Raw genomic sequence first — 144,179 nt, 5'->3', positions numbered from 1 at the left:
TTTGTTTTATAATTTCTGCTTATTGATTTCTCCATTGATACTTATATTTTCCATATATTGATTAGTGTTCTCTATTTATTACATTATCCACATGGTTTCCTTTAATTCATTGAGCATGGTTTGATGTAAAGCCTTGTGTGGTAAGCCATTTGATGTCACAGTTTCCTTGGGAGAGTTTCTATTATTTCCTTTTTCCGGTAGAAAAGCCATAACTTCCCTTCTGAAAGCATGCCTTATTTTGTTGAAAACTGGGCATTCTTATTATTGCAGTATGGTAACCCCGGGAATCATAGTCTCCCCCCAATCTCAGGATTTGTTGCTTAAAATAGTTGTTATTGCTTGGCTGGTTTAGCAACTTTTCTAAACTGAGTTTTTAATGTCTGTATTATTTGTGATTTGTAGACACTAACATTTATGTTGTATTATATTAGTGGTCAGTATGTGATTGAATAGGGGTTTTCTTAAATGCCTGTGACCAAAATGTTTTCCAGTCTCTTCAGTCGAGCTGTATGTGTTGGGCCATACCTTCTTTACTCAGCCAGGCAGCTTACAAATCTGTCTTAGCTTGCACATGCTGCTTGCACAGACCCAGAAGGCCAGACAGAAGAGAAATGAGAGCTGAGGGCCTTCTCAGGTCTTCCTGGGCCTGTGCCCATGCCTGGGAACCTTTGTAGCACCTTAGAATTCTAGAAATATTTTGAAGCTTTTAAAAGCCCTTATTTCCCAAGTTCTTTCATTTCTAGCCTTTCTTTTCAACTTTTTTCAGTTACTCAATTTTCCCCCAATTATAAATACAGGCAGCAGTGATAAATACATTCGATTGTAGGTGTTTTCAGGATGCACCATACCCCAGACAGCCAGGTCGGAATTCAGAGGTTCTGAATTAGGCTAGATAAAGGTCGCCCCTTTGAGGTGATACCTCAGAGAGCGTTTAGATAGATCAAAATGCGCAATTATGAATTTTTGCCAATGAAGGGTGTTCTGCTACACATGGTACTGCTATTCATAGTGGGAATACGCACTGTCATCTAGAAGGCCACTATTGATATGGAGAACAGGAATGGTACCAGCAAAAGTCAAAACTCAAAGCTCTGTTCTTTCTGCGATTCAGTCAGTTTCTCTTTTTTTTTTTTTTTTTTTTTTTTTTTTTTTTGGAGAATTTTTTTTTATCTTTTATTTAATGAATATAAATTTCCAAAGTACGTCTCATGGGTTACAATGGCTTTCCCCCCCATACCGTCCCTCCCACCCACCACCCTCCCCTTTCCCACTCCCTCTCCCCTTCCATTCACATCAAGATTCATTTTCGATTATCTTAGTATACAGAAGATCAGCTTAGTATACCTTAAGTAAGGATTTCAACAGTTTGTTCCCACACAGAAACATAAAGTGAAAAATAATAGATGATTTTTTTTTAAATGATGATGAAATCAGATCAGACCTATTGTCATGTTTAATCCCAGTGAGAGTCAAGTTGGGAATTGATAGTTTCTTTTTTTTTTTTTTTTTTAACAGAAGATCAGTTTAGTGTACATTAAGTAAAGATTTCAACAGTTTGCACCCCCATAGAAACACAAAGTGAAATATACTGTTTGAGTACTCGTTATAGCATTAAGCCTCAGTGTACAGCACCTTAAGGACAGAGATCCTACATGAGGAGTAAGTGCACAGTGACTCCTGTTGTTGACTTTACAAATTGACACTCCTGTTTATGGCATCAGTAATCTCCCTATGCACCAGTCATGAGTTTCCAAGGCTATGGAAGCCCCTTGAGTTCTCCGACTCTTATCTTGTTTAGACAAGGTCATAGTCAAAGTGGAGGTTCTCTCCTCCCTTCAGAGAAAGGCACCTCCCTCTTTGAAGACCTGTTCTTTCCACTGGGATCTCACTCACAGAGATCTTTTTGCCAGAGTGTCTTGGCTTTCCATGCCTGAAATACTCTCATGGGCTTTTCAGCCAGATCCGAGTGCCTTTAGGGCTGATTCTGAGGCCAGAGTGCTATTTAGGACATCTGCCATTCTATGAGTCTGCTGAGTATCTCACTTCCCATGTTGGATCACTCTCCCCTTTATTTATTCTATCGGTTAGTGTTAGCAGATACTAGACTTGTTTATGTGCTCCCTTTGACTCTTAGTCCTTTCATTATGATCAATTGTGAACTGAAATTGATCACTTGGAATAGTGAGATGGCATTGGCACATGCCACCTTGATGGGATTGAATTGGAATCCCCTAGTATGTTTCCAACTCTACCAATTGGGGCAAGTCAGCCCGAGCATGCCCCAAATTATACATCTCTTCCCTCTCTTATTCCCACTTTTATGTTTAACAGGGATCACATTTCAGTTAATTTTCAACACTTAAGAATAACTGTGTGATAATTACAGAATTAAACCAGTCATATTAAGTAGAACAGACAAAAAAAAAATACTATGAGGGATAATGTATTAAGTTGTCCATTAGCAGTCAGGGCTATGCTGATCAAGTCACCATTTCTCATAGTGTCCATTTCACTTCAGGAGGTTTCCTTTTTGGTGTTCAGTCAGTTGTCACCGATCAGGGAGAACATATGGTATTTGTCCCTTTGGGACTGGCTTACTTCACTCAGCATGATGTGTTCCAGATTCCTCCATTTTGTTGCAAATGACTGGATTTCGTTGTTTCTTACTGCGGTATAGTATTCTAAAGAATACATATCCCATAATTTCTTTATCCAGTCTACCATTGATGGGCATTTAGGTTGGTTCCAGGTCTTGGCTATTGTGAATTGTGCTGCAATAAACATTAGGGTGCAGACCGCTTTTTTCTTTATCAATTTAAACTCCTTTGGGTAAATTCCAAGGAGTGGGATGGCTGGGTCGAACGGTAGGGTTATCTTCAGGTTTCTGAGGAATCTCCAGACTGATTTCCATAGTGGCTTAACCAGTTTGCATTCCCACCAACAGTGGGTTAGTGTCCCTTTTTCCCCACATCCTCGCCAGCATCTGTTGTTGGTAGATTTCTGTATGTGAGCCATTCTAACCGGGGTGAGGTGAAACCTCATTGTGGTTTTGATTTGCATTTCCCTGATTGCTAGTGACCTTGAACATTTTTTCATGTGCCTGTTGGCCATTTGGATTTCCTCTTTTGAAAAATGTCTATTGAAGTCCTTGGCCCATCTCTTAAGTGGGTTGTTGGTTTTGTTTTTGTGGAGTTTCTTGATCTCTTTGTAGATTCTGGTTATTAACCCTTTATCTGTTGCATAGTTTGCAAATATTTTTTCCCATTCTGTCGGTTGTCTCTTCACTCTCCTGACTGTTTCTTTTGCAGTAAAGAAACTTCTCAATTTGATGCAATCCCAATAGTTGATTTTGGCTTTGACTGTCTGTGCCTCCCGGGTCTTTTCCAGAAATTCTTTGCCTGTGCCAATATCTTGAAGGGTTTCTCCAATGTTCTCTAATAACTTAATGGTGTCAGGACGTAGATTTAGGTCTTTAATCCACGTTGAGTGGATTTTTGTATAAGGTGTAAGGTAGGGGTCTTGCTTCATGCTTCTGCACGTGGAAATCCAGTTTTCCCAGCACCATTTATTGAATAGACTGTCCTTGCTCCAGGAATTAGTTTTAGATCCTTGATCAAATATAAGTTGGCTGTAGATGTTTGGGTTGATTTCTGGTGTTTCAATTCTGTTCCATTGGTCTATCCATCTGTTTCTGTACCAGTACCATGCTGTTTTGATTACAACTGCCCTGTAGTATGTCCTGAAGTCTGGTATTGTGATGCCTCCGGCTTTGTTTTTGTTGTACAAGATTGCTTTAGCTATTCGAGGTCTCTTGTGCCTCCATATGAATTTCAGCATCATTTTTTCTAGATCTGCGAAGAATGTCTTTGGTATCTTGATTGGGATTGCATTGAATCTATAAATTGCTTTTGGGAGAATGGACATTTTGATGATGTTGATTCTTCCAATCCATGAGCATGGAAGATTTTTCCATTTTTTGGTATCCTCTTCTATTTCTTTCTTTAAGGTTTTGTAATTTTCATCGTAGAGATCTTTAACGTCCTTGGTTAAGTTTATTCCAAGGTATTTGATTGTTTTTGTAGCTATTGTGAATGGGATTGATCTTAGCAGTTCTTTCTCAGTCATGGCATTACTTGTGTATACAAAGGCTGTTGATTTTTGTGCATTGATTTTATATCCTGCCACTTTGCCAAACTCCTCTATGAGTTCCAATAGTCTCTTAGTAGAGTTCTTTGGATCCTCTAAGTACAGAATCATATCGTCTGCAAAGAGGGATAGTTTGACTTCTTCCTTCTTGATTTGTATTCCTTTGATTTCTTTTTCTTGTCTGATGGCTCTGGCTAAAACTTCCAGAACTATGTTAAATAGCAGTGGTGAGAGTGGGCATCCCTGCCTGGTGCCAGATTTCAGTGGAAATGCTTCCAACTTTTCCCCATTCAATAGGATGCTGGCTGTGGGTTTTTTATAAATTGCTTTGATTATATTGAGGAATGTTCCTTCTATACCCAATTTGCTTAGAGTTTTCATCATGAAAGGGTGTTGAATTTTATCAAATGCTTTCTCTGCATCAATTGAGATAATCATATGGTTTTTCTTCTGCAGTCTGTTAATGTGGTGAATCACATTGATTGATTTGCGAATGTTGAACCATCCCTGCATACCAGGGATGAATCCCACTTGGTCTGGGTGGATGATTTTCCTGATGTGTTGTTGTATTCTGTTGGCCAGAATTTTATTGAGGATTTTTGCATCTATGTTCATCAGGGATATTGGTCTGTAATTCTCTTTCAGTGCTGCATCTTTCTCTGGCTTAGGGATTAAGGTGATGCTGGCTTCATAGAAAGAATTTGGGAGGATTCCCTCTTCTTCGATTGTTCTGAATAGTTTGAGAAGAAATGGGATTAGTTCTTCTTTAAATGTCTGGTAGAATTCAGCAGTGAATCCATCTGGTCCTGGGCTTTTCTTTGTTGGGAGGGCCTTTATTACTGTTTCAATTTCTGTTTCAGTTATGGGTCTATTTAGGTTTTCGATGTCTTCATGGTTCAATTTTGGTAGATTGCATGTGTCCAGGAGTCTATCCATTTCTGATAGGTTTTCCTGTTTGCTGGCATACAGGTCCTTGTAGTAATTTCTGATGATTCTTTTTATCTCTGTGGTGTCTGTTGTTACGTTTCCTTTTTCATCTCTGATTTTATTGATTTGGGTCTTTTCTCTTCTTTTTTTAGTTAGTTGGGCCAATGGGGTGTCAATTTTGTTTATTTTTTCAAAAAACCAGCTTCTCGCTTGGCTGATTTTTTGTAATGTTTTTTTGGATTCAATCCTGTTAATTTCTTCTCTGGTTTTAATTATTTCTCTTCTCCTACTAGATTTGGGTTTGGTTTGCTGCAGTTTTTCTAGGTCCTTGAGGTGCGCTGAAAGCTCATTTATTTGGTACCTTTCCAATTTCTTGATATAGGCACCTATTGCTATAAATTTGCCTCTCAATACTGCTTTTGCTGTATCCCATAAGTTTTGATATGTTGTGTTGTTGTCTTCATTTACTTCCAGAAAGTTTTTGATTTCTCTTTTGATTTCTTGAATGACCCAGTGTTCATTCAGGAGCATGTTGTTCAGTCTCCATGTGTTTGCATACTTTCTGGGGTTTCCTGAGTTGCTAATTTCCAGCTTCATCCCGCTGTGGTCTGAGAAGCTGCATGGTATGATTCTAATTCTTTTAAATTTGCTGAGATTTGCTTTATGTCCTAGTATGTGATCAATCCTAGAGAAGGTTCCATGCGCTGCTGAGAAGAATGTGAAGTCTGTAGATGTAGGGTTGAAAGTTCTGTAGATATCTGTTAGATCCATTTGGGCAATAGTGTCAATTAAATCTGCTGTTTCCTTGTTGATCTTCTGTCCAGATGATCTGTCTATTTCTGAGAGTGGAGTATTGAAGTCCCCCAGTACTATTGTATTGGAATCTAAATCTCCCTTTAAGTCCCTTAACATAACTTTTAAATAGACCGGTGCCCTGTAATTAGGTGCATATACATTTATAATAGTTACATCTTCCTGTTGAATTGAACCCTTAATCATTATATAGTGTCCCTCTTTGTCTCTCTTAACAGTTTTTGTATTAAAGTTTATTTTGTCTGATATTAATATGGCTACACCTGCTTTTTTTTGGTTTCTGTTGGCATGGAATATCTTTTTCCAACCTTTCACTTTCAGTCTGCATGCCTCTTTGTTAGAGAGATGTGTTTCTTGTAGGCAACAAATAGTTGGGTTGTGTTCTGTGAGCCAGTCAGCTAAACGGTGTCTTTTAACTGAAGAATTCAGACCATTAATGTTCAATGTGACAATTGATACGTAGTGACTTTGCCCTGCCATTTTCCCGGAAATATTTTCTAGTATATGCTTTGAGCTTCCCATGCTCTTTTAATGGTAGGTGTTCTTCCTTTCCCTTCTTTCATATTGATGGCCGTGTTTCTGTGTTTCTGAGTGTAGCACATCTTTAAGTATCTTTTGCAGGGCCGGACGAGTGGCCACAAAGTCTTTCAATTTCTGTTTGCTATGAAAGGTCTTTATTTCACCTTCATTCACAAATGAGAGCTTTGCAGGATATAATATTCTGGGCTGGCAATTTTTCTCTCTTAGCACCTGTGCTATGTCTCGCCATTCCCTCCTAGCTTGTAGGGTTTCTGATGAGAAGTCAGCTGTGAGTCTGATTGGAGATCCTCTGAGAGTAATCTGACGTTTCTCTCTTGCACATTTTAGGATCTTTTCTTTATGTTTCACTGTGGTAAGTTTAATTACCACGTGTCGTGGTGAGGATCTCTTTTGGTCATGTTTATTGGGGGTTCTATGAGCTTCCTGTACTAGGATATCTCTGTCCTTCTCCAAACCTGGAAAGTTCTCTGCTAGTATCTCACTAAAAAGGCCTTCCAATCCTTTCTCTCTCTCCATGCCTTCAGGAACTCCTAGAACTCGAATGTTGGTTTTTTTAATAGTATCCTGTAGATTCCCAACAATATTTTTCAGGTTTCTAATTTCCTCTTCTTTTCTTTGGTTTGACTGTATGTTTTCCTGTGCTCTATCTTCTAAGTCCGATATTCTCTCTTCTGCTTCACCCATTCTGTTTTTAAGGCTTTCTAATGTGTTTGTCATTTGATCTATTGAGCTCTTCATTTCATTTTGATTTCTCTTGACTATTACACTTTCCTGTTCTACTAGTTTCTGAGTTTCATTTTGACTCTTCCTTAAAATTTCATTTTCACGAGAAAGATTTTCAATCTTGTCCATTAAGGATTTCTGTAGTTCAAGGATTTGCTTTTGAAAACTTCTAAATGTTCTTATCATAAATTTTTTGAAATCCGTATCTTGCATTTCTTCTATCTCATCATCTTCATACTCTTGGCTTGGGGTGTTTTGCTTATTTGGAGGCATCATAGTGTCATCGTTGATCTTGCTCCCTCTATTTCTGTGTTTGTTACTCGGCATAGTTAATTCTTCTTGCGTCACTGTGCGCTTTTTTTTTTTTTTTTTTTTTTTTTTTTATACTGTGTCCGTGTTAAGTGGACTGCCTGCTGTTGGAGGAGCCTTGGAGGCTTGAGATGGGTGGGGCCTGAGAGCTCTGCCTGGTTCTTCCAGGTTAAGGGTGTGCAAAGGTGACACCCTCAGGTTATGCGTGGTAAATCTCTCTCTTTTTATTTATTTATTTATTTTATTTATTCAGGGGGTAAGTAACACTGCAGGGCAGGGCTGTGCAGAATTGATGGTATTTAGCTTCCAGTCTTTGGCTCCTCTGGACTCCCACTGGGTTGCCTAGGCTACTGAATTGTAGTGTCTCAGTTCCTTAACTCTCCCCCACTGATATGTAAATCCAAAGAGGAGGCCTGCTCTTTGTCTCTTGGGAATTCTTCAAGTCTTGCAGGCTTGTAACCTTTGCAAGGTTAGGGGGAAGAGAAACCCCTGAAGCTTTTTTTTTTTCCTTCTTTCCGGTAGTGAGTTTGCTGCACTTTCCGGCCCCCCTCTAGATTCTGACCCCCGTTTCCCCACCAATGTCTCGGGTTATTGAGCTCACCTCCCCTTCCAGCGCCGATGTGTGGACTCGGAGCCCTGAGCGTCTCAAGTCTCCCCGCTGTTTTCTGTGTGGCGTGCACTCTCCTTGGAGCACTGTCGCGCAGACCCTGGGGCTTCTGCGGCTGGGTCCCGCGACTTTGCTTCCGTGAGGTGGGCGACCTTGTTCTCCCAGTAGGTCGTCCGATTCACGCCTGCTCCATTCAGAAGGGTTTCCCCTGCAATTTTTGTTTGGTTCTATTTTCTGCGGCTACCGTAACTCCCCTTTTATTAAACTAAATTTTCCCGGACTATCGGTGCGCGCCCTTACTATTCCGCCATCTTCCAGTCAGTTTTTCTTTATTAACCATTCTTCTGTTTGCTGCACGGTGTTAGTTAGCTTCCCGAGATGAAAAAGGTTGATGTGGATGGATATTTTTGTGTGTTTTTTTTGAAGGCAGAGTGGACAGTGAGAGAGAGAGACAGAGAGAAAGGTCTTCCTTTTGCCGTTGGTTCACCCTCCAATGGCCGCCGCAGCCAGCGCGCTTCGGCCGGTGCACCGCGCTGATCCGAACGCAGGAGCCAGGTGCTTATCCTGGTCTCCCATGGGGTGCAGGGCCCAAGCACTTGGGCCGTCCTCCACTGCACTCCCGGGCCACAGCAGAGAGCTGGCCTGGAAGAGGGGCAACCGGGACAGAATCCGGAGCCCCGACCGGGACTAGAACCTGATGTGCCGGCGCCGCAAGGCGGAGGATTAGCCTAGTGAGCCACGGCGCCGGCCATTTTTTTTTTTTTTTTCAATTGCTTCTAGGAGAGGGTAGACTTTTAAAATTCTTTACAATTTTCCTTGACATTATCATTGATGAAGGCGTGTCTCCACTTTTCTCTTAGCTTTTTGCATCTCTTATTCAAATTCATCTTCAGTAAATGCATCGTTGACCTGATGTTTTATTAGCCCTTAGCATCAGGAGCAAACCCAACAATACTGAGGAGCATGTGATAGTTTGCCCTTTTCACAGTAGGAAAAAAAAAGTCACTCAAATTTTCAGTGTTTCTAGTCAAAAGTGTCACTTGTGAGGAAGTTACAGGGGCAGAGTATTTTGGAAAACCTTGAATTTTGTCATCTAGTCAGCTGTTTGCTATGTTTTCACAGGAAGGACACTGACTGTGTTGAATATCTTTTGAGTACTTTATGCAGAGATTTATATACATGACATTTCCCCACAATCTTGAGGGTACTCTTATTATTTAGAGAACCGCTGTATTACTTTTCTAGTATATCATAACCAACTTGTACAAGCTTACTGGCTAAACTGCACATCATTATCTCACAGTTTTGTAGGTCGGGAGTCTCTCCAGCATAGCATGGATGGCTTCTCAGAGTAGCAAAATGCTCAAAGCTGCTGCCAGGAGCTGCCAGGTGCTGAGGTGGTCTGTTAAGACAATGAGGCAAACTTAGAAAACAAGCCTTTGTTCACTTCCTATAGTAGTACAAGCATGAGGCCACAAAAGAAATAATTTCTGACTCCTCTTGTCAGGCAGATAACTAGGCATGAGCGACTGGGCAGAGGCCACAAGAGCCTCCTTCAGGGGTGACTCCAAGGACTCTGATCTCCACCCAGGAACCCCCAAGACCTCCCCCTTTGCGTTTTTAACTTGTGGTTAGAGTATCCTGATAAAATGGGAGCTCAGCCAAACTGGGAAAATCTACTTTATAGCCACATGCGCAGAGAGCTCATAGGTTTGCAACTCCCAGATGTCAATCACAAACGCCAGTCGTGAGCGTCTCAGACACATCACCTGTTCCTGCCTCTCCTTCTTGAGAGACAAAAGCCCCAAACCCAGAAGAAAGGGTGCCAGGTGGTCTCTCAACTGACTGATTCCTCCCTTAGACCGTACTTTGCTTTACTATCCCTAGGGGAGGTCACATTTCTTTCTTGGAATATGCTTAAATCAACTCTCACTTCTCTATCACTATTTTTGTCTCGCTGAACTGTAATTCATGACTCCATCAGCAAACAGGAAATGAGGCAAGCTGGCTGCTGCTGGTGACATTCCCATTCTAATAGTGAGTCCGATGACAACCAGCACAAGTGGGGGGAAATTGACTCGCTGATAAACAGCCTTGGACAAAAGTCTCCTGCTAATTTGTGGTCCTAGGGTACTGGGAGTGGGGAGGGAAGGGTGGATAAAAGGTTAGCTTGCTCAGTGCTCCCTGAGAAGGTCTTGGTGGAAGTACCTGCAAAGTAGTTGAGACTTCAGAATGGAAGCACCTGGGCTATGAATGCAGCTACGTGTACGAAAGTGCGGCCATCCCTGGAGGCTGGGACTTGCCAGTTGAGTGTACAGAGGGTAGCTCTCTCCCATAAGGCCTGCCGACGAAGTCTTTGTAACTGCCTATGGTCAGGCTTGAAAGATCACATACAGGATTTGGACTTACAACTAGACTTCGTCAAGATGTTAGCTATGCTGAGATTTTCTGTGGAGGTTCTGGGGAAAAACTTGCTTCCAAGATCATTCCTTTTGTTGGCAGAATTCAGCTTCTTGAAATTATACTCATAGATTCTGTCTGTAAGCCAGGGGCCACTGTCAGTTCTGATTGGCCACCTGCATCCCTTTCTGCATGGCTCCTCAACTTACAAGCCAGTAGTGGCACATCAAATCCTTCTCATGCTTCCAATCTCTGAGTTTCTCTTTTGCAGTATGTCTGAGAAGGTTTCCTGCTCTCAAAGCACTCATACGATTAGGTCAGTCGCACCTGGGTAATCTGCTTATCTTGAAAACAACTGATTTGGAATCTTAATTTTTTTTGGCTAAATTCCTTCACCATATGCAGTACTTTCATTAGTATTTTTTAAAAAGATTTATTTATTTGAAAAGCAGAATTACTCACAGAGAGAGGAAGCAACAGAGACAAAGAGGTCTTCCATTCACTGATTCATTCCCCAAATGGCCGCAACAGCTGGAGCTGGGTGAATCCAAAGCAAGGAGCCAGGTGACAGGAACTTCTTCCAAGTCTCCCACATAGGCACACAGGCACTAGCACTGGGACCATCCTTTACCGCTTCCCCAGGCACACCAGCAGGCAGCTGGATCAGAAGTGGAGCGGCCAGCGCCGCGGCTCACTAGGCTAATCCTCCTCCTTGCGGCGCCGGCACACCGGGCTCTAGTCCCGGTCAGGGCGCTGGATTCTGTCCCGGTTGCCCCTCTTCCAGGCCAGCTCTCTGCCGTGGCCCGGGAGTGCAGTGGAGGATGGCCCAAGTGCTTGGGTCCTGCACCCGCATGGGAGACCAGGAGAAGCACCTGTCTCCTGGCTTCAGATCAGTGCGGTACACCGGCAGCGCGCTGGCTGCGGCGGCCATTGGAGGGTGAACCAACGGCAAAGGAAGACCTTTCTCTCTGTCTCTCTCTCTCACTGTCCACTCTGCCTGTCAAAAAAATTAAAAAAAAAGAAGTGGAGCAGCCAGGACTCCAACTGGTTCCCATATGGGAAGCTGGCACTGCAGGCAACAGCTTTACCTTTACAGCACAGCACTGGCCCCTACATTAGTATTTTTTCAATTCTTATTTCTGTTAAAGGGAGACAAAGACACAAGAGAGATATCTTCTATCTGCTGGTTCAAATGCCCACATGCCCACAAAATCTGAGACTGGACCAGCAGAAGCCAGGAGCCAGAAACCCAATCCAGATCCCCCACATGAATGGCAGGGATCTAACTACTTAATCCATAATCTGCTGCATTCACAGGGTTTATATGAATAGAAAACTGGATGAGAATCAAAGCTAGACTCAAATCCAGGTAATCCAGTATGTGTGTGGGCACCCCAAACAATGTCTTAACAGCTATAACAAACTTCACCCCTAGATTAGTATTTGATTGAATAACTGACAGAAGACGTGTGCGCACCGCGACCTGAGAATCTTATGAGACCATTTTAGGATTCTGTCTATCAAAGCAGTTGTGTATATATTTTATGACAATTACATTTTCCAGTAGTCCTGAAATGAATGAACACACGAGAATGAAAGAAGCTATTCACTGGTACGAAGTGGAACAACTAGAACTATAAATGGCAATATTTAAAAAATAGTTAGGGGCCAGCACCGTGGCTCACTTGGCTAATCCTCTACCTGCAGCGACGGCATCCCATATGGGCACCGGGTTCTAGTCCCGGCTGCTCCTCTTCCAGTCCAGCTCTCTGCTGTGGCCCGGGAGTGCAGTGGAGGATGGCCCAAATGCTTGGGCGCCTGCACCCACGTGGGAGACCAGGAGGAAGCACCTGGCTCCTGGCTTCGGATTGGCGAAGTGCCGGCAGTAGCAGCCATTTGGGGAGTGAACCAACAGAAGGAAGACCTTTCTCTCTGTTTCTTTCTCTCAGTATCTGTAACTCTACCTCTCAAATAAATAAATAAAATCTTAATAAAAGAAAAATAAAAAATAGTTAGACAAAGACCAGTAACAAAATGAGCTGTAAAAGTTTTTTTCAAAAATGTAAATCAAATTTCACAACATGAATATAGAGAAGAACAAAATGCGGGTTCTTCAAAATATTCTTAGGAAGTATATATTATGAAGAAACTACACATGAACTTTAAAAAAATTTGTGTTGAAATAAACTTATTTTTAAATTCCATTTTCCATGAACTTTTTGAGCCCCCTTGTATGTGTGGGTTTGCATATGTGTTTTGTGTATATATCTCAGTTGAAGACATACATTGAAAATGCCATTGAATATACCATGCCATAAGAATCAAATATCAGAGAATCTTGCACTATTTTCCAGCTTTCCTGGAGAATCTTTCTGTGCTTGTTGACCTGATCAAACTGACAGACTTACAAATAACTAGATAAATAAGTTGAGATAGCACATGTAAATGCGCTATATATTCTTTCCAAATTCAGAGGTACAAGATTTATGCTGCAGATGGAATGCAAGGTGAAAGAACTCGCGTCTCAGGGTAGACCGAATATTCCAAAGGGCCTACATCAGCAATTGCATATCACTACACTAATGTGGCAGGTGATGAGTATCCCTAGGGTTGATGTTTCATTTTCTGGCATACCTCTATCTTAATAATGCGTGCAAGTTGCTTGATACTTCTTATGCAGTAAATCCGTTTAGCATAATATCATCCATATAATGGATTTGTGCAACATGTTGTAGACTATCAAGAAGATCAAAATCTTTTGAAAGTATGGCAGAGAACAGAAGGTGATATAACCCACTGTAAAGATAAGGCAGATACAGGTATTTCATTGCCATAGGAAAGACAGTTGCTACTGAGTTTTTATGGGTATATGTGTTGGGGCGGCGTTTTCTAGGTCAACAGCTGTGTATCACATTCAAGGTCTTTTGTTGGTTTTCCCCAATAAGATACCATGTCTGAAACTGCAGCTGTGATTGAAGTTACTACTTGATTCAATTTACAATACTCATTTTTTCATTCATTTGCCAGATCTAGATCCATCTACCTTTTTCAATGGACTCACCAGGGGAGCTAAGTGAGATTGTGTCATTAGCCTCCATCTCTGTGGCTTTCAGGTCTTTGATGATGTCAGTAATCTCTGCAGTTCTGTAGGGGATGCCATGTTCCATTAGGATTACTATTCTGTCAGGGGATGGGAAGCTGGTCCAGGTGCAGACTCTTAATAAAACGATAGTCTTTATTTTATGGGTCAGGGCATTGATATGAGGTTTCTGTCATTTACAAAGCATGTATTTTTCAATTATTCAGTGTGCTACTGAGGAAATTGTTAACAAGATGAGACATTGTAACAATAGTAACATTGCAGTCTTTGCTGCCATGAATAATCTAATTACTCACTTCCACTAGTCCTCATCTTGATTGCTGTTACACAGAGAAACTTTTGGTATTATAATAGTAACTCCTGCTTTAGTGATGGCACAGATCCTTAATGACCCATGGAGAAAGCAGTGATTACTAGCACACAAAGACAGAGCCAGAGGAAAGATCTTAGAAGAACAGACTGGTAGAAGTAGAGACTTAGACCCTGGGAAGGATCTAGGTAATGAAAAATGTTGAGGCTGGGGCTGCTCGGGCACTGCCAGAAGGGAGCTGAAATGTCAAATGTTGCTGCTTTTGTTCTTGTTGTTGTTTTTCTGAGTGAAACGCTCTGTACAATGTGCTGCAGAATTCTTTCTAGTACCTATAAAAATACACAGTGACACAGATTTTTTCAACTAATGTTTGAAAAGTGAATTTCAGGGTTTTTTTCTTGAGGAGTTAGTGCACTACATCCCTACATATCAAGGGCCATACTGAAGCTACCATTTTACCTAGCCCCAATTTGCTTCAGAAATATTCACTAATGGATACATGTAAGCATAGATCATAGTTATTCTTTGCCTTATAGTCTCCATTGGTCTTTACATTAGTTAGGTTTCTCCAGAGAAACAGAACCAGTAATGTGTGTGTGTGTGTGTGTTGTGTGTGTGTGCATGGATCCATGTGTTGGTGGACACACACACACACACAGCGAGAGAGAAAGCATACATGCAGGGTAGGGGCCAGTGGGCTGGAGACTCAAAGAACAACTGGTATTGTGGTTGATGTCTGCAGGTCATCATCTGTTAGGGTTTCCTCTTACTCAGGGGAGGTCATTCTTTGTTCCATTAAGATTTTCAGCTGATTAAATAAGGCCCATCAGCAATATATAGAAGGTTATACATTCTACTCAAAGTCCATAGATTTAAGTTTAAACTTATAAAATAACACAGAAATATCCAGAATAATGTTTGACCAAGTATCTGAGCAACATGGCTTAGTCATGTTGACACATATCATGAACCATCATAGTCTTCATATTGCCAAAATTCCCTTGTCAGAAATGATAACATGAGCCTATTAAAAATAAGATACTCTACTATTTTGATGTAAACCATACAGAGATAGCAATGATCTCACTGAAAACAGATGGTTTCATGACTTCCATTCTGGTGTGCTGATGGGCAACACTGGAATTCCAAACATGAAAATGTCATGAAGCCAAAAGATTTAGACATAATATTATCCAATCACAATTTAAGAAAACATTTTAAAGATATTAATATGTGGCACAATCAACTACATTCTTGTCCTTATACTGCCTTAGGTATTATGGAGATGTAATTATTTATTAATATGATAACTTTCAGAATACAAGACAATAAAATATTCTCCATTGTTCTATTGGAAGAAATAAAAATCTAAGCTATTAGGCTTGCAAAAAGAAAGAAAAAATTTAGAAATTTTTAACACTTTAAATTAGTAAATCCCTATTATATTTTATTATTTTAAAATCTAAACTCATGAAGATTTAACAACTTCTAGCTTCATGCTTTCTTTCTTTACAGGGCATATTTCAACAATATTGAATTGTGAGGAAATGTATAGATGCTATTCTCATAGTGAAAGAAAATACAAAAAAAAAAAAAAACACAAAAAACCAAGGAACAAGCAAACAGAACTTCAACTGCAACCTTATGTAAATTTATAGGAATTCCGAAATACTATTACTATATTAACCGTAATATAATCTTAAAATGAAATTTTGGGTTTCTCAGAATAATCTGATTTGTCAGTATTGAGAATCACTTTTTTAGATACATAATAAAAGATTTATTCCTAATGTCAAAATATTAAAACACAACCAAGAAAAATAGGAATGTTATTTAAAATATTTTCTAAACTTGCACAAAGCAAAGATATTAAAACTTCCATGGAGGCTTAGTGAAGGATAAATTAAAAAGTTGAAGGGTTAAATTCAGCCAAGGTGAATTACTTAGAATTATAACTGCCTGTTCCAATTGTGTCAGTATTTTTCATGCAGTGTGGGCAAATTGATATGGAAAGCTTAATTGGGGTCCTATGCAGGAGAAAATTCTTGAGCACTATAAAGTAAGTCAAGGAAAATTGAAAAAAAAAAATAGAGGAGTGAAAATGTATCCTATGTTTATATTTATATTTTTTTTGCTTGTTTCTGCTTTTTTAAAAACAAATTATTTGTTTATCAGAGAGGCAGAGAGAGAAAAAGAGAGGTAGAGAGATAGAGATCACTCTCATTCACTGGCCCTCAACCCCAAATTCCCACAATGACCAGTGCCAGAGTCAGTAGCCAGGAACCCAACCCAAGCCTCCCACATGGATGACAGGGACCCAACCATTCAAGTTATCAACCTGCTTCCCCCCCAGAATCTTCACTGGTGGGAAGTTGGAACCAAGAAATGGATCCAGGAATAGAACCCAGGCACTCCAAAATGGGGCATGGGAATCTTAATGAGTGTCTTAACAAGTAGGCTAAAAGACTGCCTTTGCTTTTAATTTTATTAATTATTACCTCCTGCATTGTTTAAAAAAATTTATTTTACTGTGTATATCTGAGGGTTACAGCATGATGTTATAGAAGATATAGAAAGTAAAATCATCACCAAAGTGAAGCAGATTAATAACATATCATCTTACATAGTTACATTTTTGTAATCAGTTAAATCCACTTATATAACGAAAATCCCTATAACAAAACAATTTTATTAATTGTTGTCCTCGTATCAAACACTAGATCTTTAAACTTGCTTATCCTAAAAATCTCTAATTTTGCATACTTTGATCTATATCTCCTCATTCCCCTACACACGCTCATGCTAACCACTGTCAGTCTCTACCTGTACATATTTGTGTTCTCTCTCTCAAATATCTGAGACCATGCCAAGGCCAATGATGAAACTATAAGCTGACTTTGGGTTTACATTAAAGGAAGAATTTTCAAGAGACCACTTATTTTTTAGAAGGTTTTTATTCAATGAATACAAATGTCATATGTACAGCTTTTAGGAATATAGCCGTTCTTCTCCCCACACCCGCCCTCCCACTCCCACTCCCACTCCCATCCCACCTCCTACTCCCTCTCCCAGCCCATTCTTCATTAATGAAGGTTAGTTTTTAATTGACTTTATATACAGAAGACTAACAAGACTAACTCTATACTAAGTAAGTTTTCAACAGTATTCACCCACACAGACACACAAAGTATAAAGTACAGTTTGAAGACAAGTTTTACTGTTAATTCTCATAGTACACCTCATTAAGGACAGAGGTCCTACATGGGGAGTAAGTGCACAGTGACTCCTGTTGTTGATTAACAATTGAATCTCTTATTTTTGACATCAGTGACCGCCAGAGGCTCTTGACATGAGCCGCCAAGACTATGGTAGCCTTTTGAGTCCACAGTCTCCGTCAGTATTTAGACAAGGCCATAAGCAAAGTGGAAGTTCTCTCCTCCCTTCAGAGAAAAGTACATCCTTCTTTGATGGCCCCTGCTTTCCACTGGGGAAGAGACCACTTATAATCAGATGTATCACCACAGTTGGGTGACATCCCACAAATTTGAACAACACTTTTTTTTTTAAATTTCGATATACATAATTATAAATGTTTGCATCTTAAAATTTACAGATCAAAAATAATCAGCAAAGATATAATATCTATATTTATATATTGATACAGCTGGTTTATTTTGATATATAGTATGTGTAAAATATATGCTATGGGGGATGAATGCATTATGTGTGGACCAGAATAAGGAAGTTGTCATTTGGCTTCAGCATTATGCACTGCCCTTTTACTTTATCATGACCTGCAATTATCTATGAGGGTATACATTGTTACAGCAAAGAAACATTAGAGCCATTTTGGTAACTCTGTGGCTTATCATTTACAAAGGGTCAGAATACTGAACTAATAAAAGCAATTAGAAAATAGAGAGATTTGATAAAAAGAAAACATGAGTGTTTATAACTACATATTAGGCAAGATTTTTGTTTTTAGTTCTGAACTTTCTTGCTTTCAATGACAGAGTTTGACAGATGACATCCATCATATCTGAGATCACCATTTGTGATATACAGTTGTTGACCTAATTCTAACTGACACCATTGCACCCTGTTTCACTCCAAAATTTCTTTTAAATGTTACATAAGCAAAGTGTACATCAAGGAAACAAAATAAACAGTGGCTACAGCTAACGGCCATTATTCTTGTTATAGAGAGATTCTTTGTTTTACGAATGTTTCATTTTAAGGTTGTTTATAAAATAGGTCTCCTGGCACATTAAGATGCTTATTTCTAGGTCATTAACTATGTGAAAAAATAGCTACTAGGCAGAGCAATTTAAGACTTACAAACTATTTCCAATCAGATGCTATTAGAAATGAAGATTAAGGTTAGAAATGATAATGTGTTATTTAATTAACCAAAGAATGATTTTAATAAAATCTACTTAAGAACTCAGCTATCATGTACAGAAAGGCCTACCTAAAACTCTGAGCGAGCTTTTATGGAAGAATTTATATTTGTTTATGTATCAATGATTAAAATATGCTTTAGTTTAGTTGTAAATTCTGTAACACCAGAAAAATTGCTGTGTCATTTGGATGGAAAATAAATTCTGATGAACTACTGTTAGTATTCTGCTTTGAGTATAATAAGCACCGGGAAACTTTTTTAGTCACCTATACCTGAAAACATACAAGAAATAGTCTTTCATTTTTCCCCCCATTTCAGCATCATCTAGTACTTATATTTTATAATATTTTTAAAGTAAGGAGTTTGATGTATAATTTGAAGAAAATCCACCCTATTTGTATACAGTTTCATTAGTTTTGGTAAATATATGCAGTTTTGTAGCCATTGTCACAAAAAGGAAAATATTTATTCTTCTTTTTTGTTCTGCTTCTTTAGAAATCACTCTTTTGATGTTACAGTTAATCTCTGGATGATTATAATACATCTAGCATAGTTTTCAAGTTAAACACTCTGAGGACTGATTTCAGATTACTTGAGTTGAAAATATCAAAACCACAATGAGGTTTCTTAGAATGGCTCTTATACAGAAATCAACAAACAAAACATGCTGGCGAGATGTTGGGGAAAAGGTACCCTGTTCCACTGTTGGTGGGAATGTAAGCTGGTACAGCCATTGTGGAAGACAGTATGGATATACTCCAGAAATTTAAGAAAATTTGAAAATTTAAAAATAGATCTACCATATGCGCACTCCTGGGAATATACCCAAAGGAAATTAAATCAGCATACAGTGATCTGTACCCCCATGTTTATTGCAGCTCAGTTCACAATAGCTAAGATATGGAATCAACCCAGATGTCCATCAACTGATGACTGGATATATCTAAATATCTATATCTACATATCTACATCTCTATCTATCTATCTATCTATCGAGAATAGAATACTACTAAGCTGTAAAAAAGAATGAAATCCTATCTTTTGCAAGAAAATGGAAGCAACTGGAAATCATTATATTTAGTAAAATAAGCCAGTCCCCAAAAGACAAATACCATGTTTTCCCTGATCTGTGCTAACTAATAGTGTACCAAAAAAGTAATATATAGTAATGAAATTGACACTTTGAGATTCAATGATTATTTATAGCCTTTGTCTCTACTGTTGAGGAACAGTGTTTTTTTCTTCTTACTATTTGTTGAATAATTAGTGTCAGGTTAATCTTACAAGTATAAAATAGAGTAGATCATTGTAAAAATTCAAAGAAGGAATGTAAAAGAAGGAGATGGGTAGATGGGAGCATGGACAGGAGGGAAGGTATGGTGGGAAGTATCACTATGTTCTTAAATCTGTATAAATTAAACACATAAAATTTGGTGTAAAAATTTTAATTTTAAAAAATTAAAAATACAAAACAAAAAAATTAAAAAATGGATAATCATATATTATAAAACCTGGTCTTTTAAAAATATTTTAGAAAGATTTGTTTATTTATTTGAAAAGCAGAGTTACACAGAGAAGGAGAGGCAGAGAGAGAGAGAGAGAGAGAGAGAGAGAGGTCTTCCATCTACTGGTTCACTCCCCAATTGGCTGCAACTGCTGGACTTGTGCTGATCCAAAGCCAGGAGCCAGGAGCTTCCTCTGGGTCTCCCATGCGAGTGCAGGGGCCAAGGACTTAGGCCATCTTCTACTGCTTTCCCAGGCCACAACAGAGAGCTGGATTGGAAATGGAGCAGCCGGGACTCAAACTGGTGCCCATATGGGATGCCAGCACTGCAGGTGGTGACTTTACCTGCAACACCACAACGCCAGCCCCAAAAAAACTTGGTCTTGAAACGCAGTCAATCCATTTTGAGATTCTATGATTCTATACAGCCCTTGTCTCTGCTGTTGAGGAACAATGTTTTATTTCTTTTTACTATTTATTGAATTCTTTACTTAGTGTAGGATTATTCTTCTGAGTATAAAATGAACTGAAAGCAGATCACTATAAAAATAAAATAATAAGGAAGGAGGAGGGAGCATGAGAGTGTGGGTGGGAGGGAGGGTAGGGTGAGAAGTATTACTATGCTCCTAAATCTGTATATATGAAATATATGAAATTTTTTCACCTTAAAAATTAAAAATTTTAAAAAAGAAAAAAAAAAAGAAATGCAATCAACCACCAATAAAACGCAAGCATTAAAAAATACAACTTGTACACCTTGGTATTGATTTATCTAAGGGCTTTGGGAGTCTGCCCAATGACATATACTTACTCCAGATTCAAATATACTTACGCAGTTTGTTCTTGGAGTTGGGATTTACTTCCCACATGGCCCGATGTCTGTTATATTGACAGAGGGCTGCCATTTTTTTCCTGTGGTATTTTTCTTCACTTAAAAAAATGAGCTGCAGAGTGTCAGAAGCAGGTTTTTCACAGTGCCCTTCTAAAAGTGTCTGTGGTTACCTGAGCTTTTGATTAAATTCAAGCTGTGTACCTTCTCCCCAACCTCCTTCCTTCCCATTCAGACAAGTGACAGTACCTTTTAGAATCTAGGCAGCTTGCTGAATTGCTTAATGTGAGAAAGCAGAGGATTATTTACCCCATGAACACACATTCAATACGTGGAAAATGGAATGTGTTGTCAGGACAAATTGATACCTTTGTGAAGTCAACTTAACATTTAAAAACAGCAAGTAGGCAATTTTCTAATGACTGTGAACCAAGAAAACATCCTTGAAATACAGCTTAATAAATGCTGCTACAAGTGTTACAAAAGTTTTTCAAGCAAAATTATGTATCAACATTGTAATGATTAAAATAAACCAAAGATGCCCACCTCTAGTGATTATATGCTCATCAAAAGGACTATTAAAATAACAAGTACAATAAACAAAATAACATATATATATTGAAATTCTTTTGAGAAGTACACATTTAAAATATAATCTTAATTATTGTTATTATGAAATAGTGACCACTTAAAAAAAATACTGAGCATTTGCTCAAGAACTGAAATGTGACAGAAATAAATTCAGAGAAACGATTGATTATGTAATTGGTACTATACTGTGCTTTGTTTTGTTATTTCCATAATACAGCCAACTTTCAACTAGCTATGGTAACTGGAGAGCAAGTTAACTGATATCTTTTTTATATTTTTTATTTATTTAAAAGGCAGAACTATAGAGAGAAGGAGAAACAAACAGATCTTCCATCTGCTGGTTTATTTTCCAAATGGCCACAACAACCAAGAACTCTACCCTGGTCTTGCACATGGGTGGCAGAGACCCAAATACCTGAACCATCTTCTACTGCCTTCCCAGGCACATCAGCAGGAAGCTGGATAGGAAGTGGAGTGGTGGGGACTCCAATTAGCACTCTGATATGGGATGCTGTAATGGTGAATGTGGTATTATACACACACCAAAACACATAAAGTGTGTAGTACCATGAATGAACTGTAGTGAAAAATATGCATTTGGGATAAGTGTGGTGTGAAATTTTTGGTTTAGTAATCATAACAAATGAAACACTGTTGTGTGAGATGTCTGGCTAAAGGTTTGTGTATTGTGTTTACAACTTCTAATTTACAGATATAAAATTATCAGTCCTGGACTTTTCTTTGATGAAACTTTGATAAACTTTTCTTTGGTGAACGGCATCTTAGTTGCTTCCAAGTTATTGCAATTATTTTGTTTTTCTCAGCTTTAAGGAACACTTAATAAATGAAAATTTTATCATTTACAGTATATACTATGATGTTTCAACTTATGTATACATTGTGAAATTATTAAATCAAACTAGCTGTATCACATTCTTATCATTTTTTTGTGTGTAGTAAGGACACTTAAAATCTACTCTCTTTGCTTGGAGTTAGTGTACAGATTCTATATAAAAATGGCACTGTGTTTTTATGTTGATTTTGTATTCTGGTAATTTACTAAATTGGTTTGTCAATTCTGACAGCTTTTTGGTGGAATATGTAGGCTTTTCTGTGTACCAAATCATGCCATTTGCAAACATGGTTTTTTTTTACTACCCTTTTTCCAACTTCTAGCCTTTTATTTATTCTCTTCTCCAATACCTTTTGCTAATACTTCCAATACTATATTGAGTAAGAGTGGTAAAAGTAGAAATCCTTCTCTTGTTACAGATTTGGGATGAAATGCTTTCAGCTTTCCACCATTCAGTTTGATATTACTTGTCAGTTTTTCATATATAATCTTCTTACTTTCAAGATTATTCTTTCTGTGCCTATTTGTTGAGGGTTTTTATCATGAAGGGATGCTGAATCTTATCAAATGCTTTCTCTGCATTTGTTGTGATGACCATATGGTTTTTGTTTTTCGTTCTGTTGATGTAATTTATAATCTCTATTGATATGCAAATGTTGAACCACCCTTGTATCCCAAAGACAAATCTCATTTGATCTTGAGGTATGATCTTTATTATCAGTGTTGGATTTGGTTTGCTAATATTTTGATAAGATTTTTTGCTTTTATTTTCATCAAGGATATTGATCTGTACTTTTATTTTTGTTTCGTGTCTTTGTTTCATTTTGGTATTTGGAGTAACGCTGGCCTCATTAAAAGAGTTTGACAGTTGGCTGGCATTGTAGCCTAGTGGGTAAAGCTGCTGCCTATAACACCAACTGCTCTACCTCTGATCCAGCTCCCTGCTAATGGCCTGGAAAAAGTAGTGGAAGATGGCTCAAGTGTTTGGGTCCCTGCCACCCATTTGGGAGATAAGAAAGAAGCTCGTGGCTTCAGCCTGGTGCAGTGCTAGCCACTGAGGCCATTGGCGAGTGAAGCAGCAAGATGGACTCTCTCTCTCTCTCTCTATCTTTCCCACTTTCTCTGTAATTCTGAATTTCAGATACATGAATAAATCTTTAACAAAAAGAGTTTGACAAAGTTCCACCCTTTTCAATATTTTGGCATGATTTGAAGATAATTGGAATTACTCCTCTTTGTGTAGAGTTCAGATCTAAAGCCACAAGTTCTGGACTTTTTGATGGGAGATTCTTTTTCTTTTCTTTTTTTTTTTTTTTTTTTCTTTTGGCAGGCAGAGTTAGACAGTGAGAGAGAGAGAGAGAGAGAGAGACAGAAGTGAGAGAGAGAGACAGAGACAGAGAGAAAGGTCTTACTTCTGTTGGTTTACCCCCCAAATGGCTGCTACGGCCGGCGCACACTGCCAATCTGAAGCCAGGAGCCAGGTGCTTCCTCCTGGTTCTTCATGTGGGTGCAGGGCCCAAGGACCTGGTTCATCCTCCACTGCCTTCCCAGGCCACAGCAGAGAGCTGGACTGGAAGAGGAGCAACCGGGACAGAATCCGGTGCCCAACCATGACTAGAACCAAGGGTGCCGGCGCTGCAGGCAGAGCATTAGTCTAGTGAGCCGGGGTGTCAGCTGATGGGAGATTCTTAATTACTGCTTCCATCTTGTTACTTGATATGTGTCTGTTTAGATTTTCTGTATGTTTTTAACTTAATCTTGGTAGATTACATATATTCAGGAATTTATCCCTTTCTTTGATATTTTCCAATTTGTTACCATATAGTTGTTCATAGTGTTTTCATATCATTCCTTATATTTCTGTAGTATTGGTTGTAATGTTTCCATCTCTAATTTTGTTTATTAGAATTTTTCACTCTTTTGTCTTTGTTAGTCTGGCTAAAAGTTTGCTTATTTTATTTATCTTTCAAAAGTCTAGATTTGCACTCTGTTAATATTTTGTATTGCTTTTTGAGTTTCAATTTTATTTACTTCTTCTCTGATTTTTATTATTTCTTACCTCCTGTTCGTTTTCACTTTGGTTTGTTCTAGATTTTCTAAGTTCTTAAGAGTCAACATTAGGTTGTTTACTTGAGATCTTCCTTTTTTTTTAATGTAAACTCTTATTGCTGTTAGGTTTCCTCTTTTTTTTTTTTTTTTTTTTTGACAGGCAGAGTTAGACAGTGAGAGAAAGAGAGACAGAGAGAAAGGTCTTCCTTTTTCTGTTGGTTCACCCCCCAAGTGGCCCCTATGGCTGGACTGGAAGAAAAGCAACCGGGACATAATCGGTGCCCCAACTGGAACTAGAACCTGGAGTACCAGTGCCGCAGGCGGAGGATTAGCCAAGTGAGCCGTGGCGCCGGCCCAGTTTCCTCTTAGTACTTATTTTGCTATATCCCACAAATTATGATACATTGTACTTCCATTTCCCTTTGTTTAAAGAAATTTTTGTTTCCTTTTTAAATTTCTCCAATGATTCATTGGTCATTCAGTAGCAAGCCATTTAGTTTCCATCTATTTGTAAATTTTCTCTTGTTCTTCTGGTTGATTTCCAGTTTTATTCTATTGTGGTCTCAGAAGATACATGATATGATTTTTATTTTTTAATTTAGTGATACATGATTTGTGGCCTTATGTGGTCTAGCCTAGGAAATGTTCCATGTACTGATGAGAAGAATATTTTCTGTAGCTGTTGGTTGAAATATTTTGTAAATGCCTGTTAGATCCATTTGCTCTGTAGTATGGTTCAACAGTGGTGCATCTTTCTTGATTTTCTATCTGAAAAATCTGTGTATTGATGACAGCAAGACATTGAAATCTCTCACTACTGTTTTATTCATGTCTGTCTCTCCCTTTGGGTCTGATAATATTTGCTTCATATACCTGGATGTTCTTGTTTTGAATGCATATATATTTTTGATTGCTCTATCTTCTTATCTTCTTGTTGATTTAATCCTTTAGTCAGTATATAATGTCCTTCTTTGTATCCAGAGAAGGAGAGGCAAAGAGAGAAAAAAGTCTTCCATCCACTAGTTCACTCCCCAGTTGGCCGCAATGGCTGGAGCTGCACTGATACGATGCCAGGAGCTTCTTCTGGGTCTCCCATGTGGGTGCAGGGGTCCAAGGACTTGGGCCATCTTCTACTGCTTTCCCAGGCAATGTATCTCTGACTTTCAAATTAATAAATAAATCTTTAAAAAACACGCCATTTTTTTAAAAAAGATTTATTTTTCTTTATTTGAAAGACAGAGTTGCAGAGAGAGGTAGAGACAGAGAGAGAGAGAGAGAGAGAGAGAGAGAGAGAGAGTCTTACATCTGCTGGTCACTCCCCAAATGGCTGCAGTGGCCAGAGCTGAGAAGATCCAAAGTCAGGATCCAGGAGATTCCTCAGGGTCTCCCACGTGGGTTCAGGGACCCAAGGACTTGGGCCATCTTCTACTGCTTTCCCAGGCCATAGCAAAGAGAAGTGGAGCAGCCGGGACTAGAACCGGCGCCCATATGGGATGCCAACACTTTAGGCCGGGGCTTTAACCTGCTATGCCACAGCGCCGGCCCCTAAAATGCCATTTAGCCATCTTTATCTTTCGATTGGGGGAATTTACTTCATGCAATATTGATAGATAAGAACTAACTGCTGTCACTTTGTCAACTGGTTACTGATTGTATCTTCTGTTAGTGTATTTTTACTGTCATGTGTTTTCATTCATGATGATTAGTTCTAATGTAGGACTCCCTTCGGATTTCTTATAAGGCCAGTGTGATGATGATGAATTATATTAGTTTTTGCTTGCCTGAGAAATTTATTTCTTCTTCATTTGTATAGCTTCACTGTATATCTTATTTCTGGAAGTCGATTTCTTTCAATGCCTTGGATATCTCATCTCATTCTCTTGTGGCCTGTAGGGTTTCTCTGAGAAGTATGCTGTTAGTTTAATGTGTTTTCCTATATATGTGACTTGATGTGTTTCTCTCACTGTCTTAAGGATTCTCTTATTGCCCTTAACTGTTGACAATTTGACTATAATATGCTTTGGAATTTTTTTTTTTTTTGGTTGAGTTTGGTTGGGGACCTTGGAGCTTCCTATATCAGAATGTGCATATTACTTTCTAGACTTGGGAGATTTAAACTATTTTTTAATTCAGTAGATTCTCGAGATTTTTTTCCTTCTCCTTCTGGTATCCTTATAATATGAGCATTTGTTCACTAACTTGTTTCCCAGATATCTCATAGGCTCTTTTCATTCTTTTTAATTTTTTTCTAACTGGTTCATTTCAAAAGTCTTATCCTCCAGATCAGAAAATTTTCTTCTGTTTGGTCTATGCTGAAGCTCTCCATTTTTGTTTAAATTTCATTGATTAAAGTTTTCAGCTCCAATGTATCTTTTTTTTTCATGATTTCTATGTCTCTGTTGAATTTCTCATTCCTATGTATTTTTTTCCACATTTCTTTAAAGTGTTTTTTTTCCATCTCATTAAGTTTACTTAGGATCATTATTTTGATTTTTTTCAAGCAGTTCATAGATTTCCGTAAAAACATGAGCTATGAGAACTACCATGTTCTTTTGAAGATGTCATGCTTTCTTGCTTCTTCATGCTTCCTGCGTCACTATATTGATATTTTTGCATCTGTTGGAATAGCTCATTCTTCTTTATGGAATATGTTTCATTGGAGAAGATGTTTTTCTCTTTTTGGATATAATTCAAGGTTGTTATGTTGGCTTTGGTCTAGGTGAGCACAGTAGTACAACCTCTGAGTGATTTCCTCAGCTGTAATCAGTGTCAGCAGTGTGTGTGAGTGCCACCATCGTCTATTCTGCAGCAGCTTTGACGGTAGTAGTATGAGTTTGAAGTGGATGTGGGCTGCCCAATGTTTGTGATGTTTGCAGCCACATTCATGGTTCTGAGGAATACAAGGCGTGGTGCCGTCCCACCAGGAAAGTGATATTGGGGCTTGTGGCACCATAGCCACACATAGCCACACAGTTCTGGTACTGTGTGAGATAGATAAGTCCTTCCCCATGTGCCGCTGGGTGAGCATGACAGATGCTGCTACTTGGGCACTAAGAGCCCTAGTCTCAGCAGTGAGGGGTGTGAAGATAAACTTTCCCCAGTCCTCCAGGGTGAATACAGGTTATGCTGCTGATTTTTCACTGGCAGGTGTGAGTCTGGAGTGGTACAGAGCCAGTAAACTCTGTCAGTTTTCACAGGATATATATTTATTTATTTCTCTCTAAGGTATATTTGCAAGACATATTCTTATTTTATTCATACAGGGTGTATTCCTGTGTGTGTACAAAGTGCAACCCTATATATATGTGTGCGTGTGTGTGTGTGTGTGTGTTTACACTGTAAGGAGTGTTGTATCAAGTCACAGTTCTGGAGCTGCAGCAGGCACTGGAGTTTCTAACTAGGTTTTAGAAGGTGAAAACTATTTATGCTGGGGATTGGGGTCTAACAGCCACCACCCTGAAGCAAAATAATGCACATAAAGTTTTCCTGATACCACAGGTGTGTGTTAAGTGATGTAGCACCAACCCAGAGCTGCTGGCCAGAGGGCATTTGCCTTAGTTCCCACACGCATGCAGGAGTGATACTGGGGCTTAGATCCTGGGCACACAGCATCTTGTGCTAAGTGATGCAGAGGGGGACTTCCTCAGGTCTGGTCTTTGGGAATATTTTATGGGTTGCTGCTGATGCAGGGCCCCAAGAATCTGAGGGAAATTTTCTAGATTGAGCAGAGTGAGCAAGCATAGCTCTGGGGCTTGTGATCAGAAATCTCAAAGCTGCAGGGTGCAGAGCACCCTGCTCTCTGTCCTGGAAAGTGCCCTATCTCTGGTTTTATGTTGCTACGAGAACGTAGCAACAACTCTGCTTTCCATCTCCTAAGACAGAATGAACTTTAGCAGCAGCTGTTCAACAGTGGCTCAGGTCTGGCACTTTGAGGGTGGAGGAAGGCAATGTGGGTTCCTATTTTGGAGTAAAGTTGCCACTTGGACCTTTGTCAGTTCTCTGGCCTGGATTTCAAGTTACTAAAGACAGTAGCATTCTCCTGTGGTTAGGGCTTCTGGTCTTCAGTACTGGTGGAAGTTGTGGCACTATCTTCCTACATTTTCTTGGCAAAATGTGTTCTCACCTGGGGCATTCAGCTAGGAGTTGCAGCAGTGGTGGCTTGCTTTGTTCCCCTCTGTCTGCTGGCCTTCTGGGTCTCTGTGCTGTTTGTGGTTCCCTTAAATTCTTTACCAATGTTTTCCATTAGGATCCTGGAAACATGGCTTGCTCTTTTCTTTCTGGTGTTTTTCTGTGAGTGAAGATAGTGAAGGTTCTAACCATTTTGTCATATTGATTATTCTGTTCCCTTTAGCATTTCTTGTAAGGCAAGGCTAATGGGGATGAACTCATACAGCTTTTGTTTTTCTGAGAAAGTCCTTATCTTCATCATTTCTGAAGGGTATAGTGAGTATGGTATTCTAGAATGTCAATATTTCTCTTTCAGCACTTTGAAAATATCATCCCACCTTCTTCTTTAGGCCTTCAAGAGTTCTGCTAAAATACATACTAGTAATCTTTTTCTTTGTTGTGAGTTACTTTTCTCCTGATGATTTAAATCTTTTCTTTGCCCTTGACTTCTGAGAATTTAATTATGTTTCTAAGTGAGGATCTCTTTATTGTTAATCTATTAGGGGTTCTTTGGGATACAGGGACCTGACATGTATTTCCTTCTCCAAATTTGGGATGTTTTCTATCATTATTTCTTTAAATAGACTTTCTGCCATTTTTTTTTCTTTCTCTCCTTTTAATAGAACTTCCACAATGTACAAATTGTCCACTTTATGGTATTCCACAAGTTCCATAGCCTTTTTTCACTGTTTCAAAATTCTTTTTTCTTTTTGTTCCTAGGAGGGGGTAATTTCAAATATCCTGCCTTTGTGCTCATTAATTCTTCCTTCTGTTTGGTCGAATTGCTGTTGAAATTCTCTATGGAATTTTTCATTGCATTCATTGTGTTTTTTAGCTCTGACATTTGGTTCTTTTTTATGGTTTTTATACTTTTAATGAGCTTCTAATTTTGTTCGGTGTTTTCCTCATTTCATTTAGTTGTCTGTCTGTGTTTTGTCTTACAGTTCAAACTTCTTTAAGTTGCTTATTTAAATTTTTTATCAGGGGGTTTGTAGATCTCCATTTCTTAAGGATTGGCTGCTGATGCTTTACTTTCTTCCTTTGGTACTGTCATATTTTCCTTATTACTAAGAATCTTTTGGTCATGTATTAGTGTATACATATTTGAAAAAATAGACCCCTTTTACAGCTTTTACAGACTGGTTTTGTAGGGAAAGCCCTTCGCTAATCAGTTCATCAAAGATTCTAGATGAGTTGTCTGGCAGTTCCATGGACAGGCTTATGGCTGGAATCCTATTACATGCTGACCTGGTATCTGTATCAAGGTAGGTGAACCTGACACTTGGGTACCCAGGGACTGACCTGGTACCTGAGTCAGCAGGGTTGAGCCTAGAGCCTAGGTCCAATTAGGCAAGTATGAATCTTTGATCTACTTGAATAAACATGGATCCTAGATCCACAGGTGCTGAACTACAACTGGATAATGCCTGGAAGATTGGCCTGCAAATGCCAAACTGTAGTTTGAGGCCATGAATGTTGGTCTGAACTCGGGATGTGCCTGAAGCCTGACCATAGGTACCAGACAGGTGGGGTAGGCCTAAAACCTAAAAACCTGGTCCTGTGAGAGGCAGCCTGGCACCAAGTTTGCACTGTAACCCTGGACTCTGTGTTAACCTAGTGCTAAGACCAGTCTTGAATCTGAGCCTATAACTGTTAGCTTGGAGCCTGAGCCTGAATGAACCAGCTTGGTACTAAGTTTCATAGGGTTGAACTTTGTATTGAGTAATGTGGCCAAGTTAGATGGTCACTATCCTTTTATTTATTTATTTATTTATTTGACAGATAGAGTTAGACAGTGAGAGAGAGAGACAGAGAGAAAGGTCTTCCTTCTGTTGGTTCACCCCCCAGATGGTCACTATGGCTGGTGTGCTGCGCCGATCCGAAGCCAGGAGCCAGGTACTTCTTTCTGGTCTCCCATGCGGGTGCAGGTCTCAAGCACTTGGGCCATCCTCCACTGCCTTCCCAGGCCACAGCAGAGAGATGGACTGGAAGAGGAGCAACCGGAACTAGAACCTGGTGTCCATATAGGATGCCGGTGCCACAATGCGGAGGACTAACCAAGTGAGCCACGACGCTGCCCCCCCCCTTTTTTTTTGCATTTTGCTACATGGATCTAGGGAGAGGAATTATGTAGAAAATTTAAATTGACCTTCTATCATCTTCAGTGTGCCTTTTCTTATTTTAAGCTGTACTCTGTTATTGTAATCACTCACCTGCATTCCTCAACTTTGGTGAAGTTATATTGTCTGTGTTTAGTTGTTTAATTTGATGTTTCTGTGAGGGAATCAGCACTGGAAAGGCCTGTTCCTCTATCTTGATTATATCAATTCAGTAGATATTTGGGTTTTAGAAATTATGAATGAAGCTGCTATAAACATTCATATCCATGTGTTCCATAAATATTTATAATTAAAATCACTAAAAGACAATTAAAATTATGTAGAGATTTTACTGTAGATGTCTTTTTTCAGCTCATTTGGATAAATACCAAGAATTGCTAAATCATATGCTAAGAGTATGTTTAGTTTTATGAGACACTGCTAATTGTTTTCCCAAGTATCTGTACCATTTGACATTTCCACAAACAATCAATAAGAGTTCCTATTGTTCCACATACTCACAGCATCTGCTGTTATCAATTTTATAGATTTGGGCTACTCTAATAATAGTGTATAGTGGTGTGTCATCATTCTTTCAATGCTTTTTTGCCAATGACATATGATGGAGCATTATTTTGCATATATTTTTTTTGCAATCTGCTCAACTTCTTTGGTTAGATGTCTATTCAGGGCTTTTGGGTGTCTGTAGATTGGGTTGTTCATTTTCTTATAGTTGAGTTTTGATAGTTATTTACTGCATATTTTTGTTATAGTCTCTTAATGGTGTCTTTCATGAAGCAGAAATTTTAATTTTAATGAAGCACAATTCTTTTTTTCATGGATTTTTGCCTTTAGTATTGTGCCTCAGAAGTGTTTGCCACAGAAAATGGGGATTAAGATGGCAGAATAGGGAGGGAGCTTCCTGCTCTAGTCTAGGAGAGAATAGTTTTAAAAAAGTGGAGAGAGTGCCAACTTAGGGAATAAAGGGGAAAAAATGGCAGAGGAGACTCCATAGAAATTAGAGGGACACTGTGGACCTATGTGGAGGGTGTGTATGCAAACACCTCAGGACCCCAGCAGCTAAGAACCTCAGCACCAGCTCTGGAATCAAGTGAAACCAGTCTGCAGAAGCCCAAGCCACTGGTGATAAAGCTGTGGGAAGAGCCTAGTGGGAATCTGGCTTGAAGCTCTATTCAGACAGTGTACCTGCCAAACTAGAGGAGAAAAAAAAAAGGTGGCATGTTTCTCTCTCTCCTACTACCCTGTAGCAGCATCCTGTAACAATCCAAGAGAAAGTGGGCACCGTTTTGAACATATGTAACAGCTGCGCCAGCTTGTGTCTGCACACCCAGCAACCAGCTGAGCAGAGATGCTGAGTCTGGCAGGGAAAACTGACAGGGGGCTGGGTGCTTGTGACTGTGGGAGGCTTGTGTGCTGGGACTGTGAAAACTCTGTGGCTGTGTAGGAGGACTCAGGGTGAACCTGGGACTTTGGGCAGTCACTGTGAGAGGCTCCACACACCCAGGGCTCCCTGATTCCCTAGTGAGGGTCATGGCTGCAGAATCCATGCTTACACTAAGGACTACACAGATCCATTGTGTGGTTCTTGTTGCAGTGTGGATACCCACTGGGGCTAGCACCCAGGCATTGATCTCTTTTGAGAAGAGGTGGTGATCATGATACTAAGCAAATAGAGCAGAGTAAACCTACCCTCTGATTTAAAAAAAATGAGATTTACATGCCCCACCTAGGTGTCACCTTGGACACTCCTTTCACCATAGAACATTGAACAGAACTCCCTGGCCACACCAACCACACACCTCTAGATATTCACTGAAAAAGCAGACACTCCACTAATCCACAGCCTGGTACTGATACAAAAACAGATGAATAGACCAATGGAACAGAATAAACACCAGAAATAAATACAGGCATCTACAACCAACTACAACCAACTTATCTTTGACAAAGTAGATAAAATCAATCCTTGGAGCAAGGACAGTCTCTTCAAAAAAATGATGATAGGCAAACTGGATCTCCACATGCAGAAATATAAAGCAAGATCCGTACCTTACACCTTAAACAAAATTCCACTCAAAATGAGTTAATGACCTAAATCTACAACCTGATATCATCAAAGTATTAGAGAACATTGTGGAAACACTGTAATACATTAGCATTGGCAAAGAGATCTTCAAAAAGACCCCAGAGGCACAGGCAATCAAAGCCAAATTTGACAAATGGGATTACATCAAAGTGAGAAGCTTCTGTACTTCAAAAGAAGCACTCAGCAAAGTGAAGAGGCAACAGACAAAATGGGAAAATTATTTGCAATCTATACAACTGATAAAGGATTAATAACCAGGATATATAAAGAGCTGATGAAACTCAACAACAAGAAAGCAAAGAACCCAGTTAAGAAATGGGCAAAAAGAGGAAATCCAAATGGCAAACAGACACATGAAAAAATATTCAGGATCATTAGCTGTCAGGGAAATGCAAATCAAAACCACAATGAGGTTTCACATCACCCCAGTTAGAATGGTTCTCATACAGAAATCAACAAACAATAAATTCTGGTGAGGATGTGGGGAAAAAGGTACCCTAATCCACTGTTGGTGGGAATGTAACCTGGTAAAGCCACTATGGAAGGTAGTATGGAGATACCTCAGAAATCTCAATATAGACCTACCATATAACCCAGCCATCCTACTCCTGGGAATTTACCCAAGGATAATGAAATCAGCATATGAAACAGTTATCTGTACCCCCATGTTTATTCCAGCTCAATTCAAAGTAGCTAAGACATGGAATCAACCCAAATGTCCATCAACTGAATACTGAATAAATAAATTATTGGTTATATACGCCATGGAATACTACACAGTGATTAAAAAAAAATGAAATCTGGTGATTTGCAGCAAAATGGATGAAACTAGAAAACATCATACTCAGCGAAATAAGCCAGTCCTAAAGGGACAAATACCATATATTCTCCCTGAACTGTGATACCTAATAGAGCACTTAAAAGCCGATCTGTAGAAGTGAAATTGAGACTTTGAGAAGCAATGACTTGAACAGCCCTGTCTTGACTGTTGAGGAACAGGTTTTTTTTTTTTATACTATTTGTTGGAATCCTTACTTAGCACAGAGCTAATCATATGTGTAAAAGTGAATTGAAAATAGATCTTAGTAAAAAATAAGAATGGGAATAAGAGAAGAGGAAGGGGATAGGAGTGTGGGTGTGAGGGTGGGCACAGTGTGAGAAACCACCACATTGTAATTTTGAAATGTATGAAATTCGTATTTTATTTTTATTTAAAAAAAGGTTTTTGGGGGGATAAAATAGAAGTGTTTGCCACTGACTAGGTCATTGAGATTTTCTTATATATCATGTTCTAGAAGCTTTATGGTTTTGCATTTTACATTTAGGGCTATGATCCATTTTGAGCTAATTTGTATAAAAGGGATGGGATAATGTGCACTTTTTTTTTGCATGTGGATCTCATTTGTTCTAGCAGTATTTGTTGAAAAGATTTTCTTTACTCTGTTTTATTGCATTTGCCCTCTTGCCAAATATTGGTACTTGTATTATATGGGTGTATTTCTGGGTTACCTTCTGTTTCATTTATTTATATGTCTATCTTTTAATAATAAAATACTGTCTTGATTAGTGTGAAATCATATTAAATATTGAACTCTGGCAATGTTAGTTCTCAGACTTTGTTTTTCAATATTGTGTCTCTCCTGCATACCTTATAATTAACTTTTGACTATCCACAATATGACTTGTTGGGATTTTTATTCGGAATACCTTCCTGTCTATGAAAATAGAATAGCTATTTCTTTCTTTCTTTCACTTCTTTCCTCATACTTTTACAACTTTTCCTTTAATAAATCAGTTACATATTCTGCTAGATTTATATTTAACCATTTCATTTTTTTAAAAATTTATTCTATTTATTTGAAAGAGTTACAGAGAGAGGTAGAGACAGAGAGAGAGGTCTTCCATCTGCTGGTTCACTCCCCAGATGGCTGCAATGGCTGAAGCTGTGCCGATCTGAAGCCAGGAGCCAAGAGCTTCTTCTGAATCTCCCATGTGGGTGCAGGGGCCCAAGGAGTTGGGCCATCTTCCACTGCTATCCCAGGCCACGGCAGAGAGCTGGATCGGAAGTGGAGCAGCCGGGACTAGAACGGGCGCCCATATGGGATGCCAGAGCTTCAGACCAGGGCTTTAACCCACTGTGCCACAGCGCTGGCCCCCTTAACCATTTCATTTTAAGAATGCTAATTAAATGTTATTGCATTTACATTACACTTCTCTTATTCTGCCTGTCTTATCCATTAGAAACTTTAGCATATTAATCTAGTGCTTCTTAGTTTCCCAGCATTGTAGCTTTAATGTCCTTACCATTTTTGAGGTTGGTTTTAACACTTTCTCTGTCTTTTCAAATTGTGTTTTCTGTCATTTAGTAGTCTTTGTAACTTTTTTCTTAATAGTTAGACATAATTTAATCTTGTACATGTAGCTATGGTACTCTTGGTAAGGTGTTGGTAAGTGTGGGGAGACACGAAGCATTCTCTACTCCTATCTTTATGCCCCATTGTTTTTCTGAGCCTCTCTCAACTACCTGGTGGTCATGAAGATACCCTTGGTTTCAAACACCATGTTTTGCAGTTCAAACCTCTCTCCTCAGGGCTAGACCTACCTGTTTATCTAATGGGCATCACACTTGAAAGTACTACAAGCACTCCAAATTTTAACTGACAAAACCAAACTGACGTGTTTAATTGAAGAATAAAACTTGATTTCCTTAAATGTTTTTTCCTTCACCACTAGAATTCCTCATCTGATCACTTCTAAATTATACAAATTATGCTTGAATTTCACCAATACTTTGTACAATTATAAGATTTTTATGGTATAGTTTTTATGGTATATGTTTTTTATAGAAAGCTTTTATTTAATAAATATTTCTTTCATAAGTATAACTTTTGGATTATGGTGGTTCTTCCCCCCGATACCTACCCTCCCACTCCCAAACCATCCCACTTCCTACTCCCTCTCCCATCCCATTCTTAATTAAAATTAATTTTTAATTATCTTTATATACAGAAGATTAGCTCTATACTAAGTAAAATTTTCAACAGTTTGCACCCACACAGAAACACAAAATGTAAAGTACTGTTTGAGGACTAGTTTTTCCATTAATTCTCATAGTACAACATATGAAGGACAGAGATCCTACATGAGGAGTAAGTGCACAGTGACTCCCGTTGTTGATTGAACAATTGACACTCTTATTTATGATGTCAGTGATCAGCCTAGGCTCTTGTCAAGAGCTGCCAAGGCTATGGAAGCCTCTTGAGTCCATAAACTCCGACATTATTTAGATACGGCCATAATCAAAGTGGAAGTTCTCTCCTCCCTCCAGAGAAAGGTATCTCCTTCCTTGATGGCCCCTTCTTGTATAGTTTCAATTTGAGATTTACCTTACCCTGCTGGATTTCAGCTCCTTAATTGAGCAGGCATCTCTTATACAATTTACCTCCTACACATACCTTGTAACTTTCAGTATTATCTCAATGTATATATGCAACAAAACACATAAAGGAATTCTTTTTTTTTTAACTTTTATTGAATGAATATAGATTTCCAAAGTACAGCTTATGGACTACATTGGCACCCCCCCCCCATGATTTCCCTCCCACCCGCAACCCTCCCCTTTCCCGCTCTCTCTCCCCTTCCATTCATATCAAGATTCATTTTCAATTTTCTATATATACAGAAGATCAGTTTAGTATACATTAAGTAAAGATTTCAACAGTTTGCACCCCCATAGAAACACAAAGTGAAATATACTGTTTGAGTACTCGTTATAGCATTAAATCTCAATGTACAGCACATTAAGGACAGAGATCCTACATGAGGAGTAAGTGCACAGTGACTCCTGTTGTTGACTTAACAAATTGACACTCCTGTTTATGGCATCAGTAATCTCCCTATGCTCCAGTCATGAGTTTCCAAGGCTATGGAAGCCTTTTGAGTTCTCCGACTCTTATCTTGTTTAGACAAGGTCATAGTCAAAGAGGAGGTTCTCTCCTCCCTTCAGAGAAAGGTACCTCCTTCTTTGAAGACCTGTTCTTTCCACTGGGATCTCACTGACAGAGATCCTTCATTTAGGTGTGTGGTTTGTTGTTGTTGTTGTTGTGTTGTTTTTTTTTTTTTTTTTTTTTTGCCAGAGTGTCTTGGCTTTCCATGCCTGAAATACTCTCATGGGCTTTTCAGCTGGATCCAAATGCCTTTAGGGCTGATTCTGAGGCCAGAGTGCTGTTCAGGGCTTTTGCCATTCTATGGGTCTGCTGAGTATCCTGCTTCCCATGTTGGATCACTCTCCCCTTTATTTATTCTATCGGTTAGTATTAGCAGGTTCTAGACTTATTTATGTGATCCCTTTGACTCTTAGTCCTTTCATTATGATCAATTGTGAACTGAATTTGATCACTTGGACTAGTGAGATGGCATTGGTACATACCACCTTGATGGGATTGAATTGGAATCCCCTGGTATGTTTCTAACTCTACCTTTTGGGGCAAGTCAGCTTGAACATGTCCCAAATTGTACATCTCTTCCCTCTCTTATTCCCACTCTTATGTTTAACAGGGATCACATTTCAGTTAAATTTCAACACTTAAGAATAACTGTGTATTAATTACAGAATTAAACCAATCGTATTAAGTAGAACAGACAAAAAAAAATACTAAGAGGGATAATGTATTAAGTTATTCATTAACAGTCAGGGTTATGCTGATCAAGTCACCGTTTCCCATAGTGTCCATTTCACTTCAACAGGTTTCCTTTTTGGTGTTCAGTCAGTTGTCACCGATCAGGGAGAACATATGATATTTGTCCCTTTCGGACTGGCTTATTTCACTCAGCATGATGTGTTCCAGATTCCTCCATTTTGTTGCAAATGACTGGATTTCGTTGTTTCTTACTGCGGTATAGTATTCTAAGGAGTACATATCCCATAATTTCTTTATCCAGTCTACCGTTGATGGACATTTAGGTTGGTTCCAGGTCTTGGCTATTGTGAATTGAGCTGCAATAAACATTAGGGTGCAGACGGCTTTTTTGTTTGCCAATTTAAATTCCTTTGGGTAAATTCCAAGGAGTGGGATGGCTGGGTCGAACGGTAGGGTTATCTTCAGGTTTCTGAGGAATCTCCAGACTGACTTCCATAGTGGCTTGACCAGTTTGCATTCCCACCAACAGTGAGTTAGTGTCCCTTTTTCCCCACATCCTCGCCAGCATCTGTTGTTGGTAGATTTCTGTATGTGAGCCATTCTAACCGGGGTGAGGTGAAACCTCATTGTGGTTTTGATTTGCATTTCCCTGATTGCTAGTGATCTTGAACATTTTTTCATGTGCCTGTTGGCCATTTGGATTTCCTCTTTTGATAAATGTCTATTGAGGTCCTTGGCCCATCTCATAACGGAATTCTGACAAACCTCTGCCAGTTATATTTTTACTGAAAGACTCTTCATCTGTCTGGGAGTTTTGTAGGTGTACTAACAGGAGCAGAGCTGTGTCAACCCTTCTTATAATTCAATCCAGGACACAACAGAATTTCTTTCACAAATTATTTGTTTCCTGAAGCCTTCCCTGACTAGGGCTGAAGCACTAGAGTCCTAACACCACACACACACACACACACACCCCGCCTCAAACTTGGGAGTTTGCTTCTATACTACTTAAAACAATGTTCAATATTTATTAAACGCATACTGAATTAATTTATGGGGCCACATGTGTTTCCAAAAGACTCTCGGCCCTCTAAAAGAACCAGGAGGTTCTACTTGGAGAGAAGCTTTTTTAAAGCTGCCTCTTGATGGCTTGGACCACTAAACCTACTCGACTTTCTTCCAAGTGTAAAAATTATTGTATTAGGTCAAACAATCATTCTGGTAAACTTTTGGTTAGCATGTACACTCGCATATTTTATGGGATATAGTACCATATTTCAACTTATATGTGTGTTTATAAAGTAGTCAAACCAGACAACTAACCTTTCCATTTTCCTATTTTCTTTCTGTTTGGAGCCTATCAGCTCCTCATTTCCAGCTCTTTATACAGCATATGGTACATTATTGTGAATTATAGTCAGTCCACTCTGCTGTGAAGCAATAGAGCTTGTTACATCTGACTCTGTTTTGATACCTATGATCCAATTTTCCTTTATTCTGTGCCCCCCCCCACTGCTTCCATCCCCCAGCACTGTTCTCAGCCTCTAGTAATTACTAACCTAAGTTCAGACAATGTTTTTATTCCCACACATTTGTTTCTCTGTGCATGGTTTATTTCACTAAATACAGTAATCCACAACTCTCCATTTTACTTCAAATAACAACATTTCTTTCTATTTTTATGGCTAAATAATATTCCATTGTGCATAAATGCCACATTTTCTTTATCTATTTGTCTGTCCATAGACATCTAGGTCAATTGTGTGGCTTGGCTACTGTGAATAGTGCATCCCTGGACATGGGAGTTCAGATATCACTTTCATATGCTAATTTCATTTCCTTCTTCTTCAGAAGTGAGATAAATGGGTCATATGTTGGATCTATTTTTGGTTTCCCGAGGAATCCCTCTACTGTTCTTCATAATGGCTGCACCAATTTGCATTCTCATCAACAGCATGTAAGAGTCCTATTTTCTTCATATCCTTGCCAGCATTTGTGATCTTGTGCTGTTGATAATAACAATTCTGACTGGGATGAGATCATGCCTCATTTTGATTTTGATTTGTATTTCCCTGATAGCTATTGATGTTGAACAATTTTTCAGATACTTGTTGGTTATTTGGATTTCTGTTTTTGAGAAATGTCTATTCAGATCTTTGACCCATTTCTTAATTAGATTTTTTGTATTCTTTTGTCAAGTTTTGGGGGCTCCTTTTATGTTTTTGATATTAACCTTTGTCAGATAAATAGTTAGAAAATATTTTATCTCCAGGGGATTCCAATTCAATCCCATCAAGGTGGCATGTACCAATGCCATCTCCCTAGTCAAAGTGAACAGTTTCAGTTCACAATTGATCATAATGAAAGGACTAAGTGTCAAAGGGATCACATAAACAAGAATAGTGTCTGCTAATACTAACTGAAATAATTAAAAAGGAGAGAACAATCCAACATGGGAAGCATGATACACAGCAGACTCATAGAATGGCAGGTGTCCTAAACAGCACTCTGGCCTCAGAATCAACCCTTAAGGCATTTGGATCTGACTGAAGAGACCATGAGAGTATTTCAGGAATGCAAAACCAAGACACTCTGGCAAACAAACAAACAAACAAAAAAACAAACAAAAACAAACAAACAAACAAAAACCCTAAATGGAAGATCTCTGCAAGTGAGATCCCAGTGGAAAGAATGGGTCTTCAAAGAAGGAGGTACCTTTCTCTGAAGGGAGGAGAGAACTTCCACTTTGACTATGACCTTGTCTAAATAAGATCGGAGTTGGCAAACCCAAAAGACTTCCATAGCCTTGGCAACTCATGACTAGAGCCTAGGGTGATTACTGACACCATAAACAAGAGTGTCAATTTGTTAAGTCAACAACAGGAGTCACTGTTCACTTACTCCCCATGTAGGATCTCTGTCCTTAATCTGTTGTACAATGTAAATTAATGCTATAACTAGTACTCAAACAGTACTTGACACTTTGTGTTTCTGTGTGGGTACAAACTGTTGAAATCTTTACTTAGTATAAACTAAATTGATTTTCTGTATATAAAGATAATTGAAAATGTATCGATGCAAATGGAATGGGAGAGGGAGTGGGATATGGGAGGGTTGCAGGTGGGAGGGAAGTTATGGGGAGGGGAAAATCCACTGTAATCCAAAAACTGTGCACTGGAAATTTATATTTATTAAATAAAAGTTTAAAAAAAGAAAATATTTTTATCTCAATCTATTAGTGTCTTTTTGCTCTGATGATTGTTTATCTGATCAATTTTGTACATTTTCCCACCTTTACTGAAGTATTATTAACATGTAAAAATGGTATATTTAAAGTTTATAATGTGATGTTTTACCAGCATATACATTTGATTACTACAACCAAGCAAATAAACATATTTATAACCTCACATAGTGATAATATTTTATAGAAGTGCTGAGAACTTTTAAGATATACTCTTACAAATTTCAAGCATACAATACAGTGTTGTTAACTCTAGTCACTAGGTTGAAGATTAGATTTTACATAAATCATTTATTTAGGATAGTTTTTTTTTTTTTTTTTGACAGGCAGAGTGGATAGTGAGAGAGAGAGACAGAGAGAAAGGTCTTCCTTTGCCATTGGTTCACCCTCCAATGGCCACCGCGGCCGGCGCGCTGCGGCCGGTGCACAGCGCTGATCCAAAGGCAGGAACCAGGTGCTTCTCCTGGTCTCCCATGGGGTGCAGGGCCCAAGCACTTGGGCCATCCTCCACTGCACTCCCTGGCCACAGCAGAGAGCTGGCCTGGAAGAGGGGCAACTGGGACAGAATCCGGCGCCCCGACCGGGACTAGAACCCCGTGTGCCAGCGCCGCAAGGTGGAGGATTAGCCTATTGAGCCACGGCACCAGCCAATTTTGGATAACTTAAAGTTGATCAATTTTGTCCAATATCTTTCCACATTTCCCACCTTCAGATCCTGGAAACTACCATTCTACTCTGTCAAGGAACTTGGCATTTTAGAGTCCATATATAGGTGAGATTATAGAATACTTGTCTTTTTGTATAGATTATTTCAAATGAATAATGTCTTCTATCTTCATCCATGTTGTTGCAAATGATAGGATTTCTTCTTTACAAAGACTAAATAGTGTTCTCCCGTGTGTGCATGTGTGTATGCATTTTCTTTATCAGCTCATCCACTGATATGCCATTAATTTGATTGGTTATGTTGAAAATACAACAATGAATAAGAATAGAAATAGCCCCTTGAGATACTAATTTCATTTCATTTGGATATATATTCTAGAAGCATGCATGAAGCATTATTTCTGGATTATATAGTGATAGTTCTACCATAAATATTTTGAGGGACCTTAATAGTGTTTTCCATAAAGACTGTACCAAATCGCATTCCCTCCAAGAGTGTACAGGGATATTGTTTCTCCACATCTTCATCAACACTTGTTACCTTTTGTCTTTTTGTTAATAGCCAATTGAATAAGTACAAGGAAATATTTCATTGTGACTTTTGATTTGAATTTCCTTAGTGTTTAGTAATACTGAAAATTTTTACATGTATCTGTTAGCCTTTTATATGTGATCTATAGACAAATGTGTCTTCAGATCATTTGCCCATCTTTTTTTACTGGTTTGTTTCTTGCTGCTTCTATGTAATTTTCTCTTTCTTGTACAGAATTTTTTTACTTTGATTCAGTACCATTTAGGTATTATTGCTTTTGCTGCCTATACATCTGGGGTCATACCCAAAATATCATCAACTAAATCAATGTCAGTAAGCTGTGCCTTATTCATTCTTCTTTAGGTTTCACAGTTTCAGCATATCACAAAGCAAATATTGAAAAAAGAATGATACAGAAGTGATTTAGCCCAAAGCTAATGGCAATGCTCATTCAGGAGAAAGTGTTTTGGATGCAGTACAAAAAACAAGGACACATTTAAGAACATGGACTCAACACAGATAATGCTTCCATCTGTGTCGCTCCCCCTCTTCGTGGAGGAACGACACAGGACCCTGCGCTGTTCTTTCGTCTGCTCGGCCTTCCCCGGGTTTGCTGGTTCTTCCCGGGTTGGCTACTATCCCTTCCACCTCCGTGGAAGGGCAGTTCCCCCTGGCCGCATTCCCCACTTCCGCAGGGGAGCGGCACACCGCCGGCCGGTTCTCTCGGGGGCTGCACGGGTTCCCTTAGATGTTCCCCATAGATGTTCCTGGTGCATGCCGTCTCTCTCCTCCTTTATAGTCCTCCTCCGCCAATCCCAACTCGGCTGCCCACACGCCGAGTACGCTGCTCTCCTCCAATCAGGAGCAAGTCCTACAGTTTATTGGTTGAACTGGAGGCAGCTGTGCGGAAGCTGTTTACTTCTCTCCCAGCGCCATATTGTGGGAGAGCAGATGCATAGAATAAGTCTTAATTCCAGTAACTCAGTCCAGTCCGGATTGCTCCCCACAGATCCCCCTTTCTTTTTATTTTTGGCGTTGATACGCGCCTGTCTTCGGTGTCCCGCGGCACACACTCTGCTCTACTTGCTAGAGTTGCCACAGGCTCTTACAAGTCCTATCAATCAGGAAAACCGAATCCGGGTCCTCTCTTCGCCATTGTGAGGAGGTTTTTAGGCGCTGATGCGTGCCTGTGTTCGGTGCCCTGCAGCGCATGCTCTGCTCTGCCCGCAGGGGCTTACAAAACCTATCAGGCAAACCGAATCCAAGCCTTCTCATTGCCTTTTTGTGGGGAGGCCTTACTGATGTTAATTCGTGCCTGTCTTCGGTGACCTGCGGCGCATAAGCTGCTAGCCGCCTCAGGTGCTCATCGTGCTCATCGCCTCACTTAATCAGGCAGACCAAATCCAAACTCTCACATTGCAGTGTTGTAGGGAGGCCTTTCTATTTCTCTATTTCTCTATCTCCGGGCATTCCTATTTCTCCCATTTTACTTCTATCTTCCAGCATTCCTATTTCTCTTTTACTTCTAAACTTCTGCTTCTCTTATCCCCGCAGCTTCCCGCTGCCCGCCCCGAGGCTACTTCTCGGCGGCTTCCCGGCTGAGCCGCTTCAGCCCGCGCCTCTCTCATCTGCGCAGCTTCCCGGCTTTGCGCGGCTTGGCTTCGCGCGCTCCGCGGTCTCCACGCCCTTCGCATCTGCACCACGGCCTACGCCAGCCCCGTTCCCTATCTATTCACGCCCCGTGCTCTCTCTGCACGCGGCGGCTTCCGCGAGTAACACAGCGTAGCTTACGTGTCCGCCACTAGCATTCAATCTAAGTTCCCCGGGCTAGCCTGGCGAATTCAACCCAGCGTACGTCTCCGCCCCACGGTTTGGCTTCCCGTCCTTTGCTCCCCGGGCTAATCAGACGGATCCCAACCAGGCTCACGTTTCAGCTTCTAGTTTCAACTTTTCGCCCCCTATTCCCGGGCTAACTTGAGAATCCCAAAGTGGCTTTCGTATCCGCCTCGGCCTGCCCCCCGCGGCTTCAATTTCCCTAACATTTTTCTCTACCCGGTATGTTTCCCCAAGCTTTCCTCCAACGATATTCCTCCCTCATTTCTCCTGGCCTCTCCCCACAGTCCGCGTCCGAGTCTGTTTGTTCTAGCGTTCACTTTCACTTTCGACCTTAGAGATTTCTCCCAGCTTCCCCCCGTAGTCCGTATCTGAGTCTATGCCTAGGCTTTCAATAGCTTCTTCCGGCTCCTTTTTCGTCCGGCTTTTCCCTAGGCTGTTTGCTAGCCTCTCTCTCCGATATTTTCCCAATTCTTCCCGTTTCTTCCCTCCTAGGTTTCCTATCCGTCCTAGGTTTCCTATCCGAGTCACGGCACCATTATGTCACTCCCCCTCTTCGTGGAGGAACGACACAGGACCCTGCGCTGTTCTTTCGTCTGCTCGGCCTTCCCCGGGTTTGCTGGTTCTTCCCGGGTTGGCTACTATCCCTTCCACCTCCGTGGAAGGGCAGTTCCCCCTGGCCGCATTCCCCACTTCCGCAGGGGAGCGGCACACCGCCGGCCGGTTCTCTCGGGGGCTGCACGGGTTCCCTTAGATGTTCCCCATAGATGTTCCTGGTGCATGCCGTCTCTCTCCTCCTTTATAGTCCTCCTCCGCCAATCCCAACTCGGCTGCCCACACGCCGAGTACGCTGCTCTCCTCCAATCAGGAGCAAGTCCTACAGTTTATTGGTTGAACTGGAGGCAGCTGTGCGGAAGCTGTTTACTTCTCTCCCAGCGCCATATTGTGGGAGAGCAGATGCATAGAATAAGTCTTAATTCCAGTAACTCAGTCCAGTCCGGATTGCTCCCCACACATCTGTATCATAAATCCAGGATTTTCTTGGTATCTTCTTTCTACAAGTTATACCACTTCCTTGTTTACTTTGATTTGAAGTTACTGGTGGTATGATTGCTTGTACAGCTCTCTTTACATCAATTATGGTTGTTCCTTTTGCAGTTAGCATATTGATACTTATCTATGTTGTATAACTTAAAAAATCCCTACTGTGATATTGACACAATTCCTCACAAAATGTTTCCTTGTTCTAAAACATTTTAAAGTTAAGTCTTCAGAATGATCTCACGGGTTAATTTCATGTTTAACAATTGAAAATGTTTTCATTTAACTTATCTCTATGTATATAAAAATAAAATATATAATAAAATTTAGTACTAAATAATTTATAAATAACTAATAATGATCAAACATTTGCTTCATTGTTATTTCTAGAACTAATTTCCAATGTCCTTTACTACAAAGAGGATTGTGAAACTCATGCAATTTAAATAACTTAACCCATCATCCTTATTGTTTCATCTATTCTACTTTCATTAGCTATTTCAGAATTAGATACACTAGCTCATGAAAACTGTTGCTTAACATTTACATATTAAAGAGCGAGTGTTGCGAATCTGATGTTATTTATAACCTACCAAATAGGAGAATATTAACACTGACATAAATATCAATGTTAGTCACACATGTGACAGGTACAAAGCAATAAAAACACAGTACGCTTTAGCAATATGCCTTTTGTTTTCCATATTATACTTTATGAACAATAGGGACTAAGAAAATATTTTAATGAACTCTTAAGAAGTGGTGAACAAACAATTATGAGTTGTTTCACATGATTTTAAACAAAAATATAGTTGATAATCTTTTGCAATGATTATATGCTTTGTGAAAAGTGAGCCTGTAGTTAAATTTAATATGTCTAAATAAAAATAAAATTTTATGTCATTTTGGCCTTTGAAGGCATAGTTTAACTGATCAGTATGTTTGCAGACTTGTCAGAGGCTGGGGAAACATGAAAGGTAGAATGGAAAAAAATGAGACCCTTTTAAGGAGGACTTTACTTCTGAAATCAAAATTATAAATGGAAAAAAGGGAAAAAATGATAATATCACACAAAAAAAACACAACACTAAAAACAACTTCATGTTCAAAGTGAGGAAATGTACCTTTTGCTCATTAAGGAGTCATTACCAAGGGTGTTATCCTTCTTGCATTGCCCTTAGAGCAAACCGAATAAAGACAACATTAAGCTTAGTTTCAGAAATGTAGGGTTAAGAGCTCTCAGAGAGGAGTAGTTCAGTGTCAGAACACATGCTACCTCCAATGAGCTAACTTCAAATTATGTACCAGGCTGCCTCAGAACATTCTCATATTTGAACTAATGTCGTATTCACTATGGGGCATACTATATATGTAAAAATATAGTCAGAATAACTAATCAAATAATACCTATGAGCAAAGGTAGAAGTATAGAAAATGTTTTGCTTTATGTGAATAACAAGTAACCATGAGATACTTCGAGCCAAATTGCTCTGTCCATCCAAAAGTATCACACAAATGCAAGCATCAGGGACACATTTAACCAATCCTGTTTTGCATTTTTAAACCTGAGCTCCCACTGTTCAGTTATCTCACTTCACAAAATTTGCACCTCCATCCTATTTGAGGCTCTTGGTGGAAATTGCATCTGGCTATGCCTGTTGCTTAACAGATTTTAAGTCTCCTATATCTCTTTATTCTCCTTTCATCCTTCATTCTTTTTTTTTTTTTTCATTTTAAGCTTTTATTTAGTGAGAAAGATGCATAGGAGAGTGAGAGTTTATTTCATTCCTTTATTTCTAAAACTATAGAGTTCAAAGTTATGATAATTTATAATCACAATCTGATCTCTGTTTAGGATGTGATAGATTCTAAAACAAAGCCTATATTTTAATTTAACCTCTTGTAATTTTTATGTAGAAAACTCTGGAATTCACATCAGTGATTAACAGCAAGAACAGCCTAGATTACTGTAACTTTTCATATGTTTCTAGAGCTGCAGCCATATTGTTTCATAATAAAACAAAATTCAGAGCTTCGTTTCATCAAAGTTACAAACATTTCTTTTTTAATGTTTGTTTATGTCATTGATTTGAAAGGCAGAGAAAGAGAAAGAGAGAGAGAGAAATTTTCCATATGTTGGTTTACTCCTCAAATGCCAGCAACAGCTGGGGCTGGGCCAGGCAGAAGTCAGGAGTCCATAACAGACATTTCTAAGACAGGTTTGAAGATGGATTTCTAGTTCTCACCCATCTTTAAGATAATAAGATAAATATATCCATAAAAAAATTTAAGCTAAGCCATAATTATTCTTGATTTAGGAAGAATTTATTTTTACTGATATATGATAAAGCAAATAATCTAGTAAGATTAGAACAAAACAGGCTATTTGTAAATAGACAATGCAATTTGTAAAATAAAGTAAGACTTTTACGAAACTTGCAGAATGCTTTTTTTGTCAAATAATTCCGTTTTCTCTCTTTTATTTTAATTAGAAATAGAATAAGAAGTAATGCAAATTTTATTTTATCATTATTCACATCAAATTTCATTTCAAGACTGGATTTTAGATAAAAAAATGACTAAAATTTTCTATGATGTATAGTATTTTAATGTAATCTTTAAATATAATCACAGTTACCATCTTTTTACCTAAATCTTCCCTCTCTATGCTACTTATTGCTCTCCTTTTGAAGTTTCCTTTCTCTTTCTTGAGATATTTCATTGAAAATATAATTTGAAAACACTATTCTGATCAAGGTTATGGAAAGAATCTTTAAATCATTTCAGCAATAAAGAAATCCAATTGGTAACTTGGAAGTAGAGCATCTAATTTAGCAATAAATATGCCTATATCTGTGAGATGTAAACCCAAATTGTATAGGTTATTGATTTGTTGACTAAGTTTTAAACTAAATTTTCAATGGTAATGTTATGTACCATTATTTTAATGAATTATTTAAAGAGGGACTTTGATTTCAGATGCACGACCTTGAGAAATACTATACTCGATTCATTTGTCCCACATAGATAGAGGCCAAAGATTATATTATAGATGATAAAACAATTTAGAACATATTGCATGGAAATGGTTAGTACATTCCCCTGTTCACTGAAAATACCAAAATGTGTTTCAGGTCTCATAAAAAAATATTGGTGAGGAGCTGGTATTGTAGTGCGGTGGCATAAGGTGCTGTTTGCAACACCTGCATCCCATACTGAAGCATCAATTTGCATCCCAACTACTTTGCTTCCAATCTAGCTCCCTGCTAATGAGCCTAGAAAGGCAGCAGAAGGTGGCCCAATTATTTCGCCCATCTATTAAGACTAAGAACCTGGCTCTTGGGATTATCAACTATATTTTTGTTTAAAATCATGTGAAACAACTCATAACAATTTGGCAGATGGAATACAGCGCTCTCTCTCTCTTCTATCTCTGTCACTCTGCCTTTCAAAAAATAATTTTAAAAATATTGGGGACAGCAACACCCTTTTTTCTCATTGATGAGACAATTTGAGGAGATCTTAGTTTCTGCTTGTTTAAAAATGATTAGAGAATGTTTCTAAAGTGTTATTCAGTTTACCAAGAAGTTATTAAATCAGTGCTTGGAGTTTAGGGCAGTGGAGTTCAGATCAACGTGTTAGTTTATCATAGCAGAATCATAAAATCTGCTCTTTGGAAGAATTCAGAAATGTCAACATTCATTTTAAGAAGATGGAGATGCATTTCTGTGAAGAAATCTATTTTAAGGGGAAAAAAATGAGACGATCCCTCACCTCAACCAAAAAAAAAAAAAAAAGCAACAAAAAGCAATCTTAGATCTAGGAAATGATTTCCAAAGGAAAATAACACATGGACTTAAAAAAAATCAGTTTCATTATGTAAATCTAAAGGGACTTGGAAATGTTATATATTTCAGGGCAAGTAATCAAGATTCATAATAATTTCATTGATATCAGTTCAGGTATATTTCAGGCCAAGTTCCACTTTATCTCTGACACAGAGCTCTGCTTACATGACTTGCTAGCCTAGAGTCTGAAGGTTCAGAAAGAAATTGGGTAACATTCTCCCTAGGCTTTCAAACCATAGAAGTACATATTGCATAAATCCATCATTGAGATTGGATAGGTTTATGGTAAAATAGATTGCAGTGCCTCTGTTACAGTGAAGAAGAAAAAATTCATTCTTGAGGATCATTCTGTCTCTTTTTTCTCTACTAGCTAGGATGGGCACACGAGGCATTTTTAGTATCTTCCCATGTAAATGCTTATAACAGCTTGACAGAAGTCAATTAGTACTATGAAAAAATCTGCAACCACTTGCCTGCAAAGATAACTTGCCACAAGGTTAGTAGTGTAGAAGGCTATGACTCAGAATCTTGCAAATTCTTTGTTATTAGCTTGCTTAAGTAAACGATTTGAGCAGTGTGGAGGTAAGGGTATTATTGGAATAGTCACTCAAGCTGTGCTTTGTAGGTTTCTTAGTATTATATCTTCTCTGCAAAGTTTTATCCAAGGAAGTATATACTCTTGTAATGCATTTAGAATATGATAAGACTGCTTGTTTTTGAGCCATTAAAAATAAAATTTAAATATCTTAAAATAGTTAATAACCTCATTTCCTTGGAAACTATATATTCCAAATAATTATTTTATGGGTTTTTAGAAATTGCCTAAGGTTTATCAACAAAAACATATTAATTCAACAGGAATAAATAATCCCCCAAACCTTTTCATGACTGACAACTTTATCAAATTATAGGTTTTATAAGATATATTTTGTTGTTTTTTCTAAGGATATTTACAATTGATATTAATGGCGGCCAACTTTGTGGTATGATCAGTTAAGCTGCAGCCTGCAGCACCAGCAGTCCATATGGGCTCTGGTTCCATTCCTAGCTTTTCCTCTTCTGATCCAGCTCCCTGCTAATGTGGTTGGGGAAGCAGCAGAATATGGCCCAAGAGCTTGTGCCCCTGCACCCATGTGGGCAACCTGGAAGAGGTTCCAGCTCCTGGCTTTGGCATGGCCCAGCTCTGGCAATTGCAGCCATTTGGGGAGTGAACCAGCAAATGGAAGATTCTCTCTCTCTCTCTCTCTCTCTCTCTCTGTGTGTGTGTGTGTGTGTGTCTTCCTCTCTTTTTGTCACTCAAGTAAATAAATAAATCTATAAAACATTGAGATTAGTTTGACATGCATAGAAAAGTTATTTCCCTGTGTAATTCATTATTATGGCTGCTCAGATATATTTGTCCCAGATTATCGCTCTATTACCCTATATATGGTCATCATCACTTCACTATTATAATTTAAGACACTGTGGGCTTCTGTTATCTGTACCATATGCAAAGGTTACTATGTGATACCATTATTGTATTCATATTTTTATTTGCAATACTATTTTACTTAGAATAAAAATGTAAATATGATTTACCTAAGAAGGAATGAGCCTCAGGACATAGAAGTAAGCAATCATTATGATGAAATAAAAAAAAAAAAAGAGAATGGGGAAGGGTTAATGCTTTATGGTTAGGAGGGGAAAGAGCGAGTCTAGGTTGTAAGTATGAATGCACATTGAATGATAGGTGAAACACAATGAGAGCTAGGAAATATCAAATAAAATGTGTATTTAATAACTTAGTCGAAACAGTCTTATCTTTGGCAATAGTGTTCATATTCTAGAGTTCTTTCATAGTATTTGGAGAGAAGAAACTGTCTTTATCATTCATTGGCTATTTTATTATTCTGCATCTTGGAGTTCAGTTAATTGAATGTAAATGAGCATGACATGAAACTCTGGGCTGCCAGTTTCTTCACCAGTTACCAACATCCTTCAGAACTAGGTACACATTTAATCTTGCTTGAAACATTCTTTAATTATAAGCTATAAGAAATTGTCGTATGAATTTGGTTAAAAATACCAAAGCCAAATGATGGTTTCAACAGTTGACTCTTAATCCCATTAAAGGCACATAGGCTCATGTAATCTTCTCCAACATATGATCCCACAGCACCCCAAGATGGAGAGAGGGAAAATGACAGCCAATAATGTATAACTTTGCATTAAATCGTTACCCCATAATAGTTTTAATTTTTCTGTTCACTAAAACAAAAAGCAGAAACATTTTTTTTAAAGGCAAGAATTCATTTTTAATTTCTTTTTTTTTAACTTTTATTTAATGAGCATAAATTTCCAAAGTACGATTTATGGATTACAATGGCTTCCCCCCCATACCGTCCCTCCCACCCACAACCCTCCCCTTTCCCACTCCCTCTCCCCTTCCATTCACATCAAGATTCATTTTCGATTATCTTAATATACAGAAGATCAGCTTAGTATACATTAAGTAAGGATTTCAACAGTTTGCTCCCACACAGAAACATAAAGTGAAAAATAATAGATGATTTTTTTAAATGATGATGAAATCAGATCAGACCTATTGTCATGTTTAATCCCAGTGAGAGTCAAGTTGGGAGTTGATAACATTTTAACACTTAACAAAATACATAAGACTATTTCACGATGTTGACTGAAGAATGAAGAACTCAGAATGAAAATTGCAGAAAATTAATATATCTTTTTAGTTGAGGAGATCAATTTCCTATCCCATATCATAAACCAAAATTAGATGTGAGTTTAAGACAATATATGACACCATGAAATAGTATAAGAAAATAGATTAATTCATACTTAATAGGTATCAGGGTGGAGATGATATAATTTTCCACCACTACAAATAAAAATATTTTGAAAATATTTGCTATAAAAAATTAAAATTATTTGTTATAAAAAATAAAATAGGGGCCAGCACTGTAGTACAGTGGGTTAAGCCAATGTTTGCTGTGCTGCAATCCCATGTGGGCACTAGTTTGAGTCCCAGTTGCTCCACTTCAGATCTAGTTCCCTGCTAGTGCACCTGGGAAAGCAGTTGAAGAGGGCCAATGTGCCTTGGCCCCTGCTACCCACATAGAAGACCTGGATGAAGCTCCTGGCTCCTAGCTACAGCCTGGCCCAGCCTTGTTCATTGTTGTGATCTGGGGAGTGAACCAGAAGATGGAAGATCACTGTGTCCATAATTCTGACTTTCAAATAAATAAATAAATCTTTGAAAAATAAAATAAAATGACAGAAGCAAAGTTATTGATAAAATAAATAGGAATGCTCTGTAAAAATATGACAGGATCAAATAACTGTAAATCAAATATAAACAATACAACATAAAAGCAATGGCCAAATAAACGTAGAAAACATGTTGAACCTCATTAGGAATCAGTGCAATAAATATTAAAGCTAGAAAAACATGTTGTTCATTTATTTAATTTTCAGAGTTGGCTTGTTATAAAATTGTTTTTAGGTTAATAAGCAGTTAAATATTAGAAGTTTAACATAGGTAGCAGAATAATTATAGTTATTATTGTGACTTTGAAAATTACTATATCCAGCATTGGCAAGTGGACAGGAACATGGGCAATCTCGTATTTGGCTGGTGAGATTGTAAATTAGATATTTTTTCTGGAGAACAATTGTAAATTGAAATAAATGAATATTAAAAATGAGTGAAAATGAATATGATATTTGAAAAAATGAGTATTTGTTTTGAAACATCTTTCATATTTCTAGTAATGCATTCCAAGCAAGGATAAGATATATGCAAAATACTTACACACCAGAATGCATTTTGTAACACTATATAAAATTTTAATACTATAAGTATCATAAACATGCAGGAATGCATAAATGAATAAATTATTATATATAACATACACAATTCTATACATTTGTTAAGAATTGATCAATAGAGGTATATTTATTGGTCTGGAAAGTTGCTCAACTTAAATAGTTAATTAAGGAAGTAACATACAGTAAGTACACTGTGCTCCCTTATAACAAATCACACACATGTATTAAAAGGAATTCACCCAAAGTAGTGGCTTTTATGATTCTTTTGGGGAACTGAGCCATTCAGCTCTTTCTTGAAACCCCAAATATAAATATATATGGATATATAAGTAGAAAGACAAAAATATTTAGCACTCATAATCTCAAAATTCAGAATTTTTTGTAATTCTATCTACATACTTTATACCATCATTGTAACTATATATATCACAAAAATTCATCTTATTCCTATATTGTTTCAAGTAGCACATCTGTCTTTTAATTGTATGAACACACAAAAATATGTGTTCACTGTTTGTTGTCAGATATGTCTACCAAATTCAATGACAAATGTTATGTGTTCCTGGTGCCTTATATTTAGTTCAAAATTATAAATAATATTTAGTTTCTTGATATGGTTAAAATTGTTTTTAAACTTTTACAAATGAATATTAAAATATTACCTCATCTATTTAACACAATTCCACATGTTCTCCAAAAATAAGAAAATCCTTACATAGTGAGAATGTTCCACAACATATTTTCAAGAAGAAATGTATTCATTAGAAGATGGATTGTATTTCAAATTCATTGTTAAAAGTAACAATAACTTTTACAGTGTATAGGGAATATAGCTAGAAAATGATGTAAAATTTTTAGTTTGAAGTTAGTGGTGAAATGAAAATCTAGTAACCTTCAAAAAACAAAGGAAGTTGTTATATTAAAAATATTTTTTAAACATACTATGAGGGGCCAGCGCCGTGGCTCACTTGGTTAATCCTCTGCCTACGGCGCTGGCATCCCATATGGGCACCAGATTCTGTCCCGGTTGCCCCTCTTCCAGTCCAGCTCTCTGCTGTGGCCCGGGAGTGCAGTGGAGGATGGCCCAAGTGCTTGGGCCCTGCACCCATGGGAGACCAGGAAGAAGCACCTGGCTCCTGGCTTCAGATCAGTGCAGCACCGGCCATAGCGGCCATTTGGGGGGTGAACCAATGAAAGGAAGACCTTTCTCTCTGTCTCGCTCTCTCACTGTCTATAACTCTACCTGTCAAATAAATAAAAAATAAATAAAGTTTTTAAAAAACATACTATGGAAGAGGAGATTGCTGCAGATAACAATAAAGTAAATCATGTTGACTCCTCAATGGATTTGGTGATGAATTGAGTAGTATATTTTATTGGAAGAGGAGCCACTGCATGACCAGCTACCTTCTCTGAGACTGACTATTCAACGCCGTGGGCCTGGAACATTCCCTTATACAGAAGCTGGGTGCCAGATTCTTCTTGCGTATTAGGAAAATCCTTTCCTGGGTTATGAGTATGCAGTAAGCTTTCTTATATTGCTTAGGCACTAGGATCATATGGCCCCTGATCTGCCCCCAATTAGCATATCTATCCCCTACCCACTGTGGGAAGATCAGGATATTTTATTCCTCAGAACTACAGAGGTGTATGCAGTCTACAGCTGGCTGGTCAGTGATCTATGGTCCAGGGGGAACCAGCGAAATACTGATGCTGATCTCGTTAGACTGTTCTCACTGTGAGTGAGTAAAGCCTTGTTCTAACCAGCGCACTGCGTGTTGAGCTCCCCTTGGTGACCCTGAGTCCCTAGAAGAAGCAAGTTTGATGTCTGTGGGTTACTACATCTGGCAGTTGTCATTGTTGTGATCTTTGCCTACCTACACACAGTGGGAATTTTCTCTTGAGATTGGTACTGCATCTTCCTACTCTACTTAACATGTTTCTTTGTCAATTGGATGTTGTTCAGGATCATAATTCAATTAAACGTCTTATCACACACTGCTTGATGGTAAAGAAGGGGATTGGACATGATGGTGGGTAAATAGTTCTTAAACATGCAAATATATTGCGCTGAATATACAGTCAGGGACATGTAGTCTCTGATGGTTGTTTTCCTTGTATAAGATTCCAGGACATATTTATGTTTTTTTTTAAAGATTTATTTATTTATTTGAGAGGTAGAGTTATAGGCAGAGAGAGGGATAGACAGAGAGCGAGAGAGAGGTCTTCCATCTGCTGGTTCACTCCCTAAATGGCCAAAATGGCCAGAGCTGGGCTAATCTGAAGCCAGGAGCTAGGAGCTTCTTCTGGGTTTCCCACATGGGTGCAGGGACCCAAGCACTTGGACCACCCTCTGCTGCTTTCCCAGGCCATTAACAGGGAGCTGGATCAGAAAAGGAGCAGCCGGGACATGAGCCAGTGCCCATATGGGATGCTGGCACTGCTGGTAGAGGCTTAACCTACTAAGCCACAGCGCCAGCCCCCCAGATTTATGTTTATTAGATAGCAAAATGCACATAAAGGTGCTATATTGCTGGGCCTTGTATATCGAATTCTGATTCAGTAATTGTTGCTTTGGAGTGAGAGAAATAAACAAAGGGATTGCCTGACTCCATGCATTATTATTTTAGTAGTATTACTAATTTATTGTTAGAATAATTTTGATGCAAATGTAGTTGTCAGAAAAAATACAGATAGATCTCATGAGCCATTTACCAAGCTTTTCTAATAGGTACCATCTTAAAAACTACAGCACAGTAGCAAAACCAGAATATTGACATTCAAACCATCAAGATAAAAACCAGTTATATTGGCCGGTGCTGCGACTCACTCTTGGCTAATCCTCCGCCTGCGGCGCCAGCACCCTGGGTTCTAGTCCTGGTTGGGGCACCGGATTCTGTCCTGGTTTCTCCTCTTCCAGTCCAGCTATCTGCTGTGGCCCGGGAAGGCAGTGGAGGATGGCCCAAGTGCTTGGGTCCCTGCACCCACAAGGGAGACCAGGAGGAAGCACCTGGCTCCTGGTTTCAGATGGGTGCAGTACAACAGCTGTAGCAGCCATTTGGGGGGTGAACCAAAGGAAGGAAGACCTTTCTCTCCTCTGTCTCTCTCACTCTCTAACTCTGCCTGTCCAAAAAAAAAATAAAAAATAAAAAATAAAAAAAAAAAAAGGAAAAGGAAAAGAAATGTCTCTAAAAAGAAAAAAAAGAGAGAAAAAAAAAAAAAACCAGTTATATCAGGAAAGAACATAGTCCTCTATTCCATCCATAATTTCTGTCAAACTACTAATCTGGTCTTCATTTTTCAGTTAGTTTTCACTTCCAGAATGCTATCCAAATTGAATCATACAATATATAGCATTTTGGGACTGACTCTTTTTTTTTCTTGGATAGTGATATAAGTTTATTCTTCTGGATAAGTACATATTCAGAAAATATTCAGTCAGAAACTCGTGAAAGAAAGGCAAAATTTTATAGTCAAAGGCAGTCTCATGATCAGACCAACATGTAAGGTTGATCAGTAAACTGCTGACAATTTCTGTGCTGCTGTCTGAGATTAAAGGGAGGAATTTGCAGCAGAAATGCACCAAAATCTTTAGTGAAATGATAATGTGAAACTTTTTAAATTTATTTTTTATTTTTTAATTTTATTTAAGTTATACATGTTTAATATATTTCATATTATATACAGATTTAGGAACTTAGCGATACTCCCTCCCCCCCTCCTGCCCACAATCAAACCCTTCCTCACTCTATCTCGCATTCTATTAATTTTTACAAAAATCAATTTTCATTATACTTAATGATCATATAGTTAACCCTACTCTAAGTAAAACAGTTCAACAAATAGTATGCAGATGAAAATAACACTGTTCTTCAATAGAAATGACAAGGGCTATAAACAATCATCAAATCTCAAAATATCTATATCACTCCAACACATTACATTTCAAGTACTCTGCTAGTTACGTTGGATCAAGGAAAACATATGATATCAGTCTTTAGTGATTGATTATTTCACTAAATATAATGGTTTTCAGTTGCATCCATCTTGTTGTGAAAGACATGATTTCATTTTTTAACAGCTGAGTAGTACTCATAGTGTATATATATATATATATATATATCATAATTTCTTTATCCAGTCAATATTTGATGGACATCTGGGTGGATTCCATATCTTAGCTATTGTCAATTGTGAAGCAGTGAACATGGGGATACAGATAACTTTCATGTGCTGATTTATTTTGGTTTGGGTAGATTCCCAGTAGTGGAATGGCTGGATTTTATGGTAGGTCTATATTCAGATTTTTGAAGTATCTCGATACTGTCTTCCACAGTGGCTTTATCAGTTTACATTCCCACCAACAGGGGATTAGGGTACCTTTTTCCCTACATCCTCACCTCATTTGTTGTTTATTTATTTCTGTATGAGAGCCATTCTAACTGGAGTGAGCTGAAACCTCATTGTGGTTTTGATTTGCATTTCCCTGATGGCTAGAGATCCTGAGCATTTTCTCAAGTGTCTGTGGCCATTTGAATTTCCTCCCTGTTCAGGTTCTTTGACCATTTCTTAACTGGATTGCTTGTTTGCTCTTGTTGAATTTCTTGGACTCTTTATAGATTCTGGATTTTTACCATTTGCCACTTGCATAATTTGCAAATATTTCCCCCCGTTCTCTCAGTTGACTCTTCACTATTTCAGTTTGCTGAGTGTTTCTTTCACAGTGCAGAAGCTTCTCAGCTTGATATAATCCCATTTGTCAATTTTAGCTTTTATTACATGTGCTTTTGCTGTCTTTCCAAGATGTCTTTGCTTATACCCAATGTCCTGAAGAGTTTCCCCAATGTTCTCTAATAATTTGATGGTATTGGGTCATAGATTTAGGTCTTTCATTCATTTTGTGTGGAATTTTATATAAGATGTAAGATAGGGTTCTAGTTTCATACTTCTGCACATGGAGATCCAGTTTCTCCAGCACATTTGTTAGAGACTGTCCTAGCCCCAGGGATGCACTTTAGCTACTTTGTCAAGGAAAAATTGATTGTAGATGCATGAATTTATTTTATTTGTCTACAAGTCTTTTTTATTCCAGTTCCAGACTGTTTTGAGTATAATTGCCCTGTAGTATGTCTTGAAATCAGGTATTGTGTTGCCTCCAGCTTTGTTTTTGTTGTGTAAGATTGATTTACCTATTTGGGGACTCTTGTGTTTCCATATGAATTTTAGCATAATTTTCTCTAGATCTGCAAATAAATCCTTGGTAGTATGGACCTTACAATGATGTTGATTCTTCTAATCCATGAACATGGAAGATTTTTCCATTTCTTTATGTCTTCTTCTACTACTTTCTTAAGTGTTTTGTAATTTTCATTGTAGAGATCTTTGACATTGTTGGTTAAATTTATTCTGAAGTATTTAATTCTTTTTGGAGCTATTGTGAAGGGAACTGATTTTAAAAGTTTTTTTCTCAGCCATGAGATTGTTTGTGTATACAAAGTCTATTGATTTTTGTGTGTTAACTTTATATCCTGTCATTTTACCGAAATCTTTTATGAGTTCCAATAGTCTCTCAGTGGAGTCTTTTGGATCCCCTACATATAGAATCATGTCATCTACAAATAGGGATAGTTTGATTTACTCCGTCCCAATTTGTATCCCTTTGGTTTCTTTTTCTTGACTAATGGCTAATACTTCCAGGATTATATTCAATAGCAATGGTGAGAGTGGGCATCCTGTCTGGTTCTGGATTTTAGGGGTAATGCTTCCAGCTTTCCCCCATTCAATAGGATACTGGCTGTGGGTTTGTCATAAATTACCTTGATTGTGCTGAAGACTTTCCTTCTATACCCAATTTGCTTAAGGTTTTCATCATGAAAGTTTGTTGTATTTTATCAAATGCTTTCTCTGCATCTGTTTAGATAACCATATGATTTTTGTTCTTCAATTTGTTAAAGTGAAGTATCACATTGATTGATTTGTGAATGTTGAACCATCCCTGCATACCAGGGATAAATTCCACTTGGTCTGGATGAATAATCTTTCTGATATGTTGTTGGATTTGATTAGCTATTATTTTGTTGAGGATGTTCTCTTTCTCTGTTGGATCTTTGGCTTAGGAATTAATGTGATGCATGCATCATAGAAGGAATTTTGGAAGATTCCTTCTGTTTCAATTGTTTTGAATAGCTTGAGAAGAATTGGAATTATTTCTTCTGTAAATGTCTGGTAGAATTCAGTAATGAAGCCATCTGGTCCTGGGCTTTTCTTTGTGGGGAGGGTTTTTATTATTGATTCAATTTCCATCCTGTTTATTAGTCTGTTTAGGTTTTTGGTGTCTTCATGACTCAATTTTGGTAGATTGTATGTGTCTAGGAATCTATCCATTTCTTCTAGCTTTCCTAATTTGTTGCCATACAGCTCTTTGTAGTACTTTCTGATGATTCTTTTTATTTCTGTGGTGCCCTTTGTTACATTTCCTTTTTCATCTCTGATTTTATTGATTTGGGTCTTCTTTTTTTTTTCGGTTAGTTGGGCCAATGGTGTATCAGTTTTGTTTAATTTTTAAAAAAACCAACTCTTCATTTCACTGATTTTTTTGTATGTTTTGTTTCAACTTAGTTTATTTCTTCTCTAATTTTAATTATTTCTTTCTTCCTAATAATTTTGTGTTTGGTTTTTTGTTGTTTTTCTAGATCCTTGATATGCATTGATAGCTCATTTGTTTGGTACCATCCAATTTCTTCATGTTGTCACCTATTACTATAAATTTCCCTCTTAACACTGCTTTATTGTATCCCATAGTTTTTTTTTTAAATATTTATTCATTTTACTTGAAAGTCAGAGTTAGAGAGAGAAGGAGAGGTAGAGAGAGAGAAAGAGAGAGGTCTTCCATCCGCTGGTTCACTCCCCAGTTGGCTGCAATGGCCGGAGCTGATCTGATCCAAATCCAGGAGCCGGGAGCTTCTTATAGGTCTCCCACATGGATGCAGGGGCCCAAGGGCTTGGGCCATATTCTACTGCTACCCCAAGCCACAGTAGAGAGCTAGATCAGAAGTGGAACAGCCGGGACCTGAACCGGCGCCCATATGGGATACCAGCACTGCAGGCGGTGGCTTTACCCACTATGCCACAACACCGGCCCCTCCCATAGGTTTTGATATATTCATAATTATTTTTTTCCAGAAAATTTTTATTTCTCAATTTCTTCTATGACCCACTGTTAATTCAGGTCCATGTTATTCATTCTCAATCTGTTTGCATTTTATCTAGAGATTCTTGAGTTGTTGATTTCTAGCTTCAATCCATGTGGTCAGAGAAGATGCATGGTATGATATCAACATTTTTGAATTTGCTGAGATTTGCTTATGGCCTAGCATCTGTTGTATCCTTGAGAAAGTTCCATTTACTTTTGAGAAGAATGTGTATTCTGCCACTGTGGGTGAAAAGTTCTGTAGATATCTGTTAGGTCCAGTTTGTCTAGTCAATTGAGTCTGTTATTTCCTTGCTGATTTTCTGTCTGATTGATCTGTCCATGGCTGAAAGTGGAGAATTGAAGTCCCCCTTTTCTATTATTTAGAGTGCATGTCTCCTTTTAATTAACATATCATTTAAATAGCCAAGCATCCTGTAATTGCGTGGATATTCATTTATTATACTCAAATCTCACTGTTGTATTGATTACTTAATCAATTACATAGTGTCTTTATTTGTCTCTTTAACAGTTTTTGCATTAAAGTCTATTTTTTCTGATATTAGGATGTCTATACTAGCCCATTTTTTTCATTTCTGTTAGCATGGAATACCTTTTTCTATCCTTTCACTTTCTTTTTTTTTAACTTTTATTTAATGAATATAAATTTCCAAAGTACAGCTTATGGATTACAATGGCTTCCCCCCCATAATGTCCCTCCCACCCTCAACCCATCCCTTTCCCACTCCCTCTCCCCTTCCATTCACATCAAGATTCATTTTAAATTCTCTTTATATACAGAAGATCAGTTTAGCATACATTAAGTAAAGATTTCAACAGTTTGCTCCCACACAGAAACATAAAGTGAAAAATACTGTTTGAGTACTAGTTATAGCATTAAATCTCAATGTACAGCACACTAAGGCCAAAGATCCTACATGAGGAGTAAGTGCACAGTGACTCCTGTTGTTGACTTAACAGATTGACACTCTTGTTTATGGCATCAGTAATCACCCTAGGCTCTTGTCATGAGCTGCCAAGGCTATGGAAGCCCCCTGAGTTCACCGACTCTGATCATATTTAGACAAGGCCATGGTCAAAGTGGAAGTTCTCTCCTCCCTTCAGAGAAAGGTACCTCCTTCTTTGATGACCCGTTCTTTCCACTGGGATCTCACTCGTGGAGATCTTTCATTTAGTTTTTTTTTTTTTTTTTTTTTTGCCAGAGTGTCTTGGCTTTCCATGCCTGAAATACTCTCATGGGCTTTTCAGCCGGATCTGCATGCCTTAAGGGCTGATTCTGAGGCCAGAGTGCTGTTTAGGACATTTGCCATTCTATGGGTCTGCTGTGTATCTCACTTCCCATGTTGGATCGTTCTCTCCCTTTTTTTTCTATCAACTAGTATTTGCAGACACTAGTCTTGTTTATATGATCCCTTTGGTTCTTAGTCCTATCATTATGATCAATTGTGAACAGAAATTGATCCCTGGGACTAGTGAGATGGCATTGGTACATGCCACCTTGATGGGATTGAATTGGAATCCCCTGGTATGTTTCTAACTCTACCGTTTGAGGTAAGTCAGCTTGAGCATGTCCCGAATTGCACATTTCTTCCCTCTCTTATTCCCACTCTTATATTTAACAGCAATCATTTTTCAGTATCCTTTCACTTTCAGTCTTTGTGTATCATTGTTGGTGAGATGTGTTTCTTGTAGGCAACAAATACATGTGTCTTGTTTTTTAATCCATTCACCCAGTCTGTGTCTTTTAACTGGAGAGTTGAGGCCATTTACCATCAATGTGACTATTGATAAGTAATGACTTAGCCCTGCCATTTTTCCATAAATATCCCTATTGTTCACTTTGGATACCTTTCATAGTTTTACTTTTGGGGGAATTTTCTGACTTCTCATTCTTTCATAATGATGCTATCTTTCTGTGTTTCTGTGTGTATCACATACTTAAGTGTCTTTGGTAAGGCTGAATGAGTGGCAACAAATTCTTGTTTTTAAACATTTTTTTTTTGACAGGCAGAGTGGAGAGTCAGAGAGAGAGACAGAGAGAAAGGTCTTCCTTTTGCCGTTGGTTCACCCTCCAATGGCCGCCGTGGCCAGCGCGCTGCGCCCAGCGCACGCGCTGATCCAATGGCAGGAGCCAGGTGCTTCTCCTGGTCTCCCATGGGGTGCAGGGCCCAAGTACTTGGGCCATCCTCCACTGCACTCCCGGGCCACAGCAGAGAGCTGGCCTGGAAGAGGGGCAATCGGGACAGAATCCGGTGCCCTGACCGGGACTAGAACCCAGTGTTCCATTGCCGCAAGGCGGAGGATTAGCCTAGTGAGCCGCGGTGCCGGCCTTTAAAGATTTATTTATTTATTTATTTATTTATTTATAAGGCAGGGTTACAGAGAGGCCAAGGCAGAGAGAGAGAAAGAGAGAGAAAGAGAGAGAGAAAGGTCTTCTATCTGCTGGTTCAATCCCCAAATGGCTGCAACTGTCAGAGCTGGGCCAATCCAAAGCCAGGAGCCTGGAGCTTCTTCCAGTTCTCCCACTTTGATGCAAGGTCCCAAGCACTTGGGCCATCTTCTACTGCTTTCCCAGGCCATAGCAGAGAGCTGGATCAGAAGTGGACCAGCTGGGACTTGACCCAGTGCCCATATGGGATGCTGGCAGTGCAGATCAGAGCTTTAACCTACTAAGCCACAGCACTGGCCCCAACAAATTCTATCTATTTCTGTTTATTATGGAAGATCTTTATTTTACCTTCATTCATGAATGAGAGTTTGTAGAATACAGTATTCTGGGTTGCTAGTTTTTTTTTTTTTATTTTAAGACTTAGACTATATCTTGCCATTCCCTTCTAGCCTGTAGGGTTTCTGATGAGAATTCAGCTGTGAGTCTAATTGGAGATCCTCTGAAAGTAATCTGGCATTTCTCCTGTGTGCATTTTAGTATCTTCTCTTTGTGTTTTACTGTAGAAAGTTTAACTGCAATATGTCATGGCAAAGATCTTTTCTGGTCACATCTGTTAGGAGTTCTATGTGCTTCTTCTACATGGACATCCCTTTCTTTCTCTAAATTGGGGAAGTTTTCTGTAATTATTTCACTAAATAGGCCTTCTAATCCATTCTCTCTTTCCACACCTTCAGGAACTCCTAAGACCAGTATATTGGTTGTTTGATAATACTCTATACATCTCCAACAATGTTTATAAGTTTTCTATTTTCTTCTTGTTTTTTTTTTTTTTTTTTTTTTTTTTTTGTCTGACTAAGATTTCCAACAATTTGTCTTCTAGTTCAGATATTCTTTCTTCTGCCTTGCCAATTCTGTTAAGGCTTTCTGTCGCATTTTTTATTTGATCTATTCAATCTTCATTTCTAATGTTTCATTTTGATTTTTCTTTAAAAATCTCGATTTCATGAGAAAAATTTTCACTCATGTCATATATGGATTTCTTTAGTTTGTCTATTTGCTTCTGATTGCTTTTGAGTAATCTATGATTAATTTTTTTGAATTGTGTTTCAGGCATTTCCTCAATCTCTTCATTCACATTCTAATATTTAAATGTTATTGTGCTCCTTTTGGGGAGTCATAGTGTCTTCCTTATTCTTATTTCTTGAATTTCTCTGTTTGTTTTTAGGTATTTGTGGAGTTGATTTTTCTTCCTCTGATGGCTTTTATCTTTTAGCTATGCCTCTTTGGCTTAGTGGGATGTCTGCACTTTCAGGAAATACCAAGATGTGTGTTATGGGTGTGGCCAGGGAGCTCTGGTCAGTGCTTGGGGTTGGGGCAAGTATCCAGAGTAACACCCAGGTTGGGTGTGGTAGATATCATACCCAGCTATACTCTACACCTTTTCATATAACCATCAAGTCCCCATGGTCTCAGCACACAAGGCTCCCATATTCACTGGGTCCAGATGCTTCTTTCTGCCCTGCTAGCCCATTTAGTCAACAGGGAGGCAGATGTTCCCTGAGATAGCTCTGCCTAGGCATCTTCATCCTGGGAGGCTGTCAGCGCCATAGCACCTCACACGGCTACCCAGCCACCTCAGAGCCAGGCTCAAAGTTAATGGGGACTTCGGATTGTTCTCTCTGCTAGAATCACTGAATCACATGTATACTCAAGAGCCACCAGCCGAATGCTGCTCCCTGCCCACCACTGCCACCAGTACTGCCAAGAAGGCATCCTGTCTCAGCCAGTTGCCGTGGGGGCACACAAAGGTTTCCAGAGATGCCACCCAAACCCAAAATGGTGGCTATCCTTTTGAAGCTGGGCAGCAGGTGCTGTTGTGGGCAAGATAAATGTATCCTTTCTACTTCCACTGGGTCTGTGGGCAACCACTAGCAACTGCCAGCTCCCTAGACTCATGCCACACTGTCGCTCCAGCTATATCACCACAGGTTGCTGCAGTCTGGCCTCACCTCCATTTTCAAAGTGCTGCCCAATCCAGCTCTTGACTGCTACAGCAGTGTTCGTGTGGTGCCATGTGTCCACACCCTCCACACAAGTCCATGGAGTTCCTGTTCCTCTTTTAGGTCCTCCAGTGTGGTTTTCTCTCCAATTCTCTCGTGAGAGTGCACTTCCTACAGTTCTTTCCCTACTATTTATCTCTAGCCAACCTAACATGTCACTTCCTAATCCACCATCTTGGAATCCCCCAGGATTCACTTTGTCAAATTAATTCCCTGAAATATCCAAATTACTGTATACAGAATAATATTCCACAATATGGAAACATTACAATTTTTAGCCATTAACCTACTGAAAGGCTTTGAGTTATTTCTATTTTGGGGCTACTATGAGTAAAGCTGATATGAACATGCTCATATATGTACAGATGTTCGTGTGACTAGATTTTATCATTTCTCTGGAATGTATGATAGTTGCATATTAGTCTTGTAAGAAACTACCAAACTGTGTTTCAGAGTGGCAGTATCATTGCACATTCCCACCAGCAACATATGACAATAAAAATTTCTCCACATATTCACTAGAATTTGTTTTAGCACCATCTTTTTATTTTTGTGAGAGTTTAGAGATACCTTATGGTTTTTTGAATTTCTATTTCTCTAATGGCTAATGAGGCAAAACAGATTTTCATGTGCTTATTTGCCTTACGATATGCTTCAGTGAGATGTCAAATCATGTCTTTTGCTCACTTTAAATTGAAATTTTCTTTATTGAATATGTGATTTGCATATATTTTCTCAGTTTGTAACACTTTTTCCCTTGTTAAGAAGATCTTTCGCAGATAAATAAAATTTCCATTTTAAGGCCTAATTATCGATTGTCAATTTTCTTTCTATGGATTATGCTTTGATGGCATGTCTAAGAACTATGTGCTAAACCTTACATCTCAAAGATTTTCTTATTTTTCTGTACATTTTATAATTTTATTTTTATATATAGAATTTTGATGTACTTTAATTCTAGTGTAAGTTGTGACATGCAGCTCAAGGTCCATTTTTTTTTAAATAGATTATATCCAGTTTTTCCAGCATTACTTGTAGAAAGGATTTCCTTCTTCCATGGGTTACCTTTCCTACCTATGTAAAAAGTCCATAATGTATTTTGTATTCAGTTCCATTTTTAATGTTTCTGTCTGCTAATACTACCCTGCCTTGAATATCAAATCTATATACTAGACCTTATTACTGGATAGAGTGATTCTTTTCTTGTTATTCTCTTTTGTTAAAATTGTTTTATCTACTTAAGGATTTTTAATTTTTAAATGCTTACTACAAAACTTTTAAATTTTTAAAATGTTTGACTCCAAAAAAGTAACTGGGATTTTAATAGGATTTATTTCAACAATATAGATCAATTTGAATACAATTAAAATATTTATGATACTGACTTTTCCAATTCATAGATATAGATGTCTTTTCATTTTATTTATATCTTCTTTGGGAAAAAGAAATTTAAGTAGCATACAGATTGAAAAGAAATTCTCCTTTCTATTCAGCATGCTTTGTATAGCTTTTTTCATACCCAACTGCAGCTCCTAGAATTTCCAACATTATGTTAAACAAGAGTGGTGAGAGTGGATATCTATGCCATGTTCCCAACCTTGGTGGTAAATCATTCTGTCTTTTGCCATTAAGTATACAGCATAAAAATATAATAGGATTTTTAATGCTATTTATCAAGTCAAGAAGCATCCACTGTATTCATAACTTACTGAAAAGTTTTAGCATGAATGAATTTTTTACTGCTTTTTCTGCTTCAGTTTATGTGATCATTTTTTTTTTTTGCTTGTTGATATGGTGGATTACATTGTTATATACTAAATGTTGAATCACTCTTGCATACATGGAATAAATCCCTGTCACTGAGTGTAAGGTTAGTCATAGTCTCATATTACTCTATTAAATTTGGTAGTTTTTTTGAACATATTCATGAAAAGTGTTTGATAGATCTTTGTTCCTTTCTCTTTTTTCTGTTTGTTTCCTTTATGTGTATTTGTGATGTTTTTGGTTTTGGTATCTGTATACTTGCTTTCTATGGTGATCAGGGGAGAGATCCTTCCTCTTTTATTTTCTAGAAGAGATCATGCAAAATTGTTTTTTCTTCCTTAACCATTTGAGAGAATATTCTAGTGAAGCCATCTGAGGCAGAAGATTTCTTTTTTCTGGAAATGTAGAACTATTATCTGAATTTCCTCAATAATTATAGAACAATTCAAATTATGTCTTTGATATTGGGGATCTCATAGTTGTGTGTGGTTTTTGAGGTATTGATACATTTCTACCTAATTGTCAAATTAATGAGAAGAAGGTTCTCTTGAGCAAAGGAGATCTCTTTTCCTCTGTCCTGAGGGAAAAACTGGGAATTGGGCAGCTTCTCCTAACATGACTCTGGGAAAAAGTTGGGTAAGAGTGGTTAAAAAAAGAAAAAAAAAAGCCATGCAATCTCCTACCATGTTGAGTTTTTTTTTTTTTTCTTTTTTTCCTTTAATAGATACTAACTTGGTTGCTATAGCACCTTAAAGGACTTCCAGATGTCCCAAAGGTACTTTGATTGATATATTTTTGTTTACTTGTTTCTATGGAGGAGTGATGGCCTGGGGCTTCCTAGTCTTCTGACTTGAATGTCACATCATAATTAATGTTTTTAATATGTTGTTTGTTGAGGCTTCTTGACATCCCTTTTTAACAGGTAAGTTTTATTTTAATAATTTAAAATCCAAAAGGTAAAAATGATATGCAGACGAATTTTTCAACAGTTTCTCGTTGACTTACATGTTGTTTTCAATCTTCCAAACATTTTGATTAAAAACAATACTGAAACACACAACTTAGCATAACAGTGCCATGAACAATGTGTGCACATGTATTTGTAGGTCAAATTTCTAAAATAAAAACTTGTAGATTAGAATAAATTTGCTATTTTAAATTTGTAGTTTATACGAATTTATACTTTAAATTAATTTATTTGAAAAGAAGAGACACAAAGAGAGAGAGAGTCAGAGAGAAGTGAGGGCTCTCTCCCATCTGTTGATTCACTTCTGAAATGCCTGAGCTAGCTGGGCTGGCTGTGGCCAAACTGAGGAGCCTAGAACTCAGTCTGGATCTTCCAAATGGAGGCATGGACCCAAGTACTTGAGCCATCCCCTGCTGCCTCTCAGAGTGTGCAATAGCAGGAAGCTGGAACCAGGAGCAGAGCCAGGACTATAGCCCAGACACTCCTAATTTAAACATGGGCTTTCAAGCAATGGAATGCTTATATGCTTATATGAGAATGATTGTTTCCCAAATCCTCACTAAAACAATCTTTCAATTGCTTTAATAAAAGATGGGAAAGTTTCAGTAAAATTTCATTTTCATTCTTTTGTTTTTAGTGATTTTAAATATTTTTATATTTGCTTCTGTACATCCTTTTTTTCCATTTTTCAAGTTCATATTTTTTGGCCTTTGATTAATGATTTTCTTTATTAATGACTTGTTGATCACTTTTTACTTTAAGGAAATTAAACATTTTTATGTGAATTATAAATATTTTTCTCATTTTTTCATTTGTTTTGAATTTATTTGGTAATTTGCTATGTGCATAATTTTTAATGTATCTGTAATGTAGTTTTTCCTTCACATCCACTGACCCTCTCTCGTTACCTCCTCGAAGTTAAAATAAAGGGCTAACTTTGGTCGTGTTGCATTGGGTTGTCTTTATTTTGATTCATCTTCATCTCCACTTTCTAAATGTATTTTCTCCTGCAGGAGAGAAAACTGTTAACTGCATTTCTGAGCTCTTTTCCCAACATGATTTCACGTAAGATTTTCTCAAAGATGAACACTTACAGAAGATTGTGAAGGTAGCAGAGAATCAGTATAAGAGAAATGGCAAATTTCAGAAGATTATGCTTCTAATTCTTCATATCTTATATAATAGGACTAATTACTTTTTCTTGCTCTTAATTGATTAAAAAACAAAACTTTGATCCATTTGTAATTCATGCTGATATAAAGGGTAGCAGTCTTTTCAATTTATATATGAGCATGTATTTTTAATAGTTAGCAATTAAAACATCCATACTATAATAATGCAGTTTTTCATGCTTAACATGCAAACACATTGCTACAGTTTTATCATATGTGTTATATATCATTAGTACATTATATAACTACAAATCTTTAAGGTACATATGTTGAGTAAACAATCAAAATGTCTAATGATGAAGATGCAGAGGAAAAATAGATTATTACAAAAATTCTACAATATGAAAGCAATGCAAACATGAACAGTATTAGAGAGAATAATAAAGGAAATAGGATTCCTAACATGAAATCGAATAATTAGGAACAATGCATTATCTTCTCTAAATTTAAAAATTTAAATAATCATTATCCCTTTAAGTATTATATGTTTATTTTCATTTAAAAAAACTCATCTAATCTTCCCAAATGCGGGATTATTCAATTCAATTAGATTGAATTGCTTAGCGTCAAACCTCATAGAAAATATGCCATGTTTATACTAAAATACAAATCTCTACCTATATAAACAAAGTAGCATGGAGATCTGAAAATGCAATTTTCCTTAAATGAAAATTTCCTAAATTTTCCTAAAAAAATGAAAATTTCCTTAAAATTGAAGAGAAAGTTTTGCTGATATAAATATGTATTCTAAATATGTCCTTTTTTAAAAAAATTATTTATTTGAGAGGCAGAGTTACAGACAGAGAAAGGGAGAGGTCTTCCATCTGCTAGTTCACTCCCCAAGTGGCCGCAACGGCCGGAGCTGCACCGATCCGAAGCCAGGACCCAGAAGCTTTTCCAGATCTTCCACGTCGGGCAGCCAGGAAGGACTTGAATGGGCACCCATATGGGCTACAGCTGCTACAGGTGGAGGCTTATCTACTATGCCACAGCACCAGCTCCAGTATGTCCTTCTTAGGTATTATTTAGTTTGTGTTAGTTACTGCTTTAATCTGTGCAGACACATGGCTTCTCTGTGCTCCGTTTATTCATCTGTCATATGAGAATAATATTCCTGCCTTGACTATTTGGCAGAATAAATGTGCATGTTTTTATGACTATACAACATTTTCAGTCTCCTATAAACTGATATCTCTGGAATTCAAACGGATCTTGTTCTTTTAAACGTTACACAATTTCACTCATTCACATAATTTGGGTTGTTTCTGTAACAGTAACTTTAATCCAGTTTTATTTTGTAAAATCATGTATTCTAGACAAATGAATTTCTAATTAATTCTCTTTGTTTTGCAGATAACCACACAATCAGGTCTTGCTAATAAACTATGGTAATTAAAATTTGAGATTTGAGTCATATTAAACTGGATTCACATTATCTGCTTCTTAATAGCTGTGAAGTCTGGGACTAGTAAATTAAACATTTTTGTGCATCAAAATGCATATCAATAAATGGGATTAAAACTGTATTTACTTAATAAGGTTAAATGAGAAAGTACAGGCAAAATCTACTACGTCTGAAACAGTGTTAGCATTCATAAGATACTATTGTCCTATCATTTATGTTGTATAACAATTCCTGAAGCATGGCAATGATTATTTACAACTGGAGTAATGAATTCAAAACAACTGAATCATGACTATCTTTCTAAGTCTTCAGCCAGGTAAAGTAGAATTACAATAACAAATTTCCTATTCAAGTTAGATATTAATAAAAATAATGTATTGCCCATGGAAATATCAGTTCCACTAAAACATATATCTAAACTTATTTTTCATTTGTATAAAGTTCAAGTGGAAGTAGGTGTAGGAGAGCCTTATTGTTTTCTATCATTCTGTAATTCATAACTAAGAGGCTCTGTCATGCTTAATTGGCTGCCCTGGAAGTCAGGATCCTACTTGTAAGATGGGAAAGACAGCGAAAGATAACATGTCCACTTTTTAAAAAAAAAAAGATTTTTTAAATTTATTTGAGAGGTAGAGTTAGAGAGAGAGAGAGAGAGAGAGGTCTTCCATCAGCTGGTTCACTCCCCAAATGGCTGCAACAGCCTGGAGCTGGGCCAGGCCAAAACCAAGAGCCAGAAACTTTCTCCAGGTCTCCCTGGAGAAAGTGGCAGGGGCCCAAGCACTTGGGCCATCCTCCACTGCTTCCCCAGGCACGTTAGCAGGAAGCTGGATAGGAAGTGGAGCAGTCAGGACTCCAGTTGGCGACCATATGGGATGGTGGCTTAACCCTCTGGGCAACAGCACCAGCCCCAATGTGCGCACGTTTTTGGAAGTGTGTCTGGTAGCTGCATTCATCATTTCTGTCTACATTTCACTGTCCGAACTTCAATCTTGTGATACTATTATCTAACTGCAGATGAGACTGGGAAATTTAATCTATCTGCATGTACAAGAGAAAAAGGAACCAATTTCAGTGACCAGCTAGACAATCTATTTGTCATTGAATAAACTAATGAAATTACAACATTCGGAAGTACACAGTCTCTGCTGAAGGCTTTTTAGAAAATTGAAGACCATTTGAGCTTTACACTTAAGCTTAATTAGATTTGATTAGAAAACACAGATATTCCAACACAAAAGGACATCGACATTCATTTATCTTTGAAATTCCATATTTGTGTGCTGATCTGAGAGAGTGTTATTTATTGCAAAGGCCAAAAATTCATGGACAAATAGAATTAAAAGATAAGCTTATTTTGGTGCATGAGTTTTGAAATCTACTCTTTTTTAACAGTTTTCTATATATTTAAAGTGAAAAAATTTCATGTATTTCATATATACAGATTTAGGAGTATTTGATATTTCCCACTCTACCCTCCCTCCCGCCCATGCTCCTACCCTCCCTTCTCCAGCCTTTCTTATACTTCCTTTTAATGTTTACGATGATTTACTTTCAGTTTAGCTTATAAGATTAATTCTGCACTAACTAAAAAATTTTTTAAAAAGTAAGAAAAAAAACATTGTTCCACAACAGTGGAGACAAGGGCTATAAACAATAATCGATTCTCAAAATGTCAATTTCACTAATATACTTTACTTTTTTGTACTCTATTAGTTATCACAGATCATGGAAAATATGATACACACATTTTCCATAATTTTTTGAAGACTTCTTATACAGGTCTTTCTTTACTCTGAAGAAATGATATCATATGCATTCCTTGATAGTAAATCCATTTTTATACATACCTTGTCAAACAGATAAGGGGTACATTTTCTTGCTATAATCATTTCCTGTGTAAATACCAGACAGTAATCCTCAATTTTTCTGCATACATCATCTATTAATGAAATGTCACTAAGTAATTTTTGTCACTGAAAGAAGGAGTGGGTCAATTTTTTTCCCTTTTGCTGAGGCTCTTATATAACCAACAGATTCATAATCATCAAGTCATAAGTGAAACAGTACTCGATAAACAGACAGAATGATGACAGCCACATAGATTAATTACCCAAAGTCGATAATCAATCCATAGCCTGTTTTTCAGCAAAATGAAAATGTGTAACTATGCTATTTTAATATAAAACAGGGTGTTTTTTGAAATTCCAAATTGTGTGTATCATACTTTTTATGAATAAGAAGTGTCTTGTCCCTGATGACTGTATGGAATTGCATTGGGTAAAGAATTTCCTCATAAGAAATAATAAAGAAGTTTTTCACTCAAAAGGAAAAAAACAAAAGATAATAGGTCAGAAACCAGGTTCTACTTAAACAAAAAATAGTGCAGAAGAAAGTAAAAGTAAGTTAAAATCTATCATTTGGGCCAGTGCTGTGGCGTGATAGGTTAGGCCTCCACCTGTGGTGCCATCATCCCTTACGGGTGCATTTTCAAATCCTGACTGCTCCACTTCTGATCCAGCTCCCTCCTGATGGCCTGGGAAAGCAAATAGAGGATATCCCAAGTGAATGGGTCCCTGTACCTGTGTGGGGGACCCAGAGGAAACTCCAGACTCCTGGCTCCTGGCTTCGGATCAGTGCAGCTGCAGCTGTTGTGGCCGTCTGGGGAGTGAACCAGTGGATGGAAGACCTCTCTCTCTCTCTCTTCCTATCTCTCTCTGTAACTCTGCCTCTCAAATAAAAATAAATTTCTAAAATATCATTTTTCTTATTAATCAATATAAAAGTTAACTGCTTATTTAAACTGAAGATAATAACATATGTTTTGTTATTACAGCATACAGTGACATGTTGTGAATGACACAATTCCACAATGAACCACAAGAAGCAGTTAGAAATACTGTTATAATACATTAGAGGGCTATTTGAAACTGGCATAATTATTTTAAAATTATAAACTCCAGGGTAACTAATAAAATGTTTTTTAAAAATATACTAAATATGGGTGATATGCCATACACTATAGGGGAATATAATAAAATTTTTTAAAAGATTTATTTATTTATTTGAAAGTCAGAGTTACACAGAGAGAGAAGGAGAGACAGAGAGACAGAGAGAGAGAGAGAGAAAGAGAGAGAGAGAGAGGTCTTCCATCCCCTGATGCACTCCCCAATTGGCTGCAACAGTTGAAGCTATGCGGATCCGAAGTCAGGAGCCTGGAGCTTTCTCCAGGTCTCCCACAGTTGCAGGGGCCCAAGGACTTGTGCCATCTTCTACTGCTTTCCCAGGCCACACCTGAGAGCTGGATCGGAAGTGGAGCAGCTGGGACTTGAACCAGCGCCCATATGGGATGCCGGCGCAGCAGGCAGCAGCCTTACCTGCTATGCCACAGCGTCGGCCCCTGTAATTTCAATTACAAACAGAGCATGAATAAAAAAATGGCAAGCAAAACTTAAAGCAAATAGATTAAATAGAGTCCAGTTACAAAGATGGTCGATTTTATTCCAATGATATCAATAATTACTTTCATAGGAAATTGTCTGAAACTACCAGTTAAGACAGAAATTGTCAGAGTAAATAAAAGTTTGAAAAATACTCAACTATATGTTTTGTACAAGAAATTCATTTTAAATATAAAGTCTTAGTTAAAAATAATGGCCTGAAGAAAAATATATCATGCTAACATTAACAGAAAAAGTATAAACAGAGCTAAAATAGCTATGTTGCAGCTGAGATGAACTATGGGAACTTGTCCTATCACTGAGGAAGTATGAGGCTGATGAGTAAGCAGAGGAGAAGAGAATTAGCACAGAATTTTATTGAAAAGAGCAAAGAGAAAAATTCCTGTAGCCAGGAGGGGAAAAGGATTCCACAGAAGCTTAGCAGTGGGGAATATGTGTGTGTGTGTGTGTGTGTGTATAGCAAAAAATCTCTATAAAGAATAGATGAAGCAGCTAATCCTAGGGCCTGTCAGGGGAGTTTCATATCATCACAAGACTCCCAAAACTGGTTAGAGGCATAAGACAACCATAAATTGGCCACCTGGTCACCTCAGTGCCAGAGCTAGTTTTCCCAACTGTTTACTGAAACAGTTTACATTCCTTCACATTCCAAGGTCATCAACAGCAAAGCCCTTCACTCTGTCTACCTGACCTTCCTTACTCTAATTTCTCTCAGCTACCCTGATTTCAAACAAAATTAAATTATGTATTCATAAAGAAATCAATAACCCAAGAAGATAAAAAATGCTAAAGATGTATGCAAATATTAAATGAATACCGGGGCTGGTGCTGTGGCATAGCAGGTAAAGCCGCCGCCTGCAGTGCTGGCATCCCAAATGTGCGTTGGTTTGAGTCCTGGCTGTTCTATTTCCAATCCAGCTCTCTGCTATGGCCTGGGAAAGCAGTAGAAGATGGGCCAAGTCCTAGGGCCCTTGCACCTGCATGGGAGACCTGGAGGAAGCTCCTGGCTCCTGGCTTTGGATTGGCACAGCTCCAGCTGTTGTGGCCATCTACGGAGTGAACCAGTGGATGGAAGACCTCTCTCTCTCTCCCACTCTCCCTCTCTACCTCTGCCTCTGCCTCTGCCTCTCTGTAACTCATCCATATGGATACTGGCACCGCAGGCAGTGGCTTTCTCCACTACACCACAGCGCAGGCCCCCTAAATCTATTTCCATAGTTTAAGACTTTAACAGCTTTCAGTCAGTATTTAATTGGTAGCAAACATGGGTTATATCCATAAGAATTATAACCATAAATATCCAAAATATCTGAATACCACAAATCAACTCTAATCAACATTTGTAAAATATTCCATTCAGTAGTGGAATGCAAATTCTTCTTAACATTTTTAGAGTATTCACCAGTATAAACTACTTCATGCATTACAGATCACACAATTAAAAATTTTCAAGAATTTAATCATGCAATGTATGTTCTCAAAATGTAAGTGAATTAATTCTTAGTAATCAGCCCTAAAGGCATTCCGATCTGGCTGAAAAGCCCATGAGAGTATTTCAGGCATGGAAAGCCAAGACACTCTGGCAAAAAAAAAAAAAAAAAAAAAAAAAACCCTAAATGAAAGATCTCTGTGAGATCCCAGTGGAAAGAACAGGTCTTCAAAGAAGGGGGTACCTTCAAAGAGGGAGGTGCCTTTCTCTGAAGGGAGGAGAGAACCTCCACTTTGACTATGACCTTGTCTAAACAAGATAAGAGTCGGAGAACTCAAAAGGCTTCCATAGCCTTGGAAACTCATGACTGGAGCATAGGGAGATTACTGATGCCATAAACAAGAGTGTCAATTTGTAAAGTCAACAACAGGAGTCACTGTGCACTTACTCCTCATGTAGGATCTCTGTCCTTAATGTGCTGTACATTGAGACTTAATGCTATAATGAGTACTCAAACAGTATATTTCACTTTGTGTTTCCATGGGGGTGCAAACTGTTGAAATCTTCTGTAAAAAAAAAAAAAGAAAAGAAGAAGAAATTATCAATTCGCAACTTGACTCTCACTGGAATTAAACATGACAATAGGTCGGATCTGATTTCATCATCATTTAAAAAATCATCTATTATTTTTCACTTTATGTTTCTGTGTGGGAGCAAACTGTTGAAATCTTTACTTAATGTATGCTAAACTGATCTTCTGTATATAAAGAGAATCGAAAATGAATCTTGATGTGAATGGAAGGGGAGAGGGAGTGGGAAAGGGGAGGGTTGCTGGTGGGAGGGACGTTATGGGGGGGAAGCCATTGTAATCCATAAGCCGTACTTTGGAAATTTATATTCATTGAATAAAAGTTAAAAAAAAAGAAAAGGTAAAAAAAAAAAGAAGGATAGCTTAGCAATTCCCAAATGTTAAGAAATCAAAGGTAAACTTCTAGGTAACACATGAATCAAAGAAAATTCTTGAAGATAAATTTTAAAATGTATTTTATACTAAATGAAATTAAAAATAAAGCTTCATATAATTTGGAGGATACAGCTAAAACAATACTCTCTCATTAATCTTTTTAAAAAAGGTTTATTTATTTGAAAGAGTTACACAGAGAGAAGGAGAGGCAGAGAGAGAGAGAGAGAGAGAGAGAGAGGTTCTCCATCTGCTTGTTCACTCTCCAACTGGCTGCAATGGCCAGAGTTGTGTGGATCCGAAGCCAGGAGCCAGAAGGTTCCTCTGGGTCTCCCATGTGGGTACAGGGACCCAAACACCTGGACCATCTTCTACTGCTTTCCGAGGACTTAGCAGAGAGCTGGATCAGAAGTGGAGCAGCCAGGACTAGAACTGGCACTGCAGGCAGTAGCTTTACCCGCTATGCCACAGTGCCGGCCCCTCTCATTACTCTTATTCTATGTAGTTCAGGAGAAACTAGCTAGCACAAGCCACTATGGAAGGCAGTCTGGAGATTACTCAGAAACCCGAATATAACCCTACCATTCAACCCAACCATACCACTCCTTGGAATTTACCCAAAGGAAATGAAACTGGCAAACAAACAAGCTGTCTGCACATTAATGTTTATTGCAGCTCAATTCACAATAGCTAAGACCTGGAACCAACCCAAATGCCCATCAACAGTAGACTGGATAAAGAAATTATGGGACATGTACTCTATAGAATACTATACAGCAGTCAAAAACAACGAAATCCAGTCATTTGCAACTCTTAAGATGGAGGAATCTGGAAAACATTATGCTGAGTGAATTAAGCCAGTCCCAAAGGGACAAATATCATATGTTCTCCCTGACTGGTGACAACTAACTGAGCACCAAAGGGGAAACCTGTTGAAGTGAAATGGACACTATGAGAAACAGGGACTTGATCACTCTTGTCCTTACTGTTGATGTACAATGTAATACATTATCCATTTTAGTATTTTCTCTTTGTTTTGTTCTAGCACTATTGGTTGAACTCTGTGATTAACACACAATTATTCTTAGGTGTTTAAATTTTAACTGAAAAGTGATCCCTGTTAAATATAAAAGTAGGAATAAGAGATGGAGGAGATGTACAATTTGGGACATGCTTAATCAGACTTGCCCCAAATTGTGGAGTTAGAATCATGCCAGGGGATCCCAATACAATTCTATCAAGGTGGCATGTACCAATGCCATCTCACTAGTCCAAGTGATCAATTTCAGTTCACAATTGATCACACTGATAGGTCTATGGGTCAAAGGGATCACACAAACAAGTCTAGTGTATGCTAATACTAGCTGATAGAATCAAAAAGGGAGAGAACAATCCATCATGGGAAGAGGGATACACAGTAAATTCATAGAATGGCAGATGTCCTAAATAACACTCTGGCCTCAGAATCAGCCCATAAGGCCTTCTGATCTGGCTGAAGAACCCATGAGAGTATTTTAGGCATAGAAAGCCAAGACACCCTGGAAAAAAAAAAAAAAAGGAAGACCTAAATGGAAGATCTCTGTGAGTGAGATCCCAGTGGAAAGAATGGGGCCATCAAAGGAGGTACCTTTCTCTGAAGGGAGGAGAGAACTTCCATTTTGACTATGACCATGTCGGAATAAGATCGAAGTCGGCGAACTCAAAAGGCTTCCATAGCCTTGGCAACTCATGACTAGAGCCTAAGGAGATTACTGACACCATAAACAAGAGTGTCAATTTGTTAAGTCAACAACAGGAGTCACTGTGTACTTACTTCTCATGTGGGATCTGTCCTTAGTGTGTAGTCCAGTGTGAAGTAATGCTATAACTAGTACTGAAACAGTATTTTACACTTTATGTTTCTGAGTGGGTGCAAACTGATGAAATCTTTACTTAATATATACTGAATTGATCTTCTGTATATAAAGATAATTGAAAATGAATCTTGATGTGAATGGAATGGGAGAGGGAGTGGGAGATGGGAGGGGTGTGAGTGGGAGGGAAATTATGGGGGGGGAACCATTGTAATCCATTAACTGTACTTTGAAAATTTATATTTACTAAATAAAAAATTTTTAAAAAATAAAATGTAAATGAAGAAAAAAAAGAAACTAGCTAGCACAAATGATACAGATTTGCAAAATAAATACAGCTATTTATTTTTGCAGATGTTGTGATTATCTATGTGAAAATCCCAATGGAACCTAAACGCAAAAGCAAACATAACCACTAACTCCTCGAAATAGTGAGTAGATCTCGATCACATAATATCAAGCCAGTATACACAGTTAAAATTTTCTAAAAGCCACCAATACAGAATACTATTTAGAAAAGCACTAATCAAGCCTAACAAAATATGTACAGAATCTGTTTGTGTAAAACTACAAACTATTGACACCTGAGGAAGAAAAGATTTAAATAAATGGATAGATGTTTTATGGTTCTGGGATACAAATAAGAGACAATTTTAATATTGCTATTACTGTGCATTCTTCCTAAATTTAGATTCAACACACTACCACTCCAAATTCAAGTAATTTTTTATTTTTAAGATATTAATGGATTGGTTCTATAATGCATATGGAAAAACGAAAGACCTAGAATATACAGCACACTTCTTTTACAGAAAAATGAAAAGAATTCATATTATCTAACTTCCTTACTGTATAGTTACTATAAACAATGATGTAGTATTACTAATATAGGTACATCAATCATTGCAAAAAATATAGAGAGCCCACAAATAGATGCACACAAATTTAATCATCTGATTTCTCATAGAGGTTTAAACTCTTTTGGTGCAGAAAATGTTTTCAATAAATCATGATAGCACAATTAGAATATCAAATGCAAAAATACAGCCTTTGTACTTGAGTACATTGACAAAATCAAATTCAATCATAATCCTGAATGAAAATGCAAACCTAGAAAACGTCAAAAGAAAACATAGAGGAAGAATAGCTCAATTTTGTTTTGCTGAATTTTTAAGATGCAATTTTAGAAGCATAAGCCACAAAAAAAAAAACAAATCAAAAATGTTAAGTTGGACATTATTTATATCAAAAACTCTCTCTCGGAGAAAGACTGGTAAAATTGGAAAGACAAGGGTCATATAGGGAGAAAATGTCTGCATTCACATATTTGATAAAGGACTTGCATCTAATCTATAACGAACACTAAAGACTTAGCAATAAGAAAACAACTTAATTTTAAAAATAGGTGATGGGGTCAGTGCTGTGGCACTGGGAATTAAGCTGCCGCTTGTGATGCCAGCATCCTATAAAGAGTCCTGGCTGCCTGCTTCCAGTCCAGTTACCTGCTGATGTGCCTGGGGAAGCCAAAGGTGGCTCAAGGTTTTGGCCCCTACCACCCATTTAGGAGACCCAGATGGAATTCTGGTGCTCCTGGCTTTGACCTGCACCAACCCAGACACTGTGGCTATTTGGGTAGTGAACCAGTAAATGGAAGATTTCTCTCTCTCTCTCTCTCTCTCTGTGTGTGTGTGTGTGTGTGTGTGTGTGTGTGAGAGAGAGAGAGAGAGAGCGAAATAGAGATTCTGCCTTTCAAATAAATAAGTAAATAAATAAATCTCTTAAAAATTTTAAAAATTAAAAATTTAGTGAGGGGCCTGTGCTGTGGCATAGAGGGTTAAAGCCCTAGCCTGCAGCGTCAGCGTCCCAAATAAGCACCAGTTTGAGTCCAGGCTGCTCCACTTCCGTTCCAGCTCTCTGCTGTGGCCTGGGAAAGCAGTAGAAGATGGCCCAAGTCCTTGGGCCCCTGCACCCACGTGGGAGACCCAGAAGAAGCTCCTGGTTCTTGGCTTTGGATCAGAGCAGCTCTGGCCATTGCAGTCATTTGTGGAGTGAACCAGCGGATGGAAGATCTCTCTGTCTCTCTCTGGCTCTACCTCTATCTGTAACTCTATCTTTCAAATAAATAAAATAAATGTTTTTTTAAAATTAGTGAATGATCTGAAGAGACATTTCACCTAATAGGATAACATAAGTATATTAAAACATATTTAGGGGCCAGAGCTGTGCTGTAGTGGGTAAAGCTGCCACTTGCAGTGCCGGCATCCCATATGGGCACTGGTTTGAGTCCCAGCTGCTCCACTTCCAATCCAGCTCTCTGCAATGGCCTGGGAAAGCAGTAGAAGATGGCCCAAGTCCTTGGGCCCCTGCACCCACGCGGCAGACCCGGGGAGGATCCTGGCTCCTGGATTCAGATCAGCACCGCTCTAGCCATTGCAGACAGTTGGGGAGTGAATAAGCACATGGAAGACCTCTCTCTCTCTCTCTCTCTCTCTGCCTCTCCTTCTCTCTCTGTGTAACTCTGCCTTTCAATTAAACAAATAAATCTTAAAAAAAGATACTCAATTTATCTTGGGAAGTGCAAATTCCAACAATAAAATGTCACTAAACGCCTTTTAAAATTTCTAAAATTGGGGCCAACACTGTGGCACAGTAGGTTAAGGCCCTGGCCTACAGTGCTGCCTTCCCAAGCCACAGCAAAGAGCTGAATCAGAAGTGGAGCAGCTCTAATTTTGCCTGCTATGCCACAGTGCCGGCCCCTCCATTTACTGTTAAAAGTTAATTTAGGGGCCAGGATTGTGGCACAGCAGGTTGAGCTACTGCTTGTGGTATTGGCTCTCCATATCAGAGGGCCAGTTTGGGTCCCGGCTGCTCTGCTTCTGATACAGCTCCCTGCTATTGCACCTGGGAGGGCAGTTGAGGATAGCCCCAGGACCTTGGATTCTGCCACCCACAGGTAAGATGTGGATAGATTTCTGGCTTCCTGGATACAGTTTGGACCAGCCAAATGGGGAGTTGCCACTATTTGGGGAGTAAACAGCCCAGGGAGGATCTCTTTCCCTCCCTCTCTGTCTCTCCCCCTCTCCCCGCTGTCAAATAAGTAAATATACAAACAAATAAATCTTATGGCAAAAGCTACTTTAGCATGTAGTCAACCTGTATAGCTTTAAAATGCATGCACTGCCTCACTTTTGTTTGCCGTGGGTCAAATATCAATATAGTACGCAATACTTGTGAAGTGCTATTCCGCTCTGTACTATTTGCAGGTTACCCGGAAGATAGGAGTGTACTTTGAAATCTGCTTAGTGCATGGTGAGGGGAATTGATGTCACCTCTGCTTTCAGTAGTGTATGGTTACTTGATGGGACTTAACCCCATAGTTTTTGTGGTACCTGTGCCTGGTGTAGAGTGGCAATGCCGCTGACTTTCTATTGCAAGAAAGGCATGGCAGTAGCTGTTTTACCCACATGCCTGGAGAGCAACACATTGTCTTTTTTTTTTTTTTTTTTTTTTTTTTTTTTTTGACAGGCAGAGTGGACAGTGAGAGAGAGAGAGAGAGAGAAAGGTCTTTCTTTTGCCGTTGGTTCACCCTCCAATGGCTGCCGCAGCCGGCGCACCGCGCTGATCCGAAGGCAGGAGCCAGGTGCTTCTCATGGTCTCCCATGGGGTGCAGGGCCCAAGCACTTGGGCCATCCTCCACTGCACTCCCTGGCCACAGCAGAGAGCTGGCCTGGAAGAGAGGCAACCGGGACAGAATCTGGCGCCCCGACTGGGACTAGAACCCGGTGTGCCGGCGCCACAAGGCGGAGGATTAGCCTAGTGCGCCACGGCGCCAGCCAACACATTGTCTTATTACTGCAAGGCAGAGTTACAAATCAGTGTTGTTTCCAAGGACTTTACTGGAGAGTGGCCTCACCATATTGTTGACTGGTAGTGAAAGTTAGGGTTCTACACATAGACTACCTATAGGCTTGTGCTTGGTTACTGCTTCATTGCTACAAGGGAAAATATGGGAGACAGGGTTCTGCTCATTAATTATACAGGGGAAGAGAATCACCTAAGTACTGCAGTACAAGAATAGAAGACAGGGCTTCGTCCACAGGATAAAAGGGAGCAGAGTACCAATATGATACTGTAGGTAGAGGTGGCAGTGTTCCTTCCGCAGCAGAGGTAGAGTGTGGAGGTTCCTTAGTGCTCCCTGGAGTAGGAAATTATCTTTAAAATTTTTGTCCTCCTAAGCAGCTCTTTTCTCCTTCCATTGTCCAGTGATAACGGACAGTGATTTTGGAGGGATTAGTTTGTTTCCTCCTTATTTTATATGCTCTGCCTTTTTAGTTGATATTTAGTTATACGTTTCTGTTTCCATTATTTTAGTGATTAGAAATTTTAATTGTATTTTTAACTAAATAAATTATGTAGTTAATAGCTATATTCTCTTTTGTCAAGGTATACAATTCCCAAACCTGATGACCTATTAAATTTTCCTTTCCCACAATATGTAGATACCTAGAGTTAATATAAATTTCTCATTTTCATACCTTTCTTTTTTTATTTATTTGACAGGTAGAGTTATAGACAGTGAGAGAGAGAGACAGAGAGAAAGGTCTTCTTCCATTGGTTCACTCCCCAAACGGCCGCTACTGCCGGCGCTGCGCTGATCCGAAGCCAGGAGCCAGGTGCTTCCACCTGGTCTCCTATGCGGGTGCAGGGGCCCAAGTACCTGGGCCATCCTCCACTGCCCTCCCAGGCCACAGCAGAGAGCTGGACTGGAAGAGGAGCAACCGGGACTAGAACCCGGCACCCATATGGGGTGCTGGCACCGCAAGACGGAGAATTAACCAAGTGAGCCTGAGTGCTGGCCCCAATTTTCATACCTTTCAATGCTAAAGATATACTAGCACATTCAATGATTATCATGAAATTATGCTTCAAGGCTGGTGTTGTGCCACAGCAGTTTAATATGACAGCAGCATTCCAAATCAGAGTGTAGCTGCTGGGCTTCTGATCCAGCTTCCTGCTGATGAGCTTGGGAAAGTAGCAGAAGATGTCACAAGTTCTTGGGCCCCTGCCACCCATGTGGAAGAACCAGATAGTATCATGGGCTCCAGGCTTCAGCCTGGCCCATATCTGGCTGTTGCAGTCATTTGGGAAGTGAAACAGTGGATGAAAGCTCTCTCTCTGTCGATTCCTCTCTCTGTCACGTAGGCCTTTCAATTAAATAAATCTTAAAGAAGTTGTCCTTCTTTTCCATTGCTTGAATGGCTCTTAGATAATTTACCTAGCTTTGAGCACAAATCCTTCCAGTTATTTTTTCCTCTCATGTGCCTTTTTTTGCAATCAATGCATATAACTACATATTATATATATAAAATTTTAATTGACACAGCAATTGTACATGTTTATGGTGGATAGTGTGATATTTCAATACATATATCCAACGTGCAATGATAAAATCAAAGTAATCAGCATATCCATCAGTTGTTATCTTTGTGCTGCCAACATTTAAAATCCTCTCTATTGACTATTTTGAAATATTCAGTGTTGTCAATCATAGTTATCCTAGTGTGCTATAGAACATTAGAAGTTATTCTTTCTCTCCAACTGTTCCCATTAACCTTTCTCTCTCCATTCTCTGTCCCCCATACCTTTCCCAGCATCTAGAATAAGTTTTCTACTTTCTACTTCTTTTTTTTCCTTTTAAAGATTTATCAGTTTCTTTAATTGAAAGATAGAGTTGAGAGAGAGAAAGAGAGAGATCAATCTTCCATCTGCTGGTTTACTCCTGAGAGGGCAGCAACGGCTGGTTCTGGGCCAGGTCAAGCCAGGAGCTTCCTCCAGGTCTCCTTTGTGTGTGGCAGGGGCCCAAGCACTAGGGCCATCTTCTCCTGCTTTTCCCAGGGCATTATCAGGGAGCTGGATTGGAAGTGGTACACCCAGGACTCGAACAGGCACCTAAATGGGATGCTGTCATCACAGACGGTGGCTTTACCTGCTATGCCACAGTGCCAGCCCCTACTTTCTACTTCTATAGTGTTCAATTGCCTTGGTTTGAATGGTCCCACTCCAAAGTTCAGATTTTGCCAATGAGACACTTCTAAGAAATAGAAACTTTAGGAGATAGTTAGGCCACAAGGGCTCCTTCTTCATGAATGGGATTAAGGCCTTTACCAAAGAGGCTGCACGAATCATTCAGCTCTCTTGGCCTTATGCCTTTCACCATATAAGGATGCAGTATTCCTCACCTCAGAGGATATACAGCCCTTACCAAACAACCAAACCTGCCAGCGCCTTTATTTTGACTTCCCAGCCAACAGAAGTATGAGAAAATAAATTTCTGTTCTCTAAAAATTACTCATCTCCACTGTCTTGTTATAATAGTACAAAACAGACAAAAACATCAAGTAACACCTGATCCTGATTAGCCTTTCATTCTAAGACTCTGCTACTCATGCAGGGTTAATTTTATTTTATTTTAATTTTTTGAAGTAATTTATTTATTTGAGAGGTAGAGTTACAGAGAGGGAGAGATAGAGAGAAAGGTCTTCCATCTACTGGTTCAGTCCCCAAATGGCCGCAACAGCCAGAGCTGTGCTGATCTAAGACCAGGAGCCAGGAGCTTCTTCCAGGTCTCCCACGCAGGTGCAGGGGCCCAAGGACTTGGGCCATCCACTACTGCTTTCCCAGGCCACAGCAGAGAGCTGGATTAGAAGAGGAGCAGCCAGGACACAAACTGGTGCCAAAAGGAATGCCGGTGCTGCAGGTGAAGGCTTAGCCTACTACAACACAGCACCGGCCCCGCAGGATTAAGTTTAAAATTTAGTTTGTGTTCAACTGATGTATTTATTTACCACAATATACATCATTTAATGTTGTGTTCATGTCCAATATAAAATTTATTAATGTGTAAGTTTAAGTTTAAAATTTAACCTTTTAAGCAATGGGCAAGTGTACAACTTAGAAGGAAACATTAATCCTTGCAGTTAATAAATATCAAGTATGGACAAATAAATAGCATTTCTATTTTCATGGTTAATAAGGTGGCACGCACTAATGGGAAGCTGGATCAGGAGAGGAGTAGCTAGGACTTAAACCAGGCATTCTGACAGGGGATATGAGTGTCCCATGCAGTGGCTTAACTGCTACACCACAGTCCTGTCCAGGATAAATTCTTAAATTTTGTGAATCACAGTTTATTATAACGGTTGTGTTCCTTACACTTTGTTAATTTTTGTATAGATGCAGGGGGAAAAGGGATGTTAAGCAAAATATTCTGTATTTCCACTTTAATTTAGGCTGTATTCTTTGGATTCTTTTCCCTCCAGTTTGTCTTTTTATGTATAGAAGAAAATGTTATTATTCATTTCCCCTCACTATAGCCTCAATTAATTTTAAGACAAAAATGTATTTTTTCCTTTTTATTTCTCCAAAGAGTATCAAATAAAAAGTAGAGATGGTTAGACTGACTTGTGTATGAGTAAGTACCACTTCATAGTTAGACTAAAATGACTTGACAAGTATCTAATGAGGCTAAAATCAGATCCTGCTGAGATTTTCTTTCTACCACTCAATCAACTGCCAAAGAAAGGCAGAAATGTCAGTGTCGAAATGCCATTAAGTCTCCTTTCTTCCGTTACATGAAAATGTATGCATAAGGATGTCAACACATTATTACCTACAAAATTTCTCAACATATTTGCACAAAAGTGATTCGGAAATATGCAGAATTAATTCTCTCTGGTATTTTGACTAGCCCATGGGACTTTAAATTTGCCAGCCTGCAGTATACCAAAAATCAATGTGATTTAATAGCTGATGTCTAGATAAATAGGGCATTGAGCTATACTTAAGAGATCTGGGTTCAAAATTGAGCTCTTCAGTATTTGTTGTGTGGCACAGAGCAAGTTACTTTAATAATGAAGAATTTCAGGGGAAGGTAATTAATCCAGACACTTGTGTGTCATGTCAGAGTACCTGTGTTTACTTCCCAGCTCTGGCTCCGGATTCTAGCCTCCTGCTCTGCACAACGCTGGGAGTTAGCTCTGATGGCTCAGATAACTGAGTTTGTGCTACACATGTGGGAGATCTTCACTGAGTTTCTGGCTCCTGACTTTTGTAGGCCCAGTCTCACCTGTTCTGCAGCATTTAGGGAGTGAATCCGTAGATGGAAGGCTCACATATTCTCTCTCTCTCCTTCTCAAATAAATAAACAGTAACTTGAGTTACCATACTATGTACAAAAAGGGTACTGAATAAGATCAATTTTACATCACTTCTAATTTTAATTGTTATGATTTGTGAATGCTATTATGTTTTTATAGCACTTTATGTTTACATAACTTTCATATTCACTGTCTTTTAAAACTTCAGAAGTTTTCTGGGTACAATGTTGATACTAATAAAGGAGTTAATTTGGAGAGATTCACAAACTGAAGTTGTTTAATAGCATTTGTTAAACCTGAATCAAATATAACAACTGCTTACTCTGCAAAATTTTCAAATATAGAAAAAATTTCAGAACATCAAAATTAGATGACTGAAAGTTATTGTATTACCATTGTCAAGATAGTCTCTTCTGGAAAGACAACTTACTGTATAACAGAAATTTGTACTCCTTTTCCATAGGTTAGATTTGACATTGTAAAGCAATTACCAAGTCAAGGAGTATGGTTTTGAACGCTCATTCATCCCCTTACATCTAAGTTGAGTCATGTGACTAGATCGTAATGCTAGGTTGACAGGAGAAATGAGTGTTATTTCAAGGTTGAAATGAATTAGAGTGCCTTGTCTGTGCTCTCTGCTTACGTGTCTGCCACTTGCAAGTGGAAGGCCAGGGGAAGCGTAGAGGACACTTGCTAAACATAGCAGATCCTGTTGGCCTTATGTTATGAATGGTCAGATGGAGCTAAGCATTCCAACTACTCTTGATGTGACTTTAGGAGTGGGAAAAACTGAATTTCACCTTAATAGCAGTTAGTGTTACTTTAATTAATACACTGCTTTACTAGTTTGATACTTATTATTGATTCCCATATTCAGTATGTCAACCTCTTTGTGGGATCAAATTTCCGTGATGACAGGGCTAGATGGCAAAACAGCAGAAGCGGCGAACTCCCCCAAGAGCTGGTAACGCAAGTTATTGTATAGAAACAAATACTCCAGGAAAGCAAGCTCCAATAATTTTCAGTTCAAGGGTTTCACAAATAATCACATACAAAAACTAACAGAAGACAGGGAGACAGAGCAATTTGAATTTACAAAAACAATAAGATGATTTCCAGTGATAAAAATAATGGACAGGTATTCTTTGGCCAAAGAGGACCGAAGCACAGAGTCTAAATGAAGTTACATTTATGTACCTCTTGTACAATCTAATTCCATTCTCATCATTTGCTTGACTTGCAATCCATCCTTCCCAAATGCCTTAGGAAATGTTTACCAATGCAGATCCTGCTAAGGCACTTGCTACTCTTCTGGTTATTATCACCTTTTCTTTGTTCTCCTCATTATATTTCATTAAAATAAGGAAAATATTAGTAACTAGTCAACCAAGAATGCTCACTATTGGTTGAACTTGAACTGCAAGGTAACTTCAAAAAGTTCATGGAAAATGTGTATTGTGAAGACGATGCATAGATTTCAAAAATTTTGAAAGGAAGCTGATATGGGACCCAATCAGGGAGATAGGATTAGATTGATTAGATTCATGAGCTGGAGACCACACCCTCCCTTTCCCCTACCTGATTTCACCTGTATCCACCCACCTGCCCATCAGAATATGCAGGCACACCCCTTTTTGGAAATGAATAAGAGGTCTGGAGTGCACTGGGCCCACATGGCTCTCCCATGAGCCTCTTGTGTGGTGGCCATTTTGCTGCTATTCATGCTTGCTTCCTCTTTGCTGCCTGCCATGACCACTCTCCAGCCTGAGTGCCCTCTCTCACTCGCAGCCTCTGGCCCACTCCCTGGAAAAGACTGGTATGGAACTCCCTATTTTCCCTCCTTGGGCCCCTCTCCCTTAATGAAGCTCTCATGTTCCTGTTGTTACAGAAATCTGGGGTGGGAAAACGCCCTCCATTCAAACAGGCACCAGAGCCAGTGGAGAATCCAAGCAGCTTATTACACCAGCGGGCTCAGCTGGAATCATTTCCTGAGAACTGAGCAACAATCCCGTTTCTTACAATATGTATAGGTTCATCAGCGTCATACCTTAGCTGTTACAGCATTGGTGGGTTTAATTGCGGCCTACGTGACTTAGGACCACACTTCCAATGGTCGGTGGGCCTGGTATGCTTGTAGAAGAGATACCAGGGGCAGATGTATTAGGACAGATTTATGACTGGAGTTTACAGAACTAGAGCTTAAGACATCTTCCCTCCTTAGACAAGACAACAGTGGGCAGCTGCTTCACTAGTTAATCGCCAGCAGCCACTTTTCAAGGCTTGTTTTGGGAGGAGGGATCTGCTTTTCTTTCTTAGCCCCTGGTTATGGCTGTATTTCTTCTATGTTGTGTATTTCTCTCACTTGCCCAAATAAATCCTGAATTTTATCATGTTGCCTGTCTTGTTTATGCCTGAGCTTAGAGTTCTTCTCTAAGCTTAAGACAAGAACCCTAAATATTAAATTTTGGCTTAAGCTAGCCAATAAGAAAACTATCTTTAAATTCCATTTCTTTCATGCATTTTTGATATGTCCTCATCTATTCTTGACTCACCTTTTTATTAAAATGACAAGAATTTAATTATTTTATAGTGTCCACCATTGCATTTATCTTCTAGTGCCTCCCCTGATTTAACTGGTTTTACCTGCTTTATATTTTTAATTAAATTTTCACTTAAAATCACATCGTTGAATAGATGAATTTTATACTGTCTATTCAGAAACCAAAACAATTCCAGCCGTTTTTTTTTTTTTCCATATAAGTAACATTTAAAAAATCTAGTATAACATTCTCTAGCATGTTACTAAATACAAAAAACTTCTTGTGTTGAACTTGTGGACTCAAATAGTGGCTGCAGAGGCCTGGGTCAGTCAGCATGCTTTCCATTCTGTGAGGAAGCCCTGCAGCTAGTTCCAAGGTAACACTGACCCTTCAATGAACCTAGAGCAGGAACAAGGGAACATTAGCCATAGGCAAGGAAACATTTATTGTTTGTTAAATAAAAAAAGAGTAAGCCATTGATGAAGAATGATTAAGAGCTCCATTGTTTCTCTTCCATCCCCTGGGAGAACGAGCACAGGAATATAATGTAGCTCCTAAGCAATAATCAAGTCTGGTGGCCATTACCAGGTGTTCTTTGATTTTTCAGTAAAGTAGTCTTCAATTTTTAATGTGATTGATAACCACACATAAATCTGTATTGTTTAAACTTGATTCAATATGTGTACTTACCTGTAAGAAAAGTAGAAAACCTATTTACTCAGATTTGAGAAACAGCCAACTCAAGCCTCAGACTGGTTGTTTCCAGCTTTAAATCCTCTGGCTGGCTGAATAAACTTTAAGTTTTCTTTACTAACCAGACTCTGGTTTTTCAGCTACCACATTTTACCTGTATTGTTTGATTAAATATCCCCAATGACCATTTAAAGTAGGATTATCACTACCGCTCCCTTTAATAGGTGGAATCCGAGGTGCAAAGATTTTTGAGAAACTTATCCAAAGTCATATGAAGCAGCACAGTGCAGAGCAACAGTTTGAGTTCAGTCAATCTGGAGGTAGGGAATTTGAAATTCAGTGAGATAATTCCATCGTAGCCTACATTTTTCTCTTAAAATTACACCATGGATGTTCGCCTACACATTTTAATATTCAACTACCATGATTCTTTACTGACCACATCATATCTTGTCAGCACTCTCCCCTCCTCTCTGCTGTCATCATGGTACCATCCTGCTCATTGATAGTTTTCAATAATAAGCCTGTTGGCTCTTGCCACATATCCAGAAAATTCTGATTACTGGCTCAAACAGGCCAGACAACATGATAAGTTTTTAAGTATTCAGTGAAAGAAATGGGCAGGAGAGTGAAGGCTTTATTTAGGGAATAAAGAGAAGTCTAGAGGCTAAGTTGGGTCCCTACCAAGCAGAGAGCAGGCCAGGAGCAAGTGTATGGTTATGAGCAGTCACAAATATCTTAACATGGCAGCAAAGCAAACACAGAGAGTGGGTGGCCTGTGGGCGCGAGGCAACAAGGGCAACAAGTAGCAACAGCAATAAGGGGAGGGGGGGAGCTCCTTGTTCCAGGCCTTTTATCCACTTCCAAAGGGGAGTGGTTGTGTAGCCTGATTGGCAGGTGGGATAAGGTAAGGGTGTGAGATTACACAGGAGGCTTGGTCTTTCAGCTCACAAATATAATTGATTTTATCCTATCTGCCTGCCTACATCAATCAGTGCACAGTGAGGAAACTGGTCATATCATTACACTTAGAAGAAATGGAAAGCGTAAGTCAGTATCCCACTTTTGTGGAAGTCTGTTAGCAAAGCCACAGTTGGAGATGAACCTCTACTTCCAACAATCATTGGAAGGCAGTGTGAGTCATTGATCCTTACTTGCCAGGGAGATATTAGTATGGCTCAACAGGAAGCTGAACATTCTCACTAATGTGTCCTTCATGATTCATCTCTACAGGAGGATTGCCTGATTAAAAAAAAATATAATATACTAAGTCTAGAATAAAATTGAAGTAAGTAAAATTGAATAAAATTGAAAATCATCTGTCATACCGAGGAACAGGAAAATCAGAACTTGAATGAGAAAAATAGAGAAACAACAGATGCTGACAAGAAGATGAATCAGATATTAGAATTATTTCATGATGAAGTTAAAGCAAGTCTCATAAAACTGCTTGAAAACAATTAAAATTATTTTAAAACTAATTGAAAATTTAAACAAGTAGAATTTATAAAAAAGAGCCAAATGAAATAATAGAATTTAAAAAGTAAATAATATTACATATCACACACACACACCCCTTAAATGGATAAACTAGATAGAAGGATGGAGTTGACAAAAGAAAAGGATGAATGAATTCTAGAAAATGGAAAAAATGGGCATGATCTCACTGACCTGTAGAATAATAATGCAGAATGGTCATATTGGAATACCAGAATGGAAAGAAAGAGTGGTGCTAGAAAAGTGTTCAATAAAATAATAACTGAAAACCCCAAGTTTAACAAAAAACATAATTCTATAAATTTAAGATGTGGAGCAAACTTCAAGTAAGATAAACACAAAGAAATTCATACCAAGACCTCTGAAAACTAATGACAAGGAAAAAATCTTGAAAGCAGTCGAAGAGAAATCAAACTATTGATAGGAAAAGATCAATTTGTATGACAGTGGATTTCTCATCTGAAACCACAGAGGCAAGAAGAAGTGAATTTTTTTCAATTACTGAAAGGCAAGGACTCCCAACTAACAATTCTATTTCTTGTGAAAAATAATTCAGGAATAATGAGGAAATAAAGGCATTTTTACTTAGATGAAGTAAACAAGAGAATTTGTTGATAGCAAACCTATAGTTAAAAGAATAGCTACAAGAAGTTCTTAAGAGAGGAAATAATAGTAGAAGGTTTCAAACTTCACAAAGGAAGGCATAACTGGAAATGGCTAAAAACAAGGATAAATACTTTAAAAATTTGCCTTTTCATCATGATTTCATGGCTCACTTGGCTAATCCTCCGCCTGCGGCACCAGCACCCCGGGTTCTAGTCCCGGTTGGGGTGTTAATATCTGTTCCAGTTGCTCCTCTTCCAGTCCAGCTCTCTGCTGTGGCCAGGAAAGGCAGTGGAGGATGGCCCAAGTGCTTGGGCCCTACACCCACATGGGAGACCAGGAGAAAGCACCTGGCTCCTGGCTTCGGATCGGCACAGCGCACTGGCCATAGCGGTCATATGGGGGGGTGAACCAACGGAAAAAGGAAGACCTTTCTCTTTCTGTCTCTCTCTCTCTCGCTAGCTCTGCCTGTCAAAGAAATTTTTTTTTGCCTTTTCATCATGATTTCTTAAGTTAAATTTCATAGTTAAAGCAGAAATTATATATGTATTATATGTGATATATAATATAGTATATAATATTAATATTTAGAAGAAGTAAGATGATCATATTGTAAAATAAGCAGAATAAAGGGACTTAAATGGAAGTAAGGTTTGTGCTTTCGCCAAACTGGCAATATATTGATACAAGTAGATTGTGTTAAATCATGTATGCAAATTCTAACATGCGGAGCAATAACTTAGAAAAGAATTTGAAGTGATGTGCTCAAAACTTATGGAGTACAAAACATCAAACAAGAAAAAATAATATAAATGATTGTATAGCCATTAAAATTACTTGAAAAAGATACTTTGAGTGGCATTGGACGTATGGTGTGGTTTCTCCACCAGGCAGTATTCAGGGGTCTGGGACTCAAGGGGATGGAAACGGGAGTGGTGTCACTCATCATTACCCATGGTCGTCTATTCATAGTCTATAGCCATACCACCATGAATGTGCCCAATCCTGTCTGATTTCAGAAACCATAGTAATCTATTAGCAAAGTGTTCACTTCCTGTTTCTACAACTACATGCTCTCGTATTAAGGATGGCCATCTGCTCTTTGGACAGCCTTATGTGTACTGGGCTATGAGCCTTCATTTCAGACGGTAGAATCCTTCCACTAGAAAATAGAACAATGAGTGCCCGACTGTTGAAGAACAGTTTGTTTTTTTTTTTTTTTGCGCAAATTGTTGAACTCTTTATTTAGTATAGAGTTGGTCTTCTGTATATAAAGTTAATCAAAAATAGATCTTAGTAAAAAAAAAACAGAATGGGAGTAGGAGAGGGAGGAAGAAGAGGGTGGGAGTGTGGGTGGGAGGGTGGGTATCGTGGGAAGAATCACTGTATTCCTGAAGTTGTATTTATGAAATGCATGAAGTCTGTATTGCTTAAATAAAAGGTTTCTTTGGCAGGGCCGGGGTTGGGGAATAAACCAATCCCCGCCCCCCCAAGAAAGAACAACGAGTGCCACCTAGCCACTTTGGGCTTCTTCTACTTCTGTAGCAACAGGCAAAGAAGACACTTATTTCAGTGGTTTTGGTGATTGAGCCACTCTCACAATGGGGTTTCAGATTACCACTCCACAGTGGACATAAGGAAGGATATATCTAGACTACGAGAACTCCTTTAGAACATCTCTTAGTTTTATTATGAACTGTGGTTGAGGTCAACAATAAACGCTAACTTCCCAATCTAGGGAAGACTACTAATTTCCCAGGCCCTTCAGGACTGAAGGTTTGATTTCCAGCCCCCTGCCCCCAGCCTCCAGCCTCCACATCCAGGTAAAGAACCACTATCATCTGAGGTGATTGCTGAAGGCAAAGAGAATACAGAATGGGTAATGGGAGAACGTAGTTGTAACAGCTATGACATGTGAACAGATACAGAAAAAACTGTAATTGTCAAGAGTATTTTTCTTCCTCATTTGGTTTGGATATGTCTGTGTATGTATATATGTACATAAAAGGGCCTTCATAAAGTTTGTGAAAAAAGTCAAATTATATTTTGTTCTTAAAACTTATTTGCATTTTATTTGAATGAGGGGGAGAGAGAATGAGAGAGAGAAAGAGAGAGAGACTCTTTCATCTGCCAGTGTACCCCACAATGCCCCCAGTAACCAGGGCTGGGCCAAGTTGGTATAAGGATCCCAGAATTCAATTCAAGTTTCCCATGTAGGTGGCAGGGACCCACGTACTTCAGCCACCATCTGTTACCTCCCAGAGTACACATTATATCAGAAAATTGGATAGGAAGTGGAGTCCGAGTTGGAACCCAAGTACAGAGATATGGGATGTGGGCATTCCAAGTGGCAAGTTATCATCACTGATTCACATACCCTCCTCCCACTTATCTTTTAATTCCATTTTTCCAAAAACTGTTAGAAAGCCCCTTTGTAATTGGCAGGTATCTTTGCCCCCCCTTTTTTTATTCCTTGTATGAAACATAGGATGTATTAACTTTACATCATGTTATATAAGCACTGTTCATTTGACACAATATTATAGTATTTGTTATGGGGGCTATCAAGGAGGAACCATCACTCACAGACATTGCCTCCTCTTCTGGGGAAGGTGTTAGTATATTTTTGGTTGTATGTAGTATATATCATGTTAGGTGGAGTTATGGTTAATTTAATATGTCAACTTGACTGTCCATAGAATGCCTAAAACTTGGTCAAGCACTATTATGGGCGTATCTATGAGAGTATTTATGGATGAGATTAACATCTGAATCAGCAAGTCAAATAAAGCATATTGCTCTCCTAATGTGAGTAGGCCACATCTGACCAATTGAAAAAAAATTTTTTCTGCCTCTGGACTTGCTGAAACATCTCTTTTTCCTGGGTCTCCAGTCTCTCATTTGAGATCTCAAAGTGGCTTGGGCCAGGATCTTAGCAGTGGGCATGGTGAGAATTGGCCTGATTTTCTAAACATTTTTAAATAGAGCCAAAAGTATTTCCCAATGAATTTAATGTGTGTTGTGAAAGAAAAAATAGGAATTAAAAAGACCCCAATATTTCTTTAGGATGATGTTGCCATTTAATGAGATATAGAAGACTATCATGAACAGGTATAGTATGCCAAATTAGAGAACTGGCGCCCATATGTGGTGCCAGTGATGCTGGGCGCGGCTTAAGCCACTATGCCACAGTGCTGGCCCCGAATGATCTCTACTTTATTGTTCTAACTGAAACCTCTTTCTTCCCTGTGGATGCTGCTTTGTGCCCCTTTGGTGAGATTGTTTCACTTTTTTCTCTTCCATGTTCCTAGATGAGTGTGACTGTACCTGAAAGTGGGTTGAGTGTATTTTACTTCTGCCATGCTTTGTACCTAAGCTCTTAGTTAATTTTAACAGTTCTACCTTCAATGCACATCTTATGTCTGAATTTGTCACTATAACTCTACTGTTACTACCTTCCTCTACACCACAGATTCTTTTCTAGATTTTTGCAGTTAACTTCCTAGCATTTCTTCAGCTTCACTATTGACTTCCCTTAAACCGATTGTTAACCACACAGCCAGAGGTTTTTTACTAAAACAAAAGCCAGTTAATCTCTCTTGTCTGTTCAAATCATTCAAGTGGTCAATGTCAAAGCCTATGTTTTTACATAATCTGGACCTCTTTTAACTTACTATGCCTAAAAATACCAGTCTCAGACTTCCCAAAGGGTTTGCATTTCCTATTTCTTTTGCCTTGAATTCTCATCTCTCTCATCTCCTTCAGGTCTCTATTCAAATGCCAATGTCTAAAGGAGGCCTTTACTGGTCCCATATTTAAAGTTTTCAACATTCTTTCTTGACATTTCCTATCTTTCTTCCACAATTAAATTTTCCAAAGCACTTATATATCTAAAATATTGTATATTTTATTCACAGTTATTTATGATTATTTTAATACCTTTTACTAAAATATGTATTCTAAGCAAGCAGAGAAATCTGTCAATTTGTTCATCACCCAAAGAACCTAAAATACCACCTGGTAAATAGTAAACATTTGTTTATTGAATTAGTGAATTAATGCCTTACATCATTTAATTCTTATAATAAACTATTAAAACACTAATTTTATTATTATTCCCATTTTGGAGATGCTAAAACTGGCATAAAGATAGTCATTTTCAAAAATCTCATAGTAAAAGTTTTGGAGTCAGAAATTTAAAAAGATTCATCTGATTCAAATGTTCACATACTTAATCAAGCTACTTTAATCATATCTAAACTGTACAGCCTTTTTCCCAACCAAATTTTGAGTGAAATAGCATTTTACATAGTATTAAGTAGTATTTTATAGCTAAAAACAACTTTTAATTTAACTCATCTGTTATTTCATAGATGAATTTATTAAGATGCACACTGCTGAGGTAAAATAATTGGTAACCCCAGCAGGGCTGGACAAGTATATTTAAGTCTTCTAGGTAGGCTAATAGCTTGATGTTTCCCAAATGATATATCTTGAGAAGAGAAGGTAACAAATGCACAGAATACGAAAAGAATGGAACATTAAGTACAATTTGACAGTCAGCTGTGTGGTGCTGTCACAACATTCAGCTGTAGTTAGCATTAATTTAACTTAAGCAACAATCTAGTATCCATCACATGAAGATGCTTCCTGTGAGCTTTGCTATTCATCGCCGAGTGATGGTTCCTATTTTGTTACTTACATAAGAGGAATCTATGGGAGGTTCTCAAAAAGGTCATGGAAAATGCATGTTATAAAAAAAACTATGCACATATTTCAAAATTCTTCAAACCAAAATAAACTATCTTTTAATTCCATTTCCATGAATTGTTCAAAGTAACCTTTTCTGAAATACATACATTCCATCTGGCTCTATCCATCTGGTTATATTTCCAATAATTTTATAGGTTACTAGGTTACTGTACTTGGTATCTGTCCAGTTACCATCTTGCACCTGACTGAATGACAGGCAAAACTGATACTATGCCTCCTCACTTTCATTTCAGCTCTCTTTCTTAAAATGGTAAACGTCTGAAACAATTTGAATGTCATTTAGATTTTGTTGTTGCCAATATTGGTAGCAAAAAAAAAGTTAAAAGAAAAACCTGAGCCACAAGAAAATCTAAATAGTAGCTACATTGGATCTTAGAGCCAAGGTGTGAGATCTTTGTTCATTTCTGAAAGAACATGATATCACAACTACTAGTTACAGTAACATGATTATAACACATGAATTAATTTTGAAAATAACAAAAAAATTGATGAATTGACATTAATAGACAATTCAATTTCGAGTGTTTCCTTGGCAAAACATTGATAGCAACTTTAAAATTCAAAGCTTTTTTTCTTGATTTCCTATCAGAAGGAAACATGTTAACACATTTCTAGAAATTTCCATAACATGGATGAGAAGTTGCCAACAGCCAATCACTGGCATAGGCATCGTGGCTCTCTGAGCTTTGGGCAAGCGGACCCAGTTTGGGGGTTCTACAGCAATGTCTCCAATCAATTTGGGGTGTTGTTTGGCAACACAGTGAAAAGGACCAGTGTACACACATATTTTAAAAATACTGATGGAAATATATTGTCCAAAATAAAACTCATGCTGAGTTACACGATTTCCAGGGTATTGGACATAATAAAATTAGTACTAATTTATAAAAGTTAATTGCAAACAACTCTCTTAAATTATACACGTAAAGCAGAGAAACACTAATGGAACGAAGGTTTCATTTGCAAACGATTACTGCAAATTCAGCAGTTAGTACAATTCTGCTGAGCTAATTTACTTTTGACTAAACATGTCATTTGTTATACTTGAGTCATTTATTTTGACTTTAAGACCAGCATTGTCAATTCATTTTCTGTAATCTTTTAGAGCAAAAAGTCCTATTAAGTTAAATCTTTATTTACATCCCTTAGTGTATAAAGGGCATATTGCTACATATGAATTCATGTATGAAATAAATCTGATATTTCCTTCCTGTATCAAGTTAATAACTATCATTCCCAGGTGACAGCAAAGGTCATATGATATTAGTTTCTTTTATAGAGAAGACTTTTTAAAGGTAGAGGTTTTTTTCCTACTGAACCTAAAGTCTGATGCTAGCCCGTCGCAGTCTCACTTTGAAGTTGAACAATATGGCAATATTGGTGAATACACTCATGTTAAGGTCTAGAGTCATTACGATTCTGTGATTTTTGTCTTGTTCAGTGAAATTCCTACTGCTGAGAAACCATGTCATTTCAAGAACAAATTTAAATATTTGATTTTGTCATCAACCTTGAACATTTTCAGAAATTATTGTGGCTGGAGGATCTTTTGTCTATATGTAGACAACCTTGAGTTCTTTACAACCCCTTGGGACTTCCCTGGTACATCAAACCTAGAGATAAACCTCCATATCTACTTATTTTCGCATTAAGCAGTTTTGGTTCTATTTCAGACTCCACTAATGTGAAAGAAAGAAGGAGCACTGTGTTTATCTCATCGTGCCTCAACTTATGTGAGACTCTTAAGCATCTAAGAGCAACTATTTGTACAAGTCTTCTCCAGAGTGTTTGTTAACTGAATATATATCTTTGTGGAGAAATGTGAAATATGTATATGTTCATTTATATATCTACAGATATGCCCATTATGTTTCTTAATGACATACCAAGTATAACATTGAAAATTGACAATTATAGGTAATATACAAATAACGCAATTCAACTTTAGAACTTTCTCAAATACAGCTAGTATAAATTGTGCCTTTGTCTGCAGTACACTAAAACAATGTGAGATAATTTATACTTTCAGGAAATGTCACTCACTTGATAGATTTTTCCCATGAGTACTAAAAATGAGACCTCCGCTCACTCCTACACATACTTTTTAAATAAGGATATCTTTCAATTCAGTGAAAGCTTAATTCATTCTGATGCTTCACTTTATCTACTGAACACTATAGAATGGAAATGATTTAATTTGACAATCATCACTAAATGTTTGTGATTTTAGCAATAGCCTTTAAATGAGATTATTTGAAACCATGATCTTTTCAGTACTAGTAATGTATCCTTTAAGGTTCTTATTGAAATAACTTTCAAATATACCCTTTTCCAACAACATTACTCAGTAAAACTCTTGAATGTATATACCTAATATATAACACACATTTATCCCTTTGGCAGGTTTATTTCTTTAGTAAGTATTTATACTAGAATGTCTCTTGCATAAACTGTTCACACTATTAAATTAGGCTACACTTATAACATGCTAAGTAATGATATTTTCTCATGGACTTAATTCTCCAGCTTGTAAATTGTTGACAAGATGATATATGAAAACTTGACTTGCTGGCATGTGTAAATTTGAAATATTATTCAGTATACTATTTTGTCAAAGGAATAATATTAAACTTATAACAGATTGTAATATAGTATTAAAATATATGGTGAACTTAATCAATAGAACATCAGAGTCTTGCAATGTATTGGAAAAAGAAGTTGGATTAACTTCTCTTTCATATTTGGCAGTTTAGAATTAATTATCAAGTATATCTTAAGTACTTAACTGCAAAACATTTTATGTATTTGTTAATATGTGAATTTTTAATACTGCCAATGGCAATGCCTCTGAGTATGTAAAATGTGATATAAGGTACAATTTTCAAAATAATGTTAGTCCCTGAAAAGCATTGTTACATCAAACACAGCCTATTTCCTGAGACTGCAAAATTTTTATTTTAGTACATTACAAAAGAACTATTGTAAACTTTGCCATGGCCAAATAGAGACTAAGAACTCAAAGTCAACTCTTTTATTTATTTATTTATTTTTTATTTGACAGAGTTAGACAGTGAGGGAGACAGAGAGAAAGGTCTTCCTTCCGCTGATGTGCCCCCCAAATGGCCACTATGGCTAGAACTACACTGATCCAAAGCCAGGAGCCAGGTGCTTCTTCCTGGTCTCCCATGCAGGTGCAGGCACCCAAGCACTTGGGCCATGCTCCACTGCCTTCCCGGGCCACAGCAGAGAGCTGGACTGGAAGAGGGGCAACTGGGACTAGAATCCGGCATCCACATGGGACCCCGGCGCTGCAGACAGAGGATTAACCAAGAGAGCCACGGCGCCGGCCCCTCAAAGTCAACTCTTACTAGGCTATCATTTAAATGTTGTATACCTTAATCATTGAACTACATGGAGTTGGCTTTTAGGAGGAGAAGGATGAGACAGTTGTCTCTCAGAAGAAGAAGGATGAGACAGAGTTTCAAACTAATTGAGTACTTAATAAATTGTCTTTTTTGCTGAAATTCAACAATCATACACACAAAAGGTGTTGGGGCTTATAATATAGCCAAATGTGTATTGGCCACACAAGAATATGCATCATTGAAACTGTCAGAATGAAAAGTGTTATGCTTACCAAATACTTGAAGGCAGATTGTCAATCATGATTACAAAAAGTGTTGCATGATTGTTTAGTGCTTATAGCATCTAATTTAATATTACGTTCTGACATAGGCATTAGAAGAAAAGAATTTGACGGTGATTTAGAAGATGTGTACTTGGGAAGCAGATATATATGACTTGTGTTCAGGCTCGGCCAGTTACTAGTTTGTGATTTGGGAATTAAGCTCCTTAAGTACCAATTCCTCATCTGAAAAATAAAAAACAATATTTTTTCTGTAGATGGACTTAGAACTGAATGCTGATACCAATGATTTGATGACTTTACTAATTAATTCTGCTTTCTAATACATATTCTGATTCACATTAGTCTTTCTCTTCTAAAATGACAACTAGTATTTTAATGTTTATTTTTATTTATTTCAAAGACAGGGAGAGAGAGAGAGAAAGAGAGAGAGAGAGAGAGATCATCTATCCGCTGCTTTCCTCCCCAAATACCCTCAATAGCCAGGACTGGGCCAGGCCAAAGCCAGGAGCCAGAAACTCTATCTGGGTTTCCCACATGGATGGCAGGAACTCAAGTACTTGAGCCGATCAATTCCTACCTCCTAGGATGCATTAGCAGAAACCTGCATTGGAAGAGATTAGCCTAGACTTGAACCACACATTCTGAGATGTGATACAGGCATCCCAAGCAGTGGCTTAAACTGTGGTGCCCCAGCAGCTACCCCCAAAATTCACTAACTACACATGATATCATGCTTCACAACAATTTATTATAAGTCTGTTCTTTAGTCTGTCCCAACGGGGAGGGGAGTATTTTTAAGGGTATATATGAGTACAACATTTTACTTCAATTTTTGTAATTGAAATACATCATTATAGTTTTCTGTTTAAAGAATGATGTGATGAGTTAGCTATACAGATTTATAAATGCTGTCATGCAGCATGCAATCTTTACAGAATATCTCCTTTCTCTCGCCTAGCAATTTAGAAATTAATATAAGTTTTGTGTGTACAGTAGTCATTTCTTTCATATTACTATGCAATATTCCACTAGATGGATGGAATAGTGTTTATCCATTCATTTAAATTAGGCCATTTGAGTTGTTCTCATTTTGGAGGAATAACTAATAGAGCATATGTTATCATATCTCCAGGGGTCAATACATACAATTAGAAATGTTGGGTCATGTGGTAAATGTATGTTTGCTTAATTTTATAGGAAGCTGCACGATATTTTCTTTTGATTTTGCATTTCTACCAGGAATTTATGAATTTTGAGTTTGTTCCAATCTTTATGAATATTTGGTGTTATCAGCAGTTATTTTATACATACTAACAGTTGTTTGGGGGAATTATCATTCTGGCTTTAAACTGTATTTCTATAATGGCAAATCATGTTGAATATTTTACCATATGTTTATTTACCATTTAATTATTCTCTTTGATGAAGTGACTAATCTTTTATCCACTTTTTAGTTGAGTGAGTTTGTTACTGTTGCCTTTTGAGCATATTTATATATCCTGAATACAAATCCTTTATTTTATACATAATTTGAAAATATTTATTTTAGTCTCTATATTATCATTTTATTCTCTTTACAATAACTTTTGGAGAGCAAATGATATTGATGAAGTCCAATTTATCAGGTTATTTTCAATTTATGGATAATTTTGGTATGATGTCTAAGAGCACTTTACCTAACCCGTTACAGGTCAATTTTCTCTCCCAGTTTTATGTTTTGCTTGTCTTAGATACCACTTGTACATAGACTGAGAATTTCATCAAAAATTACATGCTATCAACCATCAACATATTATACATAATTCAATAAAAAGTCTAATATATTTACTTAGTTATCTTTTTCATTGTAATTTCTTTATTCCTCATGTTTCAAATATCATTACTGTATCAGTTCCTTGCTATCTTAAGGGTTTACTTTAAGCATTCATTTATAGCAGTTCAATCAGTATAAACTGTCTTAGGTTTTCTTCATCGGAGAATTCCTCATTTTTCATTTATTTCTAAAAAGCATGAGGGGAGGCTAAAATGTTCATTGTGAAATGAGATATTGAATCAAAATGTAAAAGTAAAAATTGTAAATTTATGTCTCAACATAAACTCTAGTTCAAGACACTTTGTAAGCAATGATTTAAGTTCATACCTGAAGAATTGCATTTCTAGGGAATTAAAAAATGTCAATGGGGTCCTTATTGAGTGAAGAAAAATGGCTTTTTAAGATTATTAAACAAGCAAACGAAAAATTCTAACAGCCAAATCAGGATGATATGAAGAATACCTAACGATTTTCCATTGAGCTGTTAAAAATTACCCTTCTTGGGGCTGACACTGTGGCTCACTTGGTTAATCCTCTGCCTGCAGCGCCAGCATCCCATATGGGCACTGGGTTCTAGTCCTGGTTACTCCTCTTCCAGTCCAGCTCTCTGCTGTGGCCTGGAAAAGCCATGGAGGATGGCCCAAGTGCTTGGGACCCTGCACCCACATGGGAGACTGGGAGGAAGCACCTGGCTCCTGGCTTCAGATCAGTGTAGCTCTGTCTGTAATGGCCATTTGGGGGGGTGAACCAACGGAAGGAAGACCTTTCTCTGTTTCTTTCTCTCGCTGTCTGTAACTCTACCTGTCAAATAAAAAACATTACCCTTGTTTAATGGAAGGAATGGTGAATTACACTGCTGTGGTGGAAAGGAACTCTGATGAAGCTTTCCCCCAGTGTTTTTGTGCTAGCTATCACTGTCATTAGCTTTCTAAAACTCGCAATCATAATCAGTAGATGTTATATTTTGGCAAAATGCCTTGAGTATCTCTCAGAATTTGTTGCATAACCTTTGCTCTGACCATTCCAATTTTCCTTTAACTAGACCACTTCCACCTATTGCTAGTCATCACTTCCGTTGTGCTTTGTCTTCAGGATCATAACTATAAAGTCATGCTTCTCCTATTACAAGTCGTTAGAACAATCCAACTGGATATTGATCTCACTTGTTTAAAACTTCCATTGAAAGCTCTGATTTTTTTTTGTTGTTGTTGATCTGGACTTTAATTTTTCAGTCAGAATTGTGTAAACTGAACCAATTAAGATGCTGTGGTATTGGCTATTATTTCTGTTATTAGGGGCTGGCATCATGGTGTACGGGGTTAAACCCCCAGCTGCAACGCCAGCATCCCATATGGGTGCTTATTAGTGTCCTAGCTGTTCCATTTCCTATCTAGCTACCTGAGATTGCGCCTGGGAAAGCAGCAGAAGGTGGCCCAACTACTTGGGACCTTGCACCCACATGGAAGATCGGGATAAAGCTCCTGGGCCCTGACTTCAGCCTGGCCCAGCCCTGGCCATTGTGGTGATTTGGGGAGCAAACCAGCAGATGAAAGATTCTTTCTCTCTCTCTCTCTGTCTCTGTCTCTGTCTTTGTCTCTCTCCCTCTCTCACTCTGTGACTCTGACTTTCAAATAAATAAATACATTTTTTTAAAAAATTTTCTGGTGTTAATTGTTAGTCTTGAATTAAGGATAGAAAAATTGATTTTTTGCTTTCAAATTGATGTACATATATGTCCACTGTAGACTTCACCTTCTTTCTCATTCTTTATTAAAACAGGTTATCCACTTGTAAACTGCTGATTTCTTTGTGACATCATCCCCTCCAACTTTATATACAGCATCAGGGATATCACCATCGTTCCACCCAAGGTTCCCCATAAATTTGATGCATGTCTTTGTTTCAGTTTTCGCTGAATTCATGTTTCTCTAATAAGGACTCACTTCAAACTGATGTATTATTTTACTTTGTACCTCAGCTAGATAGTGTTCAGACATAACATTCTATTAAAAATATATTTTGATGCAACAAATTGAAATATATGCATATTTTTCATAACACATTTTCCATGAACTTTGTGAAGATACCTCATGTCAAAATATGATTCTGACTTAAGAATACCTTCCTTTCTTTCAGCATTTTAAAACCATTCTAATTTCTTCTGAATTCCATAGTTTTAATTTCAAAATGCTGATTCATTCATATTGCTAGTCACATGTAAAAAATGCATTTTTGTCTTCTGGATGCTTTTACCAAGTTTATTTTTTCCTTTAATTTATAGTTATTTAATCATGATATATTTGAGAATCTATTTTTGGAGTTCACTCTGTTTGAATTTGGTAAGATCCTAGACTCTGTAGACTCATAATTTAAATGAAATTTAGGAAGTTATAAGCCACTGTTTCTTTTTTGTTTTTATTAATACAAAGAGAATAGATTTCATGTATTTTATAGGTACAGTTATAAAAAGACAACCACACTTTCATTACTCCCCCATTCCCTTCCTTGATCCCCCTTGTTCTTTCTTCCTTTTTTCTTTAATTATTGCAAAAACATCAGTCCACTTTATAATCAGACTTATTGCACCACTAACCATAATATTCAACAAGTAAAAAAGACCACAGTTCCATAGTATAAACAAGGGCTAAAACAATAACTAAATCACAAGCTGTATATTATTATTTTGTATTATATATTAACTACCACATATCAGAAAAAACATGATATTTGTATTTTGAGGACAGGCTTATTTTACTAAGCATAATGGTTTCCAGTTTCATACATTTGTTGCAAAAGATAAGATTTCATTCTTTTTTATGGCTGAGTAGTATCCCATAGTGTATATACATGATATTTTCATTATCCAGTCATCAGTTGATGGACATCTTGGTTGATTGAATATCTTAGATATTGAGAATTGAACTGCAATAAACATGGAAATACAAATAATTCTTTCATATACTGATTTTTCATTTCATTTGGGTAAATTCCCAAGAGTGGGATGACTGTGTCATATGGTAAATCTATTTTCATATATCTAACCAATCTCTGTACTGTCTTCCATATGTTCCCACCAACAATATATTAGAGTAACTTTTCCCCCACATGCTTGCCAGCATTCACTTTTTTTTGATGTTTGGATGATAGCCATTCCTTTATTTGTATAACCTTGATGACTAGTGATCTGAAGCATCTTTTCGTGTGTGTCTATTGGCCATTTGTATTTCATTCTTTGAAAAATGCCTGTGCATGTTCTTTGCCTATTTCTTAACTGGATTGTTTGTTTTACTCTTGTTGACTTTTTTGAACTGTTTATAGATCCTAGATATTAATCCTTTGTCAGTTGCATAGTTTGTAAACATGTCCTCCCATTCTGTTGCTTGCCCCCTTCACTTTGTTGTGTGTTTGCTTTGCAGTACAAAAGCTTCTTAGTTGGGTGATATCCCATTTCTCAATTTTTGCTTTGATTGCTTGTGCTTCTGGGGTTTTTCCAAGAAGTCTTAGCCTATGCCAATGTCTTATAGAGTTTCCCCAATGGTCTCCTCTAGTAATTTGCTGGTATCAGGTCATAGATCCTTGATCCATTTTGAGTTGATTTTTGTATAAGGTGTAAGGTAGGGGTCTTGTTTCATACTTCTGCATGTGTAAATCCAATTTTCCCAATACTATTTGTTGAAGAGACTGTCCTGTCTCCAGGGATTGATTTTAGATAATTTGTCAAAGATTAGTTGTTTGTAGATGCATGGATTAATTTCTGGGTTTACTATTCAGTTCCATCGGTCTGCATATCTATTTTTGTGCCAGTACCAGGCTGCTTTGATTATAGTTGCCCTGCAAAATGTTTTGAAATCTGGTGTTGTGATGCCTTTGGGTTTGTTTTTGTTGTATAAGATTGCTTTAGCTATTCAGGGTCTCTTCTGTTTCCATATGAATTTTAATATTGTTGTTTTTAGATCTGAGAAGAATGTGCTCATATTTTGATTGGGATCAAATTGATTATGTAAATTGCTTTTAGTAGTATGGGCATTTTGATGATATTAATTCTTCCAATCCACAAACATGGAATATTTGTACATTTTTTGTCTTCTTCTATTTCTTTAATATTTTGTAATTTTTCATTGTAGAGATCTTTCACCACCTTGGTTAAATTTATTCCAAGGTGATTACATTTTTCATCGCTATTTTTTGTAGCTATTGGTACTGATCTTACAAGTTCTTTCTCAGCCATGACATTGTTTAAGCCTATTGGTTTTTGTGTGTTGATTTTATATCTTGCAATTTTACCAAACTTTCTCATGAATTCTAATAGTCTTAGTGGAGTCATTTGTTTCCCAGATATTTAGGATCATATCAGCTGCAAACAGGGATTCCTTTCCAATTTGTTTCCATTTGATTTCTCTTTCTTATCTAGTGGCTCTGGCTAAAACTTCCAAAACTATGTTGAGTAGCAATGGAGAAGTGGGCATCCTTTTAAGTTTCTGGATCTTAGCAGAAATGCTTCCAATATTTCCCCCATTCAATATGATTCTGGCTGTAGGTTTGTCATAAATTGCTTTAATTGTGTTGAAGAATGTTCCTTCTATACAATTTTGCTTAAGGCTTTTTTTTTTTTTTTATCATGAAAGGATGTTGTGTTTTATTAAACAGTTTCTCTGCATCTGTTGAGATAGCCATATGGTTTTTAGTCTTCGATGTATCAGATTTCTAGATTTGGATTTGTTGAACCATCCCTGCATACTAGTTTTTATATGTCGTGTTGTTGTCTTCATTCATTTCCAGGAATTTCTTGATTTCCCTTTGATTTTTTTTCTATGGTCTACTATTCATTCTGGAGTCTGTTCTTCAGTCTCCATGTGTTTGCATATTTTCTAGAGTTTCTTAATTTGTTAATTTCCAGCTTCATTCACTGTGGTCATAAAACATACATGTTATGATTTCAAATTAAAAAAAAATTAAGTTTGTTTTTCAACTGTGGGATGAAATGTTCTGCAGATATCAATAAGGTCCATTTGGCCCATAGTATAGATTAGTTCTGTTGTTTCTTTGCCAATTTTTTGTAAAGTTGATCTGTCTATTGATGAAAGTGGGTTGTTGAAGTCCCCCATTATTATTGTATTGGAGTCTATGTCTACCTTTAGATCCATTAACATAAATAGCCAGACGTCCTAGCATTGGGTGCATATACTTTAACTATAGCCACATCTTCCTGTTGAATTGATCCCTCAATCACTATATAATGCCCATCTTTGTCTCTTTTAATGTTTTTGTATTGATGCCTATTTTGTCAGATACCAGAATGGCTACTCCTGCTCTTTCTTGCTTTCTGTTAGCATGGAATATCCTTTCATTTTCAGTCTTGTGTATTTTTGTTGGTAAGATGTGTTTCCTTTAGGCAGTAAATAGATGGGTCTTGTTTTTTTTTTTTTTTAAATACATTTGGCCCATCTGTATCTTTTAATTAGAGAATTTAGGGCATTTACATTCAAGATTAATATTGATATGTAACAACTTAATCCTGCCATTTTCCCATAAATGTTCCTATTGTTTGTTTTGGATTTCCTTTCTACGTTTACTAGGAGATTTTCAGCCTTCATAGTTATCCTGCTGTACCAAAACTCCTTCTCTGCATCTTATTTTTTTTCTTTTTTGCATCTTATATTTTAATTCATTTTCTATGAACTTTTTGGTACTCTTGTATTTTTAGCTTTATCTGTATCTTATCTTTAGTTATCTATATCTTTTCTTTACTTGCTAAAATTTTCTATCTTCTGATTAGTTTATAGGTTGTTTGGTTTTAGTGTTGGAGTATTTATAACAGGTGCTTTAAAATCTTTGCCAAATAAATACAATATCTATATCATCTTGGCCCTGGCCTACATTAATTGACTTTTCCCAATGAATTGATGTTTTCTCATACCTTTATATGTTGCAGAATTTTGTATAGTATGCGGGACATTTCAAATATTGTGTTACATCACTGGTCTTGTTTATATGATAAGTGTTGCTATTTTGGTTTTCGCAGGCAATCATTCTAGTTGTGTTGAAAGCTTCTGTGAGTTGATGTCTTATGTTTGGCTCCATTTACAAAGTAGTTGCAGTGCTATTTGAATGGCTGCCCACCCAGTACTTTAATGTATACCATATTGTGTCTGATACAAACATGTACAACTTGAGGACAAATTCAAGGATGTATATACTTTTTAAGAAGTCCCTTTGGAGTGGCGGAGCCAAGATGGTGGAATAGTGAAGGCGCGCACCGATAGTCCGGGAAGATTTAGTTTAATAAAAGGGGAGTTACGGTAGCCTCAGAAAAAAGAACCAGGAAAATATTGCAGAGGAAACCTTTTGAATTGAGGGGTCGTGAATCGGAGGACCTACTGGGAGAACAAGGTCGCCCACCGCGCGGAAGCCAAGCCGCGGGACCGAGCCGCGGAAGCCGAGCCGCGGGACCGACCGAGCTGCGCAAGCCGAGCTGCAGGACCGAGCCGCTGGAACGCGAGGTGAGCCGAACCTCAATAGCCCGAGACACCGGCAGGCAAGCGGAGAGAGGAGACTAGAGGGAACGACCCCTGGGGGGGGGGGGAACTTCACCAGGCTAACTGGAAGAGAGAGAGGGAAAAAAAAAAAAGGTGACTGGCACGGACACGGGTTTCTCTCTCTCCGCTCACCTCTCAAGGGCGAGCAAGACAAAGAGCAGGCGCCATCTTGGACATACATCATAAGCAGAGCGACCTCAGGTCTGCACCGGCCCTGAGCCTAGCAGAAAAACCTGACTCTGGGCGGGGCGAATTAACAGGAGATTAGTACCTAGTAAATTTGTGGTGATACTGAACTGAGACTGTGAAAAAAGACACGGTGGGGGAGAGAACTCACGGAATTCACGTGAGTACTCTCCAGAGACGCTATAATTCCATAACTTTAGCAACCCAGTGGGAGACTGAAGGAGAATTTGAGCCCACTCTGAGGGCCGAACAGATTCCCTGTGTGGTCCTTGGGAAAGAGCTTCTGATCTCTGGCTCCTGTGGGTATATCATTTGCCTGCTAACTACCTCCAACTTCGTTCAGCTGTGCGGAATTACTTCCCTTTTGAATCAAAAAAAAAAAAAAAAAAAAACAAAGAGAGAGAGAGAGAGAGGTTTACCACGCCTAACCTGGGAGTGTCACCTTTGGCACACCAAACAGAGCTCTCAGGCCACACCCATCTCAAGCCCTAAGGCTCCATCAAAAACAGATAGTCCACTTAATCTAGAGTCATAGTATAACAAGAAAAAGCACCACAGTGAAGAAACCAAATATCTCCAATATGCCAAATAACAAACACAAAAACCAAGGTAATAAAAACAAGGAAGTCACCATGAAGCCCTCAAATGAAAAAGACACCCCAATTCAAGATTATGAGGATGATGATATAGAAGAAATGCAAGAAGCAGATCTCAAAAAATAGATAAGAACATTAAGAAGTTCTCAAAAACAAATTCTTGAACTACAGAAATCCTTAATGGACAAGATAGAAAATCTCTCTCGTGAAAATGAAATATTAAGGAGGAATCAAAATGAAACGAAACAACTAGTACAACAGGAAACTGGGATAGTGACTGAAGTGAAGAATTCAATAGATCAAATGAAAAACACAATAGAGAGCCTTACAAACAGAATGGGTGAAGCAGAAGAGAGAATATCAGACTTAGAAGACAGAGAACAGGAAAGGATACAGTCAGACCAAAGAAAAGAAGAGGAAATTAGGATTCTAAAACATATTGTCGGGAATCTTCAGGATACTATTAAAAAACCCAACATTCGGGTTCTAGGAGTTCCTGAAGGCATGGAGAGGGAGAAAGGATTAGAAGGCCTTTTTAGTGAGATATTAGCAGAAAATTTCCCAGGTTTGGAGAAGGACAGAGAAATCCTAGTACAGGAAGCCCACAGAACCCCTAATAAACACGACCAAAAGAGATCCTCACCACGACACGTTGTAATTAAACTCTCCACAGTGAAACATAAAGAAAAGATCCTAAAATGTGCAAGAGAGAAACGTCAGATTACTCTCAGAGGATCTCCAGTCAGACTCACAGCTGACTTCTCATCAGAAACTCTACAAGCTAGGAGGGAATGGCGAGATATAGCCCAGGTACTAAGAGAGAACAACTGCCAGCCCAGAATATTATATCCTGCAAAGCTATCATTTGTGAATGAAGGTGAAATAGAGACTTTTCATAGCAAACAGAAATTGAAAGAATTTGTTGCCACTCGTCCAGCCCTGCAAAAGATGCTTAAAGATGTGTTACACACAGAAACAAAGAAACACGGTCATCAATATGAAAGAAGGTAAAGGAAGGAAACCAAGGAAGGAAAGCTCACAGCAAAAGATCACAGGGAATTCAAAGCATATATTAGAACTTATCTTTGGCAAATGGCAGGGCAAAGTTACCACTTATCATTAGTCACATTGAACGTGAATGGCCTGAACTGTCCACTTAAAAGACACCGATTGGCTGATTGGGTTAAGAAACAAAACCCATCTATTTGCTGCTTACAAGAAACTCATCTTTCCAGCAAAGATCCATACAGACTGAAAGTGAAAGGCTGGAAAAAGATATACCATGCCAACAGAAATGAAAAAAGAGTGGGCGTAGCCATCTTAATTTCAGACAACATAAACATTACCACAAAAACCATTAAGAGAGACAAAGAGGGACACTACATAATGATTAAGGGATCAATTCAACAGGAAGATATAACAATTATCAATGTATATGCACCTAACTACAGAGCACCGGTTTATCTAAAAGATTTGTTAACGGACTTAAAGGGAGACTTAGACCCCAATACAATAGTACTGGGGGACTTCAATACTCCACTCTCAGAAATAGACAGATCAATAGGACAGATGATCACCAAGGATACAGTAGATTTAATCGACACTATAGCCCAAATGGATCTAACAGATATATACAGAACTTTCAATCCTACAGCTAAAGATTTTACATTCTTCTCAGCAGTACATGGAACCTTCTCTAGGATTGACCACATACTAGGCCATAAAGCAAGTCTCAGCAAATTCAAAAGAATTAGAATCATACCATGCAGCTTCTCAGACCATAAAGGAATGAAGTTGGAAATTAGCAACTCAGGAATCCCTAGAGCATACGCAAACACATGGAGATTGAACAACATGCTCCTGAATGAACAATGGGTCATAGAAGAAATCAAAAGAGAAATCAAAAACTTTCTGGAAGTAAATGAGGATAACAGCACAACATACCAAAACTTATGGGATGCAGCAAAAGCAGTGTTAAGAGGAAAGTTTATATCAATAGGTGCCTACATCAAGAAATTGGAAAGGCACCAAATAGATGAGCTTTCAATTCACCTCAAGGATCTAGAAAACCTACAGCAAACCAGACCCAAATCTAGTAGGAGAAGAGAAATAATTAAAATCAGAGAAGAAATCAACAGGATTGAATCAAGAAAAACATTACAAAAAATCAGCCAAACGAGGAGCTGGTTTTTTGAAAAAATAAACAAAATTGACACCCCATTGGCCCAACTAACTAAAAAAGGAAGAGAAAAGACCCAAATCAATAAAATCAGAGATGAAAAAGGAAACGTAACAACAGACACCACAGAAATAAAAAGAATCATCAGAAATTACTACAAGGACTTGTATGCCAGCAAACAGGGAAACCTATCAGAAATGGATAGATTCCTGGACACATGCAACCTACCTAAATTGAACCAGGAAGACATCGAAAACCTAAACAGAACCATAACTGAGACAGAAATTGAAACAGTAATAAAGGCCCTCCCAACAAAGAAAAGCCCAGGACCAGATGGATTCACTGCTGAATTCTACCAGACATTTAAAGAAGAACTAACTCCAATTCTTCTCAAACTATTCAGAACAATTGAAGAAGAGGGAATCCTCCCAAATTCTTTCTATGAAGCCAGCATCACCTTAATCCCTAAGCCGGAAAAAGATGCAGCACTGAAAGAGAATTACAGACCAATATCCCTGATGAACATAGATGCAAAAATCCTCAATAAAATTCTCGCCAATAGAATGCAACAACACATCAGAAAGATCATCCACCCAGACCAAGTGGGATTCATCCCTGGTATGCAGGGATGGTTTAATGTGCGCAAGACAATCAATGTGATACACCACATTAACAGACTGCAGAAGAAAAACCATATGATTATCTCAATAGATGCCGAGAAAGCATTTGATAAAATACAACACCCGTTCATGATGAAAACTCTAAGCAAACTGGGTTTGGAAGGAACATTCCTCAATACAATCAAAGCAATCTATGAAAAACCCACAGCCAACATCCTATTGAATGGGGAAAAGTTGGAAGCATTTCCACTGAGATCTGGTACCAGACAGGGATGCCCACTCTCACCACTGCTATTCAATATAGTTCTGGAGGTTCTAGTCAGAGCTATTAGGCAAGAAAAAGAAATTAAAGGGATACAAATTGGGAAGGAAGAACTCAAACTATCCCTCTTTGCAGATGACATGATTCTTTATTTAGGGGACCCAAAGAACTCTCCTAAGAGACTATTCGAACTCATAGAGGAGTTTGGCAAAGTAGCAGGGTATAAAATCAATGCACAAAAATCAACAGCCTTTGTATACACAGACAATGCCATGGCTGAGGAAGAACTTCTAAGATCAATCCCATTCACAATAGCTACAAAAACAATCAAATACCTTGGAATAAACTTAACCAAGGACGTTAAGGATCTCTACGATGAAAATTACAAAACCTTGAAGAAAGAAATAGAAGAGGATACCAAGAAATGGAAAAATCTTCCATGCTCATGGATTGGAAGAATCAATATCATCAAAATGTCCATTCTCCCAAAAGCAATTTATAAATTCAATGCAATACCAATCAAGATACCGAAGACCTTCTTCTCAGATCTGGAAAAATTGGTGCTGAAATTTATACGGAGGCACAAGAGACCTCAAATAGCTAAAGCAATCTTGTACAACAAAAACAAAGCCGGAGGCATCACAATACCAGATTTCAGGACATACTACAGGGCAGTTGTAATCAAAACAGCATGGTACTGGTACAGAAACAGATGGATAGACAAATGGAACAGAATTGAAACACCAGAAATCAACCCAAACATCTACAGCCAACTTATATTTGATCAAGGATCTAAAACCAATTCCTGGAGCAAGGACAGTCTATTCAATAAATGGTGCTGGGAAAACTGGATTTCCACGTGCAGAAGCATGAAGCAAGACCCCTACCTTACGCCTTACACAAAAATCCACTCAACATGGATTAAAGACCTAAATCTACGACCTGACACCATTAAGTCACTAGAGAACATTGGAGAAACCCTTCAAGATATTGGCACAGGCAAAGAGTTTCTGGAAAAGACCCGGGAGGCACAGGCAGTCAAAGCCAAAATCAACTATTGGGATTGCATCAAATTGAGAAGTTTCTGTACTGCAAAAGAAACAGTCAGGAGAGTGAAGAGACAACCGACAGAATGGGAAAAAATATTTGCAAACTATGCAACAGATAAAGGGTTAATAACCAGAATCTACAAAGAGATCAAGAAACTCCACAAAAACAAAACCAACAACCCAATTAAGAGATGGGCCAAGGACCTCAATAGACATTTTTCAAAAGAGGAAATCCAAATGGCCAACAGGCACATGAAAAAATGTTCAAGGTCATTAGTAATCAGGGAAATGCAAATCAAAACCACAATGAGGTTTCACCTCACCCCGGTTAGAATGGCTCACATTTAGAAATCTACCAACAACAGATGCTGGCGAGGATGTGGGGAAAAAGGGACACTAACCCACTGTTGGTGGGAATGCAAACTGGTCAAGCCACTATGGAAGTCAGTCTGGAGATTCCTCAGAAACCTGAAGATAACCCTACCGTTCGACCCAGCCTTCCCACTCCTTGGAATTTATCCAAAGGAATTTAAATTGGCAAACAAAAAAGCGGTCTGCAGCCTAATGTTTATTGCAGCTCAATTCACAATAGCTAAGACCTGGAACCGACCTAAATGCCCATCAACGGTAGACTGGATAAAGAAATTATGGGATATGTACTCTTTAGAATACTATACCGCAGTAAGAAACAACGAAATCCAGTCATTTGCAACAAAATGGAGGAATCTGGAACACATCATGCTGAGTGAAATAAGCCAGTCCCAAAGGGACAAATACCATATGTTCTCCCTGATCGGTGACAACTGACTGAACACCAAAAAGGAAACCTCCTGAAGTGAAATGGACACTATGGGAAACGGTGACTTGATCAGCATAGCCCTGACTGTTAATTAACAACTTAATACATTATCCTTCTTAGTAGTTTTTTTGTCTGTTCTACTTAATATGATTGGTTTAATTCTGCAATTAATACACAGTTATTCTTAAGTGTTGAAAATTAACTGAAATGTGATCCCTGTTAAACATAAGAGTGGGAATAAGAGAGGGAAGAGATGTATAATTTGGGACATGCTCAAGCTGACTTGCCCCAAATGGTAGAGTTAAAAACATACCAGGGGATTCCAATTCAATCCCATTAAGGTGGCATGTACCAATGCCATCTCACTATTCCAAGTGATCAATTTCAGTTCACAATTGATCATAATGAAAGGACTAAGAGTCAAAGGGAGCACATAAACAAGTCTAGTACCTGCTAACACTAACCGATGGAATAAATAAAGGGGAGAGTGATCCAACATGGGAAGTGAGATACTCAGCAGACTCATAGAATGGCAGATGTCCTAAATAGCACTCTGGCCTCAGAATCAGCCCTAAAGGCACTCGGATCTGGCTGAAAAGCCCATGAGAGTATTTCAGGCATGGAAAGCCAAGACACTCTGGCAAAAGATCTCTGTGAGTGAGATCCCAGTGGAAAGAACAGGTCATCAAAGAAGGAGGTACCTTTCTCTGAAGGGAGGAGAGAACCTCCACTTTGACTATGAGCTTGTCTAAACAAGATAAGAATCGGAGAACTCAGAGGGCTTCCATAGCCTTGGAAACTCATGACTGGAGCATAGGGAGATTACTGATGCCATAGACAGGAGTGCCAATTGGTAAAGTCAACAACAGGAGTCACTGTGCACTTACTCCTCATGTAGGATCTCTGTCCTTAATGTGCTGTGCATTGAGATTTAATGCTATAACGAGTACTCAAACAATATATTTCACTTTGTTTTTTTATGGGGGTGCAAACTGTTGAAATCTTTACCTAATGTATACTAAACTGATCCTCTGTAAAAAAAAAAAAAAAAAGAAATTGTCAACTCCCAACTTGACTCTCACTGGGATTAAACATGACAATAGGTCTGATCTGATTTCATCATCATTTAAAAAAAATCATCTATTATTTTTCACTTTTTGTTTTTGTGTGAGCAAACTGTTGAAATCCTTACTTAATGTATACTAAGCTTATCTTCTGTATATTAAGATAATCGAAAATGAATCTTGATGTGAATGGAAGGGGAGAGGGAGTGGGAAAGGGGAGGGTAGTGGGTGGGAGGGACGGTATGGGGGGGAAGCCATTGTAATCCATAAATCGTACTTTGGAAATTTAAATTCATTAAATAAAAGTTAAAAAAAAAAGTAAAAAAAAAAAAAAAAGAAGAAGTCCCTTTGGAGGAAGGGAATTATGGAACAGTGGATTAAGCTATTGCTTTTGAAGGTTTCAAGTCCCAGCTGCTCTGCTTCTGATCCAGCTTCCTGCTAATGTACCTAGAAAGGCAGCAGGTGATAGCTCAAGTATTTGAGCCCCTGCCACCCATGTGAGAGACTCAGATGGAGTTCCTGGCTCCTGGGTTCAGCCTAGCCCAGCTCTGGTGGTTGCAGTCATTTGGGGAGCGAACCTGCAGATGGACGACCTCTGTCTTCCTTTTCCTCTGTCACTCTGCCTTTCAACTTATAAATACAACTTTCAAAAAAATAATCACTTTCTTGAACCTCTGCCTCTTCAATCTCTAGTAGTTCTCAGGTCCCACAAACTGCCCTTTTCTGATTCTCTAGCTATAAAGATTTATTTTCCTCATTTACATTATTCACATTCTGCAACTGCTCCCACACTGCTACCGAGTTGTACAAAAATTGAAAAAAGGAAACAGCAATGGAGTTTCACATCACACCTTGAGATATCTTCTCTAATTAGTTAAGAATGTTCCCTTCCCCTAAGACTTTGACTTCTGAGGTGTACCAGTTGCAGCTTTTATTGTCTCAACCATGAAATTACTTGGATACTGTGATGCAAGGGAATGAAGGGCAAAAATGTGGAATATTTTCATGTTCTCTGAGCATATTTCCTTTATTTCAAGCCAAATTAGGGGGATTCTCCTGGAATTATCTGTCTGCATTATTGCTCATTTTCAGGTTTTGGGTGGTGTTGAGGTCAGGCAAGAATATACCAGAGTTGGAGGAATGTTAAAGTCTCCACTGTTTTAGCTATACTTGAAATTCTCATCATCCTCTCCAATTTACCTGCTGCAATTTACTTTTCAGAAGTCTTAAAATATCTCCTCCATGCTTTAATTCTAAGGTTTATAACCATATTCAGTGTGAGAGATAGGGAGGAGAGTGCTTACTTAATATATAATATATAATATAATATAATATAATATAATATAATATAATATATTATCAGGAAGCTGGATCATAAATGGGGGTAAGACTCAAACTTAAAGACTGCAATATGGGATGCAGGCATCCCAAGCAGTGGTTTAACTCACTGTACAACAATGACCACCCCCAGGGCGTATTAATTAAATAGTAGCTTATTGTTATAATTAATATAATCAGCATGAAAAGGAAGGAAGTGGGTGCCACATTTTCTCTGTATTACACAAATACTCCCATTTCTTAGCTATTTATTCTACCATACCTTCTATATATAATCTGTCAGTTTATTTTAAAAAGTAGAATTTAAATGCAACATGGAAGTTTTCAGATTTTAAGTGGTCAATGCAATTTTTTGTTTAGTAGTTCCTTTACTTTTCGCTACCATCAAATTCTGCTTTCTAGATTTGAAAAATTGTTAACCAGCAAAATAATATATTTAAAAATCGGGGGTTTTAACATTTATTTTATTTATTTGAAAAGCAGAATTAGAGAGAGAGGGAGAAATGGGGAAGAGATTGTCCATCTTCTGGTTTACTCCCCAATTGGCCACAACATCCAGGGCTGAGCCAGAACGAAGCCCAGAGCCAGGAGCTTCATCTGGGTGTCCAATGTGGGTACAGTGGCCCAGGGCTTTCCCAGGTACATTAGCAGGGAGCTAGATCACAAGTGGAGCAACTGGGACTCCTATGAGATGTCAGCACTGTAGACAGGGCTTAACGCACTGCACCAGAGCACCGACTCCAATAATTGTGTTATCACCATAAGCATCTTAGTATAATTGTCAGAGAGGAGAGATTAAGGTCTTTGATGATATGAAGTCAAAAGTCAAGTGTATGAGTTCTGAATTTCAATTCCTACAGTATGCTTTGTTAGGTACTTTTGCAAATATAAGAGCAAAGTTAAATTTTCACAGCACTAACTGAATTTAAAATCTATTTGTGAAAGCAAGGCCACACATACATATTTTCTCTTCACACTTAGTTGTTTATTGTTTTTTATTTTTATTTATTTTTTTTTTGTCAGGCAGAGTGGACAGTGAGAGAGAGAGACAGAGAGAAAGGTCTTTCTTTTGCCATTGGTTCACCCTCCAATGGCCACCGCGGCCGGTGTGCTGTGGCCAGTGCACCGCGCTGATCCGATGGCAGGAGCCAGGTACTTCTCCTGGTCTCCCATGGGGTGCAGGGCCCAAGCACTTGGGCCATCCTCCACTGCACTCCCAGGCCACAGCAGAGAGCTGGCCTGGAAGAGGGGCAACCGGGACAGAATCCGGCGCCCCGACTGGGACTAGAACCCGGTGTGCCGGCGCCGCAAGGCGGAGGATTAGCCTAGTGAACCGCGGCGCCAGCCTATTTCATATTTCAAATGGGTAGAGGAATGATGGTAAAGTAGAAACATTCTCAAAGTACCACCATCAAATTCAAATTCACTGAAACACATCCATTGCTTTTTACGTGTAGTTACAAGGGAGGAACTGTTCTTCCTGTGCTTTCCCTTAGTTGTATCTGTTTCATTGGGAATTTTTCCCCTATTAATTATCTGCATGTCCCTGTATAGAAAATTATTATCACCAGCAGTTAAAGCTACTCAGGTTCAAATATATTTTTGAAAGTGTAAACCACAAATGTTTTTCAACATAGAGCACCACTGCAATTTTTGTGTTCTTGTATTCCTTCCTATTTACAGCTATAGTTTGGGAATAAGATAAATGAGAGATGAGGAAGCAGAAACACAGTAGGAAAAATTCCTTCCTGAAAGAACCTTGTTTCCATATGTTCATTTTGCTTATAATTCTCTTCAAGGCATCGGACTTTCTGGTGGTCAAATGTACTGGGTGTATTTTTGTCCTTAACTTGACTGCTGCAGCCTTTCACAACATTATTCAACCTCTTCAGGATTTTGAGAAACCATGTGTTATGGACTAAATACCTGAAGTCCTAATCCCCAGTGTGACGGTGTTAGAACGATGAGAGGGGTACCAGCATGATGAGATTATTGTCCTCAGAAGAAGAGAAAGAGAAACCATGGTTCTCTGTGCCATGCAGAACCAGGGAAGAAGGTAAGCAACTGCAATGCAGGAAGAGGACCCGTACTAGGAGTCAAAGCTGTCAGCATCTGGATCTGGAATTTTTGAGTAGCCTGAGCAAACTAACACACCACACCCTTGTGGTCTTCCTCCTTTCTCTTTGGTCATTCCTTCCAATCATTCTCTCAACCTTCTTTATCGCAGCACGTATTTCACAAAATTTCTTCTTTTTTCTTTAGACCCTTTCTTTTTTCATATTTGTTGTCATGAACATATCTAATCCTTGTAGTTTTAATAATCATACATAATTGTGTTGATAACTGAATGTATATTTCCATTCAATGCATTACTTATAAGACTTTATTTCCATATATCAAATGTATTCTTAGATGGAATGCAGGCTATCGCGTGGCTTGTTACTTTGGCTTTGGTTCTAGGTGAGCCTAGATGTGTAGACTCTGAGTGATTTCGTTTGCTTTAATCAATGTCAGATATGACTATAAGTGGCACAGCGATCTAGTCTGCTGCATCCGTAAAAATTGCATTTGGAATTTGATCTTTTGCCTTAAATAGAAAATACTAAAAAATGAATGTATTACCTTTCCTTTCAAATGATTTTTAAAAAGTAACTTGACTCCTCCATTTTACACTCTGTAAACTCATTCCCATGTTCATCAGTTTATCTTCCTAAGTATTTCTCAATTATTTTTCAGTCCTGTTCAGAATCAAAACAATATTCTAGGTCACCATTTTCTCTCACATGGAGTGATCACTGGAAAAATGTAGCAAATGTTATTTTTGTCTCTGATATTCACTTTTGGTTTAATATGATTTATATATTGCGTAATTGCAAATTTAAAATATATTTTTTCCTGAGTTTAATTTCTTTTTTTTAAATTATTTTAACTTTTATTTAATGAATATAAATTTCCAAAGTACAGCTTATGGATTACAATGGCTTGCCCAACATAACGTCCCTCCCACCAGCAAACCTCCCCTTTCCCACTCCCTCTCCCCTTCCATTCACATCAAGATTCATTTTCGCTTCTCTTTATATACAGAAGATCAGTTTAGCATACATTAAGTAAAGATTTCAACAGTTTGCTCCCACAAAGAAACATAAAGTGAAAAATACTGTTTGAGTACTTGTTATAGCATTAAATCTCAATGTACAGCACACCAAGGACAGAGATCCTACGTGAGGAGTAAGTGCACAGTGACTCCTGTTGTTGACTTAACAAATTGACACTCTTGTTTATGGCATCAGTAATCACCCTAGGCTCTTGTCATGAGCTGCCAAGGCTATGGAAGCCCCCTGAGTTCACCGACTCTGATCATATTTAGACAAGGCCATGGTCAAAGTGGAAGTTCTCTCCTCCCTTCAGAGAAAGGTACCTCCTTCTTTGATGACCCGTTCTTTCCACTGGGATCTCACTCACGGAGATCTTTCATTTAGGTTTTTTTTTTTTTCCCCAGAGTGTCTTGGCTTTCCATACCTGAAATACTCTCATGGGCATTTCAGCCAGATCCAAATGCCTTAAGGGCTGATTCTGAGGCCAGAATGCTGTTTAGGACATCTGCCATTCTATGGGTCTGCTGTGTATCTCACTTCCCATGTTGGATCATTCTCTCCCTTTTTTATTCTATCAGCTAGTATTTGCAGACACTATTCTTGTTTATATGATCCCTTTGGTTCTTAGTCCTATCATTATGATCAATTGTGAACAGAACTCGATCACTGGGACTAGTGAGATGGCATTGGTACAAGCCACCTCAATGGGATTGAATTGGAATCCCCTGGTATGTTTCTTTTTTTTTTTTTTAATCTTTTATTTAATGAATATAAATTTCCAAAGTACGACTCATGTGTTACAATGGCTTCCCCCCCATACCGTCCCTCCCACCCACAACCCTCCCCTTTCCCACTCCCTCTCCCCTTCCATTCACATCAAGATTCATTTTCGATTATCTTAATATACAGAAGATCAGCTTAGTATACCTTAAGTAAGGATTTCAACAGTTTGCTCCCACACAGAAACATAAAGTGAAAAATAATAGATGATTTTTTTTAAATGATGATGAAATCAGATCAGACCTATTGTCATGTTTAATCCCAGTGAGAGTCAAGTTGGGAATTGAAAATTTCTTTCTTTTTTTTTTTTTTTTTTTTTTTTTTACAGAAGATCAGTTTAGTGTACATTAAGTAAAGATTTCAGTCGTTTGCACCCCCATAGAAACACAAAGTGAAATATACTGTTTGAGTACTCGTTATAGCATTAAGCCTCAGTGTACAGCACGTTAAGGACAGAGATCCTACATGAGGAGTAAGTGCACAGTGACTCCTGTTGTTGACTTTACCAATTGACACTCCTGTTTATGGCATCAGTAATCTCCCTATGCACCCGTTATGAGTTTCCAAAGCTATGGAAGCCCCTTGAGTTCTCCGACTCTTATCTTGTTTAGACACGGTCATAGTCAAAGTGGAGGTTCTCTCCTCCCTTCAGAGAAAGGCACCTCCCTCTTTGAAGACCTGTTCTTTCCACTGGGATCTCACTTACAGAGATCTTTTTGCCAGAGTGTCTTGGCTTTCCATGCCTGAAATACTCTCATGGGCTTTTCAGCCAGATCCGAGTGCCTTTAGGGCTGATTCTGAGGCCAGAGTGCTATTTAGGACATCCGCCATTCTATGAGTCTGCTGAGTATCTCACTTCCCATGTTGGATCACTCTCCCCTTTATTTATTCTATCGGTTGGTGTTAGCAGATACTAGACTTGTTTATGTGCTCCCTTTGACTCTTAGTCCTTTCATTATGATCAATTGTGAACTGAAATTGATCACTTGCAGTAGTGAGATGGCATTGGCACATGCCACCTTGATGGGATTGAATTGGAATCCCCTGCTATGTTTCCAACTCTACCAATTGGGGCAAGTCAGCCCGAGCATGCCCCAAATTATACATCTCTTCCCTCTCTTATTCCCACTCTTATGTTTAACAGGGATCACATTTCAGTTAATTTTCAACACTTAAGAATAACTGTGTGATAATTACAGAATTAAACCAGTCATATTAAGTAGAACAGACAAAAAAAAAATACTATGAGGGATAATGTATTAAGTTGTCCATTAGCAGTCAGGGCTATGCTGATCAAGTCACCATTTCTCATAGTGTCCATTTCACTTCAGGAGGTTTCCTTTTTGGTGTTCAGTCAGTTGTCACCGATCAGGGAGAACATATGGTATTTGTCCCTTTGGGACTGGCTTACTTCACTCAGCATGATGTGTTCCAGATTCCTCCATTTTGTTGCAAATGACTGGATTTCGTTGTTTCTTACTGCGGTATAGTACTCTAAAGAATACATATCCCATAATTTCTTTATCCAGTCTACCGTTGATGGGCATTTAGGTTGGTTCCAGATCTTGGCTATTGTGAATTGTGCTGCAATAAACATTAGGGTGCAGACCGCTTTTTTGTTTGCCAATTTAAATTCCTTTGGATAAATTCCAAGGAGTGGGAAGGCTGGGTCGAACGGTAGGGTTATCTTCAGGTTTCTGAGGAATCTCCAGACTGACTTCCATAGTGGCTTGACCAGTTTGCATTCCCACCAACAGTGGGTTAGTGTCCCTTTTTCCCCACATCCTCGCCAGCATCTGTTGTTGGTAGATTTCTAAATGTGAGCCATTCTAACCGGGGTGAGGTGAAACCTCATTGTGCTTTTGATTTGCATTTCCCTGATTGCTAGTGACCTTGAACATTTTTTCATGTGCCTGTTGGCCATTTGGATTTCCTCTTTTGAAAAATGTCTATTGAAGTCCTTGGCCCATCTCTTAATTGGGTTGTTGGTTTTGTTTTTGTGGAGTTTCTTGATCTCTTTGTAGATTCTGGTTATTAACCCTTTATCTGTTGCATAGTTTGCAAATATTTTTTCCCATTCTGACGGTTGTCTCTTCACTCTCCTGACTGTTTCTTTTGCAGTACAGAAACTTCTCAATTTGATGCAATCCCAATAGTTGATTTTGGCTTTGACTGTCTGTGCCTCCCGGGTCTTTTCCAGAAATTCTTTGCCTGTGCCAATATCTTGAAGGGTTTCTCCAATGTTCTCTAATAACTTAATGGTGTCAGGACGTAGATTTAGGTCTTTAATCCACGTTGAGTGGATTTTTGTGTAAGGTGTAAGGTAGGGGTCTTGCTTCATGCTTCTGCACGTGGAAATCCAGTTTTCCCAGCACCATTTATTGAATAGACTGTCCTTGCTCCAGGAATTAGTTTTAGATCCTTGATCAAATATAAGTTGGCTGTAGATGTTTGGGTTGATTTCTGGTGTTTCAATTCTGTTCCATTGGTCTATCCATCTGTTTCTGTACCAGTACCATGCTGTTTTGATTACAACTGCCCTGTAGTATGTCCTGAAATCTGGTATTGTGATGCCTCCGGCTTTGTTTTTGTTGTACAAGATTGCTTTAGCTATTCGAGGTCTCTTGTGCCTCCATATGAATTTCAGCATCATTTTTTCTAGATCTGCGAAGAATGTCTTTGGTATCTTGATTGGGATTGCATTGAATCTATAAATTGCTTTTGGGAGAATGGACATTTTGATGATGTTGATTCTTCCAATCCATGAGCATGGAAGATTTTTCCATTTTTTGGTATCCTCTTCTATTTCTTTCTTTAAGGTTTTGTAATTTTCATCGTAGAGATCTTTAACGTCCTTGGTTAAGTTTATTCCAAGGTATTTGATTGTTTTTGTAGCTATTGTGAATGGGATTGATCTTAGCAGCTCTTTCTCAGTCATGGCATTGCTTGTGTATACAAAGGCTGTTGATTTTTGTGCATTGATTTTATATCCTGCCACTTTGCCAAACTCCTCTATGAGTTCCAATAGTCTCTTAGTAGAGTTCTTTGGATCCTCTAAGTACAGAATCATATCGTCTGCAAAGAGGGATAGTTTGACTTCTTCCTTCTTGATTTGTATTCCTTTGATTTCTTTTTCTTGTCTGATGGCTCTGGCTAAAACTTCCAGAACTATGTTAAATAGCAGTGGTGAGAGTGGGCATCCCTGCCTGGTGCCAGATTTCAGTGGAAATGCTTCCAACTTTTCCCCATTCAATAGGATGCTGGCTGTGGGTTTTTTATAAATTGCTTTGATTATATTGAGGAATGTTCCTTCTATACCCAATTTGCTTAGAGTTTTCATCATGAAAGGCCCTGGTATGTTTCTAACTCTACCGTTTGAGGTAAGTCAGCTTGAGCATGTCCCGAATTGCACATCTCTTCCCTCTCTTATTCCCACTCTTATATTTAACAGTGATCACTTTTCAGTTAAGTTTCAGCACTTAAGAATAATTGTGTATTGATTACAGTATTCAACCAAAAGTATTAAGTAGAACAAACAAAAAAAAAATACTAAGAGGGATAACATATTAAGTTGCTCATCAACAGTCAGGGTGAGGGCTGATCAAGTCACCGTTTCTCATAGTGTTCATTTCACTTTAACAGGTTTCCTTTTTGGTGCTCAGTTAGTTGTCACCTATCAAGGAGAACAAGTGGTATTTGTCCCTTTGGGATTGGCTTATTTCACTCGGCATAATGTTTTCCAAATTCCTAACAGGGATCACTTTTCAGTTAAAATTTAAACACCTAAGAATAATTGTGTGTTAATTACAGAGTTCAACCAATGGTACTAGAACAAAAAAATACTAAAATGGATAAAGTATTACATTGTACATCAACCGTCAGGACAAGAGCTGATCGAGTCACTGTTTCTCATAGTGTCCATTTCACTTCCACAAGTTTCCCCTTTGGTGCTCAGTTAGTTGTCGCCAATCAGGGAGAACATATGATATTTGTCCCTTTGGGACTGGCTTAATTCACTCAGCATGATGTTTTCCAAATTCCTCCATCTTGTTGCAAATGACCGGGTTTCATTGTTTTTGACTGCTGTATAGTATTCATAACACAATAGGAAAAAATAGAAAGCTTTAGAAATACAATTTTATTTTATTTTATTTTATTTTATTTTATTTTATTTTTTGACAGGCAGAGTTAGACAGCGAGAGAGAGAGAGAGAGGGAGAAAGGTCTTCCTTTACTGTTGGTTTACCCTACAATGGCCGCTGCGGTCAGCACGCTGTGGCTGGCGCACCGCGCTGATCCGAAGCCAGGAGCCAGGCGCTTCCTCCTGGTCTCCCATGTGGGTGAAGGGCCCAAGCACTTGGGCCATCCTACACTGCACTCCCTCGCCACAGCAGAGAGCTGGACTGGAAGAGGGGCAACCGGGATAGAATCCGGCGCCCCGACTGGGACTAGAACCCAGTGTGCCGGTGCCGCAGGCAGAGGATTAGCCTATTGAGCCCCGGTGCTGGCCTAGAAATACAATTCTTACAGGGCTGGTGCCGTGGCACACTAAGGTAATCCCCCCTGCGGTGCTGGCATCCCATATGGGTGCCAGTTCTAGTCCCAGCTGCTCCTCTTCTGATCGAACTCTCTGCTGTGGCCTGGGAAAGCAGTGGAGGATGGCCTAAGTGCTTGGCCCCTGCACCCGCATGGGAGACCAGGAAGAAACACTTGGCTCCTGGCTTCGGATCAGCGTAGCTCTGGCAGTTGGACCATTTGGGGAGTGAACCAATGGAAGGAAGACCTTTGCCTTTCCAACTCTCTCACTGTCTGTAACTCTACCTGTCAAATAAATAAAAAAATTTTAAAAAAGAAATACAATTCTTACAATACTATCATAATTTGAGTGTTTAGTGTAGAATTGTAATAAGGAAAAAGTAAGTCCCTCCCCTCCCCATATATATTTTTCTTATGTCTCTCAATGATGAATGAATAAAGGAAATGTGGTACACATACACAATGGAATACTGCTCACCCATAAAAGGATGATATTTTGTCATTTGCAACACTGTGGGTAGAACTAGAAGTTGTTATGTTAACTGAAAGAAGTCAAGCATATAAAGACGAATATCACTCAATCTTGCTCATATATAGAGTCTACAAAAAGGTTATCTCAAAGAAGTTAAAATATAATCATTAAAAGGTGTTGGGGAGGAATGGGGATAGGGAATGATGGGGACAGGTTGATTAACAAGTACAGAGTCACAGAAACGAGTAAGGAATTCTGTCCTTCTATTGCTCAGTAGGGTGACCAAGCAAGGTAATTTAGATAAACATACAAAATTGACATTTAGAGAAAAGGAGATCATGAGAAGAGCTCGGGTGGCCTAAAACAGCAACAATAGGAAGCAAGCAGGAGCAAGCAGGCTGGGGATTTGGAGTAGTCACTAACAAAGGCTTGGGGAGACAGATTCTGCTTATTGTTAGAGCTCACCTGAGAACTTTAATTTCCATTTAAGTGAAGCCACACTGACTTCAGTTGCTCGGGGATATGAAAAAAAAAAGCAATGGAAGGACCAAGTTTCCAGTGGTCTAATGGACATTTATGGTGAAGAAGTGAAAAAAACAAGTGGAACAGGAGGGGAGAAGTCAGACACCTTCGCAGCCAGCCACACGGTGCAGCCAGTTGCTGGCTGTGAGCCACCATCTTACCACCTCAAGGTAAGAAGAAATGGCTGCATGCCCCACCGCTCAGAGTTTTAGCTGAGAAGGAATTTCACAGTCACCCACTGACTTTTACTTCAGCCCAGGGAGCTGACTGGTGTCAGAGCAACTGCCCAGCTTGGAGCAGGGAAGCCCCCTAGCTTCCTTCCCTTCCACCACTCTCACAGAGCACCATACTCAGCAGAAAAAAGTTGAGCAGTCAGGAGGAGACACCAGCTTCACACAGAGAAGTGCAAGGGGTCTGCAGCAACCTGTGTCATTGCTGATACTGCCTCAGAGAGAACCTTATAGACCACACTGGCTTTGAGTCCAGCCTTTAGTGTTAGTGAGGACCAGGGAGCCCACCTAACTCTGTGAATAGAGAGCACATTTCCTGCTTCCAATCCCATCTGACAAGGGCTCCCTGTGACAATGAGGTAGGAGGCACCATTTTGATTACGACCAGTGCAGGCAGCCATGGCTCATGCATGTACAAGTAGCGGATTTTTTCTGAGGGATAACTCCATGGTCCTTACTGACTTTGAGTCTGGCCTGGAGGGTTAGTAGGGGTGGGACAACACTTAAACCTATGAGGCACTTCCCTCCAATAACACCAAGGCAGAACACCAACAAGCAACAATCTCGGGGAATGCCTCAGCTCTTCGTGTGGACAGAGCAGGCTCAGGGGACTGGGAGTGGACCCCTAGCTCCCTGTGACTCTGGGAGCCCTGTGAGCTATGAATGAGGGAATTCTGTGTGGTGTGTGGTATAGCTGGGTCTCTGTCAATCACTGCATCTGGCTTCAGAGGCTCAGTTTCCTGAGTGCTAGGGGGTGTGTCATTGCAGAGGGTTCTGTGCTGATACTGAGGACCACAGAGTTCCTTTGTGTGGTTCAAGTGCCTGCATGGGTTGGGTGCATAGCCACTGTGGGCTTTCTTCAGGCACTGATCACCTTGGCAGAGAGGAAATGAGGCTGTGATCACACCAACTGATGTGATCATACCCTCTCCCTTGCTGACATTAGAGATCTGCCACACCCAACTTGGGTGTCACCCTGGATACCTATTCCACTCCCAAAGACAATATAAATCTCCCAAAGGAACAAAGCTTCAGTATTAGAATGTGAAGACAGATCAATGAAATGCCTGAAATGGAGTTAGAAAGATTGATCATAAAATTACTCAAAAATAAGGAGAAGCATATTTACAAATTAAAAAAATCCATATAGGACATGGATGAAAATTTTTCCTGAGAGATAGAGATATTGAAGAGAAATCAATATGAAGTATTGTAAATGAGGAATTCATTATGTCAAACAACAAAACAAAAAAAAACACACTGGAAAGCCTTAACAATTGACTTGGTGAGGCAGAAGAAAGAATAGCTGAGCTACAAGACAAATCTTTGGAAATATCAAAGAAGAAGAATAGGTAGAATGAAGAAGGAAGAAGAACAAAGAAGAAAAAAATTAAAAACAGTGTTCAAGATTTATGGGATACTATCAAACAACCCAGCATATGCATCTTGAGAGTTCCTGAAGGTGTGGAAAGAGAATGGATTAGAGGGATGTTTAGTCAAATAATAAAGAAAACTTCCATTATTTGGAGAAAGAAAGAGACATCCAGGTATCCAAGTGCAGGAATCATGTAGAATCCCTAACAGAAATTATCAGAAAATATCTTCACAATGACACATTAGAGTCAAATTTTCAAAAGTAAAATACAAAGATTCTAAAATGTGCACAAGAGAAACACCAGATTACCTTCAGAGGATCTCCAATTAGACTGATATATGATTTTTCATCAGAAACACTACAGGCTAGGATAGAATGGAGAGATATAGTCCAAGTCTCAAAAGTCCAATCTGATTTTCATCAGAAACACTACAGGCTAGGATATAATGGAGAGATATAGTCCAAGTCTCAAGTCCCAAAAGAAAAAAAAAATTTATCAACTTGGTATACTGAACCAAGCAAAGCACTCATCTATAAGTGAAGGTGAAATGAAGACCTTCCAAGACAAACAGAAATTGAAAGAATTTGTCACCACCTGTCCAGCCTTACAAATAATACTTAAGGATATGCTACACACAGAAACACAAAAAGATAGTCATCATTATGAAAGAATGTGAAGGCAGAAAATCTCATCTTAAAAGTACAAAAGAAATCCAAGGCAAACAATAGGAATACTTGTGGAAAAATGGCAAACCATGCCATTACTTATCAATTATCCTTGATGTAAATAGCTTAAATTTCTAATTAAAGATACAGACTGATGGAATGGATTAACAAACGAAAGACCCATCTATTTTCTGCCTTCAAGAAACACACCTCACCAACAAACATACACACAGACTGAACATGAAAGGATAGAAAAAGATATTCCATGCTAAAAGAAAGCAAAAAAGAGCAGGAGTGGGGCTGGAGTTGTGGCATGGACGGTAAATCCACCACCTACAACACCAGCATCCATATGGGTGTCTGTACAAGTGCCAGCTGCTCCAGTTCCAATCCAGCTCCCTGATAATGTGCCTGGGAAAGCATCAGAGGATGGTCCAAGTGCTTGGGACCCTGCACCCACATGAGAGATCTAGAGGAAACTCCTGACTCCTGGCTTTGGCCGTACCCAGCTTGAGCCACTGCAGCCATTTGGGGAACAAAAATACTGTATGGAAGATCTCTCTCTCTCTCTCTCTCTCTCTGTTTCTTCTTCTCCCTGTGTAACTCTGACTTTGAAATAAATAAATACATGTTTTTAAAAAAGAGCAGGAGTAGCTATACTAATATCAGAAAACATAGACTTTAACACAAAATCTGTTAAAAGAGACAAATAAGGGCACTATGTAATGGTTAAGGGATCAAATCAACAGGAAGAGATGGCTAAAGTAAATGTATATACACCCAAACTCAGGGTGCTTGGCTATTTAGAACAAATGTTAGTGGATTTAAAGGGAGACATAGGTTCCAATACAATAATAATGGGGGACTTCAACACCCCACTTTCACCAATGGACATATCAACTAGATAAAAACTCAACAAAGAAACAACAGAGCTAATATACTCTATGGACCAAATGGACGTGATAGCTACAGAACATTGCATTCCACAGTTGAAGAATACACATTCTTTACATCAGTGCATAGAACATTCTCTAGGATAGACTATATGCTAAGACATAAAGCAAATCTCAGCAAATTAAAAAAAAAATTTAAAGCATACATTGTATATTTTCTGACAACACTGGAATGAAGCTGGAAATTAACAACTTAAAAAATTCTAGAAAATATGCAAACACAGAGACAGAACATCTTGTTCCTGAATGAATGAATAGTGGATCATAGAAGAAATTAAAAGGGAAATGAAACAATTCCTGAAAACAAATGAAGATGACAACACATCAAAATGTACAATATACAGCAAAAGCAGTGTTAAGAGGGAAGTTTATAGCAATTAGTGCCTACATCAAGAAATTGGAAAACATCAAATAAATTATCTAAAAATACATCTCAAGGACCTAGAAATGCAAGAATGAACCAAACCCAAAATTAGGAGAATGAAAGAAATAATTAAAATTAAAGAAGAGGGCCAGCGCCGTGGCTCACTTGGTTAATCCTCCACCTGCAGCACTGGCTTCCCGTATTGGCACCGGGTTCTAGTCCCAGTTGCTCCTCTTCCAGTCCAGCTCTCTGCTGTGGCCTGGGAAAGCAGTGGAGGATGGCCCAAGTGCTTGGGCCCCTGCACCTGCATGGGAGACCAGGAAGAAGCACCTGGCTCCTGGCTTTGGATCGGTATAGCGCCGGCCCTGGCAGCCTTTTGGGGGGTGAATCAACGGAAGGAAGACCTTTCTCTCTGTCTCTCTCACTGTCTATAACTCTACCTGTCAAAAAAAAAATTAAAGAAGAAATAAAAAAGCAGTCAAAACAATAATAAAAAAGATTAGTGAAATGAAGAGCTGAATTTTTGAATAAAATAAACAAAATTGATATGCCATTGGCTCAACTAACCAAAAATCAGGGGAGGGGAGAAGACTCAAATTAAAAAAAATCAGAAATGAAAAAGGGCATGTTCCAATGGGTACCATAGAAACAAATATTCATCAGAAGCTATTACAAACAGCGATATGCCAACAAATTGGAAAATCTAGAAAAAACAGATTTCTTTACATACACAATTCACCAAAATTGAGTCATGAACACATAGAAAAAAAGACCAATAATCAAGATGGAGATTGAATCAGTGATAAAGACTCTCCCACCAATTAAAGCCCAGGGCCAGATGGCTTCACTGTGAATTTTTACCAAACTTTTAAAAAGAACTACTTCCAATTCTTCTCGAATTATTGAAAACTATTGAAAGGGAAGCCATCTTCCCAAACTCCTTCTGAGGCCAGCATCACCTTAATTCCAAAACCAGAAAAAGATACAAGGAAAAAGAAAACTATAGACCAATATTCCAAATGAACATAAATGAACAATTCCTCAACAAAATACTAGATGATTGGATCCACAACATATCATAAAGATCATTCACCTGGATCAAGTGAGATTTACCACTGGTATGCAGGGCTGGTTCAGCATAAGCAAAGCAATAAATGTGACACATCACATTAACAAAATGAGGAATAAAAACCAGAAGATCATCTCAATAGAGGCAGAGGAAGCATTTGATAAAATGCAACAACACTTCATAATAAAAAAACCTTAAGAAAATTAGGTATAGTAGGAAGATTCCTTAACACAGTCAAGGCAATATATGAAAAACTCACAGCCAGCATCATATTGAATGGGGAAAATTAGAAGCTTTTCTTCTAAGATTCATAACAACACCAGGTTGCCCTCTCTCATCAGTGCTATTCAATATAATTTTGGTGCCATTAGCCCTGTTTGCAGATGATATGATGCTATATATAGGGGAACCAAACGACTCCACTAAGAGACTATTGGAACTCATGATAGAGTTTGGTAACGATGCAGGATATAAAATCAATGCAAAAGAATCAGTAGTTTTTGTATACATAGATAAATCCATGACTGACAAAATGTTAGATCAGTACTATTTATAACTACAAAAACATTTAAATATCTCAAAATAAATTTCACCAAGGATGTAAAAGATTTCTACGATGGAAGTTACAAAACATCATGGAAAGAAATGGAAGAAGACAAAAAAAAATGGAAAAATATTTCATGTTGGTGGATTAGAAGAATTAGTATGGAAGAAGACAAAAATATGGAAAAATATTTCATGTTGGTGGATTAGAAGAATTAGTATCATCAAAATGCCCATACTACCAAAACAATTTTATAGATTCAGTGTGATCCCAATCAAAATATCAATGACATTCTTCTTAGATCTAGAAAAATGATGTTCAAATTCATATGGAAGCACAGATACCCTGAATAACTAAAGCATATTAAGCAATTAAAAACAAAGCTGGACACCTCACAATACCAGATTTAAAGACATACAAAACTGTTGCAATCAAAACAGCCTGGTACTGGCACAAAAAAAATAGACATGTAGACCAACGGAACGGAATAAAAACCTCAGAAATTAACCCTTGCATCTGGAACTAAATAATCTTTGACAAAGGTGCTAAAATCAATGTGTAGGGAAAGGACAGTTTCTTCAACAAATGGTGTTGGGAAAATTGGATCTTCACATGCAGAAATATGAAATAAGACCCCTACATATACCCTATGCAAAAATCAACTAAAAAAATGGACCAATAATCTAAATCTATGACCTGATACTAGAAAATTACTAGAGAAAAGCATCAGGGAAACTCTTCAAGAGATTGACATAGGCAAAGACTTCATGGAAAGACCCCATTACCACAGGCAATCAAGCCAAAATAAACAAATGGGATTGCATCAAGCTAAGAAGCTTCTGCACTGAATGGAAAGAATCAGCAAAGTAGAGAGGCAACTGATAGACTGAGAGAAAATATTTGCAAACTATGCAACTGATAAGGGTTTAGTATCCAGGATGTAGAAAGAGCTCAAGAAACTCAACAACAACAAAACAAACAATCCAGTCAAGAAATGGGAAAAGCACATGAATAAACATTTTTCAAAGGATGGCGTTCAAATGGCCAACAGACACATGAAAAAATGCTCAGGATCACTAGCCATAATGGAAATGCACATCAAAACCACAATAAGGTTTCACCTCACCCAACTTCACCTTATATAAATAGAAAATTTTAAAAATTATGGAGAGCAAAGTGATATAGTAAAATCAAAGTTAATTTGAGAGCAGGTTACAATGTACAAAGAGATCTTGTTGATTATTTTTGAAATTGGAAGTATAGGGGAACAACACATTTTTATTCTCAGTTACCAGCTGTGGCAACCTGTGAAAAGTGAAGGAGTTTATAAAAGCAAAGATTTTCAGATTTGCAGGCATAGTTCAGTTTTGAAACACAGTTTGAGAAGTCTTGGAGGCTTTCAAGTGGAGATGCTGACTGGAAAGTTGACTATGTGGATATGGAGCTTATCAAAGCCTTTGCTGTAGATGATCCTCAAAACTGTCACTGTTACCCAGGCCTCAGACACACATAGCCAATGCCTGCTGTATATGTCTTCTGTTATATCATAAAAGCTTATATATTTTAGTAAATTCAACACCTAATCCAAAATATGCCTTATTAATTATGCTTGTTAACCACTATTCTCTATTTCATTATGATACCACATTTCCAAACATCCAGTTCTACAAGTCAGAAACTTAAGCAAGTATTTCCTAAAAACTATCTTTGACATTTGGTGGATTCAAGAAACCCAGTAGAGGTCGGCACTGTGACTTAGTGGGTAAAGCCACTACCTGCAGTGCCAGCATCCCATGTGGGTGCCAGTTTGAGTCACAGCTGCTCCACTTCTGATCTAGCTCTCTGCTATGGCTTGGGAAAGCAGTAGAGGATGGCCCAAGTCCTTGGGACCCTGGCCCACATGGGAGACCTGGAAGAAGCTCCTGGCTCCTGGCTTCAGATCAGCACAGCTCCAGCTGTTGTTGCGACCATCTTGGGAGTGAACCAGCAGATGGAAGACCTCTCTCTCTTTCTCTCTCTCTACCTCTCCTTCTCTCTCTGTCTCTGACTCTGCCTTTCAAATAAATAAATAAATCTTTAAAAAGAAAGAAAATCCAGTGGTCATCCTAGAGAAACTCCTCTCACTTCTGTGGCCAAGAGGGAAAATCTGTCAGTTTGCTATCTAAAGTGTTCTGGAATGTATGTGCCTTCTCCATCTCTGCTTTTACCTGCATAATGTAATTATTTTCTAAATGGTCCTCTATCTGTCTTTATGCTTGCAATGTCTCCTTTCCTTATGAATACAGAGCTACGTTTTTAAAATATAAATATAATCATGTAACTCTTCTGCTTTAAACATTTTGTAATAATTTGTTCCCCTGTAGTCTTTGGACAAAGGCTTAATCCTTAACCTAGACTGAAGATCTATATGATATATCCCTTCTAATTCCCTAATTTTCTTTATTTCTCAATTTTCTTTCACCCACAATCAACAATTTTTTCATTCAAAACCTTTATGCAACTTTTCATATACCAATATCTAAATATTACTATGTATATTTCAATATGAAGAACTGAAATTAAGTTGAGGCCAGCTCTGTGTGCCGTGGGTTAATGCCCTGGCCTGAAGTGCCAGCATCCCATCTTGGTGCTGGTTCTAGTCCCAGCTGTTCCACTTCCGATCCAGCTCTCTGCTGTGGCCTGGGAAAGCAGTAGAAGATGATCCAAGTCCTTGGGCCCCTGTACCTGCCTGGGAGACCCGGAAGAAGCTCCTGGCTCCTGCTTTTGGATCGGTACAGCTTTGGCCATTGAGGCCATCTGGGGAGTGAACCAGCGGATGGAAGACCGCTCTCTCTCTCTACTTCGCTCTGTAACTCTGTCTTTCAAATAAATAAAATAAATCTTAAAAAAAAAAGAAATTAAGTTGAGCTAACTTCAGCGGAAAGAGAAATTTTCAAGAATGGAATAGCTCACAAAATTTTAGGAAGCCTGGAGAAACAGGCACAGAGAAAGAAAAAAGGATAAAGAATGTGTTCCTTTAGGATCTAAACAGAAAGTTTAACAAATTTATGGCAGCAATGAATAAATTACAATTTTTAAATCATATTCCAAATTTAAATAGTAAAGAGAAAGTATGTCATTGATATCAAAGGATAAAAAAAAATCCTTGAAGTCTAAATACTCTAAAATCCCCCAAATCTAAATCTCAAATGATTGAAATCCTGAATGTTGAAATCTTAAAAGCAAAATCTCCCAAGCCATAATTTTCATTAAAAATGGCTATAAAAGTAAAGTAAGAAAGCTGAATTCTGGGAAAGAGATTGCTGCATTTTCAGTTCTACACAGGATAGTTGCTTCATGTAAGGTAGGAGACATATCTAAAAAATCTGGAAACTTCCTACAATCACCCATAATAAATCTTTGAAATGCACTTCTTAAGATTTATTAATTTGAAAGTCAGAATTATGGGGAGGGGTGGAGGGGTGGGTGGGAGAGGGAGAGAGATCTTTCATCTGCCAATTTACTCCCCAGATGGCCGGGTCTGGGCCAAGACAAAGCCAAAAGACAGGAGCTTCATCCAGGTCTCCCATGGGGGTGGCGTTGGCCCAATCACTTTGTCCATCTTCTGCTCCCTTTTCTAGGCCATTGGCAATGAGTTGGATTGAAAGTGGAGCATCCAGGACTCAAATCAGTGCCCATATTGTATATCAGTGTCACACGTAGCTGCCTACCTGCTGGGCCACAACGCCAGCCCTTAGATACACTTTTTTTTTTTTTTTTTTGACAGGCAGAGTGGGCAGTGAGAGAGAGAGACAGAGAGAAAGGTCTTCCTTTTGTCATTGGTTCACCCTCTAATGGCCACCATGGCTGGCGCGCTGTGGCCAGCGCACCGCGCAGATCTGAAGCCAGGAGCCAGGTGCTTCTCCTGGTCTCCCATGGGGTGCAGGGCCCAAGCACCTGGGCCATCCTCCACTGCACTCCCTGGCCACAGCAGAGAGTTGGCCTGGAAGAGGGGCAACCAGGACAGAATCCAGTGCCCCGACCGGGACTAGAACCCGGTGTGCCGGCGCCGCTGGGTGGAGGATTAGCCTATTGAGCCGTGGCGCCAGCCAGATACACTTTCTTATATTCTGAAATTTTCTTCTGATTTTTCTCCTCCATTTTAAATTTTAAAATGTCAGCATATTTTTCACAATTTGCTGTGCTGTGTATTTTACCTTCATTTCACTTTCAATTTTGTAAGTATAAACTGTGAACACATTTTGAGTCTTAATTCATTAGGGGAATTTTTTTTTTTTTTTGTAAACTCGACTAATGAAAGTGCATTATTGTGGTGATAGGTGATACCTTTTTATGTTAGCATTGTGTTGTATATTGAAATGTTGAAATTTGTTCAATAAATGAATAGATGTCCTTTTTGTACATCTGTATGTGTGAAATATAAATTTTCATGGCTCTCTGGCTGACTGCACCTGTATTGTTGACTCATAGCAACAATCTCTCAAAAGACTTAGTTGGTTTGTCTCTACATTTTCTATAATTCAAATTATAAAACTGGGTAGATAAATTTACTGTGGTGCTATTTGTGTGTATACATTCCGATCTTCTACTTGTACTTTTATTGGTTCACCTGCTCATACCTGTTACACACATAAGCCTATTTTTTTATATACCTGAGATACCTGAGTGATTATACTTGCAAAAATTACATGTTAAACTATTGCCTGTTCTACTATGTAATGTGGCCTATAAGATGTTCTGCTATGTTTTTATATACTGCTCCAATAAATCATTTAAAATGCAAAAAGCACCTGTCACAACTCCCAAAAAATAAATGTAAAGGTTGGTTATTTTTGATTGGGTTGAAGAAGGGAGTTCCAGTGTTGCTTTGTAAAGTTTCCACTTCCTTTTATAGGGCTTAATTGTGGGGGGCAACTCGGACTAGACTAAGTTACTGGAATTAAGACTTATTCTATGCATCTGCTCTCCCACAGTATGGCGCTGGGAGAGGAGTAAACAACTTCTACGCAGCTGCCTCTCACCAACTTGAGTGATGACCTGCAGGAGCTGATCCTGCTCCTGATTGGAGGAGAGCAGCGTACTCGGCGTGTGGGTAGCAGAGTTGGGATTGGTGGAAGAGGACTATAAAGGAGGAGAGAGACAACATGCACCAGGAACATCTAAGGGGAACATCCGGATAACATCTGAGCAGCCCCCAAGAGAGCCGGCTGGCGGTGTGCCACTCCCCCGTGGAAGTGGGGAAAGTGGCAGGGGGCACCGCCCTTCCACGGAGGTGGAAGGATCGGCAGCCAACCCGGGAAGAACCAGCAGCAAACCTGGGAAGGGCCGAGCAGACAAAAGAACAGCACAGGGTCCTGTGTCGTTCCTTCACGAAGAGGGGGAGCCACACTTAATATTTTTAATATATAAAAATTCAGTAGGTTTGAGAGAGGGTGTGACCTTGAAGAAGTTAACCAGATTCTCTTTTTTTTTTTTTTTTTTTTTTTGACAGGCAGAGTGGACAGTGAGAGAGACAGAGAGAAAGGTCTTCCTTTTCCGTTGGTTCACCCTGCAATGGCTGCTGCGGCTGGTGCGCTGTGGCAGGCGCACCGAGCTGATCCGAAGCCAGGATCCAGGTGCTTCTCCTGGTCTCCCATGGGGTGCAGGGCCCAAGCACCTGGGCCATCCTCCACTGCACTCCCTGGCCACAGCAGAGAGCTGGACAGGAAGAGGAGCGACTAGGACAGAATCCAGTGCCCCGACTGGGACTAGAACCTGGTGTGCTGGTGCCGCAGGCGGAGGATTAGCCTATTAAGCCGCGGCGCCGGCCATTAACCAGATTCTTGAATAAAGTACTTACCCCAGCCCTTTCTTTGAAGGCAGCATTCCTACTCTGTCCTCTCCGTGACATCAGAAACAGTGCTTAAGCAGAAATTCTTGAATAAGTTGATATGGAAGTACACACATCTGTTAGGCATGGTGGAGGCTGTGGAAGGGCAGGAGCAGCTTCCCTCTTAGAATGATAAAGTCTCCATGCTGAGAAAGTGTCCCTCCCTTGGGGCAATGCTATTCCTAGAACTGTGATCTCAATGGTGAGTAAGGAAGAGAGATGTTTGGCTTCTCACTGTGGAGGTGACCACGCCTGTGACTGTAGGCGCTTGAGGGCAAGGGGTGTCTGGGTTTGGCAGTGGGTTAGTACTGGGTAGGAAGTTGCCCTGGACAGCTGCCACAATGGCAGGATTGTGGTGAGACCTATGGCCTCTTCCCAACAGACAAGGGTGACATATGATCCCCAACCCAAGAGACAAGGAAGATGACATGGTGGTAGCTGACTGGTTAGGATGTAGAGAATTTTCCATGGACACAGCAGATGGGGGTAAGCAGCGGAGGGAGTGCCTGAGGCAAACAGGAGATGGTTATCATACCAATGTATGTTAGGAGGAGGGAATTAGTTACTACTGGTGGATTCTGCTAGACTACCAATGGCATGACAGAGCAGAAGGAGGAGGAAGTGGCACGCTGAGAGGCACATGGGGTGGGCATTTGGCATAATGGTTAAAGCTCCACTTTGGACACCTGCTACCCATACCATAGTGCCTAGATTTGAGTCCCAGATATGCTCTCAATTCATTTTTCTTGCTAGTGTGGATCTTGGGTCCTGGGAGGCATTCAGGGGATAGCTCAAGTAGCTGGGATTCTGTCACCTCTGTGGGCTATCCAGATTGAGTTTGGGGCTTTGGATTTTAGCCTGACTCATTTGAGCAGCCATTTGAGTAGTGAACCACCAGATAAGAAAATGATCTCTCTCTCTCTCTCTCTCTCTCTCTGTCTTACATGTGTGCACACTTTCTGCTTTTTAGATAAATAAATTTTTTTAGAAAAAGGCAAACTCAAAGGAGCATTACCCACCATGCCTGGGTGCCTACTGCCTGACATTGCCCCTTGAATCACTGAGGGATGAGTTTGTTGTTTGGGGAGCAATAAGCAACCATGAGCTTCCATGAGGGACCCCACTGCCAGTAAGGGTAAAGACGACAGTGGCTTGGCTGTGGGTGGCCCAGCAGTATCTGAGGCAGGGTCGGCAGGGTGGGCAGGGTTGGCAGGGGCTGCAGCTACTGCTGCTGGCGTACTTTTGAACGTGCTATTGCTGCGCACTCGGCTCTGCATACGTCAGCTCCTGCATGCGGGAGGCTTGCTTGTCAGCCAGCAGCCACTGCCTCTTACTACTGCCACGCTTCTCATTTCCAGCCGTGATCTCCAACTCTTCAAAATGCTGACACTCGATCTCCAGCACTTTCATCTGGATTTCCACTAGTAGGAACACCGAGATTTGGATCTTCTCCTCAACAGAAGTGCTTGCCCTTCACTGTTGTAGCAGCCCGGGTGGCCGCAGCAGCAGTGAAGAGGCTCCCCGAAGCCCTGCTCCATCTCCATCTTCCCTTCCTCCTCTGAGCTCACCACGACTTCGACACTTCCTCCTGCCCTCCCTCAGGATCCTTACCCCTTTCGATATCATCTATTGAGCCCCATCACTCTTTTCAGACTCAATTCACTCTGTCCTCCTTCTCTTTTCTCTTCATACTTCATGGGAACCTTGTTTGCTTTCTCCATTGCATTTCTCCCTATAGGAATCGTCAATAGAAAGATGAAGAAAATGCAAGACACACGCACCCTACATTCAGCTTCCTACATGCTCTCTCTGTAACTCTGTCCTTCAAATAAACTAAATGCATCTTTAAAAATATATATAATGCTACATCATCTTTCACATATTTTATATCCTATTTTATATATATTTTTATATACTATCAATCTAATCTTTTGTACTAGCCAATTAAAATTATTTCAATTCTGAAGAAACTATTTAGGGATTCTAAGAGAGCTGAATAGGGAAACAATGTGCATCTGACCAGGGGAAAATAGCAAAAAAAAACCCACAGAGGAAGCACATTCTCAATGGGAGAGTTGCAGAGAAGTTTGCAGTGAAAATTCTACAAAAGGAAGAGGGACGCTGTGGTGCAGCATGCAAGGTGCAAAGGCACAGCAGAGAGCTGGGACGCCACACGCAGACTCCCACAGTGGGACCTGGAGGACACACCAGCAACTGAGATGGAGGCCAGCATAGACTGTGGCAGCCAGTGCCACTGGGGATATTGTATGAGGGAGAGCCTTGTGGACCACACAGATATTGAAGCAGCCTGGAGCCCAAATGGGGGGCAGGGTACCCACATATTCCAGCAAAAGAAAAACATTTTTCTTTCTCACCATCCTCCCACAAGGGCACCTGGCAACCAGTGGGGAGAAGGCATCAATTTTTTTAAATTTATTTCACAGGTAGAGTTATAGACAGTGAGAGAGAGAGAGAGACAGAGAGAAAGGTCTTCCTTCCGTTGGTTCACCCCCCAAATGGCTGCTACGGCCGGAGCTGCACCAATCTGAAGCCAGGAGCCAGGTGCTTCCTCCTGGTCTCCCATGCGGGTGCAGGGCCCAAGGACTTGGGCCATCCTCCACTGCCTTCCCGGTCCACAGCAGAGAGCTGACTGGAAGAGGGGCAACAGGGACTAGAACCTGGTGCCCATATGGGATGCTGGCACCGCAGGTGGAGGATTAACCAAGTGAGCCACGGCGCCAGCCCCGAGAAGGCATCAATTTAATACCAGTAGCAGCTGTGGCCAGCTCTTGTGTGTGCATGTGACCAGATTTTACTACAGGGAAAAATGTGCATTCCCACTGACTTTGAGTCTAGCAGGGAGGGTTGACAAGGAGCTAGGCACCCATGTAGGACTGTGAGGTGTCCCCATCCTCTCAGCATATATCCCAGGCTCTGGGGTTCAACTTTCAAGGTGGAACACCCATATGAGGATGGCTCTGGGAACATCTCTGCTCTCTTCATGGACTGAGCAGGCTCATGCAACTAAGTGGATCCTCTGCACCCTGGAACTGTGGGAGCCTAGTGTGCTGTGACTGGGGATCCTGTGATTGCATGATAGGGATGGGGTGTAGCTGGGTCTCTGGGCAATAACTATGTCTGGCAACAGAGGCTCAGAGCTCCCTGATGGCCTGTGGTGGGTCATGGAGAGGGTTCTGTACCCACACTGAGATCTGCACAGATCCTTTGTGTGGTTTCTGTGTCAGCATGGATGGGGACTGTACTGACTATGGGCTAACCCCAGTCATTGGTCACCATGGAAGAAAAGAGGGGAGAGTGTGATTATGCCAACAGGGATGATCACACCTTCTTTGCTGCACTGAATAGATATTTACCAGGCCCAACTTAGGTGTCACTCTGGATTTTCACCCCACCCTTAAGAACTGACCAGAGTTCCCTGGCTATACCCAGCACACGCTTCTAGGTGTTCTTGGAAAAGGCAGGCACTCTAGTATGTCACAGAGGCACAGTGCAAAGATAAAGCATTCAGAAGGAAAGCCAACAACTATTTACACATATGGCTAAAAATAAGAAACAAAAACAAGGAAGAAAGCATGACTCCCCCAAAGGCATGCAACAGAACTTAAATATTAGAATGTGAAAATGAAGAGATATGATGAAATGCCTGAAAGAGAATGTGAAAGAACAATCAAAAGATTACTCAAAAATAATAAGCAAATTCATGATTTAAAGAAATCCATACATGACGTGGATGAACAGTTTTTCTGATAGAGATATTAAAGGGAAATCAAACTGAAATATTAGAAATGAAGAATTCAATATATCAAATACAAACACATGGGGAAGCCTTAGCAACAGACGTGGTGAGGCAGAAGAAAGAATATCCAAGATAGAAGATAAATCTTTGGAAATATCTCAGACTAAAAAAAAAAAAAACCATGAAGAAATTAAAAAAATTAAAAACAGTGAACAGTGTTGGAGATATGGGATACTATTAAATGACCCAATATGTGGGTATTAGGAGTTCCTGAAGGTGTGGGAAGAGATGATGGACTGGAAGGCCTATTCAGTGAAATAATTAAAGAAAAATCCCCCAATTTGGAGAAAGGGCCATCCAAATACAGAAAGCACTTGGAATTGCTAATAGACATGACCAGAAACGATCTTCACCATGGCACATTGTAGTCAAAGTTTCAACAGTAAGGCATAAAGAAAAGATTCTAAAGTGGGCACAGGAAAAATGCCAAATTACCATCAGAGGATCTCCAGTTAAACTCAGTTGATTACTTATGAGAAACCACACGGGCTAGGAGAAAATGTTGAGATATATTCCAAGGCTTAAAAGAAAAAACTGTCAACCCAGAATACTGTATCCCACAAAGCTCTCATTTATAAATGAAGGTGAAATAAAGTCCTTCCAAAACAAACAGAAATTGAATATGTCAACACTCATGCAGGCTTACAAATGATGTTTAAGGATGTGCTACACACAGAAATACAGAACAATAGTAAGCATTATGAAAGAATGTGGTGGCTGAAATGCTCCTAAAAATTGCAAAGGAAATCCAAAGCAAACAATAAGAATACTTAAGAAGAAATGGAAGGGCAAAGTTGTTACTTATAATAGTATCTTGAATGTAAATGGCTTAGATTCTCCAATTAAAATATATAAACTGGCTGAATGGATTAAAAAATAAGACTAATCTATTCGCTACCTACAAGAAACATATCTCTCCAAAAAAGATACATTTAAAGTGAAAATATAGAGAAGGGTATTCAGTGCTATTGGAAAGCAAAGAAAGCAGAAGCCACTCTAAATTAGACAAAATAGACTTCAACACAAAAACTGTTAAAATAGACAAGGGCATTATGTAGTATTAAGGTGTCAGTTCAACAGGAAAATTTAGCTATAGTAAATGTATATGCACCCCATGCCAGGGCAATTGGCTATTTAAAAGAAATGTTAATGGATGTAAGGGTGACATAGACTCCAATACAATAGTAATGGGGCAGTTCAATACCCTACTTTCATCAGTGGACAGATCAGACAGAAAATCAACAAAGAAATAACAGAGCTAATCTACACTATGGACCAAATGGACCTAACTGGTATCTACAGAACATTTCATCCTAGTTGAAGAATACACATTCTTTACATCAGTGCATGGAACTTTCTCTAGGTAGACCATATGCTAGGCCATAAAGCAAGTCTCAGCAAATTCAAAAAAATCGAAATCATACCATGCATCTTTTATGACCACAATGGAATGAAGCTAGAAATTGACAACTCAAGAATCTCTAGAACATATGCAAATATATGGAGCAGAACAACATGCTCCTAAATGTAGAGTGGGTCATAGAAGAAATTAAAAGGAAATTTTTAAAATTCCTGGAAATTAATGAAGATGACAATAAAACATTTCAAATCATATGGGATACAGTAAAAGGAGTGCTAAGTGGGAAGTTTATAGCAATCAGTGTCTACATTAAGAAACTGGAAAGGTATCAAATAAATTAGATATCAATTCATCTAAGGGGCCTAGAAAAGCAACAACAAAAACAAAGCCAAAATCAGTAGGAGGAAAGATATAATTAAGGGAAAAACAAACAAAATTGAAAGAAAAAAATACAAAAGATCAATGAAATGCAGAGCTGTTTTTTTTTTTTTTTGCAAAAATAAACAAATTGATACACCATTGGCCCAACTAACCAAAAAAAGAGGGAGAAGAACAACATAAGTAAGATCAGAGATGAAAAAGGAGATGTCACAACAGATACTACAGAAATGTAAAGAATAATCAGGAATTACTACAAACAGCTATATTCCAACAAATTGGAAAATCTAGAAGAAATAGATTCCAGGACATGTACAATCTACAAAAATTGAGCCATGAAGACAATTACCAGACCAATTACCAAGATGGATATCGGATCAGTAATAAAGACCCTCGCAACATAGAAAAGCCCAGAACAGGATTGCTTCATTGCTGAATTCTACCAGACTTTTCCATAACTGATTCCATTTTTCTCAATTTATTCAAAAAATTCAAAGGGAGGGAATCCTTGAAAATTCTTTCTATGAGGCCAGAATAACTTTAATTACAAAACCAGAAAAGCATACAACAAAGAAAGAGAACTATAGACCAATATCCCTGATGAATATAGATTAAAAATCTTGAACAAAATACCAGTTAATCAAATCCAACAATGCATCAGAAGATCATTCATCTATCCAAGTGAGATTTATCCCTGGTATGTAGGGATGGTTCAATATATGCAAATGTAAAATGTATTGCATCACATTAACGAAGTATAAAAACTACATGATGATCTCAATAGATGTAGAGAAAGCATTTGATAAAATACAATATCTTTTCGTGAAAAAAAAACCTTAAGAAAATTATGTATAGAAGGAACATTCATCAACACAATTAAGGCAATATATGACAAACCCACAGCCAGCATCATATTCAATGGAGAAAAGTTGGAATTATTCCACTAAGATCTGGAACCGGACAAAGATGACCACTCTCACCATTGCTACTGAACATAGTTCTGAATGTTTTATTCATAGCCATTAGGCAAGTAAAAGAAACCAAAGGGATACAAGTTGTAAAGGAGGAAGTCAAAATATCCTTGTTTGCAGATGACATGATTCTATATATGCGTGAATCAAAAGACTCCACCAAGAGACTATTGGAACTCAAAAGAGAGTTTGATAAAGTTGCAGGGTATAAAATTATTACACAAAAATCAGTTGCCTTTGGATACACAGACAAAGCCATGGCTGAGAAAGTACTTTTAAGATCAGTCCCCATCACAATAGCTACAAAAAAATAAAATATCTTGTAATAAATTAAATCAAGGAGGTCAAAGATCTCTATGATGAAAATTATAAAACATAAAAGAAAGAAATAGGAGAAGAAACAAAAAATGGAAAATCTTCCAAGTTTGTGGATTGGAAGAATTAATATCAAAATGTGCATACTACAAAATACAATTTACAGATTCAATGTGATCCCACTCAGAATACCAATGACATTCTTATCAGATCTAGAAAAATGATGCTAAGATTCAGATGGATGGGGCCAGTGCTGTGGCGTAGTGGATAAAGCTGCTGCCTGCAGTGCCAGCAATCAATTTGGACACCAGTTTGAGTTCCAGCTGCTCCACTTCTGATTCAGCTCTCTGCTATGGCCTGGGAAGGTAGCGGAAGATGGCTCAAATGCTTGGGTCCCTGCACCCAAGTGGGAGACCTGGAAGAAGTTCCTGGATCCTGGCTCCAGGTTCCTGACTTTGGATCGCCTCAGCTCTGGCCATTGCGGCCAATTGGGGAGTGAACCAGTGGATGGAAGAGCTCTCTCTGCCTCTCCTTCTCTCTCTGTGTAACTCTGACTTCCAAATAAACAAATTAGCCTTTAAAAAATTCATTGGTTGAACTCTGTAATTAACACACAATTATTCTTAGGTGTTTAAATTTTAACTGAAAAGTGATCCCTGTTAGGAATTTGGAAAACATTATGCTGAGTGAAATAAGCCAATCCCAAAGGGACAAATACCACTTGTTCTCCTTGATAGGTGACAACTAACTGAGCACCAAAAAGGAAACCTGTTAAAGTGAAATGAACACTATGAGAAACGGTGACTTGATCAGCCCTCACCCTGACTGTTGATGAGCAACTTGATATGTTATCCCTCTTAGTATTTTTTTGTTTGTTCTACTTAATACTTTTGGTTGAATACTGTAATCAATACACAATTCTTCTTAAGTGCTGAAACCAAACTGAAAAGTGATTGCTGTTAAATATAAGAGTGGGAATAAGAGAGGGAAGAGATGTGCAATTTGGGACATGCTCAAGCTGACTTACCTCAAACGGTAGAGTTAGAAACATACCAGGGGATTCCAATTCAATCCCATCAAGGTGGCATGTACCAATGCCATCTCACTAGTCCCAGTGATCGAGTTCTGTTCACAATTGATCATAATGATAGGACTAAGAACCAAAGGGATCACATAAACAAGAATAGTGTCTGCAAATACTAGCTGATAGAATCAAAAAGGGAGAAAATGATCCAACATGGGAAGTGAGATACACAGCAGACCCATAGAATGGCAAATGTCCAAAACAGCACTCTGGCCTCAGAATCAGCCCTTAAGGCATGTGGATCTGGCTGAAAAGCCCATGAGAGTATTGCAGGCATGGAAAGCCAAGACACTCTGGGAAAAAAAAAAAAAAAAAAACCTAAATGAAAGATCTCTGCGAGTGAGAGACCAGTGGAAAGAACAGGTCATCAAAGAAGGAGGTACCTTTCTCTGAAGGGAGGAGAGAACTTCCACTTTGACCATGGCCTTGTCTAAATATGATCAGAGTCAGTGAACTCAGGGGGCTTCCATAGCCTTGGCAGCTCATGAGAAGAGCTTAGGGTGATTACTGAGGCCATAAACAAGAGTGTCAATTTGTTAAGTCAACAACAGGAGTCACTGTGCACTTACTCCTCATGTAGGATCTTTGTCCTTAGTGTGCTGTACATTGAGATTTAATGCTATAACTAGTACTCAAACAGTATTTTTCACT

Source organism: Oryctolagus cuniculus, chromosome X (assembly GCF_964237555.1).
Source record: "Oryctolagus cuniculus chromosome X, mOryCun1.1, whole genome shotgun sequence".
NCBI classification, from domain to species: domain Eukaryota; kingdom Metazoa; phylum Chordata; class Mammalia; order Lagomorpha; family Leporidae; genus Oryctolagus; species Oryctolagus cuniculus.
Note: the sequence above shows the minus strand (reverse complement) of the source record.